Source organism: Rosa rugosa, chromosome 7 (assembly GCF_958449725.1).
Source record: "Rosa rugosa chromosome 7, drRosRugo1.1, whole genome shotgun sequence".
Taxonomy (NCBI): domain Eukaryota; kingdom Viridiplantae; phylum Streptophyta; class Magnoliopsida; order Rosales; family Rosaceae; genus Rosa; species Rosa rugosa.
In genome coordinates, this window is record NC_084826.1 from 8,258,579 (window position 1) to 8,386,728 (window position 128,150).

General features: G+C 38.4%; 14 protein-coding genes, 3 long non-coding RNA genes and 1 other non-coding gene across 40 annotated transcripts in view; 11 read left to right on the forward strand and 7 right to left on the reverse strand.

Annotated features, from left to right (window-relative positions):
• LOC133721537 (solute carrier family 40 member 2-like) overlaps positions 1-3,700 on the forward strand; it is a 3,845-nt gene extending 145 nt beyond the window's left edge. Inside the window, exons 1-8 of the mRNA XM_062148179.1 lie at positions 1-191; positions 981-1,131; positions 1,249-1,445; positions 1,544-2,029; positions 2,353-2,524; positions 2,648-2,785; positions 2,877-2,987; positions 3,294-3,700. The exon at positions 1-191 is cut by the window's left edge and continues 145 nt beyond it. Coding sequence (XP_062004163.1) covers positions 58-191; positions 981-1,131; positions 1,249-1,445; positions 1,544-2,029; positions 2,353-2,524; positions 2,648-2,785; positions 2,877-2,987; positions 3,294-3,452 — 1,548 coding nt within the window. The 5' untranslated portion in view covers positions 1-57 and the 3' untranslated portion in view covers positions 3,453-3,700. The remainder of the gene's footprint in view (positions 192-980; positions 1,132-1,248; positions 1,446-1,543; positions 2,030-2,352; positions 2,525-2,647; positions 2,786-2,876; positions 2,988-3,293) is intronic.
• An 11,676-nt stretch (positions 3,701-15,376) lies between these two features.
• On the forward strand, positions 15,377-19,020 carry LOC133721921 (F-box/LRR-repeat protein 3-like). The gene is made up of 8 exons (XM_062148696.1): positions 15,377-16,191; positions 16,286-16,411; positions 16,764-16,865; positions 16,956-17,349; positions 17,443-17,572; positions 17,885-18,179; positions 18,271-18,522; positions 18,750-19,020. Exons 1-8 carry the CDS (start codon positions 15,496-15,498, stop codon positions 18,801-18,803), a joined length of 2,049 nt encoding a protein of 682 aa, XP_062004680.1. The 5' UTR covers positions 15,377-15,495; the 3' UTR covers positions 18,804-19,020.
• A 999-nt stretch (positions 19,021-20,019) lies between these two features.
• On the reverse strand, positions 20,020-20,091 carry TRNAQ-UUG (transfer RNA glutamine (anticodon UUG)). The gene has a single exon. It is a non-coding gene; the product is annotated as a tRNA-Gln (tRNA).
• Positions 20,092-21,251: 1,160 nt separating this feature from the next.
• On the forward strand, positions 21,252-23,492 carry LOC133720299 (WRKY transcription factor WRKY24-like). Its single transcript, XM_062146555.1, has 5 exons — positions 21,252-21,545; positions 21,634-21,825; positions 21,956-22,548; positions 22,639-22,800; positions 22,895-23,492. Exons 1-5 carry the CDS (start codon positions 21,291-21,293, stop codon positions 23,229-23,231), a joined length of 1,539 nt encoding a protein of 512 aa, XP_062002539.1. The 5' UTR covers positions 21,252-21,290; the 3' UTR covers positions 23,232-23,492.
• A 215-nt stretch (positions 23,493-23,707) lies between these two features.
• LOC133720301 (CASP-like protein 4B1) lies at positions 23,708-25,286 on the reverse strand. The gene is made up of 3 exons (XM_062146556.1): positions 24,838-25,286; positions 24,638-24,761; positions 23,708-24,155 (listed from the first exon to the last, which is right to left on the reverse strand). The coding sequence occupies exons 1-3, from the start codon at positions 25,158-25,160 to the stop codon at positions 23,964-23,966; spliced, it is 639 nt and encodes a 212-aa protein (XP_062002540.1). The 5' UTR covers positions 25,161-25,286; the 3' UTR covers positions 23,708-23,963.
• An 8,653-nt stretch (positions 25,287-33,939) lies between these two features.
• On the forward strand, positions 33,940-36,010 carry LOC133720684 (uncharacterized). Its single transcript, XM_062147106.1, has one exon. The coding sequence runs from the start codon at positions 34,348-34,350 to the stop codon at positions 35,875-35,877; it is 1,530 nt and encodes a 509-aa protein (XP_062003090.1). The 5' UTR covers positions 33,940-34,347; the 3' UTR covers positions 35,878-36,010.
• Positions 36,011-44,770: 8,760 nt separating this feature from the next.
• On the reverse strand, positions 44,771-49,022 carry LOC133723340 (F-box/kelch-repeat protein At3g06240-like). Of its 2 annotated transcripts, XM_062150152.1 has the most exons (5): positions 48,877-49,022; positions 47,414-48,747; positions 46,887-47,243; positions 46,546-46,594; positions 44,771-45,186 (listed from the first exon to the last, which is right to left on the reverse strand). In XM_062150152.1, exons 2-5 carry the CDS (start codon positions 48,734-48,736, stop codon positions 44,978-44,980), a joined length of 1,938 nt encoding a protein of 645 aa, XP_062006136.1. In that variant the 5' UTR covers positions 48,737-48,747; positions 48,877-49,022; the 3' UTR covers positions 44,771-44,977. The 2 variants fall into 2 exon arrangements, with proteins under 2 accessions (XP_062006136.1, XP_062006134.1); XM_062150150.1 differs by lacking the exon at positions 48,877-49,022 and having other exon boundaries at positions 47,414-48,816.
• A 9,810-nt stretch (positions 49,023-58,832) lies between these two features.
• LOC133723342 (ribonuclease MC-like) lies at positions 58,833-59,668 on the forward strand. Its single transcript, XM_062150155.1, has 2 exons — positions 58,833-59,121; positions 59,222-59,668. The coding sequence occupies exons 1-2, from the start codon at positions 58,876-58,878 to the stop codon at positions 59,666-59,668; spliced, it is 693 nt and encodes a 230-aa protein (XP_062006139.1). The 5' UTR covers positions 58,833-58,875.
• A 188-nt stretch (positions 59,669-59,856) lies between these two features.
• On the reverse strand, positions 59,857-63,620 carry LOC133723341 (F-box/kelch-repeat protein At3g06240-like). Of its 2 annotated transcripts, XM_062150154.1 has the most exons (5): positions 63,489-63,620; positions 62,011-63,344; positions 61,527-61,883; positions 61,257-61,305; positions 59,857-60,158 (listed from the first exon to the last, which is right to left on the reverse strand). In XM_062150154.1, the coding sequence occupies exons 2-5, from the start codon at positions 63,331-63,333 to the stop codon at positions 59,950-59,952; spliced, it is 1,938 nt and encodes a 645-aa protein (XP_062006138.1). In that variant the 5' UTR covers positions 63,334-63,344; positions 63,489-63,620; the 3' UTR covers positions 59,857-59,949. The 2 variants fall into 2 exon arrangements, with proteins under 2 accessions (XP_062006138.1, XP_062006137.1); XM_062150153.1 differs by having other exon boundaries at positions 62,011-63,616.
• A 1,288-nt stretch (positions 63,621-64,908) lies between these two features.
• On the forward strand, positions 64,909-67,781 carry LOC133722262 (uncharacterized). The gene is made up of 3 exons (XR_009852595.1): positions 64,909-65,042; positions 67,335-67,446; positions 67,643-67,781. It is a non-coding gene; the product is annotated as an uncharacterized LOC133722262 (long non-coding RNA).
• LOC133722259 (F-box/kelch-repeat protein At3g23880-like) lies at positions 65,030-68,121 on the reverse strand. The gene is made up of 2 exons (XM_062149103.1): positions 67,986-68,121; positions 65,030-67,867 (listed from the first exon to the last, which is right to left on the reverse strand). The coding sequence occupies exon 2, from the start codon at positions 67,863-67,865 to the stop codon at positions 66,576-66,578; it is 1,290 nt and encodes a 429-aa protein (XP_062005087.1). The 5' UTR covers positions 67,866-67,867; positions 67,986-68,121; the 3' UTR covers positions 65,030-66,575.
• Positions 68,122-68,168: 47 nt separating this feature from the next.
• On the forward strand, positions 68,169-71,273 carry LOC133722260 (uncharacterized). 4 transcript variants are annotated; one of them, XR_009852592.1, is made up of 8 exons: positions 68,169-68,183; positions 68,542-68,861; positions 68,947-69,057; positions 69,151-69,309; positions 69,652-69,734; positions 70,163-70,209; positions 70,818-70,883; positions 71,011-71,273. It is a non-coding gene; the product is annotated as an uncharacterized LOC133722260 (long non-coding RNA). The 4 variants fall into 4 exon arrangements; XR_009852593.1 differs by having other exon boundaries at positions 68,697-68,861; XR_009852594.1 differs by lacking the exon at positions 68,169-68,183 and having other exon boundaries at positions 68,721-68,861; positions 71,003-71,273.
• Positions 71,274-72,438: 1,165 nt separating this feature from the next.
• LOC133721258 (uncharacterized) lies at positions 72,439-77,350 on the forward strand. Of its 15 annotated transcripts, none has more exons than XR_009852137.1 (6): positions 72,445-73,431; positions 73,787-73,910; positions 75,017-75,057; positions 75,378-76,040; positions 76,144-76,238; positions 76,925-77,350. It is a non-coding gene; the product is annotated as an uncharacterized LOC133721258 (long non-coding RNA). The 15 variants fall into 15 exon arrangements; XR_009852136.1 differs by having other exon boundaries at positions 73,803-73,910; XR_009852133.1 differs by having other exon boundaries at positions 72,439-73,431; positions 73,787-75,057.
• Positions 77,351-86,438: 9,088 nt separating this feature from the next.
• Positions 86,439-87,226, forward strand: LOC133720758 (ribonuclease S-2-like). The gene is made up of 2 exons (XM_062147226.1): positions 86,439-86,684; positions 86,786-87,226. The coding sequence occupies exons 1-2, from the start codon at positions 86,439-86,441 to the stop codon at positions 87,224-87,226; spliced, it is 687 nt and encodes a 228-aa protein (XP_062003210.1).
• A 168-nt stretch (positions 87,227-87,394) lies between these two features.
• LOC133720169 (uncharacterized) lies at positions 87,395-94,543 on the reverse strand. Of its 4 annotated transcripts, none has more exons than XM_062146356.1 (8): positions 94,403-94,543; positions 92,980-94,289; positions 92,496-92,852; positions 92,155-92,203; positions 91,064-91,707; positions 90,580-90,936; positions 90,239-90,287; positions 88,110-89,056 (listed from the first exon to the last, which is right to left on the reverse strand). In XM_062146356.1, exons 2-8 carry the CDS (start codon positions 94,276-94,278, stop codon positions 88,572-88,574), a joined length of 3,240 nt encoding a protein of 1,079 aa, XP_062002340.1. In that variant the 5' UTR covers positions 94,279-94,289; positions 94,403-94,543; the 3' UTR covers positions 88,110-88,571. The 4 variants fall into 4 exon arrangements, with proteins under 4 accessions (XP_062002341.1, XP_062002340.1, XP_062002339.1 ...); XM_062146355.1 differs by having other exon boundaries at positions 92,980-94,293; positions 94,403-94,537; XM_062146357.1 differs by lacking the exon at positions 88,110-89,056 and adding an exon at positions 87,395-87,716 and having other exon boundaries at positions 92,980-94,537.
• Positions 94,544-108,407: 13,864 nt separating this feature from the next.
• LOC133722015 (probable protein phosphatase 2C 65) lies at positions 108,408-111,232 on the forward strand. The gene is made up of 5 exons (XM_062148801.1): positions 108,408-109,030; positions 109,394-109,741; positions 109,836-109,953; positions 110,065-110,288; positions 110,422-111,232. The coding sequence occupies exons 1-5, from the start codon at positions 108,809-108,811 to the stop codon at positions 110,866-110,868; spliced, it is 1,359 nt and encodes a 452-aa protein (XP_062004785.1). The 5' UTR covers positions 108,408-108,808; the 3' UTR covers positions 110,869-111,232.
• Positions 111,233-114,244: 3,012 nt separating this feature from the next.
• On the forward strand, positions 114,245-115,444 carry LOC133722763 (F-box protein At2g26160-like). The gene has a single exon (XM_062149636.1). The coding sequence runs from the start codon at positions 114,245-114,247 to the stop codon at positions 115,442-115,444; it is 1,200 nt and encodes a 399-aa protein (XP_062005620.1).
• A 3,668-nt stretch (positions 115,445-119,112) lies between these two features.
• LOC133722484 (patellin-6) lies at positions 119,113-121,426 on the reverse strand. Its single transcript, XM_062149372.1, has 4 exons — positions 120,454-121,426; positions 120,213-120,337; positions 119,757-119,898; positions 119,113-119,638 (listed from the first exon to the last, which is right to left on the reverse strand). The coding sequence occupies exons 1-4, from the start codon at positions 121,165-121,167 to the stop codon at positions 119,378-119,380; spliced, it is 1,242 nt and encodes a 413-aa protein (XP_062005356.1). The 5' UTR covers positions 121,168-121,426; the 3' UTR covers positions 119,113-119,377.
• Between the last annotated feature and the right edge of the window lie 6,724 nt (positions 121,427-128,150).

Here is a 128,150-nt window from a genome sequence, read left to right on the forward strand (position 1 = left end):
GTTCATCATCAACAAGCTCTATAAGGTTCAGGCCCAGAGGAGTTAGAAGCTGAAATAATGGAGGAGGAGGAAGAGTGCCTTCTAGCCCATGTACAAGAATGCCCTTCTGATCATTCTCAATATGATCCTCTTCCTTCAATTCTTGTCAAATATCTTTACATAGGCCACTTTTTGGCCAGATGGGGTGCCAGGTTGTCCTTGAATCTTTCTTTCCTCTTTCACTAGATTTTAGATATCTTTTGTTAGAGACTCTCTCCCCAACTATAAAATTGGACTTTCATTAATACATTGGAGTATGCAAACCTTTTGAAATCAATTTTCTGTCTTTTTTTTTTTTTTTTTAATATCTCTTATTAGTATGCTGAAAGTATATTGTTAATTAAAGTTAAACAACTACTACTAAAATCAGTAAATCAAATTACTTTGAAGATTCTGAACATGTTAAGCTATTTACATGTTGTGTTGCGGAATCGATTGTCTATCAATGAGATGCCTTTAAGGAACAAATGAGTGAGCAAGTTTCGATTTTACTAAAATTTATGATCCCTTTCCTTCTTCTATATGTATAGGCAGATATTATGCAGATGGTGGCAGTAATAAGTTTCCTACAGATCAACCTAGTAGGCTAGTTGCATGAGTTTAATCATCTGTTTGAGAAACGTAAAATCGGACCTCTATGTGTGTTTGTGCTCCCTTCATGTCAACTTGATTCTATGATCATTATTCTTCTGCTATATATGCTCTGGTGGCAGTAACAAGTTTACTACCGATCAACCTAGCTATCAGGCTAGTCACACGAGTCTAGTCCTATGTTCAAGAAACTTAAAATTGGATCTTTATGTGTCTTTGTGCCCTCTTCATGTCAAAAGTGAATACAATTTTTCTAGATGTTAAGATAAATTTCACTAGGGGCTACGTGATTTTCAAAATTCCATTGGTTGGATTTAATTTCTATTGAACCTTCCCTGATTATTTTTCAGAATGTGGGAATTCTCTGTTGGTTTATACATGATAAATGTATGGCCAGACTCTCTACTCTTTGCTGCTATATATGGTGTGGTGGAATCAGCTTCTACTGCGCTTTTTGGACCTTTGGTCGGACGGTGGGTGGATAGATTCTCATATGTAAAGGTAGGGTTATGGAAGTAAACTTCTATCAAAATACAGCTGGGAGGACAAAAGAATTGCTTATATTTATATATGCATCATGTTTACATCTGAGTATCTTACAACTATATATATGGACAGATTCTTCGAGTTTGGTTAGTAACACAAAATCTCTCTTTTATGATTGCTGGAGCCACCGTGATGGCGTTACTGATCTACCCAGATCTAAAGCTCACAAGTTTCTATGCATTTGTTTTACTTATCATATTAACCAACATCTCTGGAGCTCTTGGAGTTCTCTCCACTCTTGCTGGTACCATCTTAGTTGAAAGAGACTGGTAACTTCCGACTTTAATAAACATATATATTTCCTCTTGAAGTGGGATAGTATGAAATTGTATTATGTTATACTAAAATACAAATATTCTTGGTGCAGGGTTGTGGTGATATCAGAAGGGCATTCTCCAGAAGTACTAACAAACATGAATTCGGTCATTAGGCGTATTGATCTTTTCTCCAAACTTTTTGCTCCGGTGGTAACCGGCTTCATCATCAGCTTTGTATCACTAAAAGCTTCTGCCTTAACTTTAGTACTCTGGAATACCATATCTGTTTGGCTAGAATACTGGCTATTCATTTCTGTGTATAATGGGATTCCGGCTTTAGGCGAAAGCAGCCAAAGGAAGATATCAAGACGTTCTCAGAGTGATCTTGAAGGCACTGGCACATCTACTTCTCAAGAGAGAAGTAGCTTGCTTTCTAAAGATGAAAATGATTCAGAATTTGCTGAGGAAAGCTGGATAACGGGAGTTATTAAAATGGTGTCAAGGATCCCTTATGTTAGAGCTTGGAGCGTGTATTTGCAGCAAGATGTTGTGCTTCCTGGAGTATCTCTGGCTTTGTTATTTTTCACTGTACTCAGGTAACCACCTTCAACATGTTATATTCTTTTGTAAGACGATCTGATATGTTATGTTTCCTATAAATTGCACATTTAAATATGATTCTAAGTAACCAACAATCTGGATTTGAGTCTGGTAACATACTAACATATTAGACAAACTGTCTACCAAGAGAAAAGTTTTCACTTATCAACAATGATTGCTACCTTTACTTGGTTCCACATGCCCACATGATATCATTCTGTAAACTGTAAATACACCTCAACTAGTATATTTACAACTTTCCCCTAGTGGATTTGGCTTCATATTTTAAGGCTCTTACTGAATCGTGTTACTCCCCTAGCTTTGGAACATTGATGACAGCTACCTTGGAATGGGAAGGCATACCTGCATACACCATTGGGATAGCTCGTGGAATAAGTGCTGCAATTGGAATTTCTGCAACAGTTGTTTATCCCATCTTGCAATCTCATATCTTAACACTTAGAACCGGACTCTGGTCTATCTGGTCTCAGGTAAAAATTTGGAGATTTCAAATGCTAATCTTTTTAAGTCATTCTAGATGGCTAATTGGACCTCCAGGATGTTACCTACTAATGGACCCTCAAATTTCTGGTACTTTTGTTTTTTCAATGTAGTGGACCTTCCTCATATTATGTGTTGCTTCAATATGGATCCATAACAGCCTTTGGTCAGCTTATATGCTAATGGCAGGAGTGGCTACTTCTCGGCTTGGGTTGTGGATGTTTGATTTGGCTGTCATCCAACAAATGCAGGTAACAGAGCAGAACAATGTATCTCATACATCTTAAAAATTTTCTTAATCTTGCAACTATAATGACTTTTCCCCTTTCTCATTTTTGACAGGATCAAGTTCCTGAATCAGATCGTTGTGTAGTGGGAGGTGTTCAAAACTCCCTTCAGTCCAGCATGGATTTGATGGGCTATGTCATGGGAATAATCATATCTAATCCACAGGTAATCATGTGTAGCATTCACTATCCACTTCATTTTTTATTTTTTAGTGAAATTTACTAGTAGTCTGATAACTAGAGCATCAGTCAATCTATTGGTTAAGGGCACCTCAGAGCCTTTCCCATGAGCCAAGTGCCTAAAGACAGAACTTTTGTCAATTTCTTCTAATTTAACTGATTCTATTTGATCTGCACTTTGTCATGAGCGTGTCGGTGTGAGTGCCTTGTACTGTTAATATGTGATCAGTTCTCAGGTTCTGAAGTTTATCAACTCATAATGTTGTTTGCATTGTTACGTATAAATGTTCAGGAATTCTGGAAGTTGATTTTGGTCTCGTTTGCCGTGGCAACATTGGCAGCATTGCTCTATACCCTGCACGTTTACCGCGTACGAAAGCACCTCCTTCACTTTGAGAAATTAGCCTTCTTTCTGAAATGCTTCACCAGTACACAATCTGAAAATTCATAATGGTTGGACCTCCATTTCGCTCCTCATTTGAAAATTCATAATCTGCAGTGTTGTTCATATGTGATGTAAGTTATGTAACTTCTAAGCTGGGACTCCATCATGCTTCTTTGTTTCATATGTATATTAAATTTGATTAGTAATTGTAGTCGGATACATTTAGGCTTTGGAAGGAAAATTTGCAAACCAGACATTGTCACCAGATGTGGTGGTATCTTTTGAAGGTATAGGTGTGAAATTCCTCCCTCAAATGGGCATCTAAATCCCTTCTTATGAGAGCATGTTCACCGGTATCATTTTTGGCCGGTCTCCAGCAAGTCTGGCTGAGGTGGTGACCGGCATGGGTGGAAAAAAACACTTCCACCGGCAAATAGATGACTGGCATGAAATTGAAACAATCTGACCCAGGCCAAGAATTATGTCAGTTTCTTGGCCCAGAAACTGACCCAAGAAGACTGGATGCCACTCTGGCCCAAGCCCGAACGTGGTTCCCATCATGTAGTGATGGAGTGAAGATGCAATGCCAGCCGTTGGATTGCAACTGAGATGCCAGCAATATTTTGGCAAAAATGCTGTTGTGAGGGTTCGAAACCCAATCACCATAAATACACGCACATTTTCATGGCCAACTGCTCCAACAAGAAAATTCATGTCAAACTAGTTTTGTTGTTTTCCTTCTAATTTTATAATTTATCATGCATAACAATTTAAAGAAAAAAAATAAAACAATGAATAAAATAAATATTACTAGGTTATCCATAATATCCATCACTACCATCTATTTACATCACATATATTTCAATTTTACAATAAATAAATTAATATAAAAAATTCAATGAACAGTAACTGACCGGTCAAGAAACAGAACGGGTGGAAACACATGTCCAGTGGCAGTGAACAGTGTCTTGTCCCTGACCTATTGACCTAACGGGTGAACTTGCTTTGAGAGTAAATGGAGACTCATCTATTGGTTATGAAACTACAGTACCACACACTATATCAAGGGTGTTTTTGTAAAACTGTTTATCCCTTTGACGTCTCAAATAGCTAAAGTCAGGGAATTATTAACATCTTGGATAAACCCTAAACCTTTGTCCCCCCCCCCCCCCCCCCCAACGCTATTGAAATCTTGGTTAAGCACTAGCCAATGCATTTAATGATGAATAGTTTTATCTGATGATTTGCTTATTTATCATCTATAGCCTTCATCTTTGACCTCTCAAGCTGGTTGGATACACTAATCTAGATCACGTGATTACTTTACTGCATCTCATCTCAACTGTTTTCGGGTTTTTCTACCAGATCGACCCCCAGTATTTGCCGATATAAAATGTATATTCTCAACTGAGACAATAACGTACGTCAGATGAGCTAAAGCACTTTCAGTTATCTAATCCCCAGGTTTAGCCTTCACCATCTGCCCCATCTTTTGTGAGATTTACTAATGTTCAATCATTTGAATATTAGTCAAGCTATTATTGGTCAAGGGAAAACGTTGAAACTAGCCTTATGAAAACTAGCATTTCTTTCTGCCCCCGTGCCCCGTATATACTTTTGTTGTTCAGGAATTCTGGAAACTGAGTTTGGCATCCTTTGCTATGTTAACTTTGGCTTCATTGTTGTATTAAGCACATGGGGCAGTATTATTGGTCAAGGGAAAACGTTGAAACTAGCCTTATGTGGATGCATCAAAAGGGCCGGTCTTACACACACATAACCACTATGTCGATATTCTCCTCTACCATAGCTACTCGAGAACTCAAAGTATAAGGTTTTTGCTTCGATATTAAATTATCTGTAGTTCTATTCCTTTACAAGTCAATAGATGACTCTTCACTTTTTCAATTTAAAATTAGTAAGGCTTTAATTTGAGTCACTTCTTTAAACATCACAATATCCTTGTAAGGTGGCAAATATGTGAAACTTTATATCCTTACTAGTCTATACTGAAATGTTGCTGCTATGGAGGAGTTAGATATCTATCTGTAGGGGCGCATTAAAGTCCCATATGTTCTAGCTTTGGTCATGTTTTGGATGTTGAATCTTTGCTAGCCAGCATAATTTTCCAGAAGATTGTTTTGGACTTTTGGTCAAAACTTGGAAATGCATGCAGGCTATGTAAAGCGTGCAAGTGTGCAACATGATAATATGACTTTTCCCCGGTGTCAATAATGGGGAATTGGGGATTGATGTTGGAAATTTCTAAAAAATTAAAGCAAAAGGCAGTTATAGATTCATTTTCCATGACTAAGACATGGGAGATGATCATATGCGTCATAATTTTCTACCTATATATCGACTAATATAAAGAAGTCCCTCGTTGCCGTACAATGGATTTTTCTTTGTTTTGGGCAGCTGAGACTTCAAGCCTTCAACATAAGTGAGGGTAGTTGCTTGACTTATAATTAGCTAACGTTAAACATGTAAGGATCAGCAATTTTTACTGTTAACACGGAGGTTTAATCAGAGACAGAGTCGCCATGCCAGATTGCCAGTGGTGCCCAGCGCAACAATGATAATTAGCTCTGAAAGTGATCTTTAATTACGAAGTATAAGCCTCATGCTGGATATTTTTCTGCTGGCAAATTATTTATCAAGGCAAATCTGTGTTTTTCTCTCTTTCTTGATCACTCAAAACCTTCATCGTACATCGTTTACATGTGTTTGGTAAACCAAAATTAGTAAACACCATGTACAATTTAATTCATACACAAAATCATCGTAACAAAAAGTTGGATAGGATATCAAGAAATAATTAATGTGTTGTTATTACTAGAAAAAAACGTAATTATCAATTATGTAATTAATTGGCTAATGAAATAACTAATTAGTAATAAAGACTATTTAACTAATAGAAGAATGCATAGTTTGAGCATTTCCTAGGAAGCCTTTGGGTTCCCCTTGACAAAGTCAAAAAAAAAAAAAAAACTAATAGAAGAAGAAAAAATTAGTTTGAAGAGGCTAAGGGTTCAACCGGTTACCAAATTTCATATATTTTGGAGCATTTGATATATTATTAATCCAATGTTCTAAAATATTCAACAAAACGAGTATATACCAAACACTCAGGTACTTAAGAAAATTCATATTTGGTACTATAAGGCCTCATTTGATTTACACAGTAAAATTATTGAGAATGTTTAAAAAAAAAAAAAAATCCAATCACCTACTAAACGAAGATGGAAAAATAGTGTTACTTAACTCTAGTTTTCCCAAGCCTAGAATATGTAAACAAACAAGTCCAAAGAAAAAAATTGTTGCATCATAAAAAGAAGTCATCCATTAAAAAAAAAAGTCATTGTTGTCTGTTGAGTTCATTTTTCAAAAAGTAACCACGTCTACAGTCAGGCAAATCGCAAATCGTTTCAGTTTTTATCAGATTGAGTTTGTGGGACTTTTTACATATATAAGTAGACTTTTGCTTGGCCATGTGAGTACATCATCACTTGGTCATGTTTTTGAAAAAAAAAAATTGAATCTCTGGCAGTCTGCATAATTTTTCAGAAGATGGTTTTGGTCAAAGCGAAGAAATGCAGGCAATAATGAACCGTACGATGCAGTCTGCACAAGCTGTTGTGTTGAAAATTTCTAACGGCTCCAAAGCAGAAAATGACATAGAAATACATTTTCGATGACTAAACATATATGAACCCATGCGTATCATATGCTTTTCAATTTTTCACTTTTATATACGACTTTTACATATAGAAAATAACTCCTTCCGTACAATGGGTTTTCTTCAATATAAACAAGAATCATTGCTTGACGCACTTATTCTTAGGAATTAAGTTAACCTAATTAAGAACATTCGACATAAGGAATTAAGGATCAGGAAATCTTTATTCAACACAATGATCGATGACTAAGCAGTTTTGAACAAAACTTACTGTTTCTGCTAAGACAAATCAATAATATATTCTAAGTTGCTATAGCAGTGCTTCTGCAGCTCAAAGAATATTAGCTTAATTTGAAAATTTATGTTGTTTTGCTAAGATTAAAATTAGGTCTTACAAACAAGGAAGGGCATCCACTGGATTCCGATACCTCCCTTGCTAAGTGGAAAGACTCAGATTACACGACGAACTGGGTCATTTTCCCTAACGAAAACTAAAAGGATTGTTAACAGAAAAACAAAACTGCCCAGACATTCAATCACGTGGTGGGGGGTTTTTGTTCATGACCTTGCCTACAGCTAGTGCTCACCAACTCCTCTCTGACCTCACCAAGTTTTCTACAATTATTGGATTCCAATACCATCGCAGCTAAACCACATTATTTCTAATAATTAATCAATTCGTTTGTTCCAGTTAATTTCTTGCGACCATTATAAAAGTGAACAATTTATATGATGATCGAGGAGCTTTTAACTTCACTTTTTTGTTCCTCCTAGTGTGGGTGTATTCAAATTACCACTGTATACATAGTTAAACAAATGAATCGGATCGATTTGAATACATATGGTTTCCACCAAAAAAAGACAGGAAATCTTCATTGGTATCTCATAGATGTTACTTTCCCGATTTCACACCGTTGGATTATGGACTAAAGTCACAAAACAGATTTAATGAATTAAACAAGTTTTTCTCTCCAAAGATTCATCAAGTCTTTCACAATTATTATTTCAATTTCCATCTTAGGCTCGTAGCTAACCGCATTTGTTTCTAATAAAATATCAATTCGTTTTGAATTAATATCACAAAAATGAAAATTTTATATGATGATCAAGGAGCTTTTAACTTCACTTTTTTGTTTCTCCTAGTGTGGGTGTATTCAAACTACTATTGTATACATAGTTAAACAAATGAACTTGGATCGATTTGAAAACCATATGTATTCCACCAAAAAAAGACAGGAAATTTTCATTGGTAATATCTGATAGATGTTACTGTTGGATTTATGACCAAAACAGATTTAATGATTTAAACAAGTTTTCGTCTGCAAAGATTCATCAAGTTCATATGTTTACAGGGCCGGCCCTGAGGGCTGCTACATGAGGCAGCGGTCTCAGGCCACCGGATTCTGGGGGCCTCTGTGGATTATGTATATACATTAAGCTTAGGATATATATTGTTTTTGCTGTTTAAAATCTCAATAATTGTTTTACCACAGCGGTACTGCATCAAGTCCCTGTCATAGCAGCCCAGATTCGAACCTTGCTACCTACTATTCATTTTTTTTTTTTTTTATATTTCCAATGAAATACGTTGGATTTTTCTGACTTATCATGGCCAGTGCTAAGATCATGCCCAAGCTTTTTGCGCAGCAAGCCTAGCAAAAAAAAATCTCTCTCTATATATATATACTATTCAATTATTCATCCAATCATTCAATTAACTCATACGTTGGATTTTCTGACTCATCATGGCCATTGCTAAGATCATGCCCAAGCTTTTTGCGCAGCAAGTCTAGCAAAAAAAAAATCTCTGCATATATATTCAATTATTCATCCAATCATTCAATTTATATACTTTTTTTTTGTTATTTTTACTTTTATTCAAGACATATTATTTTGTTTAGTTATTTGTGTGTGTGTGTAGGAGGCCACATTTTAATTTCTCGACTCAGGCCTTCAAAATCTCAGGACCGGCCCTGTATGTTTAACTATGTATACAATAGTAGTTTGAAACTTTGAATACACCCACACTAGGAGGAACAAAAAAGTGAAGTTAAAAGCTGCTCGATCATCATATAAATTTCAATTTCCTTCGCAGGCTTGTAGCTAACCACATTTGTTTCAAATAAAATATCAATTCATTTTGAATTAATTTCTTGTGATCATTATTTAAAATGAATCATTAATGTGATGATCGAGGAGCTTTTAACTACATCTTGTTGTTCCTAGTGTGGGGGTATTCGTGTGGGTGTATTCAAACTACTATTGTATAAAAAGTTAGACAAATGAACTTTGATAGGTTTAATTGAAACCATTTGCATTCCACACACAACAAGAGAGAGAGAGAAGAAACTTTAATTCGTATAATGATGTTATTTCAATTTCCTATTGAAAAATTTTCATATTCGGACGTTCATTATCAATCGATTATGTTGTTTTTTTGTTTTTTGTTTTTTTTTTTTAATAAAGGGCTGGTGCGGCTGCTCTCAAGTCTTAATTAATGAAACTGTCGAATACAAGGAGAGGACATTAAGCCTAAACCCCTAAGTACAATAAGCATATAGAAAACGTCCTGAAATAATATTAGGAGTCTCTACCAAAGAAATATATTCAACTAGGCATCAACTAACAAAGAATGTTCTACTAGCTACTTTATTTGCTTTAACATAGCGGTGACATAATGGAAAGATAACTCGATATATAACACGATTACAACGTAGCATGATTACCATAAGCACAGCTTTCCTACTATGTTGTTGCCAGATGATAATTTCGACGACACTTAGCTTCACTTTGCCGCTAGGCGGTAGCGACCATTTGACGAAGCAAATAACTCGCTGCCTACCTAGAGCATATAAGGCACGTTGAGTGCATACACCAGCACAAGGCCCTACTAGTCCTAAACAACAAGTGTAGACACTTATTTCACGCCAAAGACGTGACCAAAATAAATAACTGCATTAAATAAAAACATAAATAACATAAATAGCCAAGGTTGGGCCCAAAAAGAGGGCCCAAGCCCAAGCAACAATCTAGGGAAGAGGAAACCCACAAACTGCCAGCCGGGCTTGGCCCAAATCCACTACAGCCACCGCCGCCTGACCTTGCACAGGGTCACCTCGCCGCCTTCGCCAGACTGCCGTCAGCAATCTGTCAACGCGCCTAGGAGACCTGTCATCCCAGATCGGAACCAAACCATGCAGAGAAACCATCTTCGTCGCACCATCGAGAAGCTGTGTGGAAACACGCCCACCCAGATTGGGATAGGATGATCCTAACCAGATCGGGTTGCTCCGATTAGCCCCCGGCCACACCACGCCGGACGACTCACCGCCTGGTCGCCTCCAAGTCTGAGAACATATCCGTCGAGTAGGCCATTGCAGAGAGAACCAGAAGCCAACAACCGCGATTTTCCCCTCCCTCACCTCACTGACATCCACCGTAATCTCTCCGATCGGAAAGAGAACGCTGATCGAGAGACCCGGCCTCACACCTAACTCACGCGGAGTCGGCAATGGCCCGTCCGACGACAACGTAGGGGCATGCCGCCGGACAGGGGTGAAGCTCTACTTTTCTTTATCTCAAGCGCGTGCGGCGCGGTCTCCCATTTGTATAGTCCAGTAACTTTGTGTTTTTTTTTTTTTTTTTTTGAAATGGGTTTGGAATCCAGTCAAATTGGGAGGCTCAGCCCCACAACCCATATTATTAACTAAAGAAGAATACAACTGGGGCGCCGGGGGGGGGACGTAGTGCCTAAATCCCGTGAGCTAGAGATGACGATAAATCTTCATCCAATACAATCCATGAGCCAAGAAGGCCCTTCCTCTAACCAAAAATGACACCCACTATTCCGGACGATGAACTTGGCAATCGAGTGAGCCACCTTATTGCACTCACGCGATCGATAGAGAACTTCAGAAATATTAAGTTGCCTAGCTAAGAAGACTCTTAATCTCAGAGATAATAACACTATCAGCAGCATAACAGTCCTCTTTCTTGTTTACTGGAGATGCTTCTAGACAATCAGACTCAACGATCAGAGGGAAGAAAGAGCAATCTAGAGCAAATTCCAAACTTGATTTGAGCAAAGAGCAACTAAGACCGAGAATCCGAGATATCACATGCCTCTTGCTTAGCAACTGCTCCCATTAGGATCCCCTCATGACTGCGAACCGCACCACCTACTCCCCTCATTATGTTGATTAATATGCTGATTTTATTTCTTTTGCTTAAATTTATGTTGATTTTGGTAGACGGATTATGACTGTTGACTCAACCAGACAACCACAGATAGGGAGAGGTGGTGACTGGTGAAGGTACCTTGATAGTTGCTGCCGTACAACGATTTTGATTCGAAATATATATGTTAAATTAAGTAGGTTTAATTGGTTGCAATACCTATTACTTACTATTAACATATGGTACACAATGACTATTCATATTGTACGTTTTATAATCATATGACCAACGACTTTATGAATAGGCTAAACACTAAACTTTGAGCAGAGAACTTATTTAGTGCTATGTCAATTGCCATTCTTGGATTAGTTTATTGTTAATTGAATTTGATCGATGAGCCTGGTCATAGTCATACAATGCTTCTGGAGAGAAAGAGACGCATACCTAAACGACAACTCGATCCGTGTATGCTACAGTGATCAAATGCGTAAACTTCTAAATGAAAATGATTATAAAACTTGTCACCAAGCAATATTTTAGTCACTGATCATAATCATTTCGTGTACGAAGAATGTACCTCCTGGTTACACCTCGATGGCTATCGGTTCATCCTTTTTAATAATCCAGTAAGCTTCTGGTGAAGAAAAAATGAAAAGTACGTAAATCATAAGGTTGTAGTGGGGGAGGGGGCTTCTAACTGTAAAATATCACATTATAAGAAAAATGCGGATATTCATATTATTGTCTGTCCCATTTGGTTTTTATTTTTTTTATAATGACATTATTTGTCTAGAAAAAACCAGTGAAAATTGCAAAGGCCATTGATTATCTAATTGCGTATGGCATCACGTGTGACATGCAATTGTTGTAAAAAAAAAAAAAAAAAGTCAATCTATCTAAAGGAGAAGAAACTCATAATGATTTTTTTCTTTCGATTGATATGATGCCTTAGATCGATCGAGAAAATAAGGTTGGGAATTTGATCTGTAAGTGACCCGGAGAGGCGAAACCTAGGTTTCACAATGGCGGCGGTGAGTTTTGTGTTCCCCAGACCAGGCAGAGGCATAGACGACTGCGACGTAGACTCAGGGAGGCTGCGGTTTCTCGAGCGACGACGCGGTGTTCTCGACCAAGGTGTTCGGCGGCTCAAATCGCGGCGGTAGTGTGCGGTTGAGAGTGTTTTTAGGCGGATCGAGCTCAGATTTCATAGCGTCGATTCTGATTGTGTGTTTAAGTCTAGGTCGGTCAGATTTCTAAATCAACAATGACGGAGTTGCGTCGACCGACAAGGAGCCTTCTAGGGTGGGTAACAACGACAAAATTTGCTCAGGAGGCGATGGAGGTGTGCCAGATTGGCGCTCTTCAGGCCGCTTTCCGGTTCGGGTCCCTAGCCTCAATCTGGGGTTTGGGCTGGGTCTAGGGCAGTGGGCTTGTGGGCCGGGTCTAGGGCAGTGGGCTTGTGGGCCAGTCTAGGTTGCTAGGTTGCCCTTTCTTTTGATCAACCCACTCAAGGTTCTCAATTCTTTTAACAAGTTTTTCAATTGCAGAGATATGCATGACTCATTTCTTTCCATATAATAAAAAGCCATAAAGATTGATCAACAAGTTTCAATCTTCATTCTTGTTCAGCCCATGCTCTGTAACCAGGATTCACTTGCATAATCATTAATACATGTTATTTTATTCTGATTCATGATTGAATTGGGACCCAGCAGATCAAGTATGAGGTTGGGTTGAGGTTCAAACTGAAGGCTTGGCAATTTTGATGATTCGGTAATCCAAATTCATATAAATTGAAAAGAAAACTATGACATTTTGGGTGGTTATTTCTTCCTTCTACAAATATATAATTAGAAGAAAAAAATTAAATTGGTGTATCTTTTAATTCGGCAAGGTTAGATGTCTTTCTCATAATTAGGTTTTGGATTGATAGATTAACTGGGTTTTGGTTCATTTTTTTTATTTTTTTATTATTTTTTTTTTTTTTTAAAAAGGATCAAAGGATTTCACTCCTGCCCCCATGGTGACTCGAACTCATGACTTCATACATAAGTAGTGGGTGCTCTAACCACTGAACTAACACCACCGTCTTTCATGTATCTTTGTCGATCGTTCTTTCATGTTTCTTCATCGAGAAAGATCAAGGTAAGTTGAATTGAAATGGAGAAGAAGACAACGGGGATGGGAACACAACTACAATATTGCACTAGTACTCGATTCTTTGTTTTCTCTCATTTAGTTAGAGGGTAAAATAAAAAATAAAATTATACAAAAATTATAAGGGGTCTAAATAGCAAATTGAGAGATCTGAATAGAACCACCCATTGTAAAATTGAAAGATGGATTCCATTTTCCATAAAAAAAGGATTTCTTCCATATAATCATAGTGTTTTGGCCACTCAACCATAAAAGCCTAACTTCACAAATAAAAAAATAAAAAAAGATCACATAAACCTAACCCTAACAAACCTAATCAGAGACGATCTAGCTGGTGGTATAAATCATCACCTCATAATAATAATAATTTTATCCCAAGCAAAACATTCTATACTATTTCTTTAATCACAGGCCTACCTATCGACTTCCCAATCTGCCTTCCTTCTCTCGACATAAGAATTAATAAGAGCAGAGCCGATGGCAATCTTGCATGAAAATCAGAAGAAATGTAAATATCCGGAAGCAGCAAGGGCAGTATGGGAACAAGACCCGGTAGCTAGATACGCCTGCATGAGTCATAACCTCCTGGCGAAAAATCTGGAACTACCTTTAATTGAAAATTTGACTTGGAACCGTTCTTATCTGAGTAAGGTGGTACTACGCCAAAGCATCTATATAAGTACGGCAATATCTACTGCTATTATAAATATCATTACCTCATTTCCACTTTCGTATTTTAATAAAAAAAAAAAAAAAAAAATTATGGGGTTGTTTTTGTCAGGTTGTACGTACTGTCCGCACTTGAATCTGTCCTTCCTCACATAGGTCCTCCACCGAATAAGCTGCTGTTGCTGCTTTCGCGATAAGAAAACGACTTCTGACCTACCCAACGTGCCCCTCTCCACTTTACTCAATTACTTTCCGTCCTTACCCGTCCTTACCCGTACGGAGTCTCCTTTTCCAACCTGAAATTACTTGACTGCCCTCGTCATTTCTTTATTGTTATCGCCGCTTCGTTTTGGAAAATATCTACCCTAGAAAGAATATATGTGTGGATCAAAATCAAATAAGCCCGCTTCGTTTAGTAGTTGACTGTTACCTGTTAATAATTTTTTTTTTTAAGAGAAGAATTTTCTTTGATTTCGTGGGTGCTTGGGCAACATTTAATTGCGTGATAATCAAGTTCTAGATGGGGTAGACAATTATGGTTCGACTTGTACTCATCTTATTTGGTGAATATAGGCTCATTCATTTATTCTTTCGCATTGTCATAGCAATGATTTAGGTTTTCAAAAATTTTCTCTATTTGTTAGATCTTTTATCTTTTTTTTCTCTTTATTATCAAGTAAAATACTGAGATTAAAGATGGTGATTTGTTTTTTTTTGTTTTATCTTTGATTTAAGTGAATAAATTAATTGAAAGCTATAAATAACATCTAAAATATGATCTATTATGACCCAACATTCATGCAATGCGTACGTGACTTAACAAGAAAAAAATATTAACGATATTTGATATATAAAAAGCATTCATAAACAAAATATTCTTTAACGAGCTAGTTATAACTTAGAAATTCTTAACAATTTGATGCTATTAGAATGAAAACCATTGTTAACACTAGGGGTTTTGAGGCTTGGGATAAATGTACACTGTACAGTATTCTGGAGTAATTGATATTTTGTGTGTTTCTTTCTTTTCTATAAAGAAAGAGATGTGTTTTTTTTTTTTTGACGATATAAAGAAAGAGATGTGTTTTTTTTTTTTTTGACGATATAAAGAAAGAGATGTTTGTTAATAAAGTATAGTTTGTCATTGGGGTCATCTTATTTGACCGCAAAGGAAGGGTAAACTTGTCCATTCGAAGCGAAACAAACAAGAACAGAAACAAAGCGAGTATTGACGCTCCCAAGGTCAATATAGTAATTCAGTCCTCCTTCTTTACTCTCCTCAGCTCAACCCAACCTCCCCAAACAGAAAACCAGAATTTTCCTACCAACGGTTTTGCTTCAAAGCCTCAGAAACTCCATCTCCACCTATATAAAAAAAAAACGTCTTCATTCCTCATCCAAAAATCCCAACAATTAATCCACACACAAATGGCAACAACAACAACAACAAAACTGAAACGCTCTTCTTGCCTTCAATCCATCAAGAGCCAAAAGGCCGTTTTGAACACCCACACCAACTTCTTCCATTTCCTCTCAGATGAACTCATCTTCATAATCCTGGACTTCCTCACCCCAAACCCAATTGACAGAAAGTCCTTCTCTCTAGTCTGCAAGTCCTTCTACTCCCTAGAATCCAAACACCGCCGCACCCTGACCCCTCTCCGCTCCGACCACCTCCCCACAATCCTGACCCGGTACCCATCTGTCACCCGCGTCGATCTCACGCTCTGCCCTCGGATCACAGACGCTTCCCTCATCACAATCTCAAATGCGTGCAAGTCCAACCTCCAAAGCATCGATCTTTCCCGGTCCAAGTACTTCTCCGGAGCCGGGCTACAGAGCTTGGCCCTGAATTGCAAGAATATGGTGGAGATTGACTTATCCAATGCGACGGAGCTCCGAGACTCGGCCGCTGCGGCTCTGGCCGAGGCCAAGAACTTGGAGAGGCTCTGGTTGGGAAGGTGCAAGATGATTACGGACATGGGTGTGGGGTGCATAGCGGTTGGTTGTAGGAAGTTGAAATTGATTAGCTTAAAATGGTGCCTCGGTGTTGGTGACTTGGGAATTGAGTTGCTTGCGCTCAAGTGTAAAGATCTTCAAAGTTTGGATCTGTCTTACCTGCCGGTAAATTGATTTGAACTTTGTTATTTTTTTTCGAATTTGAAGTCCTGTATCACTATCATTCTAATGGTGGTCTTATTTTGTGATGGTATTGCAGATCACAGAAAAATGTTTACCGTCGATCTTCAAGTTACCGCATCTTGAGGATTTGGTTCTAGAAGGATGCTTTGGCATCGATGATGACAGCCTTGCAGCCCTCAAACATGGGTGCAAGTCGCTAAAGGTATTTATGCTTCGCTGGTTCATTTCTTATGCCCTTTTGTATTAGGCATCTTTTGTTAATAACTCAAGAGTTGGTATAATTAATACCGATTGTGGATTCCATGTGTGCTACTGAAAAGTTTAACTCCTTTAACTTTTAATTATCCTTCCTATTATCCCAGAAATTATTTGGTTGGAAAAAAAGAAGAAAAAAATTAGATTTGATGCTTTGGTTGTATAGACAATCTTGGCCCTGAGGCTTAAAAAGAGGTCTAACAGCCTTGAGATTTTTATGTCTCTTACTAGTTACTTGTGAAAAGTTTATTAATGCTTTTATAGATTTTGACACATGAACTTGTATTTACCCTTGACAGAAGCTTGACATATCAAGTTGTCAGAACATTAGTCATAATGGTTTGGCTTCCCTAACTAGTGGTGGAGTTCTAGAGCAACTCGTATTGTCCCATGGCTCTCCTGTAAGTGTTGAATTTCTCTGTGTTGTTTTGTTACCGGTTATAGTTTGAGTTTAAACTCACAATTTGCACTCTGGTGGCGCTGGTGTCTAGGTGACTCTTGCTCTTGCTGATAGTTTGAAAAAGCTACCGATGTTGCAGTCAATCAAATTAGATGGTTGCTCAATTACTTATGCTGGACTGCAAGCGATTGGAAACTGGTGTGTGTCATTAAGGGAGCTGAGCTTAAGTAAATGTCCTGGGGTGACAGATGAGGGGCTCTCCTCCCTTTTGACGAAACACAAAGATCTGCAGAAGTTAGACATCACGTGTTGCCGAATGATAACTTATACTTCCATAGATCGTATTACATTATCATGCACCGCACTCACTTCTCTTAGGATGGAGTCATGCACCCTGGTTCCAAGAGAAGCATTCGTCCTCATTGGGCAGAGATGCCGTTTTCTTGAGGAGATTGACATAACAGATAATGAAGTTGATGATGAAGGTAATTTTCCCACTCAACCTCAGTCTAATTAATCACTACTTTGACTTGCATACTTACATGAATCACATACTCATATGTCTTCATTGTGTGCAGGTTTGAAGTCGATCTCCAGATGTTCAGAACTCTCCAGCTTAAAACTAGGAATTTGCCTAAACATAACTGACGAGGGAGTTGCTCAGGTTGGCATGTGCTGCTCGAAACTTGTAGAGCTCGATTTGTACAGGTTTGTAATTCATGATACATGAAATTTTCTCTTGATCATTTTCTTTTCCTTAGTCTTGTAGATCAAGCAAGAGAAACAGTATGTTACAACATATAATCCTGAATGCTTACAGCACTTAATCTATCATTGACTCCCAAGCATTTTATGAAACATGAAGTAGAGTGAAACTCTCTATTTTAATATTAATAATCTTTTAATCTTAAAATGCTCTGTTCTAAAGTGTACATAAATAGTTCAAATATGAAACAAATCCCAACTTCACTACAAACTGTTTTGTGATTCTGTACCAACTGTTCTGGTTATTTTGTTCAGGTGCACGGGAATTTCAGATTCAGGCATTTCAGCCATTGCTCGTGGTTGTCTTGGGCTCGAGATGATTAATATAGCTTACTGTAAAGACATTACTGATAGTTCACTAATCTCATTGTCGAAATGCTCAAGTTTGAACACAGTAGAAAGTCGAGGATGTCCTCTTATCACATCTTTGGGTCTAGCTGCAATTGCTGTGGGATGCAAGCAATTGGTCAAGCTGGACATAAAAAAGTGCATCAATATTGATGATGCTGGGATGATCCCGCTTGCTCACTTCTCTCAGAACCTTAGACAGGTAGTCTTTCTCATTCCATTTACTTCCCTGGGAGCCTAATAGTTCAACAGAGAACTTTTATTTTACCTATTCTTCCATCCTGTTTTTGCAGATTAATTTGTCATATACTTCTGTTACGGATGTCGGGCTGTTGTCCCTAGCCAGCATCAGCTGCCTGCAGAGCTTAACCATCTTGCATTTGAAGGGCTTGACCGCTAGTGGGCTTGCAGCTGCCTTATTGGTATGCGGAGGGCTAACAAAAGTAAAGCTCCAGGCAACCTTCAAGTCATTGTTACCCCAAGCTCTTTTCGAACATTTAGAAGCACGCGGTTGTCTGTTTCTGTGGAGAGATAAATTTTTCCGGGTATGTGTGGCTTTACCTGTTGGCAACCTCAAAACACTAAAATTTCCAATAAATGTAGTTAGTAATTTCATCATGTGTTCATTCCTTTTTTCACTTAGTACTACCAAAATGCATGCTAGCATATCGAGTCAGATTCTTTAAATTCCAGCTTCACGTGGAAGTCAAAATTAAAAATTGTTATTAGTATAGCTGATGATTGTATTGACATTACTTTGTATAATCGACAGGCTGAACTCGACCCTCAGTGTTGGAAATTACAGTTGGAAGATAACATACCGTGAGTTACCTGAAGAAGCAGGCTCTCTTTAAACTCCTAAAATAAGGTCCGGTTCTTTGCTAACCTGAAGATGCCAACTACGTATACTGTTTATACAAAGTAGCAGTTAATATCCGCTTTTTTGCTTGGGCGCTTGGCTTTGTAATTTCTCCTTCAGAATCTCAAAACATGTATAAAAGAAGGTTTCAAGTGAATGGATTCTCTGGAAGTTGAGTTATGAATTCATGTTAACTTAGCTATGACACCTGTAGTTGATCCTTTCCACTACACTACTCCTGCTGGGCATTGATCGGATGCTTGATCGTGAACTGGAGTTAAAATAAAAATGTAAACAGGGGGAAAAAGGTTTTTCAGTGCTAGGATTATATGATATATGTTGTATAAATACATATAAAAAAAAGGTCTCAAAGAATAAAAAAAGATTTTCCGGTGCCAGGAGTCGAACTTAGAATCTCAATATCCAAAGATTGTATGAGCTACACCGGATTTGTTGATATATTTAGACTTCTTGCTGTATAAATACATATAAGAAAAAAGGTCTCAAAAAATTAAAAAAGATTTTCCGGACTCAATACCAAAGATTGTATGAGCTACACCAGATTTTTTGACTTCTTGCTATATAAATACATATAAGAAAAAGGTCTCAAAAAATTAAAAAAGATTTTCCGGTGCCTGGAGTCGAACTTAGAATCTCAATATCCAAAGATTGTATGAGCTACACCGGATTTGTTGATATATTTGGACTTCTTGCTATATAAATACATATAAGAAAAATGTCTCAAAAAATTAAAAAAGATTTTCTGATGCCAGGAGTCGAACCTGGAATCTCAATATCCAAAGATTGTATGAACTACACAGGATTTGTTGATATATTTGGACTTCTTGCTGTATAAATACATATAAGAAAAAGGTCTCAAAAAATTAAAAAATATTTTCCGGTGCCAGGAGTTGAACCTGGAATCTCAATATCCAAATATTGTATGAGCTACACCAGATTTGTTAATATATTTGGACTTCTTGCTGTATAAATACATATAAGATTATAAGAAAGAGGTCTCAAAAAATTGAAAAAGATTTTCCAGTGCCAGGAGTCGAACCTGGAATCTCAATATTCTAAGATTGTATGAGCTGCACAGGATCTATTGGTATGATTGGGCTTTTGAATGTATAAATACGATAAAAAGGGTCTTGTTACCAGTTTTCAAAAAATACCAGAGAAAAGGTCCTACCGGGAGTCGAACCCAGGTCGCTGGATTCAAAGTCCAGAGTGCTAACCACTACACCATAGAACCATGAACGTTTAAATGAAGCTCATGTATTATTTGACTTAAGTTCACCCTCGTCAATCTTGTCATGGATATTGTGGATACAGTCGAGAAATTGCAACACAAGTTGACTTCATCACCATGATCATGCAAACTATGAAACTATTGAACACTAATCGTTGTTAGGGCTTCGTCTTTAATTTAATATTCTCAGGCCATCATCAATGGCAAATCTCAAAGCCAACATTTGCAATAGTGTGGTTTTCTCTAAATTTTCCGGGTTCTTTTTGTAAATTTAGGATAACTCATATCTACATATTTTTTCCTCTTAACATATAAGGTCTTCTATACAACTTTGGTCTAATGGTGTTTCTGAAAAGTTGTGCTACTTTCGTGCACGATCGTGCCGCTGATATGGTGACGTCTTCTCCCTTGGCTTGCGCGGTTTAGGTTCTTCTTATTTGAGTCTTGGTATTTACTTTCTGTTGTTTTGTTTGTTATTGTTGTATGGCCGTATAAGTTTGGCTCTTAGCAAATATTTGTATGTGTTTAGATTGAGAATTGTTTGTGTTTGTATAACAAATACTGAGTTTGTTATATTTTTTCTTTCGATTAATGTAAGTTGTTAGTTTATTTAAAAAAAATTAGAGGGACTTCAATACAGCCATCAAACTCACCAGTCATCAAAACAAAGAGCTATCAAACAACTTCAATTATTATCCTGTTGATTGCACTCCATAATTATTATATCACAATAATAAGTCTACCAAAAGACTTTATACATTTACTCATATAAAATTTAGTATATGGAACGTGTCCGACAATCTCAGATTACATCATCCAATGTAACCGAAAAAAGGAAAAAAACCCAAAAACTTGTCCTAGATTCTCAAAAGACTATCATCCTTTGATTCCTGTCTCATATTTGCAATGACCAAAAAAACAAAAAGAACAAGAAAAACAGAGCCAAATGCCCCGCTGCCACTTCTGAGATTCACAAACTTCTTCTCCCCAAAGCCGCCGGTCCAAGCCCACGTGGCCAGTCAAGTCAAACCCACAAGCTTTGACCGAGAACAATTTTCCACGTTCAAACTTCTATCAGCTTCTTCGAAAGAGCGTGTCAGAGACTCCTCTATCTCTTTCCTCACTTTCATTCAACACCTTTAAATACTTCTACTTCTTCGTAATCTCATAAATAAAACCAACCAAAGCCAGAGGAGCACATCATGACTTCTTCCTTCACTCACCTCCTCACAAGCAACATGAACATGAACAATTTTGACCAGGACCGAACCGGCAGCTGGAGCTGGGGACTCTCCGACCGTTCAACGGAAGCCGAAATCCCCAAGTTCAAGTCACTCCAGCCGCCTTCTCTCCCTCTCTCTCCTCCCCCTGCTTCCCCTTCTTCTTACTTGGTTAACACCCCTGGTTTTAGCCCTACTGATTTTTTCAGCTCACCCATGTTTCTTGCTAACTCAAATGTAAGTTTGTTCTCTAAAACTCGTTGTTTTGTTTTGTTAGGGTTATTGGTTGGTTTTAGTTCTCACTCTTGTTGATTTGTTTTTTCAGACTCTTCCATCTCCGACCACCGGAGCCTTTTCGAGTCAGGTTTTCGAGTGGATGAGCACTCCTAAAGAAAATAACAGCCAGCAAGGAGCGGAGAAGGAGCAGAAAATGTTCACTGATTTCTCATTTCAACCGGCAACATCATCTTCATCGTTCAGCGTTCAGCAATCTTCTTCAAGCATGGTTTCATCGGTGGTAAGATTCTGTTCACTGTGTTATCTTTTTGGCTCTTTTTTCTTGATGATCTTATCCTCCAGCGAATGTGGTCCTGCCTATTTTTGAAGATTATTAATTCTGATAGAGATCATTATTGTTTTGCTAACAGGAGGAATCATTGAAAAGTCAACAGCAGCAATCGTGGGGTTTCAACAACCCAAGGCAAGAAGAAAGCGTAGCAGAGAAAACAGAGGTGAAATCCGAGTTTGCGCCAACTCAGAGCTTCAGCGCTGCTCCAAAGTCTGATTACACACATTGCAACACTCATTCGACTCAATATGTGAGGGAACAGAAGTCAGATGATGGATACAATTGGAGAAAATATGGACAGAAGCAAGTGAAAGGTAGCGAAAATCCGCGGAGTTATTACAAGTGTACATTTCCCAATTGCCCAACAAAGAAGAAGGTGGAGAGATCATTGGATGGACAGATCACTCAAATTGTGTACAAGGGAAGTCACAACCATGCTAAGCCTCAGTCAACAAGACGATCAGCCTCTCAACAACAATCGCTTCAAACAAGTTCGTATGGGATTTCTGATCAGTCTGCCTCGACAATATCCAATCCAAAAATTGAAGCTGTCACGCTGCAGGAGGACTCTAACTCAGCCTCAATGGGAGGAGAGGATGAGTTTGAACAAAATTCGCCGATAAGTAACTCAAATGGAGCTGATGATGACAATGAGCCTGAGGCCAAAAGATGGTAAGCTGAGAAATTTTGATGGCATTTGTATCTGTATGTGTAGCTAAAACTACGTTGAGTTATGGTACTAATTTTTTGTTCAATTTTCAGGAAGGGAGAAAATGCAAATGAGACGTATGCAGCTCCTGGGAGTAGAATTGTGAAAGAACCTAGAATTGTAGTGCAGACCACGAGTGAGATTGATATTCTGGATGACGGGTATAGATGGAGGAAATATGGACAGAAAGTAGTGAAGGGAAATCCAAACCCAAGGTGCATACACATTTTGAAACCCTGTAATCATGAGTTCATACATTATGAATTTCCACTGCTTAACTAATCAGTTCAATTACTTTTGAATCTATAGGAGCTACTACAAATGTACTTCTACTGGCTGTCCAGTGAGGAAACATGTGGAGCGAGCATCTCACGATACGAGGGCCGTGATCACAACTTATGAAGGGAAGCACAACCACGATGTTCCTGCAGCACGTGGAAGCGGTGGTTATGGTGCCAGTGCTAGACCTGCTTCTGATGCCAACAGCAACAGCAATGTATCAGTGGCAGCTGTGAGGCCCTTGGCCTTGCCTAATCATTCTAACAATTTGAGCTACCTAAGCTCTCTTCAGAAGCAGCCAACATCAGAAAGCCAAGCACCTTATACTCTCAAAATGTTGCAGAACACAGGAAGTTACGGATACTGAGTTCTGAAAGCTGAGGAAGAGAAGGATGACAAGTTCTTTTGGGCTCGAAAGTCCGAAACAGGACTTACAGATGAATTAGGCTTAGATATATTGTATAGTTGGACAGTTCTTAAGGGCTAATTATATACAGGGTCAATTGCATTTGTTTATTTGTTTTGAGGCCAATATAAACCTGCAGTAGTTGGCCTCATTCTTTATGTGCATGTTAAATTTGTTCAAGTAGAATCGAGAATAACATGTTGAATGATACATTTACCTCTACTTTGTTTGAAGTCCAACAAGGCAACAAGTGACATATAAGATTACCACGTGTTATGTAATTCGAACCTTTTTCTTATACAGGGAGATAAACATTGTTGTTTTTCTTATGGTTGAAGCAAACTTTTTTTTTAAAAGTCTTACACTTTCTGGAAAGTTTGTCTTGCTCACAACTTCTTGAAAATTTTGGCAATCTTAACAGAAAAAAAATTAAATAATGAAAAGAAAGGCAAGACTTTGTTTATTGAACAGAAGAAAAGTATGTATTCATGTGTAAAATAAGATGTACATCATATCTCATCATATTATGCACAATGGCGTAATGCCTGAGATCACCCCAAACCAATTGAAGAATTACATAAACGAATGTGAACACTAAAGTACTCCGTTTGCCAAGTAAATTTACATGAATACATTCACAAGAAGAAAAAAGAAGAAAATTTTGAGATGGAAGAAATGAAGTCTGTTATTGTATCAGATGTAAGACTGAGAAGATAACTTGTGTCCGGAAATGAGGGCCAAGAGTGCAAGGGAAACGAAAGCGAGAAAAGCCATACTAATGGCAGATGCAGAGGCGTCTGTAAAGATGTTGTCTTGTGATTCCCTCATCCTATTTGTTAACGGAATCGCCGAAGATGATGATGATATCAGAAGGTATGCCATAATCTGCAGCAAGCCACCACCAAGTTTTGTCAATTTCAGTCTCAAAGAAACAATTTAGGCTCTTCAATTAGTTGGCACTGATGTAAAATCATGCCCCTTTTACAAGTTTCAGATGATAAAACTTTTACAATGACAACTTTTTTTTCTCTTCATTGTTGTAATTGGAACTTTACACAGATTCATCATGTGCACGCTTAGCATGACAGTTCAGTTTTCCTGGATAAGGTGCATTTCATTCTGAAGCTCCATAGGTTTAGCCTTGATTGATTACTTTAACTGATTAACATGTTCATTACATTTTTACGGTTGAAGACTCCACACACCATTTACGCTTCAATCATGCAACCAATCACTAAAAAATTCTTGAAAACAGAGTGTTTTACCCGGCATTATTCTTAGCAACATTATTATGAATTAATTTTTTTTGGTCAACGTTTTATTTAGGATATGCAAAAAGTCAATATAGAGATGCAAATACGGCAAACCTGATCTCCGATGAAGTCGGCCAACGCCGACGTCCGGCGCTGAAACATCTCTTTCCCGGTGGCATTTTTGAAAGCTTGTGCGCCGGTGTACAACGTCGCCAATATCGCTATTCCCAACAAATACCTAGACCACACAACTTTCCATAATTGAAAATATGAAATCAATGAAAACAAAATCAATATTGACTAGAAATATATACCTGTATTCTTCATATTTATCGAAGTCTTTCCAATCGCCGTGTTTGTTACTGGCCATGATGATGAAAGCCAGCAAAGAGAAGACCAAGGACAGTCCTCTCAATGCCAGAGAGCCTTTCCTCAACAAGTCATCTCTCTTCCACCGCCGTATGATCCCTGCCACCCCAAACCCGCTCCCAGCCGCCCGGGCCTGGGCCGGTGCCGGCTCCGTCTGGCTCTCCACGTCAGCAGAAGCAGCCGGTGGAGCCGTGGGGACAACCGGCGGGGATTGTTTTTGTTGTTGCTGGTCATGATTCTGCGATGCGTCGTCTTGATTCGTCGTCATCAGAAAAGGATTCGAAAACGAGTGCGGATTGATTCGTGAGGAAAATATGAGGATGGGATTTGGGGAATTGACTGGCTTTTGATGAGAGTGCGAAACCGAAATGACAAGTCAGCGAGTTCTGTTGGCTTAGTTGGCAGTTTGGGCCTGTCTTGGAGTGCAATTGTGATTGTTCTATGTGGGTAAAGGTTTCACATGGTATTGTTGGTGGACGATTGTAACTAGGGGGAACTGCCTGGCAATGGGGTCTCTAGGGACCTATGTTCTGGATGATTCCATGGTTACATGGGTAATGATCATGTGCAAGGATTCTATTGAGTATCCAATGACTGATGAGATTCTAATTGAACCAATTCTTTGCTTGATGCATCCGGTAAGTCAACTGGTTTCGGTCAGAGTTTCAATTAAAATATCATATATAGATTGATACAGTTCCGCTTAAGTGGTCAGAGTATTTTGTGATTAGTCGTACTCAGTGAAAAATAATAAGGCACCATGGCTCTAAGTTGATATATCGATAATTTTTTTTAACAAAAACACTAATTTTCAATGAACGCTCCTGAAAAATTAGAGTCGGTTTCGCGTAGTAGTGCGGCGGCGCCTCATTGATCCGACAGCAACAGAGCGCTCCAGCGTCGCTTTTCTAGACGTGGGCAGATGAGACTTCACTCTCAGGCGAAGCTGTGGTGATTTGGCCGGAGAATTGTTCGGAGATCCCGACTTTTTTGGGTTGAGATAGAAGTCGGCGTGTCTGCTGTGTGGCGACGTCGGGATTGCGGAGGCACTGATTTTTCCTAGCGCCCATTGGCGTTCTATTTATGTAAACGACTTGCGGTCTGGTGTAGGTAAGGCAGTGGTGCTCGAGTGCGGCTTTTCAACCATTGTTTTATTGGTTTCCATGTTGGGTCCAAGGAGGCTTCCTCTTTAGATCGAGCTGATGACTGAGGACCGGGGCCGGCCATTGGAGGGGTGATGGCAGTTGTTCCCCTCAAGTTTCTCTCCAGCATGGTCTCTATGAGATATGCAAGTTGTGGACTTGGGCCTTTAGGCCTCAGCCTGTATGGGCTGCAGGATGTAGTTTGGTAGGCTGCCTTGGGATAGTCCATTCTTTCTTCTCTCTCACTTAGGTTGGGCTAGTTTGGATCTTTTGGGGGATGACACTTTTCTGACCTAAATTAGATTTTTGGTGGCCTTCCCGTGTTGTTGTATGCTGGCGTTTGGTCTCATATCCACATCTCGACCGTTCAGTTTTCAGGTACTAATGTATAGATCATATCTGCAAAATTTCAGCCAAATTGATGGTCGTTAAGGCATTGATAACTGCCTTAAAGCTAGTACGGTTCAGGTTGGACAGATTCAGTTCGTCCATTTATTTAAGTGAGTTAGATACCTTAAAGATCATTAATTTGGCTGAAATTTTGCAGAGATGATCTATACATTAGTACCTAAAAACTGAACGGTCAAGATGTGGATATGAGACCGAAAAGTGACCCTAAACTCCAACCTCGCACTTTAATTTCAGAGCGAGGCCTCGCTCTGGATAGGATATGTATATATATATATATATATATATATATATATATATATATATATATATATATATATAGCCCTTCTTGGCTGCGGATATCCGCACCTCAGCAAAAGGGGCGGATTTCCAGTTTTTCCCCACTTTCCGATCATATTTTCACATTTTAACCGTTCAGTTTTTAGATCCTAATGTATATATCACTTCTGCAAATTTTCAGCCAATTTGATGATCGTTAAGGCATCCAAAACTGCAATTTACCATTATAAACACGAACGGTTCCGGTTCGACAGATTCGGTTCGTTCGTGTAAATTGCAGTTTTGGATGCCTTAACGATCATCAAATTGGCTGAAATTTTGTAGAGATGATCTATACATTAGGATCTAAAAACTGAACAGTTAAGATGTGAAAATATGATCGGAAAGTGGGTAAAAATGGGAAATCTGTACGTTTTGCTTAGGTGCCGATATCCGCACCTGAGCAAGGTTATATATATATATATATATATATATGTGTCGCTTAAATATTGACAATGTCAAACTATGAAAATTTAATAATTTCAGAGAGATTATACTTTTGAGCAAGTCTAATGATTCTGTATTAGTGGAAGTGTGGAACAATGATTCATAAACATGAAAAGGTACGTTCTAATTAGAACGTTCTAACGCTAATTGAGAGGCAAAATTCACACATTACTTTACTTCAATTGGGGTACAGCTCAAAGTCTCAAACTATAATGTGTAAAAAGTCTTGAGCACGTTAGGGTTGACAACTTCAGCTCCCCACCCACTCGATGAGAAAAAAGGTATGTGACATGTGATTGTGATTATATATACCAACCTGTATAGAGCCCAATGGTTTCGATTGAATCTGCGGTCAGGATCGAGTGAGATGGAAATCTTCCTGTTTACTTATTATAGGAGATGAAAGAGTGTTTGCATCCACACAACTTAAGTTTCACAAGTGTTAGTAGAAATGAATTAAAACAGAACGATAAATAAAGAGATCAACGCAATTATACGAGAATGCGGTTTTTTAAATTTTGTCTAAATACATAAAATATGTCGGTTGAGTTTAAGCTGAACTTTAAACAAATGACGTCTTGTGATATAAAACTCTTGCGATGCAATACTAGTAATGTCGGTTGAGTTTAAGTAAGCAAGTCATGAAGTTCGTGAATTTCATAAAATCTCTTACCTCTATTTAATCTAGTGGCTCAAACATATCCATATTAAAAAATACCAACTATTTGGATTATTTATTTATTTATATATAAGTCATGTTTTTCTCTATCAACAGAAAAAAAAAAAATTGCCTATCTTCATGAAACTAGGTCAAGCGAATTTTCATATTTGAATTCATAAGTTTAAACTTGATGCTAATTTGCTTGGGATTTTTTTCAGCTTTGAATAGCAAAAGCCTTAATTTGTTTCTTCACTATCAAATTAATAATTCCAAAAAGATTTGCAGTTTCCTTTACCATTCATTTCTGGGCTTTGTAATTTATATCCTATATTGATTACTGGAGATGATGGGTTTCCAATCGGCTATTTTCTAGTTTTTGGTTTATAAATTCGTTCGAGTAAATCCCAATTGTTCATGAACTGCAATAATCTTATCTATGTGAAGGATGAAGCATGTACCACAAGAATCTCCATAAATCTGCTTTTCTAAGAGATCCATGGAAGCCTGGGTTCTTAGAAGCAGAGAATTACGAAGGTGAAGACTGAATAAAGAAAAAAAAAAGATAAAAGAATATGCATAGAATTAAAGTTATTATGGAAAAGAAATTTCTAAAATCTTGTTAATTGACGTGGAAATTTTTTAGCCATTAGATTAAGTGGAGGTCGAAAATTTTATGAAATTCACGAACTTCATGACTTGCTTACTTTAGAGGAGCCGAATCCATATCACATAGCATTGATATTATTGTCATCATAATGACTCATGTACACATATTTAGGTTCGTTGAAGCCTAGTAGACTTCTCTAGGTATGAAGTACTAACTAAAAACTCTGCGTACTATTAGCAGAGGATTGTCCACTTATATGAATATATTCTGTATTGCAAGCTGTGTCTCTTGTATGAGATTTTCTTTCTTCAAATTTTATCTTGCATTAAGCCACATAATTATTCACCCCAACAAGATACATCGTGATTCTGACCAACAAGCATATGATTTGTATTCGGCTATTCCAGTCACATAACCATTTGAGCTTTGCTATTGAGGTTTTTCTCAAAGCCCATCCCAATTCAAAATCTTATTGGGCCATGTTTACCATTCTACTCTCGAGCATAAGTTGTCCGGAGCTTTTCTGTTCATATATTACGGGAGTCGGGAGAGGACATAGATGGGTCATCAAGCATTCTATGGGGATTAAAGCCGAGAGTTAGTTTGCAAATAGCATTGCTCCAAAGTTTCTTAACTTTCCTTCGTTAGATTTGTATTAAATATGAATATGATTTTGTCGATTGTATTAACTCATATCCCAGTCCAACCAAGACTTCGTTTTCATATCTCATATCTAGTTGCGTACGCTATGAGAATACCAAGAGGGTCCTTAACTAGTAAGACTGGAACGAATTTGGGGCTCTTGGGTCCCTTTTGTTGTGGTGGTACTCTAAATTCGTAACACGCAGTTATCCATAATCGGACATTTCATTAGCGTGGAAATGGAAAAGTCGAGACCCACCATCAATGAAATCAACTCATTTGCATTCATAGAGATCTCATCCACACCTGTAATGGGAACCAATTCATTTTAATTTTCATAGCTGTACTTAATTCCTTTCTTGGTTTTTAGCTATTCTGTATAACAACGACATCAACCACCTGCTCATGTGAGCCCATTTTATTGATCAAACACCATACACCTCCAAATTGCCTGCGGGATGTGACTTATGCATCCAGAAGAAAAGAACATGGGCAAACAATTGTGCTTATCCTCTTCTTGTTCTTTTTTGGTTTGCCTGCATTTGCAAGTTGACTCAAGTTATTTCCGATTAAAATGACCCCCAACTAACTTGTTCCTCTTGTTTTCTTCATGTTTGCTACTTCATTAATTATATAAATATTCTGAAAATCATTTGAAAATAATGTGTGAAAATAATGAATTATTTATACGGGTATATTGTCATATTCTCTTTATTTTAAGCTGTTGTGGGGGTATATATGTTAATTTTTAGGCTAAAATTTTATATGCTAGCTATTAGATCATCAATTAACTCCGCTACAAACAAAAACTCAGTGGGCGCATGAGCCCTCACTTGCCCCTAGCTAGGTTCGCCAATGATGATAAGTATTAGTGATCAGAAGTTTGTGCTGTTGACATTACCGTTGTGTTGTTTCTAGATCTGAATTTGGGATCTAAGTTGGACTTTTGAATATGGGTCGGTTTTAGATATGTTTTAGTATTTTTGGTTCTTATTCCCCATTGGCTGTGAGCTTATCTCCTCACTAACTGTCAATTGCTTGAGTTCATGGCGAATTAGGTTTCGACCATTGTGTTCAATATGTGGAGGAATAATTTTAGTCAAGAAAATCGTTGTTGTGTATGGTTATATTTAGAACTATTTGGTTATATGAGTCATTGAGCATTTCCAACAGTAAAATTTATATTTTAGTTAAATTTAACTAAAATTGTGAAAAATAGCTATTGATTTAACATTGTTCAGCAATAGTAGCTATTTGTAAATAATATATTATGTTTTATCGAATCGTAAAATGACATGTGGACAAAAGAGGAAAGAGAAATACAACTTTTGCTTTAGCTATGCAGGATTCTCTAGCTAAATATAGCTAGCCAATTTACTTTAAGTTAAATTTAACTTAACTATAGCTAGTATGTTGGAGTTAAGTTTTTCTTAAAAATAGTTCTATATAGCTAAAAATCAAATAGTTCTATACCTTCTTTTGATAAGCATCTAGGTTTTTCTTAGGTTGTACTTTGTGTGAAAGATGTTTTACCCATTAATACTTGCTTCTGGTCGTTTGACGTCTTGTAGTTTCGCACTTCCGCTCAAAAATATGGAGTGACACTAGTGTACGATTTATTTTTACACATTAGTTAAATTTTATTGCAAACCTTTATGAGGTAATTTTGGCTTAAAATAACTATCAACCGGATACGTACAATCTCATGAACACTAACCAAACAAGACTATTAGGGTTGGGAGTCTAACAACTTTAGCTTGAATGCTACAAATTTTTCCCTATCCTCAATGCGGTACTTGTCCGATACCATCTTGGGGGTCGGAGTCTTTGTTTGAAGTTGTCGAGCGATCAGGGTGGGATTATGCCTGAATCGTTGAGTGGATCTGGCCCAAATGTGGGTGTTTGCAGCAGAAGATGAATGATTGTGGCGTATCACAAGTGACTGCGATCTTGTTACTTTTGACTTTGATGTAGTCTCTATATCTATAAGTTGTAATCTTTCTTATTATCATTAATTAAGTGGCTGACTTATTCTAAAAAAACAAAAAAAAAAACAATTGACTGTTTGGTTTTCATTTTCATCATTTGAATCAATTCCTGTGTGCCCGCTAAATTAAGATAGGATTCTCGGTGCAATTTCAGAAAAAAAAAAAAAAAGGGAGAAAAAGACACCCAACAACATATTCTATTCTCTAAACCACATAAAGAAAAGGGTGTGACAAACGTCATCTTTCCCTCTTGGCAAAATTAAGTACAACTTTATATAGCCGAAGTAGCTCCCTCACCTAGCATATAAATGGTAACGAATAAGAGAAAAAAGGGTGACATATATTAGATAACGATGCCTTTGGATTTATACTCAAAATGGGGTCCTTTTCTTCACGAAGTTTAGATGCTTAATCTCTTTGTTGATTTTGTTTTAACTTTCGTTGATCACTGTAGTTGGGATTCCTTTAACCTCATTATTCATTGCTATGAGACTAGGACTGAGCATAAGCTGCTGTGGCTAATTTACTGCAAGGTTTTAACGGTATTCGTTAATCACGAGGTAAGTTTATGCAAAACAACAAACACAATAACTAGAAAAAGATACAAATTTGCAACAGGTAATAACATATTGGGACACAAAAAGTATTGTCAAACGTTGAATGTTCTAGGGCTCCTATCGTTTTGTGATCAATTTCCAAGTATTAGCGGTATAGAAATGTTCCTTTCTTAAGCATCGGTGATGAAGATAACAATATAAATGGAAAGAAAAGGAAAAGGGAAAGGGATGTTTGATGGCTTTTAGTAGGATGTGACTTATACCTTGTCCAAAATCCAACTTCATCTTAACATTTCATAATTTGTATTATGTGTATAATTATTCTCCACGCTTAATAAAAAAAAAATTGACCAATACAAATAACTCTTAAAAATTATAATTGAGTGGAGCGGCCTTACCACGTGATACATCCTCTTGATTTCTTACCACCGTGATACATCCGTCGATCGATCTTACATTCGAAATTGAAAATACTCTAATTGCATTTAACCGATCGGAGAAAGCCAATAGTCCAATCACCGGACCGACCTCCTCAAAAGTGCTGCTTATTACCCCAACTGTCAAGGCACATAGAAAGGCGGAAATCACTGAATCATCACTAGGGGAAAAAAAGGCCCCGTGATGATCAGATAATGAGCCAAGGAAGAAGTTTTTACTAGGGAATGGGCAGAATCAAACGACAACAAACATGATAACAAGTAAAAAGCAACGACAGAAGAAAACGGTTAGGGGTGGCGCAAAAGCACACAAAAGCTACTCGCCAATAAGGCCGTTCGGTCCGGCGTCGGGGGCACCACCACCACTACTCCCACCGCAGTAATATTTATATATATTCACGTGTGGACCTACCTCGCTCTTTATTCCTTTCGTCACTTTCTCAACTTATTACGCCACTAAACGCCTTGCCGTGTGAGCCCTCCCCTCCCACGTCAGCCGCCTCCAATGCCAGCTCAACCCCATAAATACGACACCAGCCTATGCAACTTCTCAATCGTCCCACCACGTGTCTCTTTCCCCACCATGCGTGGGCCCCAGAAGGCAACCAAAGCGCCCGAGGAGGTCTTGTCCAAGTTGCATGGCGGGTACAAAAAAAACAAGGGAAGATCGTAACGGCTACTTCGGCGCCCCACTGGGGAGGTTGTGGCCGACCCGTGGGCGGTTAGGGATCCAAGAAGTCCCCGGCCGATCCGTGACCGACTGATCCGGTGGGCTATTTCTGCACCATTTTTTTTTCTTTTTTCTTTTGCTTCGTTTATTTTCCAAAATATAAAATCCGATGAACTGACTGACATAAATTGGCCGTCAGTTTCCGAGAATTTGACTTGTGTTTGTTTACTCTTGAACATGGTATTCCTGGAATCTCTTCCCTATTTATTAAAGGTTTAGCACATTAGTGCATTAATCATGGATTATATTTATAACCAGTCATTTATAAGGATCTATGTATTGGGATCACATGCTTGTATGCCAAGCAATCACTTATTTAATATAAAGTTAGTCCCCATATGATTCTGATTAGCCCTAGCATTGACCCATTTGCAAATATAATGCATTTTTCATAAAAACATTACCAAAAAAAAGATAAAAATAAATAAATAGTAAAATGGCAATAACACCCATATGGCAACCGTGAAGACATTGGGACCTTTATGCCCTTTCATTATTATTATTATTATTTTGAAATAATGCCCTTTCATTATTATGAGAAAGTGAAAATTAAATGTCATTTAACTCCAACTAAGCATAATGAGACCTTTTATCATCCACTTTTGGATTAAAAGAGTTCATAATTGAGAAGTTAGTTGAGTGATTCAAGTCTTCAATAAAGTAAGGGTTGACAAAATTAAGCAAATTGATAACACCTTATATTAGAGAAAATTAAATGCAATTAATCACATTAACTTACGTGTCATTATATTAGAGAAATTAAAGCCTCATTTTTAGTTACACCGGAGATGAACAAACCTTTGACTTATCCTCTTCCTAACTCATTTTCTGCCTTCCCTCAAACTCTATTGTAGGAGAAACAAATAAATAAGAACTCCTTAACAAACAAATATGAAGTTGTTGTAGTTATAACTACGCAAATTAATTTTCTGTTTCTAGATCAGAAAAAAAAAAAAAGGAGTCAACTGTCAACGTCGGTCTGTTATCCCAAGTTCCCAACTAGATAAAACGTCACCGTTAGATACCCCCAGCTTGCAATGGCAATCTCGATATATTCTCCACAATCCAAGGGCACTAAAAGCCCAAATATTATTCAACATTCTAATTTCGCTCTCTAGCTTATGCGCCTTTTTTGGACGCGTGTGACCGGCTATTCCGGTACCCCAAACGGCGTGACCGCGTCGTCCTTTTATCAACCACCCTACTCCAGTACTCCGTTTCCATCAACAACTCCACCTCCTCCTCCTTCCCCAACAGTCCAAACCAGACTCAGAGAAAACCCCCCCTCTCAGTAACAGAAAATGTAACTACACCCAAAAACCCATCGGCTATGTCTTCTCGTTACAACCCCCCTCCTTTTCTTTTCGTATTTAAGATCTGCAACTCTCGCCTCTCCGGCCAAGCCTTGATCGGCGCCAACCACACCTCCGCTCGATTCTGCTCCCGCTAAACCACTCCCCCCTCCTCTCCAATACAACACAATTTTTCTGAGAAATTTTCTGTAAATTTATAGACGATATGGAGCCTAATACAGTCAAGCCGGGATTCCTGAAGAACACTCTGGTGCGGTGTTTCCTGTTCGGCGTCGTCATGGTACTGTTCCGGTTCGCTTACGTCATCACCGTCACCGGCGAGTCCTGTAAAGTCGGCAACTTTTGCTTTCTTAATCTTCCGGAGAATCTCAACTTCGTCATCGCCAGCACCGGAGCCTCCGCCGCCGTGGCGGCCAACGGCGCCGTTTCGACGAGTGCGGTGGGGCCGAAGAGGAACGACATGTACACCAGCAAGGACTGGATCAAGGCCGTCCATTTTTACTCCGCTGTTTTCCAAGATCTGATCTCGCAAGGGTTTCTGTCGCCGAAATCCAAGTCTCTGTGCGTCGAAACCCCGACGGGGCAGGAAGTCTACGCCTTGAAAGAGAACGGCGTCAAGGACGCGGTCGGGATTTTCAAGAAAGCCTCGAGGCCTTTGGTGATTCCCGGCGAGGCGCACCGGATGCCGTTCGCCGATAACTCGTTCGACTTCGTTTTCTCCGGCAACGGCCGCCTCGACAAGTCGCCGAAGGCTGCGGAGTTCGCGGCGGAGATCGTACGGACGCTCAGGCCCGAAGGGTTTGCGGTGGTCCACATCGGAGCCAAAGATACTTATAGCTTCCATTCTTTTATTGATTTGTTCAATTGCTGCAAGTTAGTTACTTCACGCGACATCGACGGCTACAATTCGTCGATGCCGCATATACGTGAAATGGTGTTGAGGAAGGAGTGTGATGCTACTAATGAGGTTGTGAATTCCGGTAATAAGTGCTCGGTTCCGGCGCATAAGCTTGAGTTGGTGAGGAAAGCGGAGCCAATTATTCAAATTGAGCCAATGAAGCCGTGGATTACTTTGAAAAAGAATATACAGAATGTGAAGTACCTTCCGTCGATGGCGGATATTAGCTTTAAGAGGAGGTATGCTTATGTTGACGTTGGAGCTAGGAGCTATGGTTCGAGTATTGGTAGCTGGTTCAAGAAGCAGTACCCGAAGCAGAATAAGACGTTTGAAGTTTTCGCTATTGAGGCTGATAAGATTTTTCATGAACAGTACAAGCTGAAGAAGGGGATTACTTTGCTGCCGTATGCTGCCTGGGTGAGGAATGAGACCTTGTCGTTTGAGATTAACGGAGACCCCGGCGAGAAGGTGAAGGAGAAGGGTAGAGGAATGGGGAGGATTCAGCCGGTGAAGTCGGCTAATGGGGGGTTTGATGGTCAGGTGGATAGGATTCAGGGGTTTGATTTTGCGAATTGGGTGAAGAGTACTTTCACAGAGAAGGATTTCGTGGTGATGAAGATGGATGTGGAAGGGACGGAATTTGATTTGATTCCGAGGCTGTTTGAGACCGGAGCAATTTGTTTGATCGATGAGGTGTTTCTTGAATGCCATTACAATAGGTGGCAGAGGACACGCCCTGGTGAGAGAAGTGCAAAGTATGAAAAAACTTATGGCCAGTGCTTGGACTTGTTTACTTCACTAAGGCAAAGTGGGGTTCTTGTTCATCAGTGGTGGTGACATTACAGGTTTCTTTGATTCTAGTCATACAACATTTTCTTTTGTAATTTTGTTTTACAGAGAAAAACTCAAAAAGTAGTTTCATGGTTGTAAGAATTGCAGCTGAAAATGAAAGTTTCATTACTTCTTTTTAGTCTAGAAGAGAACTTGTTTACCTCATTACCAGACAGTCTCTATTTGTTAACTCGACTTGATTTGTGTTTAATTTGGATTGTTATTTACTATTTAGTTAGTTCATATACTTACAATATATGCAGCTATATTCTGCTAGAACACCTTCTAAATAGACAGTGGAATTGAGTTCATGGTAGTGATTTTTGCATCAGAAATATGGACTTTTTTTAAGGCACTAGGAATGTTGAGAACAAAGATTGAAGGTTAGACTTGTGATCCCCATAACTCTCTGCTGATGTTTCAGCATTTGCATCCAGGTGCTTTGTTAGATAAGTATTAACCCCCTTAAAGGTAGGCATTTGATTTCTTGAGAGGCGGAAGTTTTGTTTTAAGTCAGTTATTCTATCCGACATTCTGCTTCTCCTAGTTTCATTTCCTGTGAACTCTTCGTACATCAATTCAAGATACAAAATCTAGTTATAAGTTCTGTAAGCCTGAATTATATGGTTTCAGGTAGTACTGTTTTTGCCTAAAAAAGGTAGTGCTGTTGTATACGTAGTCTGGTTAGTTTTAGATGCGACAAATTATTGTCACTGTAGAAGTGCAGTAGTAATTACGTAGTCTGGTTAGTTTAGTAGTATTTGTAAACAAATCATTCCAATTAGGATTCTGAGAGACAATCCAACGAAGCTAAAAGGGCCTTCTGTTCTCTTGCAAAATTGTTCCATGTTGCATCTTTGTCTTGATGAGTTGTAGGTTTGCTGGAAAGTCCATATTTGTGGCTCAAAATGGAAGCTTCTTTAAGCTCCTTTTGACTTCTATGACTCAATCATTAGCTCACCGATTTGAGCTTCATAATTGGTTCAATGCCAGCAGCTGGTTCTTTGAATAGCGCTGCAGGCTTTGGCAAGTGCACATGGCATTAGGAACTGAGCATATGTTTTGTTTCACTAGAGTTATGTCCCTGCTGTACCCAGCTCATGCTACTTTCATATCGTTGAGACATTTCGTTGAACACTTAGTGCATAAAATAAATCCGTAACTAAAAAAAACAAAGAGGTGTGGAGTAACTGATGAAAACCGAGGTGTGGAGTAACTGATGAAAACCACTATGAGTTTGCTACCCTCAGTAGTACCTGGGAGTACATTTAAACTAAGCTTAGCACTCATGCTATCTTCATTTCATAATTTTCAAATTTTCATAATATGTTTGGCAAATAAGGGCATATCACTAAGCTTTCATGCTGATTTATTGTGGACATGAAATTCATTTTTCTTTTACCATGAATAAGTATGGTCATAATTTATAAATTCATAAAAATAAAACCCTAAAGTCTCTCTAGCCATAGAGCCGCGAGAGAGCAAAAATACCAAATCGTTCCCTGTCCAGTGGCGGTCAAGGATGGTGCTGACATCAACGCGTTGTCACTGTGCTGGGCTGCCGGACAGGCACTTCAATGCCCTGGGCTGAGGTCAGGAGAGAAGATGTTTGGCTGGCTGGTTTGATGACAGGTTTGTGCTGCTTTTCTGGGCGTTTGTGGTGGTTCCTGTGTAGGACGACGCATTCTAGATCCAGTGGCGGCGTAGATCTTGGAACGTCTGGGCGGAGCTCTATGGCGAGGCTCGTGGCCAAACTTCGCGGCGGGACTCGTGGGCGGCGCTGCACAGGCGTGGTGGAGTGGTGGTCTGGGCTTGGGTCAACCCTATCTTGCTGGGCCTCTTCTCTTTGGAGCTGCCCTATTGGGCCTTCTAATTTAGGCTGGGGTTTTTTTTTACCCTAAGCCATTTTCTATGTTTTTTAGTTAAGTCTAAATTACAATAAATTCCTTGTATTTAGGAAGCTAAGCACTGTTGTGCACTCTATGTATCTCTAGCACCTCTAAAGTAGTACCAAAGGAGGGTTTTTGCTACCTCTACGTATTTGAATGTACAATGAGTAGATCTATTTCTATGTACCACTTGTGAGTACTACCACTAATTTCTTGTCTGTCTATGTCCTTAAATGACAACAGAAGAGTATGTAACGGCTTATTCTGGCTTGTGATGAATATACTATTTCTTGATTCAAAAAAAAAATCTATAAATTCTTGTTTGAGGGCAGCTTGCTTACTAGCCCTTCTTCAAAAGAAATGAAAAAAGAAAAAGATTTTTTTTTTGAGTAAAAAGAGGTCAGCCCTTTATTGAAATTGAAAGATTACAACGATACGATGCAAAGATGCATCAACAATGAAAATAAGCAACACGAAAGGAAAAGATGCAAAAAGCATCTGAAATACAAAGAAATATGAAAATCGCAATAGTAGCAACGTCGAAACGCCAGCTAATTTTACACTACGGATTGCAGCCGTGTAGTGAATTGAGTAGTCGGTGGTTTGACTACCCATCGAACTCCAATGCACAAATTGACAAAAGCCAACTTGGCGCTGGAATGAAGGCACTCTTCCACCTAAAGATCGAAGCCGGCCAAGGTTGTCAGAACATGGCCATGTTGGCAGCCGATCTTTTACGAACAAATACCATAGAAGTGGGTCCTGGATCCAATACCAGTAAAGCACAAGAACCCCATTCCATTGAGAAAAACAAACAGCCCACAGAAGATAATGGGTTACAGTCCAAGCCCCACATCCACCCGGATCCCAGATCTGAATTCGAATCCATTTGCCACCCGGATCCCAAATTCGGATCCAAAACTGTGGAGGCCCAAACACAGCAGCTATTCTCCACCCAGTACAGGTCCGACCCAAGCCCAAGACGCCTTGAGCCTAGAGCCCACTGGATTGTCTCCCAGCACCACCCGTCGTCGGAGCAGGCACAATCCGGTTCCACCAACGAGACTCCACCTGCCTCCACCACCAGATGTAGCGCAGGTCCAGCCCACTGTGCCGCCGCGCTTCCATACCAACGGCACCCGGATCAAACCACAGCACCGCCGTCGCTCGTCGGAAGAAAAAGACGACACTCCACTCAACAAGCATCCGCCGAAAACCACCAGACCAAACCGCCCTTACGACACGGATCAGATCTAGACACCTACCGTCGAGGAATGCCTTCAACCTCCCACGTTTGGGTCGTAACCGCCCCACATCGAGAGGAAAGATCAGACGCTTCTCCCGGCAAAGCGTAGAAGCTCTCCCACCAGTGGTCGATTGTGAAGGTAAAGCCAACGCCGCAACCCAGAATGCGCTAGCCATGATTGCTCCGAGAACCTCAGAGGATGGTAAGAGACGGTCACAGCCGTACTCAATGGAGACGCCACCAAAGATGATGCCAAAATACCCCGCCGTTTAGGCTGAAGGGAGGTGCAGAGACGCCAGGCCCATTGGCGGCGCTCTCGTAGCCCTAGCAGAGCTCTGCTAGGTTTCATATCATTTTTTACCTCATGAAAAAGATTAGTTTCATAAATTGGAAATATTCTGATAGACATATTAAGGGAATTTAAGAATAATTGTAGATTCTAGAATAAGATATTAGAATAAATTAAAAATATAATTATGAGTATTGGATTTAGTTTTAAACTAGATTGACACCACAACTTGCACTTTTGATCGTGTGATCTTTTAAATCAGTGAATGTCTAATCTTTCAAAGGGAGACAACACCAACCCACTATATTTAGAGAAATGGCAGCAAGTAGCCTAGCTTGTAAGTTTTAGGTGCGTGGTTGGGTTTTAGATTGCGTTTCTAGTACTAGGTTGTGTGGTGTGCACACATAGACAAAACAATGGATAGTTTATACAGTTCTAATCAGGTGTTCTTTTCTAGCTGAAAATAATAAATCACAAAAACTATGTACCAAGTAATGAATGTTGCCCAATATCACTAAAAAATTTGGTTAATTCCAAGTTATGAATGTTGCACAACATACCATCAGCTAATGAAATTTCTATGTTTGCTTTTTAAAAGTCTCAAGGCTCTTTCAACGTATTAATCTTATAAGCAAATTTAACACTGTGAAACCGTAAATCTTTAAACACATTGTAATAGGCATTTTGGTAAAAGTTGGTTCAGTCCTTATCTATTGTCTAATATTGGTTAGCAGTGTGAAAATACTGACATCATGCGGTGGTACTAAACTAGACTATTCCCACTTGGTATAATTTTTTTTTTTTTTTTTTGAGGAGAAAAGGAAAAGGGCTAAATACGAATTACTACCCTGTGGTATAGGTTCAAAATCAATTCAGTCCCTGAACATTCAATTTCATCAAAAACACCCCTGCATTATGATTTATCATCCAATAGGTCATTTCGTCTTGCTTCCGTCAAATGGAGCCGTTAAACAGCTGACTTGGCATGCCAAGTCAGCCCAATGGGATCCACATGAAATGTAAAATACCAAAATTAACCCTAACTCTCATTAAACCCAGGCTTCACCCAAAGCCCCTGTTATGCGCCCACACACCGAGCCACAGACCATTCATTTTCATTCATCTCTTTAACAACCGCAACCTACCCATTTTCATTCTCTTTCTTCTTCTCTAACAATTGTATACATTTAGCCCAGATTTCTTTATCTTTCTACTTCTCGTGTTTTAGACTCTGTGAAAGCATATTTCATCTTTGTTCTCAATTCCAGATTTCCAGTCACAAAACCACACAAAGTTTGTTCGATTCCTCTTTAATTTTCTTTTTAGTGCTAATCTCAGTAGCCTAAACTCCTCAGTTGTTCCTCCTCAGATTTCTTCTCTTTCTTCTTTCTTATCCTTATTTTTTTCATCTTCTTTCTTCTCGTCCAGATCTGCAACTATATCTGGAGACAAAGTTCGAACTCGCCGGCTTCCATATCTCGGATACCGATTAGTTGGTATACCGGTGATCTTGGATCGGTGACTGTTTCAAAATTGGGAGTCGGTATGGTAGACGGCGAGATACTCGCTCTCGTCGAGGTAGTCGACAGTGATGGCTTCGAGGATCTGGGCCTCGACGAAATCACGACCTGGGATCTGGCCATGATGGGGATCAAACATGCAGAGTATGTCGGCGCAAGGGTGGGGTGGATCGGAGACGATGACGGAGCAAGCGCCGGCATCCTCTGCAAACTTGGCTCGATATTTGCGTCGGCGACTGCGCCTCAATTATAGATGGCGACCGTACCGTCTTGAGCTGCCATGCATGGTGGTGGTTAAAGATTGAGAAAGGGCTTTTGGGATTGGGGTGGAGAATTGGGAGTTTGATTATAAGTTTGGAGAGGTCGGGATGGTCTAGAGAAATCTAGAGATGGATGAGGAGATGAGGGGAGGGCTGGTGTGGGTGTTCTTGGAGGGTTGGTTTCGGTGTTATTGAAATCATGTCAGTTCTGGAAAAGTTTGGTACACATATATGGTGATACCAGCTTTTGGAGGATACAAATCATTTGGTTTCATTAAAGGATTTATATCACGAGGATTAGAGGGAAGCATAGATGAAAAGACTCGTAAGAAGATGGAAAAGATGGAGAAGAAAGCTTCAAGAGCCCAGTTTGTTAAGACAAGATATAGATGATCTACAATCAAACGAGTTCTCTTGGACTTGGATGAAGGTTGTTAAAACCCAAGAAAAATGTGACTATGGATTGTCTGGTACTGGAAGTATGAGTACAAGGAGTTTATATTACTGTTTCAGCATTTTGGAAGGCGGACACGAAAAGAACTTCTGGGTTTCTCGATTTTTTTTTTTTATTTGGGACTGTGTTAAAGAAAGAAAGCCGCATAACAGGGGCTTTGGGTGAAGCCTGGGTTTAAAGAGAGCCGGGGTTAATTTTGGTATTTTAACTTTCATGTGGGTCCCACCAGAGTTGACTTGGCATGTCTAACGGCTCCATTTGACAGAAGCAAGACGGAAGGACTTATTGAATGATAAATCATAATGCAGGGGTGTTTTTGATGAAATTGAATGTTCAGGGACTGAATTGATTTTAGACTTATACTAAAGGGTAGTAATTCGTATTTAGCCCAAAGGAAAATTACAAGGAAGAGCCTCTAGGGCATCCAAAGCTAAACTTATCCCAATAAAAGGCTGGAAGAGCACTAACAGGAAGTCTATTCATCCAGATTTTCGGAGTCGGAGTGTGAAGACCAACAATCGTGATAGCATCAGCCATGAAATTAACTTCATGAAACACATGAGAGAAGGAAATGTTGTCGAATCAATTTGCGATGGTATCGATGTCTCTTGTCAAAGATTTCAAGGACTCGGGAACAACACCATTATGCTTGACACAGTTGATAACTAGAGCGGAATCACCTTCAGGTATCATGTTGTTATATATACTGTTTAAATATCTTTAAGTTAAATATGGATCGACTTAGTGTGGCAACCTAGCATGTCTAGCTGTTCAACAAGATAACAACAATTTTCAACAAATGTAACTTTGTGAGGGTTCTTTTGAATTAAGCAAGACTAGGCCAAAATTAACTCAATAACTTGATGTTAATGAGAGAATCTTGTGCGTGATTCAGATATTGAGTGAGGCTTGACAGCATGAGAACGGTGTGGGAGCTAGAAACACACTGCGGTGAGAGAATTTGGGGATTTTTGAATTTAGGTTTCTGGAAGATGAGTTTGAAGGGGGGGTTTTGGGAGGATAATGGCTAAGAGCTGGGTTCTGTGCTTAAAGGTTTGGAAGCTTGAAGAGTTGGAGACTTTTGGATGTTGCTAAGCTTTCTGGGTTATTGCTCGATGATCATTTCAGTCCCAAGACTCTCCTTTTATAGGCTCAATTGGAGGAGTGTTATGGTGGCTCGAGGTCTTTGGTTTTCTGGGTAAAATGCTTCTCCTTCAGCATACAGGATTTTTGCCTTAAAATCTGGGAGATTAGAGCTTACTTGAGAGATGGAGTCTTGGAAAAAGGAGAAGATCGTTGCCGTGAGCAAAGGTTGCAGCAGAAACAGCTGCGGTGGCACAAAACCTGGAACGAAGTTGAAGGGGAAGCTAGGGAATTGTGAGCTCATCGTTCAAGGGGGAAGGGGATATCCGTCCACCGGTCGGGAAGTTTCCTTCTTGCCAACTGATAGGGAAGATCGATGTTTCTCCTGGATATTTGGGTTGACTGGTATATTTAGGAGCTGCGGGGAAAAGGAAAATAAGTTAGAAGAAAGACGGGGAAGGCTGGACTATCCTATTTCTTTTGGGTTTGGGCTTTTCTTTGGGCTTTGAGTTTTGAGGGAAAAAAGGTTGACCCAAATTCTACATTCACCAATTCGCTATTGATTTAAATTACCGGGCTTGGATCTCGAGCCCAAGATCGAGACCACCGACGATGCTAAATCAATAGACGAGCGTAGTGTGTTTCCGTAACCTTCCGCACCACACCCACTTCTGCAAGCCCCAAAAATGCATGGATGTGGCTTGGGTCCACATCTAGGGTGCGTTTGCTTGGCGGGTTAAAATCGAGAGACGGGCATAAAATTATGTAGTTTTACAGAATTTTATACAAATTGCGTGTTTATGCTAAAATATGTCGTGACGACATATTTATTTGCCTTGTGATTTTTTGAGTACCAACAAACTTATATCACATGATATCGGCAATTTGCCTTCCTTACATGTAGACTGAAGGCGGAAGCTTAAACTTGGCAGGCCTATAACTTTGTGCTTATGTTTCAGCATTGACATTTAGGTGCTTTGTTACTTAAAGGGTTAACATGTAGGCATTTGATTTCTAAAAAGCAAAGCTCTGGTTATCCGGTTGTTCAGTTTGACATTCTACCTGTCCTTGTTTCGATCATCTCTGGTGAAGTCATCATAAAGCATTGCACTTTGCAGAATCTAGTTCGAATATTCATAAGTCTGAGTTAGTATGTTTTAGGTAGTACAGTTGCTGTAGAAGTGCAGTAGTGATAAATATGCCTGTTAGTTTATAGTTTATATAGCACTGCAGGTTTTGGCAAGTGCACAACGGCATTAAGATGTTTTCTTTTACTAGAATTATGTCCCTGCTATACACAGCTCATGTTGCTTGAGCAAAGTCTCGGATCAAATTTAGACGAAACAGTTCATCAAACAGTTGGTGTAGTAAATGAACCCAAATTACATTAGTGCAACAGGCATGCAAGTGTAACAATTAAAGTGACAATTAAAGTGTCTTATTGGATAAGTTTTTTTGCTTAATTCAAAAAAGGTATGCTCTTGGACTCTAATCATCAAATATTAGTTGCGTAAAACCTTAAACTATAGACCATCTAATTTGCCAAAACTAAAAACCAATTTGGCAAATTTGATGATTAAAGCCTTAAACTAACAGCTAGCTAATTACATTAATTCAATTGGTTTTTAGTTTTGGCAAATTTGATGCGTAAAGCCTTTAGCTAACAGCTAGCTAACTATATTAATTCAATTGGTTTTTAGTTTTGGTAATGATGAATCGATTTCAATTACTTGATCGTGAAAGCGGATAATGAATTGCAAGATTTGAAAGTCATTAGCTAGGTTTATTTATGAAAGAAGAAAATTAACTATACATAGAGTTATATATAGACATACTGATATATTGTAATATACCCAAAACAGATGTGAACATTCTTCATTTAGTTCATCACATATGCGCACATACATACTAGTGTTAGACTGGTAAACATATACGCGCACATACATATATACTAGTGTTGATACGTGGCTATTGCAAGAAGTCATCATCTGTCTTGATGTTTTGGGAGTCCAACCGGTTCCTTGTCGCCCTCGATTGTCAAGTTGCGCCGGTCCAATTATATATTATGGTTACTAACTAATTTATATATAGTTATTAGTATGATATTAGCTAGTGCATGTAATAAGAATGAGAAATGGACTGGATGTCATACAATTTCCATTTCTTCGATATATAGTTTATTTCTAATGTACGTGATGATGAAGAATGATATAATGAATTACAGTAATTTTACTCGAGTTAGTTTTCTTGCACATGAGAAACAAACTGATTACTGAATCTAATACTGTAATACATGACTGCACCCGAAACACTGATACAAAGTCTTATTACAAACCGAGCTTTAATAAGCAGTTCATTAGGAGAACTAATCGAAATATCGGAGGGTGTACTCAGCAATCTTCTCCCACGATTTGAGAGTCTTATCTTTGTAGTCAATTTTGTGCAGTGCAAGTCGAGTTATGGGGAAGCTCATGCTAGTAATGCTCTTATCCAGAATACTTACTTTTTCTTTTGCTTTTCTCCTCTCTTCCTCTGTCAGATTCCCATATAGCAGACTCAAATGTGGTCTAACACCTGTGCAGAGGACATACAAATCATATTCCGTGGAATAAAAATTACAAACAAAACCACACAAGCTAAGTCTTGAAGTAATGCTTGATTACAGTTTTCAGAGTAAAAGCATTGGAAACTCTAATATATATGTCTAAATGATCAGCAATGTTGTAAACTATTATGGCTATATCATGTAAATTGTTGTATATTAGAAGATGCTTTTCTCTTTCCTAGTTTTAGGGGATCCATGTTTTAAGGGATCCATGTTTTAAGGAGGACTTTAAGGGTCCTTGTTTTATGGAGGACTTTAGGCTATATGTTCCTTGTCTTCCACTATATATGTAGTCCATTTCTCATCCATGTAAGAAGGAGAAAAACAGAACATACTACACTCCTTCTCTGCATCTAAACTCTCTCTCTCTCTCTCAAGTTCGATCTTTGAAGCAAAGCTCTCTCCATTTTCTGAAACACTTTCTATGTTCCTTTTACAACAAGCAAGAATTAACTGGTTTATCCAAAACGAGCAATTGATTTAAGTACTTCTATGGTATCGTATATTTCAGAGGACATGCATATGAATAACCTTCATAAACTAGAGGTTCAGCATCAGATTTGAGGCCAGTATTGTGATGCAACACTAGCTAGTAGCATCAAGAAATATGTATTCATCAATTCAAAGAGAGCAAGATCGACGGCAGAAAGATTGACATTCTTTGTTTAAGTTCTACTATTAATTAGATTTTGTATTGCTGACAACCCAAAAAATTATAACTAGAACCACAAGAAGCCATGAGTCATCAGAATATCATCCCCTGGGTTCAAATTATAACCACATCTCAGCTCTTAGGTATGGAAAAGAACTTTCAAGTAGATAGCAAGAAGATTCTGTATAATCATTTGTATGTCTCAAAGTACAAAGTCATATCTATTAACTTAAAAAATTGTTTTCTGATTTCTAACTAGCTTGAAGTTTCATTATCATAATTACAGTCTTCTTAGATTTCATTAGCAAAAACGAGATTTAAAAGCATAATGAATTTACAGTAGTAAATCTTTATGCCAGTGGTGCCCTTCAATCAATACACTTGAACATTCAGTTTTGAACGAATGTCGTTTTTTTTAAGTGAACTCAGGACTTCAGAAAGAAGAAAAGCCAAGATAAAACCATTTCCTCCTGCATCTTCTCTCAATCCCAACAGACACTAAAAACGAAATATGTATATATATATATTCTTTCTTTAAAACCAAAATTTTTATCTATTCTCATCTTCTTTTTTTCATCAACTCTCATTTTAGATCTGGTATGTTTTTCATTCCTTCACGTTTGTTAAAATACAAAACATTACTAACCACACCAACTTCACAGTGAAAAGAACTTACCGTTGTGGAAACCAAAACATCTACCACAGGCTTCAGTTGCTCTATATATCTGAGAAAAAGAAAAAAAAGAAAAAATTGATATGTACTTATGTAGTGGTATCACAGTAAAAATTGCAAATAGCAAATATGATGCTTGACTAACATCAGGAGGCCGGTGCCATAAATGAATAATTGCATAGAATCTCCAAAACAAATTCCAACCAGAAGTTTCACAGTTTTAAGTAACAAAATCGTGCACATTATGCATTTATCCCAGGATAAAATGGCACTGGAAAATACATGCAACTCAAATCAAGACAACAAAAGATTAGAATGATATGAAGAAGTAGAAAATTGAATACCTCAAAGGACTCATCATCGGAAAAAACGGAGGAATCAATGAGAAGCGAAACACATTGGTAATAGAAACTCCTAATAACCACTTGGTTAACTTTAGCTTTGTACCCGGAAGTAACACAAGACTGAAGAGATCTAAACTCATTAAGTACGTTCTCTTGTGTCATTCGAATAGACCCCACAACGGTGATATGGGGCTCAATCTCCGGCCCACCAAACTCCAACCTAAGAGCTTGCATCACCTTCTTTATCTTGAGAGACACGTCATCCGGTGGTATGACCCATACTGAATACGAGTACCATTCATTGTCAACCATTGAACGACTGGGTGGAAAAGAGTACTCGAAGAGAGAAAAGCCGGCCTATAAAATAGAGAAACATCTATAATTTGCACAGTGCTGCATCTCTGAACTAAACATCAGGGACTGAAACGAAAAAATGATCATAGTACAAGGACTAAACATAATTTAAACATAGTTATTGATGCATATTTTTGTCTAAGACTTGAACAGAAAACATGGTAAGAAATTACATTTGTAGAATTATCTGTGTTCTCCAGCTTGTTGCCCCCCAAGATTGAAACTATACTGTAATTCCCATAGACAACAGCTGCAGAATCATTTTGCACGCTATCAATGGGAAGACACTTGAGAGTTTTGGTACTAAGGTTATATGAGAATAGACGTCCACTTGTGTCCTTTATCACCTCCATAAGAATCTCATCGCTATTCAAAAATGCCAACGGCTTTTCAGTGAGCTCGAAACATATATGTTTAGTCCAAGGGGTCTTAGGACCATCGAATTCATCTATCACCCATATTCCAAAAGATACACCATACGGTGAATTATCACTTTCCAATCCAAAAAGAGCAATGGATTCATTCCACACTAGAAGGCGCATATTAAAAGATACCTCAAATGGATCAGATAGACTAACCGGTAACAGCATATCATGAAATACCTCGTCACCCATATCGAACAAAATGATAATGTTCCTAATGAATTCCTCTTTCATCGCGTCAAACAAATGTACTTCCTTATGCAGCTCAAGTCCAGACCAATAACACATTCCCTTGAAGTACATCTGGAAGCGGTCAGGGAAAAGGATGGTAGATTGTGTTTCCAAAGAAAAAGTCTTCATCTCTCTCCAAGAATCGGTACTCAAGGTATATACAGCTGTTTTCAGGGGAAAATTAATACGATATCCATCAAGAGATCTTTCTAGACAAGGATATCCAATGTTAACAACTTTGTAGTCATTAGACCTAGGATCATAGCCAAATCCCAAACTATCCATGTACTCTAGATGTATACTGTAGGGAACATCTTTAGGCCAACCCGGCAGGGTACCAATTATTTCTGGGGAATTGGGAAGGTAAGGCTGAGGGGGAAGAGGCTTAAATTCATGAATTGCTGGGTTCCATAAAATCACCTCACCAGAAACAGCTGGAACTAGACAGATGATCTCATTACAATGGCCTATAATATGAAGTGATGAGCCTCCCGTCTTTACACTCATAGAAGAAGGAATGTCAATGTCCTCTACCCCGGAAAGAAAGCTATGCCCTTCGCCGCCACCATCAATATCATTGCGAAATTTAAGCAATGAGAATACCGCTTGAGTCTCACTATCAGTGTTATTGTCCTTGTGGACTAAACGCTTCAAAAGGACGGAAGGAGTAGAGCGATTGTTGTGCTTGGAAATGGAAAAGTGCTTAGCTACGAACCTGGGATTGGTGATGAGAGCATACCACCTTTTAGAAACGCACTTGAATCGCATCAAAGTTTTGGGAGGCAGAGTTGATAGGATTTGTTCCACCACGTCTTGTTCAATGTTTTTGTGAACCCCTGACATATTCACGTCGTCTATCTCCATTTACACAAAAGCAAAATTGCCACCCAGGTTAGAAGAGTCCATAGTTAATACTCGACACAAAACTCATCCACATCTATAATATGAAATTTAAACAATAAATTAAAGAGATTCAGAGTCACCTGTAGAGGAACAGAGTCGATGGACAGAGATGTGCAGTCAAGAAATGAGAGAATTGAAATTACAGGGACTAAGAATTGAGGAATCCCTAGGGACCAGAGGAATTTCTAGGCTGTTCGGAGTCTGCTGTGTTCCAGAGTTCTGACCAAAAGAGGGTCCATTTCAATATATATTAGTCTAACAGTAACAGTAAAATGTCCAAATTTTTGAATCTGAACCGTTCATTGCATCTCTGGCCGTTGGCTAGCGTTACGTGAAACTAAAAGGTCAAAAGGGATGAGTTCTGGTGAATTTGACCAATCTGAAGGCTTCACCAATCTGCTTTAGTCGATTCGTACAATGGTGGGTCGTGATGGTGAGAGAGAGAGAGAGAGAGAGGATGCTGTAGAGTATTCCAGAAGAGATTTTGGGAAGGAACCCGTTTTGGTTTCTGGGGATGAGGATATGTGATTCTATAACTAGTCTTCTTGTTGTGTCCGAGTTTTCGGATTGATTAAATGGTCTACTTTATGATCATGTTGTTTGCAAGTTATTGTTTTTGTCATTGAGTTTGAGAATGGGGACTAGTGTGATTTTGAGAATGATGACAAGAGTGAGGAAAATTGGTTCGTAAATGATATAATCTATGCTATGTTAATACGATTAGGCATTGGCTGGTGTCTGGTGATGCCAAACCTTAGTGTGCAAATTTGGAATCTTCGATATGTGTATAACAGATTGATAACAACTTGGTTTAAGTATTAGGTTTGCTGGGTATTCCTGTTGGCAATGCAGGCTCTGTCATTGTTTGACTTGCATACTTGCTTGTTTCTTCTACTACCTCTGTTTTTCTTTTTTAAGTGGATCATAACCGGCCATAAAATGGATTTTGATTTGTTTATAGCAACTTTTTGATGATGTTCAAAGGGCTCCTGCTTTACCTACTAAAGCACCGAGAGAGAGAGAGAGAGAGAGAAAGGAGAGGGTAAAACATTATTCTATAACGTCTTTCGAGTCTAATTATGGTATGTTGTGGAAACATTAACTTCTTCAATGTCTAATCTTTCTTTGTTTGATATATAGGAGAAAGGTCTGGCTGAAGATTATGAAGTATGTATCTTCTGATCCAAAACGCATCACTTGGTTCACCAACATGCTTTTGTTCCCTTGAGCTGGATTTCTTTCTTTCTTAAGATCTATGTGTTATATTCAGAAGCTGTTTTCATATGTTAGTATGTTCAGTTACAGGGAAAAGTACTGAGTAGCAACCTTCTGCAGCAGGAGTATCTTCAAAATATAAAATGCAGATTCTGGCCCATTGTCATCTAAGGACAAGCAGAAGAATGAGGTGCATGTTTTGCTTTCTGTTATTTCTATCTCTGCTACTATTTTATGTTTCTTTGTAATACATTGAACTTTAATCTCCTTGTATACACAAATATATACGTACCTTTATGACTATCTTTTGAGGTTTTGTCTTATGTGGTTCATCCTTCTGTGTTCATAAAAGTGCTGATTCATTTGCTTGTGGTCTATCTCATTGTTTGCTTGAAGTTGGGTTCTCTTTCTCATTTCCACTCCACTCCAAAACCTGTATGCTCTCTCTCAATATAAGTTTTATCTGTGATTACAAAAGTTAATTTCTCTCTTTGGTAGTTACTTGTCATCTGCTATCTGTGGGTATGTTATTGAGGATGTGTCTATACAAGATAATGTCCGCGCTTTAGCTATGGAAGAGGTAAGGTCTAGTTATGGAAGAGGTAAGGTTCAGATGAACCTTACCTTCTCCTCCTTTGTAACTGTTATTTTGTTTTCTTTTTTTCGTTTTGGGAGTATCATTTTACTACTCTGAAGTCTGAAATAGACAATCATGCTTTAGCGTGTGACGTGTCTTCCTTGGGCAGCTTGCACCTGTGGCGGTCTCTGATGCAGCAATGCTAGCTCTTGGGGAAGTATTTTCAGGCAAAGGTGATATCAAAGAAGAAGCAGAACTTACACACAGCCGGAGAGAAAAAGGAGGAGAGCTAACAATAAAAGGAAATTTAAAGGTAAGTTTGGACAAGAGAAGTTTTATTGTCCCCCCTTCTTTTCTCTCTTATCATCTAGAAAAGTGGAATGGAGGAGTTTAGCATCCCTCTTGGGGCCAGAACCATTAGAGGTATTCTTGCTGCCTTAAGTAGCTAGCCATACATCGGCTCTTGTTAACAAGTGTTCGACCACTTTTTTGGCCAGATGAATTGAAACATCATCCGGCTTGGTGACTTATTGTAGATCTGGATTCTGGAATATATCTGATTGGGTTTGTACTTTTGGTTACTCTACCCATGTCATGCCTATTTTCTTTTACTTCCCCTCTGTGTTTATATGAATAAGATAGCAATGTCTACATCAAGTACTGATTCTGGACATCGTTACAGCTGTGACGGCAAAAAGGATGGTAAAGAAGCCACGAGACTGCAACAAGGACGGTATAGGAGCCATGTGACAGCGAGGTGCAATCAGAAAACGGTGGCAGTTTTGCAAGATAATTTGATTTAATCTCGGCCGCTATACGATGACTGCAAGGAAGGTCTTCAATTTCTCAAAGATGATCAATGGTTTAGGGTTCCAATCGTTCCCTGAGGCACGTCTCATAAATGTTGGTGATCAAGCAGAGGTAACTAATGCTTCAAATGTCTTTGTATCTCAATGTTCTGGCTAAGATCGACCAACTAATTGCCATCAAAACCTGTTCTTTGTGATGCACACATAGACGAAACAATGGATATATAGTTTATACAATTCTAGTCCAGTACTGTTCTTTTGTAGCTAAAAATAATAAATCACAATCACAAAAACTACGTACCAAGTAATGAATGTTGCCTAACATTGCTAAAAGATTTGGTTAATTCCAAATTAGGAATGTTGCACAACATCCCATCAAATAATTTTGTCGATTCGAACGTCTTTTAAGAAATTTCTTTGTTTTCTTTTTAAAAGTCTCAAAGTTCTTCCAACGTATTAATCTTATAAGCAAACTTAACTCTGTGAAACCGTAAATCTTTAAACACATTATAATAGGCATTTTGGGTGAATGTTAGTTCCGATTTTATCTATTGTCTAATATTGGTTAGCATTGTGAAATTGCAGACATTATGCGGTGGTACTAACTTAGACTATTCCCACCTGGCATCATGTTGTTATACTGTTTAAATATTTTTAAGTTAAATATCAATCAACTTAGTCCGGCAACCTAGCATGTGTAGCTGTTCAACAAGATAACGTCTATTTTTTCAACAGATGTAACTTATATCACATGACATCGGCAATTTGCTTTCCTTACATGTAAACTGATCGAAGGCTGAAGCTTAAACTTTGGAGGCCCATAACTTTTTGTGCTTATGTTTCAGCATTGGCATTTATGTGCTTTGTTAGCTAAAGGGTTAACATGTAGGCATTTGATTTCTCAAAGGCATAGCTTTGGTTATCCGGTTGTTCAGTTCGACATTCTACCTGTCCTTATTTCGATCGTCTCTGGTGATCGAAGTCATCATAAAGCATTGCAATTTGCAGAATCTAGTTGGAATATTCATAAGTCTGGGTTAATATGTTTTAGGTAGTACAGCTTCTGTAGAAGTCCAGTAGTGATAAATATCTGTTAGTTTATAGTTTGAAACTTTGAATAGCACTGCAGGTTTTGGCAAGTGCACAATGGCATTAAGATGTTTTCTTTCACTAGAATTATGTCCCTGCTATACACAGCTCAAGTTGCTTGAGCAAAGTCTCGGATCAAATTTAGACGAGACATTTGATCGAACACTTGGAAGTGTAACGAACCCAAATTACACTAGTGCAACTGTGCATGCAAGCGTCACTTTCTATATATGTGTTACACCCTTATAAAAGATATGGTAAGTGACAATCAAAATCCTAGAACCTAAACTTGCTACTCATACTATCTTTGATTTATAATTTTCAATTAATAAATGAGAGCATTTGAATAAGTTTTCAAAATAATTAGGGAAAATATCACAAATGGTCACTGAACTATGACTTGTTCGACACTTTAGTCACTCAACTTTTGAATATATCACTTTGGTCACTTAACTTAAACACTGTCTAATCGTCTATCACTTTAGTCATTGCCGCTAAATTTACTATTTTAAGCCGTTAAATTGAGGGCAATTTTATCTAATCACTACTTTTTATAAGAGAAAATAAAAAATTTATAAAAACATTTGTTGTCTTGTTTATCTAAAAAAACTTAATTGAGGGCAGGTTTTTTTTTTTTTTTTCCCTCTTCCGAAACTAGGTTGATTTCCTCTCTCCCATTGAGCTTCCCATTCCCGGTGCCGAGTACATGATTGGCCGAGACCTTGTTGGCCGGATTGAGCACCAGATTCCCGTCCAAAATAGTCTTGTTGTCACCTTTGCTGTGAATTCCATTTGGGAGCACCAGATTCCAATTGTCACCTGAAGTCCTGCAACCACAATTGAAATTGGGGGAGTTGGTGAAAACGGCGACGATTTGGCGGTGATTGAAGTCATGAGGAGTGGAAATTTGAGTGTACCTCTTTGGGGACGTTGTAGTCGAGGATGAACATGCCGGGTTTTTCGACGGCGAGAACCAAGCCGTTGAGTTTTCCGTTTTCCTCGAACCCAGAAAAGCAAAGCATGTGTCCATAGGGTTTTCCGTTTTCCTCCAAACCCAAATTTCAAATCCCACTTTTGCATCTAATCCAAGCCAAATTGGAGAGAACAAAGCTCCAATTCCAAATGCCCAGGGTCATGCATATTCAATTGGTTCACCAACATATTCAAACAATGGTCCATGGTCCATGCGCAGGACAAGAGTTCTGGGAGAGGAAGAAAAAATTAGAAGCAGACAAAGAAAAAAAAAAGAAAAGGAAAAAAAGGAAAAAAATTTTTTTTTAGTAATTTGACCAAGAATATGTTATTTATGAGATTTCAATGGATAAAAAAGATGGAAATAGACAGAATGACTAAAGTGATTAACGATATCTAACTTGAGTGACTAAAGTGATATTTTCAAAAATTTAGTGATCAAAGTGTCGAATAGATCATAGTTCAGTGACCATTTGTGATATTCTCTCAAACAAAATTAAAGCTTTGAAATAGATTTGCAGCACAAGTTCAAAAACCTCTTTTCTCAATTAAAACAAAAACAAAAAACAAAATTTTGCCTAGGTTTCAAATTTGATCAGATTTGTGTATAGCTTTGCATTTTTTTTAATCATATTGGTTGATAAGGAAGACGTTACAAGATCAAGAAATGAACGCAATAACTTTTGGAGTATATGAAGTAATTTTATTACTAGCTATATATTCATTAGAAACTTCTAAAGTAAATGTAAAGCAATTTACATGGTTCATACAAATCGGACCAAATAGCGTTAAGATGTTTTAAGATGTTTTCTTTCACTAGAATTATGTCCCTGCTATACACAGCTCATGTTGCTTGAGCAAAGTCTCGGAACAAATTTAGACGAACACTTGGTGTAGTAAATGAACCCAAATTACACTAGTGAAACTGTGTGCATGCAAGTGTAACTTTCTAATGTGTTAAACCCTTATACAAGATATGGTAAGTGACAATTAAAGTGTCTTATTGGATAAGTTTTCTTGCTTAATTCAAAAAAGGTATGCTCTAGGACTCTAATCATCAAATATGAGTTGCGTAAAACCTTAAACTATAGACCATCAAATTTGCCAAAACTAAAAACCAATTTGGCAAATTTGATGATTAAAGCCCTAAACTAACAGCTAGCTAATTACATTAATTCAATTGGTTTTTAGTTTTAGCATATTTGATGCGTAAATCCTTTAGCTAACAGCTAGCTAACTATATTAATTCAATTGGTTTTTAGTTTTGGTACGTAATGATGAATCGATTTCAATTACTTGATCGTGAAAGCGGATAATGAATTGCAAGATTTGAAAGTCATTATGAAAGAAGAAAATTAACTATACATAGAATTATAGACATACTGATATATACCCAAAACAGATGTGAACATTCTTCATTTAATTTATCGTATAGGATTAGAAAGGACACACCCTACTACAACTCGACCAGTCTAACACGAGTATGTATGTGCGCATCTATGTTCACACTATACTGAATATGCACAACACACCATCAAGCTATCCTTATATAAATCTCCTCGATCGATCATCAAATGTGCACTACTCAGTTTTACATGGTTCATACAAATCGGACCAAATAGCAATGTTTTTACCTTTTGTCACGCCCCGAATTTTGAATAATAAGTTCAAATCCGAAACATGAATTAAACCACTTAATCAAATAAACGTTCTGAATTTTTTTCTCAAAACAACCTCACCACACGATACACAAACTTCAAATCTCGAAACCTCGAGTTCATTATTACAATTCACTCTCACAAGAAATATTGTAAAGCTCTAAATGAGCATAACACACCTCACCGGCTCACAAAACAATTCAGATTGACACAATTGCAGCTACTCTACGCAGCTCGATCTCCGTCCTGATTCTCTTGACCTGTAGGATTACCCGCTACACAATTTGAATAGTGTACCGGGATTGCAACAACACAAACCCGGTAAGCTTTTGACAGCCCGTATGAGTAAACAAGGAATTGCACGACTTTAAAGAACAAATCAATTTAAGTGATTCTTAGTATAAAAATTGAAGTGCACAACGTCACTTCAAACATCAATCAACTCACATCTCACCATGACCATCCAAACAACTAAACTTTCCCTTTCCAATATATACTCAAGGGTATATGATAGTTATAAAAACCCCTCCACGCAGCATGTCATACTCAAAGACACATAAAAACTTGAGGTTATCCCTCAAACAGTATGATGGCAGACAGACTAGAGCTCTAACTGAATCGTAACCTGTCACCTTGGCCAAGGTTCAATCTTACGATAATACGTGTCATAATCATCGACACACGATGAAGACACCTGCCACTATCATCGACGCACGATGAAAACACTTGCCACAATCATCGACACACGATGAAAATACTTGGCACTTTCATCGACACACGATGAGAACACTTGCCACAATCATCGACACACGATGAAAATACTGGGCACTTTCATCGACACACGATGAGAACACTTGCCACAATCATCGACACACGATGAGAATACTTGGCACCATCATCGACACACGATGAGAACACTTGACACTAACATATAATTTGTCTACACATTTCAACTATCGCACTTTACTCAACTACTCTTTATCACGAACAACTCAATACATCACACAATGTCATAACTTTCAATATATATTTCACGTAAATATATATATATATATATATATATATATATATATATATATACGTAATCACCTACACAAGAGTGACTACTAATACCATCTATAGTTCACATGCAATAAAAACAAGAAATTCATTTTTATACTTAAATTCATTTTCCTTACCTGTGAGTAGTAGCCTTATGAACCGTAGTCGATCAAGTTCATATTATTTCAAAACAAATCTTTATTTTCTTAAAACAATTTTCCACACCTTTATAATTCAATATAAATCACTAAATTTCGGTTCATGAATGAACCATGTGCGATTTTACTCACCTCGATATTCCCGCTGCGTCTTCAATTCAACACAATACACACCAAAACCGCTCACCCAAGGAAGACCGTCAATCACCTAATCAAACATGACCTTAACTTAGCCAACAACTCAAAAACATACTCAAACAACAATCCAACGGTCGGATCGAAATTAAATGATGATCCAACGGTCGGATCCTCACGGATCGCCTTTAGGATCACCCTCCAAAAATCATCACGAAGATCCAACGGTCGGATCTTCCTGAATCGTCCTTACTAACATCTTCACAAATTTATACGAAAATCCGACGGACGGATTCTCACGAATCGCCTCCCTAATCACTGTTTTGCATTTATACGAAGATCCAACGGTCGGATCTTCGCCCATGACCACACAAAGCCACTGGAACAGTCATAAGATCATCATATCAAAACTACAAGTCCATCTGACGGTCCTAACTTCACAGATCACAAATCTAACGATCGAAATCGATCGAAACTTAAAAATTCATAACTTAATCATACGATATCCAAAAATTGCGTATAATATATCGAAATGATCGTATTGAAATATAGAATCTAAAAATGCACAGAAACTATATTTTTGACCCCCGGAGGTGGCCGGAAAAGGGACGCCGGAGTTAGGGCAGAGCCGCCGCCGACCACCGCCAATGGTGTCGGGGCCGGGCTGCTCCTCTTCCTCTCATCATGCTTAACAACTTTCATAACTATCATGTAAGCTGAAAATGACTGGAAGTGGTTGAAATTACCTAAAACAGTCGAGGTGGCCGGAAAATTTGCAGAATCCGGCGAAATTTGCAGAATCCGGCAAGGCTTGATTTCGACGTCAAAACTTCAATTTCAGGCTTCGATCCCTTCTAGAGAGTTGTTAAGAACATCAAGGAGAACTCACTGGTTCAAGAATCAATCAAAACGATGCACTACAGCTCGAGATATACCGATCGAAAGATTTTCGTTTCGGATTGAAAACTTACCGAGCTCCGACGAACGTGAAACCGGTCATTCTAGGTGCAATCCTCCTAGTATGATGATCAGCAGGTTGAGGGGAGTTCATGGAGCCAAGGATCGGAAGTTTTGGTGGCCGGAGCTAGGAGAAAACCGGCGTTGACCAAAATCGAGCTTAAATCGAAACCGGGCCGCCGCCGCCGTTAGGGGCCGTGCCGCCGTGCAAGGCTGCCACAGACAGGTGCGCAAGGACCATACGAAGCCAATGGAAGAAGTTTGGTGAGGATCGGTGGCCGGAGGAGGAAGATATGGCCAAACGAAAATCGGAGGCGATTTCCGGCGGGGACGAGGGCTGCAGCAGCTTTTTTCTATTTTTGTAAATTCTGAAACTATTTTCGGAAATTTCCGAAAATGGAAGCTTTATACTAAATTGAAAACTTTTTCAAAAAATCATAACTAATTCATACGAACTCCGATTTTTGCGTTCCGCATATGCCCGCGATCATATCGACGAGCTCTACAACTTTCATGAAGGAAGTTTTCCCAAATTTTGAACGTATAAAAAGTCAACTTTCGCGAGCCCCTAAATAACGTTCGTTTTCGAAAATTAATCGTTCGAACTAATTCCACAACTTCTCCAAGCCTCGTACTCGCTCCCACTATCGTGAAATCAATTCTAAAAATCCACGGAATTTAATTTAGATTTTTCGGGGTATTACACCTTTCAATATCAAGGCATTTTTTTCTTTCCAAGAAGTAGGAATAGCTTTGCCTAAAAGTATGAATAGTTTTCCCTTCAAAAATTAAAATCAAGAGTCCGGAAAGTGGTTTGTAGATTATTAATTTATTATTAGATGAGTTTTCTTGCTTAATTTCAAGAGAAATATGCTCTTGGAATCAAATTTGAGTTGCGTAAACCTTAAACTATAGACCATCAAATTTGCAAAAACCACTTTGGCAAATTTGATGATGAAAGCCTTAAACTAAGAGCTAGCTAATTACATTAATTTAATTGGTTTTTAGTTTAGGCAAATTTGATGCGTAAAGCCTTTAACTAACAGCTGGCTAACTCCATTAATTCAATTGGTTTTAGGTTTGGTAATGATGAATCGATTTCAATTACTTGATCGTGAAAGCTGATAATGAATTGCAGGATTTGAAAGTCATTAGCTAGGTTTATTTTTAAAAGAAGAAAATTAACTATACATAGAGTTATAGACATACTGATATATACCCAAAGCAGATGGGAACATTCTTCATTTAGTTTATCGTATAGGATTAGAAATGACACACCCTACTACAACTCTACCAGTCTAACAGTAGCATGTGTGCGCGCATATATGTTCACACTACACGGAATATGCGCACACACCATCAAGCTATCCTTATATAAATCTCCTCGATCGATCATCATCTGTGCACTACTCAATTTTCATCCATCATTTCATCAATATATTGGTTAGAGTTGTCCTAGGTGTTAATCATGGATATGGCATTGCTAAGTACAATAGCCGTGCTGCTTGTTTCTGCTTTTTCATCAGGTGCTAAAGCCGCCAATAAGTACGACTACTTCCAGTTTGTCCAGCAATGGCCGGCTACATTCTGCTATCAAAATCCGGGTTGTGTCCGGAATCCCCCGCGGAATACTTTTACCATTCATGGCCTTTGGCCAAGTAATTACACGACACCTGAAAACCCATGCGTTGGCACACCTTTTAGTCTAGCTGAGGTATTGCATGCATGGAATAAATTTCATTTTTCTGAATTTCTGCACGTTGTTTTTCTTTTCGTGCTGGATGGATTGATTGACACGATATGAACTTGATCAGATGTTTGCTGCCCCAAACCATGGTTTGAAAGACTATTTTCTGCCGCAAGCATGGCCCCAGTTAATTACTCGTTTCACCAACATGCAATTCTGGCAGACCGAATATAACAAGCACGGTACCTGCTCGGAGAACAAACTCAAGCAGACGGAGTATTTTAGGACAGCTCACTGGGCGTGGGTTCGATTCAATGCATATTTTCTGTTTGCACACTCGCCTCTGCAAATCCACCCTGGTAATTACTATCATAAAGCTGACCTTGAACAAGCCATTCGGGCAGTCACTACTAAGGACCCTCTGCTTATGTGCAAGAAGATCAAACCCATGGGCATTGATACGTGGCTATTGCAGGAAGTCATCATCTGTCTTGATGTTTTGGGAGTCCAACCGGTCCCTTGTCGCCCTCGATTGTCAAGTTGCGGCGGTCCAATTATATATTATGGTTACTAATTAATTTATATATAGTTATAAGTATGATATTAGCTAGTGCATGTAATAAGAATGAGAAATGGACTGGATGATATACAATTTCCATTTCTTCGATATATAGTTTATTTCTAATGTTCGTGATGATGAAGAATGATATAATGAATTACAGTAATTTTACTCGAGTTAGTTTTCTTGCACATGAGAAACAAACTGATTACTGATTCTAATACATGACTGCACCCGTAACACTGATACAAAGTCTTATTACAAACCGAGCTTTAATAAGCAGTTCATTAGGAGAACTAATCGAAATATCGGAGGGTGTACTCAGCAATCTTCTCCCACGATTTGAGAGTCTTATCTTTGTAGTCAATTTTGTGCAGTGCAAGTCGAGTTATGGGGAAGCTCATGCTAGTAATGCTCTTATCCAGAATACTAACTTTTTCTTTTGCTTTTCTCCTCTCTTCCTCTGTCAGATTCCCATATAGCAGACTCAAATGTGGTCTAACACCTATGCAGAGGACATACAAATCATATTCCGTGGAATAAAAATTAGTTACAAAACCACACAAGCTAAGTCTTGAAGTAATGCTTGATTACAGTTTTCAGAGTAAAAGCATTGGAAACTCTAATATATATGTCTAAATGATCAGCAAGAATAAACTGGTTTATCTAAAACGAGCAATTGATTTAAGTACTTCTATGGTATCGTATATTTCAGAGGACATGCATATGAATAATCTTCATAAACTAGAGGTTCAGCATCAGATTTGAGGCCAGTATTGTGATGCAACACTAGCTAATAGCATCAAGAAATATGTATTCATCAATTCAAAGAGAGCAAGATCGACGGCAGAAAGATTGACATTAATTCTTTGTTTAAGTTCTACTATTAATTAGATTTTGTATTGCTGACAACCAAAAAAAATTATAACTAGAACCACAAGAAGCCATGAGTCATCAGAATATCATCCCCTGGGTTCAAATTATAACCACATCTCAGCTCTTAGGTATGGAAAAGAACTTTCAAGTAGATAGCAAGAAGATTCTTTATAATCATTAGTATGTCTCAAAGTACAAAGTCGTATCTGTTAACTTAAAAAATTGTTTTCTGATTTCCAACTAGCTTGCTAGCTTGAAGTTTCATTATCATATATAATTACAGTCTTCTTAGATTTCATTAGCAAAAACGAGATTTAAAAGCATAATGAATTTAATCTTTATGCCAGTGGTGCCATTCAATCAATACACTTGAACATTCAGTTTTGAACGAATGTCCTTTTTTTTAAGTGAACTCGGGACTTCAGAAAGAAGAAAAGCCAAGATAAAACCATTTCCTCCTGCATCTTCTCTCAATCCCAACAGACACTAAAACCGAAATATATATATATATATATATATATATATATATATATATATATATATATATATATATATATTCTTTCTTTCTTTAAAACCAAAAACGGTGTTGCATAGTTTTATCTATTCTCATCTTCTTTTCTCCATCAACTCTCTTTTTCGATCTGGTATGCTTTTCATTCCTTCACGTTTGTTAAAAAACAAATTAAACATTACTTAACACACCAACTCCACAATGAAAAGAACTTACTGTTGTGGAAACCAAAACATCTACCACAGGCTCCAGTTGCTCTCCATAACTGAGAAATAGAAAAAAAAAATTGTTATGTACTTATGTAGTGGTATCACAGTAAATAATTGCATATAGCAAATATGATGCTTGACTAATATGAGGGGCGCCACAAATGAATGATTGCATAGAGTCTCCAAGACAAATTCCAACAAAAAGTTTCTTAGTTTTAAGTAACAAAATCGTGCACATTATGCATACAACTCAATGACGAAGTGGAAAATTGAATACCTCAAAGGACTCATCATCGGATGAAAAGGAGGAATCAATGACGAGCAAAACACACTGGTAATAGAAACTCCTAGTAACCACTTGATTAACTTTAGCTTTGTATCCAGAAGTAACACAAGATTGAAGAGATCTAAACTCGTTAAGTGCGTTCTCTTGTGTCATTCGAATAGACCCCACAACGGTGATATGGGGCTCAATCTCCGGCCCACCAAACTCCAACCTAAGAGCTTGCATCACCTTCTTTATCTTGAGAGACACGTCATCCGGTGGTATGGCCCATACTGAATACGAGTGCCATTCATTGTCTACCATTGAATGACTGGGTGGAAAAGAGTACTCGAAGAGAGAAAAGCCGGCCTGTAAAATAGAGAAACATCTATAATTTGCACAGTGCTGCATCTCTGAACTAAACGTATAATTTAAACATAGTTATTGATGCATCTTTTTGTCTAAGACTTGAACAGAAAATATAGTTAGAAATTACATTTGTAGAATTATCTGTGTTCTCCAGCTTGTTGCCCCCCAAGATTGAAACTATACTGTAATTCCCATAGACAACAGCTGCAGAATCATTTTGCACGCTATCAATGGGAAGATACTTGAGAGTTTTGGTACTAAGGTTATATGAGAATAGACGTCCACTTGTGTCCTTTATCACCTCCATAAGAATCTCATCGCTATTCAAAAATGCCAACGGCTTTTCAGTGAGCTCGAAACATTTATGTTTAGTCCACGGGGTCTTAGGACCATCAAATTCATCCATCACCCATATTCCAAAAGATACACCATACGGTGAACTATCACTTTGCAATCCAAAAAGAGCAATGGATTCATTCCACACTAGAAGGCGCATATTAAAAGATACTTCAAATGGATCGGATAGACTACCCGGTAACAGCATATCATGAAATACCTCGTCACCCATATCGAACAAAATGATAATGTTCCTAATGGATTCCTCTTCCATCGCGTCAAACAAATGCACTTCTTTATGCAGCTCAAGTCCAGACCAATAACACATTCCCTTGAAGTACATCTGGAAGCGGTCAGGGAAAAGGATAGTAGATTGTGTTTCCAAAGAAAAAGTCTTCATCTCTCTCCAAGAATCGGTACTCAAGGTATATACAGCTGTTTTCAGGGGAAGATTAATATTATATCCGTCAGGAGAATATTCTACACCAGGGTATCCAATGTTAACAACTTTGTAGTCATTAGACCTGGGATCATAGCCAAATCCCAAACTATCCATGTACTCACGATGTATACTGTAGGGAACATCTTTAGGCCAACCCGGCAGGGTACCAATTATTTCTGGGGAATTGGGAAGGTATGGCTGAGGGGGAAGAGGCTTAAATTCATGAATTGCTGGGTTCCATAAAATCACCTCACCAGAAACAGCTGGAACTAGACAGATGATCTCATTACAATGGCCTATAATATGAAGTGATGAGCCTCCCGTCTTTAGACTCATAGAAGAAGGAATGTCAATGTCCTCTACCCCGGAAAGAAAGCTATGCCCTTCGCCGCCACCATCAATATCATTGCGAAATTTAAGCAATGAGAATACCGCTTGAGTCTCACTATCAGTGTTATTGTCCTTGTGGACTAAACGCTTCAAAAGGACACAAGGAGTAGAGCGATTGTTGTGCTTGGAAATGGACAAGTGCTTAGCTACGAACCTGGGATTGGTGATGAGAGCATAACACCTTTTAGAAACGCACTTGAATCGCATCAAAGTTTTGGGAGGCAGAGTTGATAGGATTTGTTCCACCACGTCTTGTTCAATGTTTTTGTGAACCCCTGACATATTCACGTCGTCTATCTCCATTTACACAAAAGCAAAATTGCCACCCAGGTTAGAAGAGTCCATAGTTAATACTCGACACAAAACTCCGGCCCCCATTTATAAATGTCCAGACAGAGTACGATTCCAAACAACAAATTAAAGAGCTTCAGAGTTACCTGTAGAGTAACAGAGTCGACAGACAGAGATCTCTGTGCGGACAAGAAATAAGAGAATTGAAATTACAGGGACTAAGAATTGAGACCAGGGACTAAGAAATTACAGGGAATTTCTAGGCTTTTCCGAGTCTGCTGTGTTCCAGAGTTCTGACCAAAAGAGGGCCAATTTCAATATATAATTATATATTAGTCTGACAGTAACAGTAAAATGTCAAATTTTTGAATCTGAACCGTTCATTGCATCTCTGACCGTTGGCTAGCGTTACGTGAAACTAAAAGGTGGAAAGGGAGCCCTCGTGGTCATAGCGGAGATCTCCCGCCTGGGTAAGCTTGATTGGGCCAACAAATTAAGCTGCTTTAGTCGATTCGTGGAATATGGTGGGCTTGATTTTCTGCTTGTTTTTCGCCAACGCCTTCATCATTCGTTTCTCGACTTCTTCGAATCAATTTCAACAAACCTTTGTCCAAATAATCTTCATTGATCTATTTTTGAATTTAATTAGACGCAAGAATTTATCTCTACACCCAATAGAACTATGTTGCCCAACTAAAATTAGATGGCCTTTACGGTGGGGTCTCGACTGCATAGTGATATTAGAAATTGATTCATTTAACTTCAATCGCAATGTCAAATTCTTATTGGCAGAAATTCTTTTTGAAAATTGAATATAATTTTCAAGGCCTCATAGGAGTGAGTATGTTTGATTTTGTTTGAAGTGGAGTTGGATCAGGTTTTGTGGGTCAAGTGGAGGAAGCGGCGATGATGTTTACTAAAAGGTGTTCTGTTAGCCTCTCAAACAAGTTAGGGTTTCGTTCTGGATCCTCAAAAGCTTGCGGCAAAAGGTATTGAACTTGTCTATAAAGGGTGTCTTGGTGATTATCAAATGTGAATTGATAGAACATGTGCACTTTACTGGCACTGACCGGTCATAATCGCCACCCTACAAAGTTTTCAAATCCAATAGTTAATTAATTAATCCTCAAAATTTATCATACACAACAAAGATGGGAGAAGCTTCCGCACATAAGATTGATAATTTGCTCTAAGCATGTGCTAGAGAATAATTAGTATCGGAAAAGGCTAAAGAACAATTTTGTAAAATCATAACTTTCTACCTAATTTTACATTACGCTTCGTCAGAAGCTAAATCAGGGTCGGCCTTGAGCCTGGGCGAGGCAGGCCCAAGCTTAGGGCCTCACATTTCAGGGGCCTCAAAAAAAAAAAATTATGTTGGCCTGCAATAAAAAAGAAAGAAAAAAAAAAACCAAACAGAAGACGCTTAGATAGACGCAACACTCTGTTTACACACAAAGTGCAAACCAACAGATAGTCGATCATCTCATCATCTCTTTCTCTTTCTCAATTTAAGTTTTCAAGCCAACGATCATCTCTTTCTCAATCCAAGACAGAAATCCATTGTGGTTGAACCATTGAAGATCATACTGAAAGGAAATTATATTTCCCAACGTTGGTTGAAGACAAGGAGAGGATCAGACGAAAAATTTGAATTTAGGGATTAAAGAGTTGAATTTATCTTCCAAAAAGGCAAAACTGTAAGATCTTTGAAACTCTCTCTTTTCTGTTTTGAAGAAATTTTGGCTTTTTTCCTTCTCTTTTTGTGTCTCTGATGCTCTTGCATACCATTCCTTCTCTATTTTGGTTTGGAGTCATGTAACTATGAAATCGTGATTTGTTGAAATTTAGGACTTGTGAGCTATATTTAATATGCTGCATAACAATAATCAATGAATCTGTTTCATCTTTGTTTTTTAGGGATTTTAGATGTATGCATGTTTCATCTCTGTTCCATTCCTTCTCTGTTGAAAATTTGCTATATGCCTGAGGCTTTCTATATTGTATTCTTTACGGATTTAATTGTTGAATTTATTGGATTGTTGTTTGGGTTTGAATTTGTTATCATGGCTCCTACTAGAAAGTTCAAGTAACATGTCAATCTGTGAATGAGAATATAAGTGAGGAAACAGAGTAGGTGGTGAATGATCATTATATTAGGGTCTCGAAATTTTTTTCGCCTTGAGCCTCCAAACTCACAGGGCCGCCCATGAGCTAAATTATCAGACTATGTTCCTAGGGTTGACCCTAAGATTTCCGGGGCTCTAGGCAAATCAAAAATGTGAGGCTTCCTGAGATTTTCAGCTTGAAGCTTTATCTTATGCATCTCTCTTTTGCTTTAACCTTAACTAGGCGATGAGATAGGAATCTGTCTTCCTTCTTTACTCTTCTCCACCCCTCTCCATGCAAAGCGTTTGATTTTTTTCAATACAGGAAAAACATGTGCAAAGCATTTGTTGATAACTCTAAATCAAGTTTATGAAAGAAAGTCCCAGAGAGAAAGAAAAACAAAATCAATCAACTCATAAAAGACCCCAATCCAGCTAGCCAAGATTTAATTACACAAACAAAAGTGATCAAAAAGAGAATCCCGACTGACCCAGAAAAGCACAAACCCAGCAATCCAAGGTTAAGATTTAAAGAAAGCGGTTTGAGGAAAAAAAAAAATCATGAGGAACCAAAGGCATCAGTAAGCTAGACAATAAGAACCCGAAAAGTACGTTTCTGTCGTTTGTTCATCTTTTCTAGTCAAAAAGAAATTTATAAATTAAAACTGAATCCATCAGCAAGCTATGGGTCTTGATTTGAGGCTCTAAGTGAAAATCAAGCAATAGAGAGGCGGGAAAATATGGTCGTGACAGTGAGTACTTTGGTTGAAGAAATTGCAGAGAAGTAGACTGAGAAGAACAGAAGAGGGAGAAAGCTTGATATATGTAAAAAGAGGCTTTTTTTTTTTTTTTTTTTTTCTTTTCCGGGGGCCATAGGCACAGGCCTGTTGGGCCTATACCCAGGGCCGGCCCTGTATGTTCCTTAGAAAAAGAAGGGCAGAAAAAAATGATACTACAATATTGTTCGGGAGACGGCACCCAGCCAAGGACCAGTACAAGAAAATATTTGAAACTAGATGCAAAATACAGCAAAAACTAAAATACGCTAAGAATCCAATAGATGGATAACAAAACAAAAACATCAAGCAGGTCTACGAACTGTTGGAAAAAGACTAGTCCATTGTGTCATAACGCCCATGATGCTCCCATATCAAGCTTATTTCCTTCTTTGACTGAAACTATACTGCTCACATATTCAACAGCTCGAGTGCAATGCAGAAGCGCGCCATTCAGAGGAATATAGTTAAACTTGTTGGTAAAAATGTCGTAGAGGATTACTACAGAAAAATCACAGGCAACCAAAGCAAACTGCTCATCGCTTTTTCCAAATAATGCAAGTTGAGATGTGATCTTTACTACCGGCTCGAACGCCAAGTATTTTGTCCAAGAACCCTTACCACTACCAAAGTCATCCATTACCCATATGTTTAGGGTAGTCATGCTATGAACACAAAGAGTAATTGATTCTTTCCACAATCCAAGCACATCACCAACTAAAAAACAATCATCATATGAGCCAATATGTGTAACATGAAATGTTTCATCACCTATATCAAACGAAATGATGTGTGCATTCATTAATTCAGTTTCATTTTGCTCATCACCACCAGCGTAGGCAACTTTTGAAACCTTCTCGTGTTCCAGTGCACACCAGTAAAGAATCCCTTTGAAGTATATTCCATTAGTTTGAGCATTCCAATAAGGAAGAACGATAGTATTTTCCTTTACTAAACCATCACTCTTGATTTCTTTCCAAGAATCTGTAAGAAGGTTGTACACTTCTGCTTTGGGAGGATGAATAACTATAACGTTATAGTTTACTTGATCATTATGATCCCTTCCACTATGTATAAGTCTAACAACTTTGTAATTTTTTGACTTGAGATCACAACCAAAACCCACGGCAGCTGTAGGGAAAAATCCCGGGGAAGAGAGAGCAAGCTGCGACTCGGGAAGAAGCTTGAATTCCTTGATAGCTGGATTGCATAAAACAATGGTAGGTTTTTGTCCATAGTCAGCAAGACATATAATCCCATCACAATGACATGACATTTGAAAAGTAAAACCCGTAGCTTTAAATTCACCCCTGCACTCTAAACCCATCGAATGCGGAAAATGGATATCTTCAAGAAAGCAACCATCAAAATCGTTGCGAACATTGAACAATGACAATACCATTTCCATCTCGACAGGGTTGAGGTCTGTAATGAGAAAACGGCTTAAAAGGATGGTGGTGGAGGATGATGAGAGCTTGGTGCCCTTCGAAGAGGATAGGTGTTTGGCTGCAAAGTTGGGGTTATTGATCAAAGTACTCCATGACCTACGGACACACTTGAACCGCATCAGAGATTTGGGAGGCAGCCTTGACAATATTTCAACAATAATCTCTTCAGCGAATTTGGAAAGCTCTGCCATTTCTGCATGCACCTCACATTGTACAAAATTAGATTAAATACAAATAATACGTACAGAAAGGAAGGATCAAAATCTGAAACCTCATAATTGGTGCCGACGAAGAAAAGGCTTATTACTTACTTGGAAATGGGGCTGCCAAATTGATTGTTTTGGTTGGCAAGGAGGAACATGTGGTCTAATTATCTGACTTCAGCATCTCCATCTTTCTTGTCATTTTGATTTGGAAACGAAGGGTTTGTTGGGGTTGAGCTATTACTCACCTCCTTTGATCCAAGCTTGCTGCCTTGTTATGCAACTGCTTTTCACAACTCCAATCAGGTACGTTGCCTTGATCAGCTTCCTAGATTATTTTGATGATGTTTATCGATCTCTTGCACTCAATCACACACATACATCGATATATATTTGATACAAAGATGATGTATATTAACAAAGATGCAAGAAGGAGATTTTATTGAAAGAAAGCTCTAGCACACACTCACTACTACAAATTTCCCCATTAGCACCCTTTTTTTAGCCACCAAAAAATCTTCAGTCCCAAAATGAATAGTATTACACTGATATAAAAGATTGGTGGGTTTTTTTTCCCTCTCACTGATCATCAGTGTGTATTATGAACAGTATATAGAACATATTAATTGTTTAATCTCAATGACACTGTTAACAGTGTTAACAGAAATGGAATAGTTTTGTTTTGTGATTTTGGGAGCAACCAATCAAAAGATCAGTGTGAATTTGTTTCATCACACTGATGATCAGTGCCCAACCGAAAAGAACCGAAAAAACCAAAACTATCTAAACGACGTCGTTTTGTCTGTTTTGACTTTTAAGTCACAAACCCTAAAGGACTAGAGGGTTCCACGTTCGCGACTCTCTTTCTTCTCTGCCGCTCTAGCCTCTCTTCTCTCCGTCTCTCTCGCCCTTCTTCTTCGAAGTCTCACTCAATCCTACTACGGCATTCCGCAAGAGCTCTCCGATGTTCGGAAGCTCCGGCTGGTATTCAGCTCCCTCTTTGCCTCTAGATCCATTCTCGCTCCTTCTCTTACCTTCAATTTTGTTTCTGATTTTAATCTTTGCTCAGTTATGAATCTATGAGTAGATCTGTTATAAAGGTCCAAGATTGGAGGGCTCCAAAGTTTGTGACGGAGATGGGGCTTAGCAATATTACCAATTTCAGAAGAAAGGCTTATGGGTATGTGTCTTCTTCTTAGAATCTGATTATGTTTCTGGGTTTTTGTTCTGGCTTTTGATTCTTCTAACCCAGCGTTTCACAAACCTCTTTCAGATCTCTCTCTCTCCTGCTGAGTCTCCACTGCGAAGACTCGGTCGAAGCTGACACCGGAACTGCTTTTAATACTTCACACGAGGTCAGATCTTCATGTTGCTCACTTTGTGCTTAGACTTTCGAGCTCCGGTAATGGCCGCCAGCCTTACATCTCCCCTGGTATGCTTAGTCTTCTATTACACTACACACCCTTTTGACGTTTACTTGAAGTTATGCTTAGCCTTACATCTCCACTGCAACATCACCTTTAATTGATTGCATTCATTAATGATTTTTATCATATTTATGGCTTGTTCATGATTCGGTGTACACATTGTTTTTTTATAGCTAGTTGGTATATTTATAGCTAGTTGGTATATTGAATGTCTCTTTTTTATCAGCAATTATATTCAAACATGTTCACCTAAATTGTTTTCCTTTTTTCTTCTTGATCTATGAATTTACATAATTATGTGGTGATTATTTGCAATTGATGATATTATTTTGTGGGTTGCTGGGAAGATGGAGCTGCTGGGATTGTTAAAGATGGTCTGAGGTGTTGTGCCAAATGAAAGGCTTGGATGGGTTGACTGCTCCTTTCACAGGTAAAGTTTGCATCTTTTTCTTCTTGATCTCATGATGCAAGGTAATGAACAGGAACTGGTGGATGATAGACTTGATACTTGATCTTTTGCAAATGCTTTATGAATCAACCTTTTTCTTTTATCTTTTTATCTCCAAATATCAGTATGGTTGTGTTTTTATATTATTTTCTTTGCTGGTTGTATTTGCTATTGTATATTTGTTACTTGTCTTTTCAATTAGATTGATAATGGGTTTTGTTTTACTAGCTTTGAATGACGTTTTGTAGGCTCTGTGAATACCTAATGTTATATATACCCTATGAAAGATGAATAGAAAGTCTCAGTCAGCCTTTGATTTGTTTGAGTAGTGGAAATGACATTATTTCTCGTATTCTATTTTTTCTTTTTAGATCAACTAATTGAATCCTATATATATATTGAATGTGCAGAAGTGGAGTGCTATTGCAGGAGCAAGACTATCCTAAATTTTTCTGAGGTAATGTTTCCCTCTAATTATTTGTGTTCCGGGTTTTCAAGAAGCAATTTGTACGAAACTCTTATAGCTCTTAAAGCATGTCAGTATCTTCTTTTTTGTCTGATGTATTTGGGATGAAGCTTTTTCGTCTCACTTTGCAGGCAACCATCATGGACCTTTGCTTTTAATATATATGTATAGTTACTTATGTATACATTTTCAGTACAATCAGTAGTTACATTAATTTAGTAATCTTGGTTTCTACATCATTTTTTTTTCTTTTTCTTTTTGTGGTTCCTATTTCATTTTATACTTTGAATGCGGAAATATATATATATATATATATATATATATATATATATATATATATATATATATATATATATATGTATGTATACATATATACAAGAAAGTTCAAGCTGACTTATGACGCTATGTTAAAATCTGAGAGTGAAAGTTCTTTACAAATTGAATGAAAAGTTTCATAATTTTACCATAGTAACATTTTGTTTTTACAACAAATATTGGTTGGATTAGAGTTACCGCAGCAAATAAACAAACCCGCGGCATCGCGCGGGATGCTCTGCTAGTGTCTTATTAAACTGCCTTTCTGTTTCAATGTGCATAAGCCTGCAGCTGGGGTCAGGTTACATCGAATGATGCTTGAAGATTTGCCGAATGGTATTATGGATGAGGTATTTTTCTACACATTATTTTGTAAATGTCATGTTTGGATTTCTTACAGAATTGAATGCATAGGTTGCTACTTGCTAGATAATACTTCACAGTGCAAAATTTAATTCTTCTTTTCTAGAACTTCAGGTACTGTGAGCACGTTGCCATTTGCTTTGAAAGAGTTTGTCCATATCAAAGAAGGGTTGCAGTTGTGGAGAAGAAATTTTGTTGTCTCTGGATGTAATGAATTATTTTTAGTTCGCGAATTTGTTGTATGATGCATTTTTTAATATAGTATACGGTACATGAAGATGCAGAGGTGCCAAATACTAGTATTTGCTAGTATTTGGCACCTATTTTTTTTATTCCAGTTTAATGATTTTGCCACTGATATCAGTGGAATTCCGAAACCACTGATATTTGGATCAGTTGCTTTGGCACTGATTTGGATGCAATTTTGCTTTGGTTAAAGACATCACACTGATAATTTAACAGTGTGCTTAGCCCCATTAGCACCTGCAATAGAGGGGACTGATTTCCCATTAGTAGCTGCATGGTGGCTAATGCCATCAGCCACTCTTATCAGTATGCTTTGTCCCAATAGGGACTAATTGAAATCAGTGGGCTTTGGGGAAATTTGTAGTAGTGACTGTTGCTCACTGCTTTGTTCTAATATCTTTTGATCAGATTTTTTTCTCCTTTCTCTAGCAGAGCTGTCCTATATGACATACCCTTTAGACACAAAAGTCAAAGTAATTATAGTTTTACAACAACTACTTGAGTTTTACTTGAGTTAAAGCATAAAGAGAAAAACATAAGGAATAAAACATTAACTTTAACAGGGTTTGGATTTAGGGATGTACAAAGCTTCAGGTTTAAATAAAAAAAATCAGCGATTCTTCCAGTTCGGCCTTTTAACCAAAAGGAAATTCGTAAAATAGTCAACAATAGTGTGCAAGCTTAACCATACTTTTTTTCCTTTTTTCTTTTCTCCTTCTTTTCAATGAACAATGCGTTTTCCTCAAAAACAAAAAAAGTTAAAAACAATAAAGAACAATGCGTTATATATAGGGTATAGTAAACGTGGTTGGTTATCAATGCAAACCTCCATATTTGCTAATAGACCTACAACTTCTTGAAGCGAAAAACTGCCTCTTGAGCAACTCCAACAGCTTCCTTATATTTTGATTTTTCTCCATTTTAGGGAAAAAAGAGCAGCTTTTGCTCCAACAGATTCCCTGTGACTTTCTCTATTTTAGGGAAAGTGAGGAAAGAGAAAACCAAATTCCCTATATTTACAGCAATCTCTAAAATTTTAAGGAAGAATATGGAGATTTTAGAGATTGCTGTAAAATAGAGAATCTGTTGGAGTTGGAGAAGAAAAAGATGCTAAAGTTTTAACTTTTGCTTCTCTATTATATAGAAATTATAGGGAAGCTGTTGGAGTTGCTCTTATATATAGTTAGAACCATAGAAAGTGGGATATCCATGTCCTCAACCGTAGAATGAATGACGTCCTCATCATCACCATCAATATCTCTGGACAAAGTTAGCAATGAGAATACAAATTCTTTCTCATCTGTGTCAAGGTCCCTGAGGACAAACCTTTTGATATAGAGGCAAGTGGAGGATTTTTTGTCCATGGAATTGGAGAGATGGAATTCTTTCTCATCTGTGTCATTCGGCGTTACTGTTCATTCATTGGCAAAAAGACGATTTTGCCCTTATTTGAATTTTTGTTACGGCATTGCCACTGACCCATTTTCCCTCTCTCTTCCTCCCTTCTGCCTCCCAGACCGAGTGTTTTGCTATCTCTTTTCTTCCTTCTGCCTCCTAAACCACCTCCTTCACTCCCTCTTAGATGACTACCTCCTCAACTGCGGCTCTTCCTCCAACGCCACCCTTCGGAGATTCCAATTCTGGGACGGGTTTTGTCTCCACAGACCGGTCTATTTCAGTCACCAACAACAAAAACCCACCTCCAAACTCACCTTCTTCTTACAACACAGCAATAGTTTCCACTTGGTACGTTTTTATTCCTCATTGTTTTCGGCTCAAGGCTTTGATTTGATTGAAAACCCTTTGTTTTCTTTGGAGAAAAACGCTGTGGGTTTTAGTTTTCTTGGCTATCTTGGCTCCTCCGCGACAAGCCCTGCCCTGTATTTATCTTCGACCCAGACCGAACTACAGCTCGGACCTCCGACCCAGATCTGTTGAGCTCCGATCGCCGCCTCGTCGTCTGGTTGTTCCACCTCTTCAATCTCGCCGAACTTCTTCGCCACTGACGCCGGCTCGGCTTGCACGCTCGGATTTGAAGAAGAAGACCTCCTCCATTCTATTTGGGTCTGTTTCTAATCTATTAGAGCTCTTTCTAGTGCACTTCGCAATATCCTTTCTGCCTCCAGAAGAGTCGACTCTTTTAACTTGGTGAGACGTTCCAAAGCCTTATTTGTCAATTGTCGTTGATTTGGGTCAGCAAAGATTGTGTCTTTGATTTCTCTACGGTTCATTCGCCGACTCCGACTCCGACTTCGACTCCGATGAAGATGACGGAACCGAGAAACTCAGGTTCGAGCGACTCCGACTTCCACTTGGATAATTTTGTTTCTGGTTTTTTCATGGCGGTAATTGCTTGATTTGGGTAATTGTTATTGGGTTATTTTGGTTGGTTGTGAATTGCTATTGAGTTCAAGGATTTCTCTCGATGTGTGTCCTTCAATCGAAAGGAAATTGAACACTTTTATGCTCTGTGCTGTTCATTTGGATTTGGGTTGTTTGAATTTTGTCAGATATAGCCATCTTCTACACCTAATATGGGTTCTTCACCGTATACCTCAATTCAAATTTTTGAAAATCAATTTGTTCCTGGTTGATTCATGAGAATTGCTTGGTGTATATGCCTCTCACAGTACTTGAAATCTAGGTATTTCTTTCAAAAGAAAGTTACAGGTCTTGTTTCAAAACTCATCAATTGGAGAAGATGGGAAGAAGTCTACTATTAGGCAATTCGCTTGGTGTATATGTCTCTCACAGTACTTGAAATCTGGGTATGCTTCATTTGAACACCTCCACTTTTTACCATCTGTTCTTCTGCACCTTCTTGGCTCTGAGTCTTTCTGCCAAAGCCCATATATATCATAGCAATCCCACCCATTTCTCTCTATCTCTTCTTGTTCCAATTATGTTGCATAATTGATCTAATAATAGCTTTTTTGTTTGGTCTGAGATGATTAGCAAGCTTAAATTTATAGTTGTTAATTGTAATTTTTTTATTTGGTTTGAGTGGAAAACTGGAAATTTCTTGATGTTATGAGTTTGGGTGGAAATTAAGTGGAATGTCGAGTTTACCCCTTTCTGTGGGCCCACTTGCTGACTTTGTCGCTGCCAGCTCATCACTTAACGTCTGATTTGGATGTCTCGGAAAAATTTGAGCACGGCTGATTGAAATTGAAAGCATGGGGGTGTTGCTGATCAAATTGAAAGAGCAGGGACTAACATGATGTTGAGTGCAAACCACAGGATAGTAAACTGAAATTTTTCCTTGAAATAATTATAATACTCGGTTAACAATGGAGGCTTTATTGGGAAATGAAGGAAACAGTATTAGACATGGGTTTTTGCTTTTTAAGCTTCTTTTGCTTTGTTTTCTTGAGATTTGGTTATGGGGGGTTAAATGTTGTTCTTTTCTTGGCTGGTATATGTAATAGATGACAGAAGATCCTATCAGAAAAAAGAAAGCAGATGATGGAAGAAACATTAAATTCCAGTGTTTTGACTATTATGATTATTAGTCTATTGGAAATCAGCTTTCCTTAGTATGTTTTAAACTTCTATTTTATTAGAATATGACAGAAAATGCATGGCATCGAGAATATGAATTCACACCGTGCGGTTTCTTCTGTCCAATCTGATATGGTTAACTCATTCTGCTCTCTAAAAAATTTTGAGATTTTTTCACCCTTAGTCAATATACTTTATTTTACATCATCATAACATTTTTGATATATTGGCTGTGTTTTTTTCAGATTGATCATTTTTTGATATATGTCGGTGGTTTTGGGTTTTAAACAAACCAGAGTTCTTTGGTATATACCTCTTCTTGATTGCAAACTAGATGTTCTTTGAAAATATTAACTCTGTCATATGCTTTCAGATTGCCAAAGCTTTTTTCAATCAACTCAAACTGTTCCTGAGGTAGTTTATCAATTTCAATTTCATCTTCTTATTCATGCTTGGTTGTGTTCAGTTTAATTATGAATTGTTTTCTTCTGTACTTTTTGTTTGAGTTGGATTTGTGATAAAATTGCGTCTTTTGTTTGAGTTTGAATTCAACTTTAAACAGGCTCAATGAATGAGCAAGCAAGTACTTTGAATGAGAAAAAATGATCTGAATTTGGTTATCCAGTTAATATAGGCATATAGCTTAGTGGAATTCATTCATCAGTATTAATTATATGTTAAATTTTTGAAAACCCTGAAATTGCCCCTCCTAATATATATGTCTACACCAGCAGGATTTAATACATCAAGGGCAGAAGAGTAACTAAGGTAATAGAAATCCTAGAATGACAGCAACACTGTACACCAGGTTTTGCCACGTTCAGCCAAAACCAAGATTGCAGTTATAACTTTCCCGCTCTCACCAAAACCGCTTATTCCTAGGCAAAAGACAGGCTTTTCTTTGCCACGAGTCGCAATAAGGTTTTGCTATGACACTTCTACTCATATACAATCAAGTACATATGTTCTTCTAATTTATCACTTTTGCTCGATTTTCATTGAACGATTGATTGTTTTTCTCCTTGGCTCAGTTCGTTGAGACAATGATTCTTGCTAAATAATAAGGGAAAGGGATAGAAAGGCTAGCGCAAGCATTGAAAGTCTCAAATTTCTTTAGCTGTGATCAGCAGATCATTATCATATTTCATCCGTTCCTCAATTTTGCATATGTCAGTATACATTATTTTTCCTTTTTTGTGTTTGAAGACAACACTGTGATTCATCTGCATGTCTACTCCTCACCTTATTAATTGCTGATCTCTTCTTATTTTTGCCTCTAGATTTTTTTCTTCTTTTGGTCAAAGCTGTAGATTTTTGAGAATTCTAAATTCGTGACTTGATGAGTACTTGGTGGTTCTTCTTCTTCCAAGGCTTTTCTGAACCCAAGTGTTCTTGAGGTAATTTTCTCAACTTCAATTTCATTTTGTTATCAGGATTTGGTTGTATTCAATTGGATTATGGATTTGTATTCTTATGGATTTTATGGCAATGTTGGCTTAGAAAAACAAGAAGGGGCAAGAGACCTAGAAAGGGAGGCAACCGATTCTGGAAGAGTATTGGGCTGCGCACCAAGACCGACAGGGATGCCATTCAAGGTATACACTCTCAATTTGTTTATATGTTGTGAATTGAAGTACTGTCAGTATGAACATAGTGTTCTGTTTGATCTGTTTCAATGTGAGTGTCAATGTTTGCATTGAAAGATCGGTTCTCGATCCAATAATTTATGATTTCTTATTATTATGGATCTGTAAATATGCACTCTCTGCGTGATGCCATTGTCTGTATGAAGTTTTATGCTTTGTTATTAGATAGGTTGAATTCTCATACAATTTCCATAAAGGTCTTTAGTGTTTCTCATGTTGATCTTTCTGATGTTTCTGAGTTTAGTCTTGATGGGAGAACTTTTGCTATGTTATTAACATTGTTAGGTTTTGATTAGGTCACCTTAGAATAACTTAATGATATGGATACCCTTCCCAGCAGCTAAAGTCTGGTATGTCATGGTTTGAGATGGAGGAGGAAAGTGATCCAAATTTATTTATCCATCCACCCTATCTAGAATTTCTTTTCTGAAGACCTATTTCTGGGTCGGTAGCAGCATTGATCTTATTGCACGTTTTCGAGGCTATTTGCAATAGAGCAGTTCATCAGAATTGTAAAATTTGAACACTCATTATGCAAGGTTTTGATAATATTCATCTAAGTTTTTCCTGATGATCTAGCTTTCTGAGATTTCATTTCTGTCTTCTTGATTTCACCCTGCATCTGGATTTTCCAGGATACTAAGGAAGGGTACTTGTGCTTTTACAAGGAAGGCTTCAATTCAGTTTCTGCTTTCAATTTGAGACGCGTTACTCTATGACGTTGTCTTGGTTGCCATTAGTCGAATACAGTTAATCGAAGACAAAGTTCGGTTATGTCAAGCTCTCATCCAAACTTTCCACATTTCACTTGGAATCTTGCAGCTTGGGCAGACAACGAAATTAGTAGTACTTGAATTATTGATGACCATGTACTATTTTTTATTCTAATTAGCAGTCTTGATCGGAAAATCTGCAGTTCACTTTTTCAACTACAAACTGAAAGAAGCTTCTTGCAATAATGACATATCTGGTTTGTCTTTAAAATTGACGGGGAATACTGCTATGATTTTCTGTTGCTGCAAAACCCAATCAATGTTTTAAGTGTAATTCAGGTATTAAAATGTAATGGGCAAATTGATCAGGGTAGGCTCAGTTGATGATAAATTGCCTAGAATATTGTTGATTCAGTGAGGTTGTTTCTGGCCATGTTTGACGCACTTTAATAAACTGAAAACACATATCGATAATAAGAATAGCCATCAAGAAAAGTCTAAAAGTATTGAGAAAAAAAAAAAAACATCAGCCATGTTGAAACCCCTATATACCTGTTCAAAAGCATAGTTCTAGTAGTGTCAATTATAACATAAGTAAGGTCTTATAAATTGATTGATATCTCTATGTATAAAGTGAAGTCTAAGATACAGTTGTCGGTGAGCTATGACATATTGATAAGTTATAATTTCAACATTATAAAGGTTATGGGTTCGATTCTCACTGACATATGTACGAGTGATGTGGGTTAAGCGTTTTAAAAAAAAAATAAAAAAAATAATAAAAAAAAAAGAGTGAAAGATACAGTTCATTTGGTGTTTTTTTTTTAACTTTCGAAATTGCCCCTGTCCACGTGTAGACATCACCTACGCCTACGACATCACCTCACCGCTTCACTCCTCTCTAAGTTTAACTATCTTGCCCAAAAAAAAAAACAACACGACCACTTCGCAACACATGAATCAAATCCCTCACAACGTTCAGTCAATTTCCTCTTAACACTCGGTGCTGGAATTTTAGCAAGCCTCGGTGCTATCTCTTCTACACTGAATCTTGGGTACGGTTTCTTCTTCTTCTTCTCATGTATGATTCTTCATCTCTATATCATTTGCGTTTTGGATTACTAGAATAACCTGTTCTATTTAGACTTGTCAATGAACCAAATTTGAGCCTTCAATGTTTGTCTGACAGAGCATAGAAAAGTTGCTAGAGGTAACAGATGCAACCATGGAGAGGAACACGAAGAGATTTACGTTCTCTGATGTATTTTATCTGAAATTGTATACGCATCTGTACAGTAAATTTTAGAAATACATGGTTGTAGGTGTGCCAAATTGTTTTTTTTTTAATATTTATTCTCCAAATTTTGCCATTGATGTTGGTGGCATTGAGAAAACACACTATTACAATAACAGTGGGAAAGAAAAAGGTAATGTGCTGCATTGTGTATTGAGTCAAAGGCGACTAAATCAAATCAGTGTGGAATGAGGAAAATTGTAGTAGTGACACCATTTAGTAGATCACTGAAAATGTGATAACATGAATAAAAAGAAAAGCTAACTAACCACAACAGAAATCTCTCAGTAGAATAATTATAATCGTTCTTTATATATGTATGTTTAGATATTGTTCAAAATGAAGTGGACTTTTCTTTGCCGAGTGCTTGCACAGTAATCATGCAATGTGGTGCCACCACTACAATTGTGGGCAACAGCCACACATGTATTGCCATGAACTTAAGGAACTGTGGAGATTGAGGTCATACCTACTGTTCTGAAACATGTTGGTGTCCATATCTCCCATGGACAAGCATAAAGTATGGGTAGGTATTATTTTACTAGAGATTCTTACATAAGGCAAACGTACCACGTGGCAGTAGGGCAGTCCAACCAAAACCCACAAAATTTTAAGTGTGTTTCAAAACTATCCTTACTTATTAAAATGATATACTCAAAACACCCCATTGCTGGTGTAAACACCAAAAATTTAATGAAAATAAAATTTATTAAATAATTTGGTCAACACTTGAAATTATGACCGAACAAACATAGTCAGCATGTTGGTCTTACAAATTGTGCACGTGGCTTGTGAGTAAGCAAAATCACGCGGACTCAGAGAACGACATTTGGCGACACATGAAAGGCCCGACGGCAATAAATGAATTTGTTCCGGCTAAATCAATTGATATTAAAGCGGATCAATCAAATTAAATCAATTGATTCCGAGTCAAATCAAGTATTAAATTTCGTGTCACGCCCCGAATTTTGAATAATCAATTCAAATCCGAAACATGAATAATAACAAATTACAACTAACATCCTGAATTTTTTTCTCACAAACAACCACACTTCACAACTCTCAAATTTACAATAACCCAAATCCTCAAGTTATTTATTACAGCACACTCCCACCAAATCAAATTGTAAGGCTCAAATGAGCTTAACTCGCCTCACTATTACAATTGCTGTAAAACTATAACCATTGCTCTAACCGCACGATCACCGTCCTGGTTCTCCTGTCCTGTAGGATTACCCGCTACACAATTTGAATAGTGTACCGGGAGTTGCAACAACACAAAACCCGGTAAGCTTTTTACAGCCAGTATGAGTGAACAAGAAAGAACTGTTGATTTATTAAATTACAATTCAAGTAAAATTCAACAGTATTACGTCTGCAAAGAGACATCAACCCACTCATGGAAAACCACAAGGAATACATTTTCACAATCCTCAAATCACAATACACCACACTGGTCCTGTAAACACCCAACCCACATAACACCACTCTGGTCCATCCCAATAACACGTTAGAGCTCTAACTGCCTCGTTACCTCTGACACCTTGGCCTAGGGTCAAGCAACGGCAAAAATACTTCGGTTAACACTATAACCGTCGCGCTTTGGACATCCCCGTCCTCAGCACCATATACTTCGGTTAATAATAAACCGTCGCACTTTGGACATCCCCGTCCTCGGTACACAACTTCGGTTAATAATAAACCGTCGCACTTTGGACATCCCCGTCCTCAGTACACAAACACTCCGGTTATCCATAACCGTCAAACTTCGGACACCTCGTCCTCAGAATCCTACATTCTCCAACTCTATACATACTCCAATGTAAATCATGAATATTAACAAGCACTCATCAATCATGATCATCACATATAAATATGATAAGTCAAATTTCAATTCATAGTATTTTAATCATCCCAAATTCCACACTCTTCAATGTCACACCATTCCACATATAATCACGTAAATATATATATACGTAATCACCCACTCAGGAATGACCACTAATACCAACTATAGTTCACACAAGAAAATCGTGAAATTCATTTTGTATAATTAAAACCATTTTACTTACCTATGGACCGTAATTGATCAAGTCCATATGATTTTAAAACAAATATTTATTCCATAAATATTTTCACACAATTACGACAAAATAAGGTAAATAAATTTATTCGGTTCGTAATATGAACCACGTGAGGTTTACTCACCTCTAAATTCCCGCTGCGTCTTCTTAACAGCTCAAAAACAACGATCCGAAATCGTTCACCAATCAATCCATCAACCACCTAGTCAAACACGATCTTAACTTAGAAATCATTCATAGACCACACATATACAGAAATCCAACGGTCGGATTCTAATTTAATGATGATCCAACGGTCAGATCAAATTTATATGATGATCCAACGGTCAGATCCTCACGGATCGCCCTTAGGATCATCCTCCAAAATTATCACGAAGATCCAACGGTCAGATCTTCCTGAATCGCCCTTACTAACATCTCCACAAAATTATATGAAAATCCGACGGTCGGATTCTCACGAATCGCCTTCCGAATCACTATTTCTCAAATATACGAAGATCCAACGGTCGGATCTTCGCCCGTGACCTCACAAAGTCACCGGGACAGTCATACGATCAACATATTAAAATTTGAAGTAAAACCGATGGTCTGATCTTCGTAGATCGTAAACCGAAGATAAAACGTAAAAACCGTAAATAGTAACGTAAAAACGTAAATCCACTATTTACCAACTTTTTCTAACATGACCATGTTATATATCAAAACGCTCGTATGGATGCATAGATCATCGCCTAGATAATGAAAACTCGAAATATGGTCTGATGCGCCGCCACAAGCGGTGGTCAGTGGGCGGTCAACGCGGCGGTCAACGCCGGTCAACCACCTCAGATGGCAAAGTGACCAACTACAAACTGGTTCAAAATGAAAGGGTGGTCGACTTCCATACCTGGAGCTAAGCCTGGTTCGGCCTAGATTGTCCTAGATCAAGCGTTGAAGTTGGATTAATCCTGTGCGTCCGATCAGATTTCAGATTAAATCAGGGACGTCGAAAAAGTCAAACCATGATCTAGCGTTCTATACACAAAATCGTGATGAAAGGCTTACATGGGGATGATCAGCATGAAGAGGAGATCACGAAAATGGGAACGATCGGCCCATGCAACGCCGGAATCGGGGATTTCCGGCCGGGTCGGGTTTGCATGGCTGGGTGTCTTCGATCTCCATCTGGGAGCAGCGGCGATGCAAGGGGAGGCCAAAGGGAGGCTGTGCGTGCGACGGCGAGCTCGGGGAAGGCCGGGTCGTGGCCGGAGGATGCCGGAGGAGAGAGAAAAGTCCGGGTCGGGTCGGAGAAAACCCGCCGGGTCTGACGAGAAACAGAGGAGAGAGAACGGAGAGGGCTGGGGGCTTTTCCGCAAAAAGAACTTTTTTTTTCGTCCTTAAATGAAAATAAAATCAGAAAATTTCCTATTTATAGAAAATTCCCAATTTTCAAAAATTCATAACTTATTCATACGAACTCCAAATATTGCGTTCCACATGTCCACGAACTCGTATCGACGAGCTCTACAATTTTCATGAAGGAAGTTTTCCCAAATTTTGAACGTATAAAAAGTCAACTTTGTTGACCCCCTAAAAACGTTCGTTTTCGAAAATAAAATCGTTCGAACTAATTCCACAACTTCTCCAAGCTTCGTACTCGCTCCTACTATCGTGAAATCATTTCTAAAAATCCATGGAATTTAATTTGGATTTTTCGGGGTATTACATTTCGTCTGCTGATTAGATGTCAATTTATTTAAATTAATAATCAAGATGAAAATCAACCATCAAATTAATTGGCTAAATTTCTTAATAGTTGTGATTAAATCAATTAATTAAAGCTGATTGATTTGATTATGCTATTAATGAAATACAATTAAAATCAGTCATCAAATTGATTGGGTAATTCCTTAATAGTCATGATTAAATCAGTTAATTAAAGCTGATTGATTTGATTATGTTATTAAGAAAAAATAATTAAAATCAGCCATCAAATTGATTGGCTAATTCCTTAATGGCCGTGATTAAATCAGTTTATTAAGGCTGATTGATTTGATTATGTTATTAAGGAAAATGCAATTAATTACGTGTCATCAAGGCATTCCAAATTAAGAGAAACGCCGACACTATAAATACCCTCTCTCGAATCAAGAGAAGGACTTCAGCCAAAAAAAGAGAAGAAAATACTCTCAAAATTTCTGAAGCCTCCTAAGCTCGTGTGAAGAACCCTCAAGCTACCAAATAGCCAGTTCCTCACCAACCTCAAGTCAAAACGTTCGTCACGTGTCAACTCTCGTGACCATCGTATACCTTAAGATCAAGTGTCAAGCCCTTGAGTTAAATACATCATCGGAGAGACGGAGATAGAATCAGAGGATTACCAAATATTGTAACCGCACTTAAATTAATAAATTATTATTTTTGTACACGTGTCTGCATTCTATTTGTTTTCAGATTCCCGTGTTTACAGCTGGTTCACTGATTGGGCAGCCCTACCAGCCACGTAGTACGTTTGCCTTACGTAAGAATCTCTCTTATTTTATACTTGTTAAAATCTTCTTCGTGGAAGCACGTAGGTCCAATTTTTAATGAATTTTTATATTTTATTTTTTTGAAAATTATTTTTTATATATATTTTTTTCACGAGTGGATGTTATTTTTGTTTATTTTATATTGAAATAAATGGGAAATAGAGCCTCTCCACTCTCTTATGTCCTCTCCCAGCCTCCCACACTTGCATCTTCTTCCCTTCTCCTTGAACTCATCAAAATCACCAGTCCATCATCCAATGATCATTCCTTCAACAAGTTAAGCCTCAGTACCGTGAAGAGGGTGAAGGGGAAATTTGGAAGAAGATCAAAGGGATCAAGGGGAGTCTCAATCATCTATCGCCGCCTTGCGTCGGCAACATGGTGATGGTGTTGCCTCTGAAAATCACCTCGGCCTAGATAGCCGAGAGATCAAGGAACAAATGTCATTCTCAATGGATCGATTACGGGGCGTGCCAACACACGGCCAGAAGGCCAAGTGTGCAATTGTGGATGTAGTAGATGTAATTCTGACTTATCAAGCAATTGTTGGCCGAGGAATGAACTGATTCTCGGCCGATAGTTCGTTGCCTTTGGATCAAGGACTTGATGGTTGAAGGTCGGGTGAATTGGGTGTGGTTGTGAGAGTATGAGTGAATACGAATTGTCTGGTCACAAGGCTTAAGTCAATTGGATCCAAGTAATAACATGTAACTGTAAAGGTGAACTCGTAACGAATGTAATTCTCAAGATTGATAGCTACTATGCGACTACGAACAGTAAATAACATGGTCAAACAAATAAAGTATAAAGACAATAAGGAGCAAATAAAATATAATAACAATAAAATTGAAATCTTGAATGGCTGAAAATTATTAACTATTGTTTGAAAGAAAACAAAGAGAACAATTCAAAATCGATACTAGGCTACAAGGAAAGTAAAGTAACTAAGATTGTAACTAGCAGAGCAAACTAACTAAGGAACAGACGGAAATTCTACCTAAGCAAAAGATAAGACGAAAGCAAGAAAAGCTTGATGGCTTGAGTTTCTGGAGTTGTGTGCGTGTCCCTTGTCTTCTGTCGATGCTTCTTTATATAGAGGTGGACTTGCTGGACAACCAAGCGAATGTAAAGTCTTTCTCTCGAACTCAAATTGCTTGCTTCAATCTTATTAGGACTCCTAATGCATGTTAAGTAATTGATACACATGATGTATATCAAGGTCTCACGTCATCAGCTAGTATGTATGACTTATCAATGTTAATCATGCAATTAGTTTAGCGTTGTACCACGGTCATGCAACAGAATCCTACTCCTATTCAACAAGTATTATTGCATGATTACATTAATTGGTTTGGACAGTTTGACACAACAACCTAGCAGCTTGTTTAATCAAATGAAAACTTATCTTTAAGTCCCACTTCATAAGCTGCTCTCCTTACTCGTTTCGAATGCCACCCAAATAAAATCTTTTAATGAACACTTATCTTCCAAATCAAGATAATTATCATCAAAATAGTAATTAAAAATTACCCAATTATCCCAATCTCTTCATTCATTAAATGGCCACGATATGATCGATAGGCCGATATGCATACTAGGTATAAACAGATGGCCACCGTGAAGAAGGGAAAGTCGGATCCGAGGAAGAAGGTGCTACTGGCCGTTTTTACATTGTTGACTGTACATGGATATCTGCGTTTTCAGTCACAGATTTAAATGCTGGAAATTAAATGGGTTTCATCTTTTCCCTTGCTTTTTAATTACCTTGTTTTGGTTGTTAGTGATGAAGTGGGTGGAATCAACGTGAAGGTATCAAGGTATTCTCCTAGATCTGGGACAACTCAGCAGTAAAACTATTGTTCTTAGCTCTATGATATCAAATTTAGGATGTCTTGTACAGATCTTGTTCTTTGCTAGCTATATGTTTTCAGTTTGCTTCGATGTTAATACAACCTCTTTGATTTTGAAAAGATGTGATCTAAACTTGTTCTCCAGGGCTCTTCTCCGAGTTAACTCACTCTCTGATTTTATGTATGTGCAAGGATGGCCGTCATGATGCACGCCAGGTTAAACTGGAAGAACCTCAACTAGACAGAGATTCAGAATCTGGTTTCAGTGTTTCAATCAAGTATGGGTCTATGCATATCATGATCTCTGATCGGAAGATCTCAAACTTCATCACTGAGTAGGAGCGAGGCTGAAACCATGATAGTGACTAAACCCAAGAAGATCATCGTTGACACCGACTTTCATCACTGAACCCATCCATCTTTAGAAAGATGAAATCAAATGAATAAGATCAGGATATATATCAGCTATCCATCCCCAGAAAGACTCGATATTGGACCAGAAGCAATTAAAAAAAAAAAAACAATTATAATAATGACTTCTACCCACCATTGTCATTACTGATCCCACTATGTCAGAGCTTCAAATAAGCCACACAAAGAATTAATCGAGACTATTAAGGGGAAAGCCACCCCTCTACAAAGCACTGACCCTATTAAAAGTGGCTGTTGTGTGGCTATGGCTGCGTGTGTGTGTCCTTTGAGGTCATTTCGTCACACATTTTATGTGTGGCTTTTACCCATAATTGTAGTAGAGTGGGTCAAATACTCGTTATAGGCTCTGTTCAAAAAAAAAAAATACTAGTTATAGGCGAGGGTTAAAGTTGTTAGTATTCATTACTAGCTATATATTCATTAGAAACTTCAAATGTAAATGTAAAGCAACATGCATGGTTCATACAAATCGGACCAAATAGCAATGTTTTTGCCTTTCAATATCAAGGCATTTTGTTTTTCGTTTACAAAATGTAGGAATGGCTTTGCCTAAGAGTATGAATAGTTTTCCCAATTGATGAAGAGGAAAATTTAAAATCAATAGTCCGGAAAGTGGTTTGTAGATTATTAAAGTTTTTTATTAGAAGAGTTTTCTTGCATAATTTCAAGAAAAGTACGCTCTTGGACTCTAATCATCAAATTTGAGATGCGTAAAACCTTAAACTATAGACCATCAAATTTGCCAAAACTAAAAACCACTTAGGCAAATTTGATTATTAAAGCCTTAAACTAAGAGCTAGCAAATTACATTAATTTAATTGGTTTTCAGTTTTGGCAAATTTGATGCGTAAGGCCTTTAACTAGCTAACTACATTAATTCAATTGGTTTTTAGTTTTGGTAATGATGAATAGATTTCAATTAGTTGATCGTGAAAGCGGATAATGAATTGCAAGATTTGAAAGTCATTAGCTAGGTTTATTTATAAAAGAAGAAACAGAGTTATAGACATACAGATATATACCCAAAGCAGATGTCATTCTTCATTTAGTTTATCGTATGGGATTAGAAATGACACACCCTACAACAACTCTACCAGTCTAACACTAGTATGTATGCGCGCATATGTGTTCACATTATGCTGAATATGCACACACACCATGAAGCTACCCTTATATAAACCTCCTCGATCGATCATCATCTGTGCACTACTCTATCTTCATCCATCATTTCATCATTTGGTTAGAGTTATATCCTTGGTGTTAATCATGGATATGGCATTGCTAAGTACAATAGCCGTGCTGCTTGTTTCTGCTTTTTCATCAGGTGCTAAAGCCGCCAATAAGTACGACTACTTCCAGTTTGTCCAGCAATGGCCGGCTACATTCTGCCATCATAATCCGGATTGTGTCCGGAATCCCCCGCGGAATACTTTTACAATTCATGGCCTTTGGCCAAGTAATGACACGACACCTGAAAAGCCATGCGTTGGCACACCCTTTAGTCCAGCTGAGGTATTGCATGCATGGAATAAATTTCATTTTTCTCAATTTCTGCATGTTGTTTTTCTTTACGTGCTGAATGGATTGATTGATCACGATATGAACTTGATTAGATGTTTGCTGCCGAAAACCATGGTTTGAAAGACTATTTTCTGCCGCAAGCATGGCCCCAGTTAATTGCTCGTTTCACCAACATGCAATTCTGGCGGACCGAATATAACAAGCACGGTACCTGCTCGGAGAACAAACTCAAGCAGACGGAGTATTTTAGGACAGCTCACTGGGCGTGGGTTCGATTCAATGCATATATTCTGTTTGCAAACTCGCAAATCCACCCTGGTGGTGACTATCATAAAGCTGACCTTGAACAAGCCATTCGGGCAGTCACTACTATGGACCCTCTGCTTATGTGCAAGAAGATCAAAGCCATGGGCAGTGATACGTGGCTATTGGAGGAAGTCATCATCTGTCTTGATGTTTTGGGAGGCCAACCGGTCCCTTGTCGCCCTCGATTGTCAACTTGCACCGATCCAACTATATATTATGGTTACTAATTAATTTATATATAGTTATATAAGTATGTTATTAGCTGGTGCATGTAATAAGCATGAGAAATGGACCGGATGATATACAATTTCGATTTCTTTGATATATAGTTTATTTCTAATGTACGTGATGATGAAGAATGATCTAATGAATTATAGTAATTTTACTCGAGTTAGTTTTCTTGCACATGAGAAACAAATTGATTATTGAATCTAATACATGACCGCACCAGAAACTGATACAAAGTCTTATTACAAACCGAGCTTTAATAAGCAGTTCATTAGGAGAACTAATCAAAATATTGGAGGGTGTATTCAGCAATCTTCTCCCACGATTTGAGAGTCTTGTCTTTGTAGTCAATTTTGTGCAGTGCAAGTCGAGTTATGGGGAAGCTCATGGTAGTAATGCTCTTATCCAGAATACTAACTTTTTCTTTTGCTTTTCTCCTCTCTTCTTCTGTCAGATTCCCATATAGCAGACTCAAATGTGGTCTAACACCTATGCAGAGGACACAGAAATCATATTCCATGGAATAAAAAATTAGTTACAAAACCACACAAGCTAAGTCTTTAAGTAATGCTTGATTAGAGTTTGCAGAGTAAAAGCATTGGCAAATCTAATATATATGTCTAAATGATCAGCATGAATTAATTGGTTTATCTAAAACGAGCAATTGATTTAAGTACTTCTATGGTATCGTATATTTCAGAGGACACGCATATGAATAACCTTCAGCATCAGATTTGAGGCTAGTATTGTGATGCAACACTAGCTAATAGCTAGCATCAAGAAATATGTCTTCATCAATTTTAAAGATAGCAAGATCGACGGCAGAAAGATTGACATTCTTTGTTTCAGTTCTACTATTAACTAGATTTTGTATTGCTTGACAACCAAAAAAAATTATTACTATAACTACAAGAAGCCATGGGCCATCAGAGTATCATCCCCTGAGTTCAAATTATAACCACATCTCAGCTCTAAAGTATGGAAAAGAACTTTCAAGTAGATAGCAAGAAGATTATTTATAAGGGGCGTGACCACTTACCCAATTTCAACATAAAAATTGATCACTTACTCCACTAAGAGTTTTTTAACCTCATTTACCCAATCTAACTTCTATTGACAGTTTTGCCCTCATTTTAATTAATAAATTACACTCCTCTCAGACTCTCTCTCTCTCTCTCTCTCTCTCTCTCTCTCTCTCTCTCTCTCTCTCTCTCTCTCTCTCTCTCTCTCTCTCTCTCTCTCTCTCTCTCTCTCGCATAAAACGATGACAGAGAGCAAGAAGCCTTTGATTCCGACGAAGCATAAATGGTTAGAATCGACGGATCACTGCTGAACGGATCACTCCTATTTCCAGAAGCAGCGGCCAGTGGAGGAGGCGTAGAGGAAGAGGGAGGAGAATCTGGAGATGGCGGCGAGGGAAGGAATCGGGTCGGGCCTAGACCCAGCAGAGGTCCTGGATGGCGCGGCGGGAGTTGTTGTTGGTGTCGACATCGAACCAGAGGACGGAGATGGAGCTGCCGGCGGTGAATGCGAAGAGGCCGGAGGGGCATGATGTCGGCAGATCCGAAGTTGTTGCAGTTGGGTGGGCCTGAAAGCATGCAATCCCAGCAGACCTGGACCTGGACGATGGACGAGGGAGGAGAAGGTAGGGCGGTGAAGGCGCAGCAGCAGCAGGAGGCTTTGTTTCTTATCCACGAGTGGATTCTGGAGAGTGAGATCGTCGGCGCCAATGAGGAGGATGAGTACAGCGACAGTGGAGGTGGTAGAGAAGTGGTGGGACACGTGTCTATACAAGGCTTGTGGTGTCGAGAATGCATGTGGGAAGTTGGCTGGGAAAGGAGGGAATATAATAGAGCAAATGAGAGGAGACAGAGACCCAAATTAGGGTTTTGCCAAGGGATCATAATATGAATATGTGATTACTGATTTGCATTGAAAAGTATGAGAAAATATGTAGAAATAAAAAGACTATTGGGGTTAATAATATGATTATTGGGGGGCAATAATAAAATTATTTATTTGGATAAACCTCCGAAAGCTTTCAAAATTCAAAATATCTTCATTTTTCACTAATTATTGATCCCCAATAAACTTGTTATTGGGGGGCAATAATATGATTACTGGATATTATTGGGGGGTAATAAAATCAGACGCCGGAATCCGGTCACCGGTCCCAGTAGCCGGATTCGAGATTCCAGTTACCAGTCGCCAGATTCCGGTCACTGGTCGCCGGAGTCCGCGGCCGGCCACTGGTCACCGGAGTCCGGCAAGGTCTCCTATCACTTCTCTATCTAAGTGACAAAGAAGGAGAGGGCAAAATTGTCCCAAAAATAAATAAAAAAGAATATAAAAAAATACTTAATTGGGTAATAGGGAAATAATCTCTTAGAGTGTTTGGGTAAGCGGACATTCTCTTAGAGTGTTTGGGTAAGTGGGCAATTTTTAAGCTAAAATTGGGTAAATGATCATTTCCCCTATTTATAATCATTAGTATGTCTCAAAGTACAAGGTCGTATCTGTTAACTTAAAAAATTGTTTTCTAATTTCCAACTAGCTTAGAATTAGAGTTTCATTATCATAATTACATATTCAAATAGTCTTCTTAGATTTCATAAGCAAAAACGAGATTTAAAAGCATAATGGATTTACAGTAGTAAATCTTTATGCCAGTGGGCCCTTCAATCAATACACTTGTACATTCAGTTTTGAACGAATGTTGTTTTCTTTTAGTGAAATCAGGACTTCAGAAAGAAGAAAAGCCAAGATAAAACCACCTCCCCCTGCGTCTTCTCTCAATCCCAACAGACACTAAAAACGTAAAATATAAAGACTTGTTTATTTCTTTAAAACCAAAAACAGTGTTGCATAATTTTTAGTTTTAGTTTTATCTATTCTCATCTTCTTTTTTTCATCAACTCTCATTTTAGATCTGGTATGTTTTTCATTCCTTCACGTTTGTTAAAAAACAAAACATTAGTGACCACACCAACTTCACAGTGAAAAGAACTTACCGTTGTGGAAACCAAAACATCTACCACAGGCTTCAGCTGCTCTATGTATCTGAGAAAAAGAAAAAAAAGAAAAAATTGATATGTACTTATGTAGTGGTATCACAGTAAAAATTGCAAATAGCAAATATGATGCTTGACTAACATCAGGAGGCCGGTGCCATAAATGAATAATTGCATAGAATCTCCAAAACAAATTCCAACCAGAAGTTTCACAGTTTTAAGTAACAAAATCGTGCACATTATGCATTTATCCCAGGATAAAATGGCACTGGAAAATACATGCATATCAAATCAAGACAACAAAAGATTAGAATGATATGAAGAAGTAGAAAATTGAATACCTTAAAGGACTCATCATCGGAAAAAACGGAGGAATCAATGAGGAGCGAAACACATTGGTAATAGAAACTCCTAATAACCACTTGGTTAACTTTAGCTTTGTACCCGGAAGTAACACAAGACTGAAGAGATCTGAACTCGTTAAGCACGTTCTCATGTGTCATTCGAATAGACCCCACAACGGTGATATGGGGCTCAATCTCCGGCCCACCAAACTCCAACCTAAGAGCCTTCATCACCTTCTTTATCTTGAGAGACACGTCATTCGGTGGTATGGCCCATACTGAATACGAGTGCCATTCATTGTCTACCATTGAATGACTAGGTGGAAAAGAGTACTTGAACAGAGAAAAGCCAGCCTATAAAATAGAGAAACATCTATAATTTGCACAATGCTGCATCTCTGAACTAAACATATAATTTAAACATAGTTATTGACGCATATTTTTGTCTATGACTTGAACAGAAAACATAGTAAGGAATTACATTTGTAGAATTATCTGTGTTCTCCAGCTTGTTGCCTCCCAAGATTGAAACTATACTGTAATTCCCATAGACAATAGCTGCAGAATCATTTTGCACGCCATCAATGGGAAGATACTTGAGAGTTTTGGTACTAAGGTTATATGAGAATATACGTCCACTTGTGTCCTTTGTCACCTCCATAAGAATCTCATCGCTATTCAAAAATCCCAACGGCTTTTCAGTGAGCTCGAAACATATGTGTTTAGTCCAAGGGCTCTTAGGACCATCAAATTCATCTCTCACCCATATTCCAAAAGATACACCATACGGTGAATTATCACTTTGCAATCCAACGAGAGCAATGGATTCATTCCACACTAGAAGGTGCATATTAAAAGGTACCTCAAATGGATCAGATAGACTACCCGGTAACAGCATATCATGAAATACCTCGTCACCCATATCGAACAAAATGATAATGTTCCTAATGGATTCCTCTTCCATCGCGTCAAACAAATGTACTTCCTTATGCAGCTCAAGTCCAGACCAATAACACATTCCCTTGAAGTACATCTGGAAGCGGTCAGGGAAAAGGATGGTAGATTGTGTTTCCAAAGAAAAAGTCTTCATCTCTCTCCAAGAATCGGTACTCAAGGTATATACAGCTGTTTCATTATCATAATTACATATTCAAATAGTCTTCTTAGATTTCATAAGCAAAAACGAGATTTAAAAGCATAATGGATTTACAGTAGTAAATCTTTATGCCAGTGGGCCCTTCAATCAATACACTTGTACATTCAGTTTTGAACGAATGTTGTTTTCTTTTAGTGAAATCAGGACTTCAGAAAGAAGAAAAGCCAAGATAAAACCACCTCCCCCTGCGTCTTCTCTCAATCCCAACAGACACTAAAAACGTAAAATATAAAGACTTGTTTATTTCTTTAAAACCAAAAACAGTGTTGCATAATTTTTAGTTTTAGTTTTATCTATTCTCATCTTCTTTTTTTCATCAACTCTCATTTTAGATCTGGTATGTTTTTCATTCCTTCACGTTTGTTAAAAAACAAAACATTAGTGACCACACCAACTTCACAGTGAAAAGAACTTACCGTTGTGGAAACCAAAACATCTACCACAGGCTTCAGCTGCTCTATGTATCTGAGAAAAAGAAAAAAAAGAAAAAATTGATATGTACTTATGTAGTGGTATCACAGTAAAAATTGCAAATAGCAAATATGATGCTTGACTAACATCAGGAGGCCGGTGCCATAAATGAATAATTGCATAGAATCTCCAAAACAAATTCCAACCAGAAGTTTCACAGTTTTAAGTAACAAAATCGTGCACATTATGCATTTATCCCAGGATAAAATGGCACTGGAAAATACATGCATATCAAATCAAGACAACAAAAGATTAGAATGATATGAAGAAGTAGAAAATTGAATACCTTAAAGGACTCATCATCGGAAAAAACGGAGGAATCAATGAGGAGCGAAACACATTGGTAATAGAAACTCCTAATAACCACTTGGTTAACTTTAGCTTTGTACCCGGAAGTAACACAAGACTGAAGAGATCTGAACTCGTTAAGCACGTTCTCATGTGTCATTCGAATAGACCCCACAACGGTGATATGGGGCTCAATCTCCGGCCCACCAAACTCCAACCTAAGAGCCTTCATCACCTTCTTTATCTTGAGAGACACGTCATTCGGTGGTATGGCCCATACTGAATACGAGTGCCATTCATTGTCTACCATTGAATGACTAGGTGGAAAAGAGTACTTGAACAGAGAAAAGCCAGCCTATAAAATAGAGAAACATCTATAATTTGCACAATGCTGCATCTCTGAACTAAACATATAATTTAAACATAGTTATTGACGCATATTTTTGTCTATGACTTGAACAGAAAACATAGTAAGGAATTACATTTGTAGAATTATCTGTGTTCTCCAGCTTGTTGCCTCCCAAGATTGAAACTATACTGTAATTCCCATAGACAATAGCTGCAGAATCATTTTGCACGCCATCAATGGGAAGATACTTGAGAGTTTTGGTACTAAGGTTATATGAGAATATACGTCCACTTGTGTCCTTTGTCACCTCCATAAGAATCTCATCGCTATTCAAAAATCCCAACGGCTTTTCAGTGAGCTCGAAACATATGTGTTTAGTCCAAGGGCTCTTAGGACCATCAAATTCATCTCTCACCCATATTCCAAAAGATACACCATACGGTGAATTATCACTTTGCAATCCAACGAGAGCAATGGATTCATTCCACACTAGAAGGTGCATATTAAAAGGTACCTCAAATGGATCAGATAGACTACCCGGTAACAGCATATCATGAAATACCTCGTCACCCATATCGAACAAAATGATAATGTTCCTAATGGATTCCTCTTCCATCGCGTCAAACAAATGTACTTCCTTATGCAGCTCAAGTCCAGACCAATAACACATTCCCTTGAAGTACATCTGGAAGCGGTCAGGGAAAAGGATGGTAGATTGTGTTTCCAAAGAAAAAGTCTTCATCTCTCTCCAAGAATCGGTACTCAAGGTATATACAGCTGTTTTCAGGGGAAAATTAATACGATATCCATCAAGAGATCTTTCTAGACAAGGATATCCAATGTTAACAACTTTGTAGTCATTAGACCTAGGATCATAGCCAAATCCCAAACTATCCATGTACTCTAGATGTATACTGTAGGGAACATCTTTAGGCCAACCCGGCCTGGTACCAATTATTTCTGGGGAATTGGGAAGGTATGGCTGAGGGGGAAGAGGCTTAAATTCATGAATTGCTGGGTTCCATAAAATCACCTCACCAGAAACAGCTGGAACTAGACAGATGATCTCATTACAATGGCCTATAATATGAAGTGATGAGCCTCTGGTCTCTAGACTCATAGAAGAAGGAATGTCAATCTCCTCTACCCCAGAAAGAAAGCTATGCCCTTCGCCACCACCATCAATATCATTGCGAAATTTAAGCAATGAGAATACCGCTTGAGTCTCACTATCAGTGTTATTGTCCTTGTGGACTAAACGCTTCAAAAGGACGGAAGGAGTAGAGCGATTGTTGTGCTTGGAAATGGACAAGTGCTTAGCTACGAACCTGGGATTGGTGATGAGAGAATGCCACCTTTTAGAAACGCACTTGAATCGCATCAAAGTTTTGGGAGGCAGAGTTGTTAGGATTTGTTCCACCACCTCTGTCATATTCACGTCTTCTATCTCCATTTATACACAAGCAAAAATGCCACCCAGGTCACAACACTCCCCATTTATAAATGTCCAGACAGAGTACGATTTCAAACAATAAATTAAAGAGCTTCAGAGTTACCTGTAGAGGAACAGATCGAGTTGACAGACAGAGATCTCTGTGCAGTCAAGAAATGAGAGAATTGAAATTACAGGGATTAAGAATTGAGACCAAAAGAATCCCTAGGGACCCAGAGGAATTTCTAGACTTTTTCGAATCTGCTGTGTTCCGAGTTCTGACCAAAAGAGGGTCCATTTCAATATATATATTAGTCTAACAGTAACAGTAAAATGTCAAAATTTTGAATCTGAACCGTTCATTGCATCTCTGACCGTTGGCTAGCGTTACGTGAAACTAAAAGGGAGAAAGGGAGCCCTTGTGGTCATTGCAGAGATCTCCCGCCTGGGTAAGCTTGATTTGGCCAACAAAGCTGCTTTAGTCGATTCGTGGAATGGTGGGTCGTGATGGTTGGGGAGAGAGAGAGAGAGAGAGAGAGAGAGAGAGAGAGAGAGAGAGAGAGAGGATGCTGTAGAGTATTCCAGAGAGTTTGGCAAGGAACACCCGTTTTGGTTTCTGGGGATGAGACGGTTACCCTGTCTGGACATTTATAAATGGGAGTGCTGTGATTCTATAACTAATGTTCTTATTGACACTTATTGTGTCTGAGTTTTTGGATTGATTAAATTGTGTACTTTATGATCATGTTGTTTGGAAGTTATTGTTTTTGTCATTGAGTTTGAGAATGGGGACTAGTGTGATGTTGAGAATGATGACAAGAGTGAGGAAAATTGGTTCGTAAACTATATAATCTATGCTATGTCGATACGATTAGGCATTGTCTGGTGATGCCAGACCTTAGTGTGCAAATTTGGAATCTTCAATATGTGTTTAACAGATTGACAAGAACTTGGTTTAAGTATTAGGTTTGCTGGGTATTCCTGTTGGCAACGCAGGCTCATTGTCATTGTTTGACTTGCATGCTTGTTTCTTCTACTTCCTCTGTTTTTCTTTTTTAAGTGGATCATAACCGGTCATAAAATGGATTTTGATTTGTTTATAGAAACTTTTTGATGATGTTTAAAGGGCTCCTACTTTACCTACTAAAGCACCGAGAGAGAGAGAGAGAAAGGAGAAGGTAAAGCATTATTCTATAACATCTTTCGAGTCTAATTATGGTATGTTGTGGAAACATTTTCTTCAATGTCTAATCTTTCTTTGTTTGATATATAGGACGATAATAAGAACAAGAAAGGTCTGGATGAAGATTATGAAGTATGTATCTTCGGATGCAAAATGCATCACTTGGTTCACCAACATGCTTTTGTTCCCTTGAGCTGGATTTCTTTTTTTCTTGAGATCTATATGTTATTTTCAGAAGCTGTTTTCCTAGGTTAGTATGTTCAGTTACAAGGAAAAAGTACTGAGTAGCTATTGTTATCAACCTTCTGCAGCAAGAGAATCTTCAAAACATAAAATGCAGATTCTGGCCCATGGTCATCCAAAGACAAGCAGAAGAATGAGGTGCATGTTTTGATTGCTGTTATTTCTATCTCTGCTACTATTTTATATTTCTTTGTAATACATTGAACTTTAATCTCCTATTCTCCTTGTATACACAAATATATGCATACCTTTATGACTCTTTTGAGGTTTTGTCTTATGTATTACAAAGAAACATAAAATAGTAGCAGAGATAAATGTACGTATCACATAAAATGTACGTTTCTGTGTTCATAAAAGTGCTGATTCATTAGCCTTGTGGTCCATATCATTGATCAGGCAGAAATCCTGTTCAGGAAACTTTGCTTGAAGTTGGATGCTCTTTCTCATTTCCACTTCACTCCAAAACCTGTATGCTCTCTCTCAATATAAGTTTTATGTATGATTACAAAAGTTAATTTCTCTCTTTGGTATTTACTTGTCATCTGCTATCTGTGGGACTGGTTATTGAGGTTATGTCTATACAAGATAATGTCTGCGCCCTAGTTATGGAAGAGGTAACGTGAACCTTACCTTCTTCTCCTTTGTAACTGTTATTTTGTTTTTCTTTTTCATTTTGGAGTATCATTTTCACTATGCTGAAGTCTGAAATAGACAATCATGCTCAAGCGTGTGACATATCTTCCTTGGGCAGCATGCACCTGTGGCGGTCTGTGATGAAGCAATGCTGGCTCCTGAGGAAGTATTTTCGGGCAAAGATGATAAGAAAGAAGCAGAACTTACACAGGTGGAGAGAAAAAGGAGGACAGCTAACAATAAAAGGAAATTTAAAGGTAAGTTTGGACAAGAGAAGTTTTATTGTCCACTTCTTTTTTCTCTCTTATCAATTATAAAGGTGGTATGGAGGAGTTTAGTATCCCTCTTGGGGCCAGAAGTCCAGAACCATTAGAGGTATTCTTGCTGCGTTAAGTTGCCATACATCGGCTCTTGTTAACAAGTGTTCAACCACTTTTTTGGCCAGATGCATGATTGCTTTTGTTATATACAAATTGAAACATCATCTGGCTTGGTGACTTATTGTAGATCTGGAATATATCTGTACTTTTGGTTACTCTAGCCATGTCATGCCTATTTTCTTTTACTTCCCGTGTTTGTGGTTATATGAATAAGATACTAATATCTGCATCAAGTTCTGATTCTGGACATCATTACAGCTGTGACAGCAAAAAGGATGGCAAAGAAGCCACGAGACGGCAACAAGGACGGCATATATAGAAGCCATGTGACAGCGAGGTGCAATCAGAAAATGATGGCAGTTTTGCAAGATAATTTGATTTAATCTTGGCCGCAATACGATGACTGCAAGGAAGGTCTTCAATTTCTGAAAGATGATCAATGGTTTAGTGTTCCAATTGTTCCCTGAGGCACTTCTCATTAATGTTGGTAAGCAGAGGTAGCTAAAGCTTCAAATGTCTTTGTATCTCAATGTTTTGGCTAAGACCAACTAATTGCCATCAAAACCTGTTCTTTGTGATGCACACTAACTTGAACAAAATATATTTCATTTTGATATTAAAGCCAATTTGGTTTTGAAAGAGAATGTAACCATTAGTTACCATGCTTTTGAAAAACTATGCTTCTTTTGTTTTTCTTTCTATTCAAATGAAGGTATATATGTTTCCGACTAATGCATTCTGTTTTATTCAAATTGAGGTACGTATGTTTCCATGTTTCTAACTAATGCATTTCTGTGTTATGCAGGCGTTATGGTTCTTATCAATATATAAACATTCGATCAAAGATATGGGAGTGCCAAAAGAGAGTGTAGGTGTCTGGGAGCAAGGTTGGACAGAGGAAGTAAAGAATTAAATTCTGGTTGTGCTTCCAATACTGGTTAGCTGGGAGGGATGCCTAGAGATGAGGATTAGCGCGCGGCTCATTGAGCAGCACTGGGGTTGTTCTTACAAACGGTGTCGTTTGTATATTATTTATGTAGAAGTACTTTTTATTATTATTATTATTAAAATACTCTTCTTTGGGGTACTAAACTTATACAGGAAGCAGGATACAAACTACTACGTCGGTACTACAAAACGCCCTTAAAGGCTCGCATGAATACAAGTTTATCCTAGTTAATAGAGTTTTTTTTATTTTAGATGTACCTAGTTAATAGATTTGGGTGTATGTTAAAAGAATTTTATAGGTAGGTTTAATCTAATATTTGTAGTGAAATTGGGTGTATATTAATGAAATTCTTCTTGCATATATGGATGGTTGTGATCAAGTCAAACTAATAATCTAGTTGGCTAAATCAACGAATAACCACAATGCTTTGAGAATACAAACTGTTTTGGTTTACATGCAGTTAGCCAAAACAGAATGGAGTTGGTTCTGATTAGTAAGTTGAACATACATATATTAAGGTTTTCAATCTCGAGTCAGTAGTTTGTTTACGAACATTATGTTTTGGTCTAACTTTATCATTTCTTGACACATTACTTTTTATTACGGTAGATAAGAAAGAACTTATACCAAGTCGCTAACAATACAATATCTGTTGAAGGAAGTCGACATCATGTGTGCCTCTTCAAACTAGGGTTTTAGTCGTAGAGTTGTAATAGAAGAAGGTTCTAGATTTCCTAGTTATGTTCGGATTCTATTACTTTTTATGTACTCTGTAAACTCCATATATAAAGGGCTCCTATTATCAATAATACAACACAATTCTCTCCGCAATTCCTTTTTTTACTTAAACACGTTATCAGCACGAGCCCTAACCCTAGCCTAAAAACCAAAACCCGAAAAATCCCTCACCAAGCTGCCGCAAACCCTAGCCGTGCTAGCCTACCGCACTGCAACCCCCCTCTGCCGCAAGCACCGCAGCCTCCTACAGCCTCCCCACTGCGCATCTGCTGCCCCGCAGCCTTGCGCCCAGCCCACGCTGCCCCTGCAGCATCTGCTGCCCCGCAGCCCTTCGCCCAGCCTTGCTGCCCCTTTCTCCCAGGCAGGCACCAGCTAGCCAACCTACCGCAACCCGCGCACCAGCCCGCCGGCTAGCCTACCCTGCCTGCACAGCCGCGCGCGCCCCTGCGTCTGATTACACGCATTTCTATGCATGTAATTGTATCTAAAACACTATAAATAAGTTAATCCTCAAATCAATTAATATGTAATTAATCCAATTTTATTTATTTTGTAGTAAATAAGCGGAGTTGTGGATTTCGGAAGAAGTTGTGCAAAAATAGAGCTATTGGAGTTTTCAACAAAAGGACGAAAATTGTCGACACAGTCAACCTTGGTCAACGTCAATGAGAAAGCGGAACCCGATGACCCAAAAATAGTGTGTGCAATTATGTCCTGATGGTAAGGAGATTATGAAGAAAGAAAGAAAAACAAAATAATAATTAAAAAAATGTAGAAAGAAGCTGCAGTTAAGCTTTGTTTAATTAAACTTTGGTTTAATTAAACTAAAGTTTAATTATCAGCCATCCATGCACGTGCCATCCATTATCAGCCCCTATTTCTTTCTTTCTTCAGCACACCAATCAAACGATGCCACCTCATCTAACTATTCACCTGCCCCATTCCATCTCGCCTCCTTCACGACCTACCACCCATAATTATCCTTCTCACCGCCAGCCCTCCATATATATATATATACACCCCTCTCCCAAGAACCAGAAAAACAGAGAGCGCCGCACAGTAGCCTTGGGAGGGCTGCTGCCCTCTCCCTCCTTCCGTTCCATTTCTCTTATTTTCTTTACTTTTCTTGTGGGTATTTGGAGGATTTCTCACTCAAGCTTCAAAGAATCATCATCAAGAGTACCACACCTTAATTTGGGTAGTTGGGTGAAGAAATTGCTTGATTCATACCAGCTCATAGCTAGAAGTGGCCAAGCTAATTCTCCCATCTCTTCCTTATTATCTATTTCATAATTTTTATATACTTTTGTTGATGGATTCTTGTATGGGTTGTGAGTAGTTCAATTTTGGGAGTTAGGGTTGTGAAGCCCTAACTCATCTTGTATAAATATTGATGCTTTAATTTTAATAAATGCAATTTCCATTGTGTATGCTTTAAATCCGAATTTATTGGTCCTTAGAAACATGTTTCTAGGCTTTGTCACCCTTTGAAATTATGTTGTGGGCAATTGTGATGAATGGATTGATAAATTGACAACTTATTGGTCTTGTTGCATCTAGGATTTAAGTGTGGTAACCATTAGCTAGCTTAATTGTAGCTAAGCTTGCTTGGGTCTCTATTATCTTGCACTCTAGGCCTCTAATTTTTGATATTGCGGCCTTAACAGGCGTAATGCCCAAATTAGAGAGTTGATTATGGCCCTAACCGGCATAATCGATACACCGAAAGGATAATTGGTTTAGTAGCCTTAACCGGTACTAGATACGGGACTTGACACATATAAGAAATGCATGCATTTGTAAAATTGGCATTGATATTTGCAAGATAGTTAGTGTGAATCACCCGACACTCCCATGTTCCCATTAATTTGAAATCCAAATTTAATTTCTTGCTTGATAATTAGTTGTTTGCTTTTATTTTAGTTTGCATTTAATTTAGTTAATTCCCAATTCAAAACTCCCAAACAAAATTCTACCTTCTATTGTGCATAAATCATTTGGGCTACAAGTTAGTGGCTTTGATTAGGTTTAGTGTGAGCTAAGCCGAGCATTGCCGAGGCTTGGTGCCTTGTGAATATTATTTTATTTTAGTTTTCCTTGTATGCTTTTAAGTCATTCTAGTGCCGATTACCTCGGTTAGGTCCAACACCTAATCCCCGAGGTGTTTGGACCCAAAATGAGCGTTTTAACCTGACAAGGCACGTCTTGGAGAAATTGAGCCAATGTCAGTGGCTCAAGCTATATATTGTCGACAAGTTCAAAATATATATTTAGAGGCTAAATAAAGCCTACTATGGAAGCATGGAAACATGAAAAGTCAACTTTAGCACATTTTCCTACTTCGGCTAGGAGAAACCGAGTTAAACAAGGAAAGAGGGGCGGCAGACTAACCAAATGAAATCGAAATGAGCTGAAACCTTCCAGATTAAATCTAGAAAGCCCAAGGATCATTTCTTATGAAGAGTGACAGAGCTAAAAGTGAGTGGAATGCCTTCAAACAATCAGTCCAATTTCCTTGTCTAGAAAGGCTTGGAAACTGGACCTGTAAGAGGTCCAGCAGCGTTTTCGGCCCAACCACTATATGAAAAGCTCTGAAAATTTATCAGGGTGATCTAAAATCATAGTGGAACATTTCTTATGAAGAAGTCACGGTCAGAAAATGAGTGCTTGATGGATATAAGATTGAAGGAATTTCCTTGTCTAGAAAGGCCTGGAAACTGGACCTGTAAGAGGTCCAGCAGCGTTTGTTGACCAACCACTATATGAAAAGCTCTGAAATTTTATCAGGGTGATCTACACTCATAGTGGAACATTTCTTATGAAGAAGTCACGGTCAGAAAATGACTGCTTGATGGAGATAAAATTGAAGGAATAAAGGAGCAGAAAGTGGTTCCTTATCTCCAAAATTCATCATTCCTTATCTTCAATTATGCCTTCTTATCTCCTTATCTCCGAAATTCATCATGCTTGATCTTCAATTATGCTTCCTTATCTCCAAAATTCATCATTTCTTATCTCCAATTAATGCTCCACTATCATTTGTTTAATGCTAAACACCTTGGCATGGTAGCCTATAAATAGAGGTTACAATTCACTCTTCAACACACACAATTCACAACAACAATCTCTAAGATTATCAAAGCCTCTCTAGAGCAGCCCTCTCCTTCTCTTACCGGTAGTCATACTTCAGTCCTAGTCTCCTCACGAGCCGATTGTTAGTGCTACCAAACCTTCCAGCCAAGCTAAAGTCACGCTTTAGCAAGTTTTCCTCACTTCCTAGTGTTTCTCGCTCTGCTCGATCTACAACATCGAGTATCGATTGTGATTTTCAAGAAGAACAGCAAAAGTCCTCACTACGAGGCACAAAGAATCTCACGACGAGGTTGGTGCTCTCCTCGTCTACAATTGCTTGAAAGAAGTCAGGTCAAGGGACACCCCCGACGACCGCACCCGAACGGTGCTGGCACGCCCGCGCAGAAAAGAGACTGTTGACCAGCTGCAGCAAAATTGGAGCCAAACACGAGGTACGATAATCAAGGTTCTAATATTTCCATTACTTGACAACGATTCGTACGCTTGCGAGAGTTTATGATTCAAGTCAGTGTCCCTGCACCCCACGCGCTGCTGCCTGCTGCCACCCCGCGTGCTACTGCCTGCCTGCTGCTGCTCCGCGTTGCTGCTGCCCTGCGTTGAGACTGCTGCTGCTGCTAATTGTTGCTGTTGCTGCCCTAACACGCCTGCTCCAACACGCGCGTGTTCTCAAGCCCTGAATCATCAAGTAAGCTTTTGTGATTAAAGTTGCTGTTTTCTTGTCTTTTAAATTCATTTATTTGCTGCAGAATTTTGAAATATATGAACATGGTTTCGAGTATTTAATAAGCGGAATTGTGGGGATTCACGCTTAACGAACTAAGAGCGTCTGTAACCAATGAACTAACAGTGTTCATAATCAACGAACTAAGAGCGTTCGTAATCAATGAACTAAGAGTGTTCATAATATTCAGACTAAGAGCGTCCGCAAGCATCAAGTTGTGACCATATTAAAACATCATTGTTTGGTCTAATCCAAATATTCTTGGAAATTGATTTCTTGGTAGCATAGCTCGGAAATCTTATTATTTTAGTTTTCGTGGAAGTTTAGCTCTGAAACTAATATATCTTCTCTTCTTATTTTCAAGATGTCGAATGAACCTAGACTTGACTTTCCCATGCTTGACTCAACAGGCTCGGATTACCATAGCTGGGGAACCGATGTTGAGAACCACCTCACTTCAAAGGGAATATTACCCATAATCCAGGAACCTAACCCGGATCTCGTGTTCACACGAACACCTACAAAGCATGCTCAAGCAGTCATATTGATGCGACGTCATATGGACAAAGCACTCAGATTGGAGTACATGTCGATCAAAGATGCAAGAGAGCTATGGGTAGCGCTAGAAGAGCGCTTTGGCAATATCCAAGATTCCTTCCTCCCTGACTCGAAGGTTCAATGGAACAATCTGCTCTTCGCTGACTTCAAGTTTGTTGCTGAATATAATTCAGAAGCTCTTCGCCTACAATCCATGTTGAGATTTTGTGGACAACCTGTCACAGAGCAAGAGCTAATTGAGAAAACTCTCTCCACCTTCCCTGTTTCAGCCATTGTGGTATCAAAGCAATATCGTACCGAGGTCAATGCTGGACAGATCACAAGGTTTCATCAGCTTATCAATGTTATATCTATAGCTGAGAAACATGACAACATACTCGTGAGGAATTATAATTCAAGACCCATTGGAACTAAGAGCGTTCATGAGGCGAATTATAATGCACCCAAAGGAGGGCGCAAGGAGCGGAACCCTAATAAGGGAAATGAGGGACGTATGGGTTCATATAACCGCCCTAACAAGGAAGGAAACCGCAAGTTTGGTGCGGATACACGTGGTGGCAATGCCACATGTGGGAGAGGTGGTCGTGGTATCCCTGGCCGTGGTGGTGGCGCCAACCCTCCTAGGGAACGCCCACAACGTGCACCTCAATTGAAGGGAGGCAACCACAATGATGTGTGTCATTGATGTGGATCAAGTGAGCATTGGTTCAAGCAATGCAAGGAAAGCGAGCAACTAGCTGCAAGATACAGGGCATACAGGGACCTGAGGGAGCAAGAAGTATACCTTGCAGAAGAAGAAGAAGGTGAAGATGTCAATCTCACCATAGAGGACTTCAAAGCTGGAGATGCAGTGCACAAGGATGCCGCAGACTTTGATTAGAATAGTCCTTTTATTTTCCAAGAATTTTGTAATGGCAATATGCCTAAGTCAATAAATGACAATTGTATTGACTCTTTCTCATGTAGCGCACCCAATGAAATATGATGTCTAGGAAAGTAATTGAGATTAGTGGCACTTAAGAGAGCATCGCTCCACCAACATCTCTCTCTACTTTCCTGGTCATATTTGATTGGAGTTACCAAACGGCTTGAGTGACTACAATTTGTCTAAGTTTGATTTTCTTTATTTTGGATTAGACTTTTGGGACCTTTGATGTAATCATTGGCTATTTGTAATAAAGTATCGTATTATTATTCGATGTCATTGACATGTTTTAATTCCGAACTTTATTATTTTTCAGTATGTTTCCTGGAGAGTTGGAATGCCTTGTTGATAGTGGCACCACACATACTATATTGCGACATAGGCAACTATTTCTATGGATGACGCCTAGTCGATCTTCAGTGACTACGATGGCTGGACCATCACAATTAATTCATGGTCGAGGACCAGCTTAATTTATGTTGCCAAATGGCACAAGTATTAATGTCACTGAAGCTTTATATGCTCCTAGGGCTGGAAGAACCCTATTGAGTTTTAAAGATATAAGAGTCAATGGTTTTCATGTGGAAACACATTGTGAGAATGGACAAGAGTTCCTTTGCATCACCTCTAATGACTACGGACATAAACGAGTATTAGAGAGACTTATATATATGTCGCTCTAATGGGTTGTATGCAACCACTATTCGAATTATTGAATCCAACCATGTCATGAGAGATGACTTATGGGATTCTGACACATATAGGCTTTGGCATGACCGTTTGGGACATCCAGGTCGTGATATGATGATCTGTATATTAAAGACTTCACACGGACATCCATTTTTCAAAACGAAAAGAAGTCAGAACCGAAATTCGGTCCAAGGTAGGGCTGGCGCTGCCTACCCCCTGCGGCCCAAAAGTGGTACTGACGCTACCAATGCCTCCCTGGTTCCTTTTTATACTTCTAAAGTCAATTGTGACTTCGTGGCTCAACCGGATTCTTCCCTAGTTGCTTCTAAAGCCCATCTTTCATTTTGCAAAGCCTGCTCTTTAGCAAAATTAGGATCGAGATCATCCTATGCAAAGGACACTAAGGAAAATATTCCATTCTTGCAAAGAATCCAATGTGATATTTGTGGACCTATTCAACCAACTTGCGGACCATTTAGATATTTTATGGTGTTGGTTGATGCATCGACACGCTGGTCACATGTCATGCTCTTGTCCACAAGAAATGCTGCATTTGCTAAACTCCTAGCACAAATCATTAAATTAAGGGCTCACCACCCTGATCATCCCATTAAGTCAATTCGTCTTGACAATGCTGGAGAGTTTACATCAAAAACGTTTGATGACTATTGCATGTTCATTGGGATTAAGGTTGAACACCCTGTTCCTCATGTTTACACCCAAAATGGTCTCGCAGAAGCTGCCATTAAAATACTTCAAATGGTCGCTCGAGCATTGGTTATGCGCACCAATCTCCCTGTTTCTACTTGGGGCTATGCAATATTGCATGCAACTATACTCATTCGTCTGAGGCCTACTGCCACTCAACCCTTTTCTACGTCCCAGATGGTTATTGGATATGAGCCTGATGTCTCACACTTACGCATATTTGGGTGTGCAGTTTATGTGCCAATTGCGCTGCCACAGCGTACCAAAATGGGTCCTTAAAGACGATTAGGCATTTATGTTGGATATGACTCTCTAACCATTATCCACTACTTAGAACCCTTGACAGGCGATCTATTTACCGCTAGATTTGCGGATTGTCATTTTGATGAGACAGTCTTCCCGTCGTTAGGGGGAGATAAGAACAATAATGTTCAACAGGAACGACAGGAATTGTCGTGGTCTGTCCCCACTTTGTCTCATCTTGATCCCCGAACCGTACAGTCCGAAATTGAAGTGCGGAGAATTCTCGATCTTCAGAACATAGCAGATTCTATGCCTGATGCGTTTTCTGATATCGCTAAAGTGACAAGATCACATATACCTGCTGCAAACGTGCCTGCAAGGATTGATGTCCCTAAAAATCATGGACATGGCGCCGCCACCACTAATGGTGATGGCAATGTGGCTCAGGCCGAGCTCCCAGCAAGGAAACGTGGGAGGCCCAAAGGTTCGATGGATTCTCGCCCAAGAAAGAAAGCGAGTTTGGCACAAAAAGATCCATTAATCATCGACATAAATAACCCGTCTCATGAAGATATTCCGGATTATGGTTATGTCCAAGAGACATCATTGGGGGATGCTCCAATGTTAGAACCAATTCCAGGGAATAGGGAGATCTCCATGAATTACACTAGTGTACATGAGACGTTGAATCGAGATTCTATTATCCTTGATTATGTGTTTGCATATTCTATTGCTCAAGGAATTATAGAACACGATGATATCGAACCTCGTTCCGTTGAAGAATGTCAACGAAGAGCAGATTGGCCTAAATGGAAAGATGCGATCCAGGTTGAATTGGATTCACTAACAAAGAGACAGGTATTTGAGCCTATAACGCTGACACCCCCAAGTATAAAGCCTGTTGGCCATATATAAATGGGTCTTTGTTAGAAAGCGTAATGAGAAAAATGAGGTTGTTAGATACAAACCCCGCCTTGTGGTGCAAGGTTTCTCACAACGCCCTAGAATCGACTACGAGGAGACATATTCTCCCGTAATGGACGTTATAACGTTCCGCTACCTTGTCAGTTTGGTAGTTTCTGAAAAACTTGACATGCAGCTTATGGATGTGGTTACAGCATATCTCTATGGGGATCTAGATTCAGAGATATATATGAAGGTTCCAAATGGACTTCAATTACCCAAATTAAGTGGCTCTAAACCACGGAGCGAGTTTTCAATAAGATTGAGATGCTCACTATATGGATTGAAACAATCCAGATAGATGTGGTATAACCGTCTAAGTGACTACTTGATTGGGAAGGGATATGTCAACAATGAAATATGCCCATGTGTGTTTATAAAAAGGACAAGTTCCGGATTTGCAATTGTTGCAGTTTATGTCGATGACATGAACCTAATTGGAACTCTAGATGAGTTAAAGGAAACTACTAAATACTTGAAATCTGAATTTGAGATGAAAGATCTTGGGAAAACACGGTTTTGTCTCGGATTAGAACTCGAGCACCGTAGTGATGGGATTATGATCCATCAGTCAGCATATACTCAAAAATTACTAAGGCGCTTTAATGAAGATAAAGCAAAGTCTGTGAGTGCTCCCATGATCGGTCGTAGTCTTGAGCCCGGAAAAGACCCGTTTCGTCCAAGGGATGAGGACGAAGACTTATTAGAGGCTGAAGTGCCCTATCTAAATGCAATAGGCGCATTATTGTACTTAGCTCAATGCACAAGACCGGATATCTCATTCGCAGTGAACTTGTTAGCTCGACAGAGCTCTACGCCAACACTCCGCCATTGGATTGGTATAAAGACAATCTTTCGATACTTGAGATGTACGATTGATATGGGCTTATTTTATCCCTACAAAAAGAAAAGAAATAACTGAAGTGTGGGATCGGACCCCACAAGGCAAAATGCTACTTTCCATGATGTTGACGCCGGTAACGCCGTCCATGGTGGCCGACGTCCTCCTCCTCTCCTCCATCAAAATGACAACAATGTCTTGACTGGTTTTGCTGATGCATGGTATCTCTCTGACTCTCACAAAGGTCGCTCCCAAACGGGTTATGTCTTTACCATGGGAAGCACAGCGATATCTTGGAGGTCTACAAAGCAGACCCTTGTTGCTACTTCCTCAAATCATGCAGAGATTATTGCTCTACATGAAGTCGTGCGAGAATGCATATGGCTAAGGTCTGTAGTTAGACACATTCGAGGAACTTGTGGTTTGAAGTCTACCACAGATGAACCTACATGCATTTATGAAGATAATGCAGCTTGTATTGAGCAAATGAAATTAGGTTTCATCAAGGGCAACAACACCAAGCATATATCACCTAAGTTCTTTTACAATCAGCAACAACAAGCACTTCTAAATATTGAAGTGAATCAAATCCGATCAGAGGATAATGTAGCGGACTTATTTACTAAGTCGTTACCTAAATCCACATTCGAGAAACATGTGAAGAGCATCGGATTAAGAAAGTTATCTGAACACCCATGATTTTTGCAATTAGGGGGAGATATTGACATCAGGGGGAGGTATGATGTCTACATGTTCGATCTTGAAGAGTGAAGGACGTGTTGTGCTCTTTTTGTCCTTCGACCAGGGTTATTTTTGTCCCACAAGATTTTTGTTACCTGGCAAGGTTTTTAGTGAGGCAACGATCAAAGCGTCATCACCAAGTTTGAGCGGCACAAGGGGGAGTGTTGAAGGAAGTCAACATCATGTGTGCCTCTTCAAACTAGGGTTTTAGTCGTAGAGTTGTAATAGGAGAAAGTAGATTTCCTAGTTATGTTCGGATTCTAGTACGTACATTTTATGTACTCTGTAAACTCTCTATATAAAGGGCTCCTATTATCAATAATACAACACAATTCTCTCCGCAATTCCTTTTTTTACTTAAACAATATCAATCTTTAACATGTCACTTTTTTCACATAAGATATTAAGATACATGTCCGTATGGCACAAATTCATGTGGTGCACTTTAAATATAGGATTCATATGTAGATATAAGTAAAATTAGGATTATCTAACCCATTTCCTAACAAGAACAAGGGTTTGTTGCAACCAGCTCTTTGACTTAAACATGGGTTGAGATGAGCACGTCGAAATTCTAAGAAAAAACCCACAATCTCCAAACGGGGAGGAGCATGCAACTTTTCCTTCCCAAATTTTCATTTTTTCTGTCATGCTCTTGATCCTCAACCAAAACACAGAAAATCGTGATTGATTATTCTTTATTCATTCTTGTTCTTTTTTATTGATTGATGCTAATTCTTGGCTCCATATTTATAGCCCGCATTTGATCCCCTTAATTTGCCTCTTCCTACAACATTTCTTGCCTTTTGGGGGTCAGAGAAATTAAGCTTCATTTTCTAGCATTTCTCCAGCTTGTTTGGATATTGGTTGGGGTCACATTGTAAAAGAATCGAACCTCCGACCTAACCTATTTCGATAGATATGGGAGGTTGCTGCACCAAAGATGCCTTGTATTATGGGAATAACATAGAGGATGATCGTTATTGTAAGGATAGTACTGAATATGAGGGTGATGATGATAACAATATAAAGTATGGGGACAATGGAGCCCGGATAAGAATGCAAGGCTCTTCTAGGTACATTTCAATGTACACCCAGCAAGGAAAAAAGGGGATCAATCAAGATGCTATGACAGTTTGGGAGGTAATTGAATTTTGATAATTTGTTCTACATGAAGCTCCTCTTTGTCAATTTTTATCTTAGATTGATTTTAGTAGTTTTCCATTTCTGTTTAGCATCCATTTGTGCTCACTTTTTTTTTGCTTTTGGTTGGATTTTTCCTTTTTGGTGATTAATGATCTCATATATATTATTTTTTGCTACATTTGTTCTTTTAACATTTTCTAGTTTCTTTAACCAGTTCATTTGCTATTATCCATGAAATTCTTCATATAACTTCAATACTGATGAGCCACCTTCAGCCTAGGAACCCGTTATACCCCTATGCTATCATTTTCTTCGATTAACAAATCCATGAATTTAATGTTTAACCTCCATTTTCATTAGGATTTTGCTGAGAAGGACATGTACTTCTGTGGTGTGTTTGATGGCCATGGCCCTGATGGTCATAAGATAGCGCGATATGTACGTGACAATTTACCTTCAAAGCTCTCCCAAGTTGTCAAAATTTACCAGCTTAACACTGGCATTTTCGACAATGCTAATGCTGCTTCAAGTTTCTTCAATCAAGAAAATAACACAAACCCCATAAGTAAAGGCAGTCAAGATTTGTCTCTTTCTTCATGGGAGGCCAGTTTTGTTAAATCATTCAAGGATATGGACGAAGAGCTTAGCCTCGATTCAACCATCGATAGCTTCTGCAGTGGTTCAACAGCTGTAAATGTAGTTAAACAGGTATAACACAATTTGCCACTCAAATTTGCATTACAAGAAAAACAATTGAAACAAAAAGCATTCCTTTTTGAATTTATAATGTGTGGATTTTCAGGGTGATCACTTGGTAATTGCGAACTTGGGGGATTCTCGTGCAGTTCTTGGCACTAGGGGAGAGGATAATCAAATCGTTCCTGTCCAACTCACAGTTGATTTAAAACCGGATACTCCAAGTGAGTATAATTCTGCTCTAACATCTTTCTGAAGCATGAGCAAGTGACCAAGTTATTATTAGGTATAATTGGCATCATCTTCATTCTTTCTTTTGCTATTGACTTACTCAGGTGAAGCAGATAGAATTAAAAAGTGCAACGGCAGAATTTTTGCATTGGATGAAGAACCGGAAGTGTACAGATTATGGATGCCGGATGAAGACTGCCCTGGTCTAGCAATGGCACGGGCCTTTGGAGATTTCTGCCTCAAAGATTATGGCCTTATCTCCATTCCTGAAGTTTGCTACAAAAACATCACAAGCGATGATGAATTTGTGGTCTTGGCAACTGATGGGGTAGGAACAAAAACTTTGTTACTTCATGACCAGGTTACTTGGTAGTCAAAAATGATAAAGTGGAGTTGTGAACATGAGCTGCTAGAGTCATTAAATTTGTTCACTAAATAATGTGACACGGTGCTTTCTGCAGGTTTGGGATGCTTTGTCAAACGCTAATGTGGTAAAGATAGTTGCTTCTGCAAAGAAGCGATCTACAGCAGCGAAGTTGTTAGTCAAGCGAGCTGTTAGAGCATGGAAAAGAAAATATCCAGAATCTAAAATGGATGACTGCTCAGTTATATGCTTGTTCCTGAAAGACCAACCTTCTTTATCTCACTCAATGTCTCACGGGAGCCGGGGAAGAGTAAATGATCCGGCGCTTGTTTCTTATTACAGCACTAAATCGAATGTTCCAACCGATGAAGGAGGCACCGAAATGTCTGTTGTAAATAGCAAAATCTCAAAAGACTCAAAAGATGGGTTGAGTGATCTCGATGGTTCTACAAGAGTAAATTCCATTTTGAATGTTCCTCGATATAGTAACGATTTGACTTGGCGGAAAACATCGAAGGATTTTGAAGAGGTTGAAGCTCATTAATCGGTTCTCAATGAGATATTCCTATTGCCCTGTCAACAGTCTATCTTAATTTGAAGACCAAAAATATGGTCTTAACAGAATGCATGATTTGCAATCTGGGTTTAAAGAATCAATCCAGCTGTTTAGAACATTTCCATATATGTTTGCTTTGATGTCTACCAGCACCTTCTCTATAGTGCAATTCAGCTACCTGCCAAATATTAAAGAAAAGGGGCTCTGAATTAGAATTGGTTAGGGGATGTTGTACATATTTCTCTTACTAGCTAGTTACTTGGAAGCGCAATGTGAATAATGGATACTGAATCATGAGCCTACGTCTATATATATATATATATATATGTACTAACCATGCATACCGCAAAATCATGTTTGTGTATCATATTGATACCGGTATCTATTAATCATACTTCATTTCTAAACCACATTGTGGCAGGGTAGCAGTCTGGACAATCGTATCTTCATCATGTAGAAACTTTTGGCGCTGCCAAGACAATTGTGTAGTCTCTCGATATGTCAATGACATTCCTTATTATTATGCTCAAAAGGTCGTGGTTATCTAAAATTCAAATATACAAAAAGGTAGAGCAAGACCAAAAGAAGAAATTTCCTGTCACCAACGGGGTAATGTGAGACCAAACAGAGGACTAAAAAAAAAAAAAATTTAATGGGATTATTATTACATCGATAAATTAATAAATTATTAAATTTTTTCCTAATTAAATTACATGGAAAGTCCTACTTCTGTGTGTATCAAAAATTCCCACGTGAGAGATTTCCCTCCAAAAATTGCCCCAATAGACCACACGTGCTAGATGTCCCTTTCAAAAACTCAAGGCGGTTGAGCCCGGGCAGGCTCACATCTCTGCCCGTTGAAGTCTCTCTCTTATTGTCTGAACCCGTTTAAGTGGGTATTTCATTTCAACAAATTGGCGAGCCCATTAATTTCATCTCCCTCCCTCCCTCAAAGCTCTCGAAATGCAGAGCCTTTCTCCATAAATCGGCAATAAGATCAAACCGGAGCACCGTCGGACACACTCTCTCTCTCTCCCCTTCTCTTCGAGGCAGAAGCATTTCCTTCTTGGTCGTTGAGTAGGGTTTTAGAGCTTCATTTTACTCGATCGTCGGCTTCTATTGGAGGTATTTCTGTTTCTACATTCTCACTATATATATAGATATACATCCTTTCTCTTTCATGTTTCTGTGTATAGATTTATTTCTATTCCATGTTTGGAATTGATTCGGATTTACATTTTGCTCTAGTATCTGGCATATATATATATGCTTTAGTGGAATTAGGGGTTTTGATTTTGTTAAATGCAGTTTTCGAGGGTTAAGTATGAGGCTAGCTTTTTAAGTTATACTGTTTGTTAGTTTCAAGCTCACAGTGGACATTGTGCTGGATGGATTGGGGCTTAATTCTAGGGTTTAACCCTTATTTTGGGGTTTCTAGCTAGGTTCTTATACTAAGATTATAGATTTTAACTCAAAATCTGCATGAGAAGATTGGGGAATGAGGTTTTTCATTGTTTATATATAGGGGATATGATGCTTTTGTGTAATTGCTCGAGTAGATTGAATATCATGACCAACGAATTGCTTTTAGGCTCTCAGAACTTTGTGATCGATGATATATATAGCATTAAGTGTACCACAGAGATTGATACTTATCTGTTAATTGGAATTGTCAGGTGTGTATGCATTTTATTTGGTGAGGTTTGAAATCACATTTGGCAGATAAAAGGAAACAATGCGATACACGATATCTGTATTTTTTTATTTTTTTGGATGTCTTTACATTACATGCCTGGCTTCTTTTTTGTTCTTCATTCTTTCTCTGTTTTTGGCTTGATTTTGAGTGCCTTACACTAGTTGCAGGCCTCTATGGACAACATGGACGAAACACTTCTTCCTAGGCTAATTCAGGCCAGGGAAAATCTGAGATATAAGAGGGCACGCCTTATTGTTCAGGAGCGGCGCTACCATGCCCTTGCTGGTAGGCCTGTTGTGAATGCTGCTCTTGTTCAACGTCGTTCGGCTTACATAGATCAAGCTGCGAGAGATGTATTCAATCAGGAAGAGGAGATTGAAGAAATGGTTTACCGATTGAGTACTTTGCCAATGATTGTGGTTGGTGACATCTGTGGGATAGAAGAAGTTCTTCAACTGAAGCGGACTACATTCTGGAACGGGATCATAAGACTTATCTGCGAGGGTAAGCAAAGGGAAGATATTAGCCGACTGGCTTTTAGAGCTTCAATTCCAATTATGGATGATGTGTAGCGATTCAGCAGATAGCCCTTTTATAAGATTTACTGATAGACATGTTTCATTTGGATTTTTTTCACCGTTGTTTTGATACAAGTCGCATATCATAGACTCAACTGTTAAATTCCACTTGCTCCAAGCGTTGTTCTGCAAGCTATTACCCTTCTACTGATTGTAAACATGTTTAATTTGAAGTCCTCTTGCTCAATGTTGTTTTAAAACAAGTAGCATCTGACAAAATCAACTTGCTATATATATGATGATCCGCTGAAAATTATTTCACCAGGTTTTCTTATTCAGTGATGAAAGAACCTGGGTTGGATGGAGCTCGGGTGAGAGATTGCAGGGTATAGAAAGAGGGTGAGTATTTTTTATTTTTTATTTTTTTTATGGTAATGAGAGAGACAGAAAGAGGGTGAATTGAACAGCCCTTTCTTATGGTTCATCCCATTCTGAAATTGTCAATTTGGTCTCTACAATTTGGATATCCTTTTTCCACATGAAATTGCATAGCCGCAGTTATTGGAATTCTGCAACCTCGGAAAAGATGACAAATGTGGTCAGTCATAAATTAATGGAACTAACCCATCATAAGGAGCCACGATGATGACCAAATTATGAGAACATTATGATTTTAGGACTCATGACTAACCTGGTTTAGATATATGGCCTTGGTACTTCTCCCTAGTGCTTGTAGTTGCTAGAGCAGGGGCCAAGTCTCTTTTTAATAGCAAAGGAACAATGCACCTCCCATAGCCTAATTACGTATTTCATGTACTGTTAGGGTTTTTGTGATATCATTAATGCTAGTGGAAAAAAAACTATATCCTTCATGTAATAGGATTGAACTAGAATATCATCAACATTGTCCGATTACTAACTAAATTGTTGGTTTACTATACGAGTCCATAATAATCCATACACTAAGAGCAAAAAGTTGGGTCATATTTGAATGTGACAAGCCTTTCCGTTCACTTGAAGGAATCCTAATATTACAAGGAAACAAAGAATATTAGCCTATATATGTATAATTCTATATACCTCTTCTTCTTTTCTTTTCACTTGATTCTTATATTATTATAATTCGGTAGTTTATTAGATTCCTACGGGGATGGCTGATTGGTCGGGTCTTCATCAAGACCTTGTTATCTGTATTGCCAAACAGATAGTCTTCTTGAAAGATTTCCATGCTTTTGGTGCAGTTTGTAAACCATGGAGATCCGCCGCCACCAAAGATAACTTCACAGGTCCATCTCCTCTCCTTATGGTCTCAGGGTGGGACGAAAGTAGTACTGAAGCCAATATCCGCAAACTTGTCCACTTAAAAGGTCGGCCAGAGATATATATGAATTATAAGAAGCAGCGTTGTTGTTATTATTCTTCCCTAGGATGGTTGATGAGTATATCTGAAGATTTCAAGGTTAGTTTGTTGAACCCTTTTGATCACCATGCCCGAATCAAGCTGCCGGATATTAACATGCTTAAAGCTAGTGTTGGAGAGGTAAAGTTGCCGCGGTTTCTTCACTATGACCGTATGATTAGCAAGTTTGTCTTATCATCGTGCCCCTTCTCATCATCGGATTGGATTGTCGTGGTAAGTTATGAGATGGTCATCGGCAATGGTTGGGGATTTTGCAGATTAGGAGATGATAAATGGACGCACGTATCCTGGTACCTATTAATGGATTTAGCTTACTACAATGGGCAGCTTTACGCGGTGGACATCGAAGGCAACATCTTGATTTGTGATATCCAAGACCTTGAGCAACCAAAAACGAGCATTCTTCTATCAAAGGGGATACCAATGGAACCTATATACGGGGGTAGTCGTCAAAGAATCTACATAGTAGAATCAGCAGGAGTCTTGTTGGTGGTTTTGCACACCTTTGCAAAGAGTTCATCAATTAAAACCATTAAGTTAAGGGTATTCGAAGTGCCGTTTGATAAAACTGAAGAGTGGGAGTGGTCGAATTTGGAGGTTAAGAACTTGGGGAATAAAACTCTCTTTTTGGGATGTAAAAATTCTTCATACTCTATTGAAGCCTCGGAGTATTACTTTGGATGCAAACCCAATTGCATATACTTCACCATTGAATGGCTTGACTGGGTGTTGCTCAACTCTCTTCCTGAAATAAACGTGGATGATGTTAATATGGAATACGAAAAGGCGGAGCTACTTTTAAACGGGAACGCGAGTGTTTTTATTTTTAATATGGAAGATGAGAAGGTGGAGCAACTTTTAGCACCTACGGATTTAGGTTTAGGGGAAGGAGAAACTCTATGGTTACAACCACAGCCACCAAGCTTGTAGGTCAGATTGTTTTCAATCTAATGCGAGTTATCAGACATATGTTTTACAGTAATGTTAATTCTTCGGATTTAAGTACTTAATTTCTACCTGTTATTATTAGTAATCTTTTTGTTTGCATCACATAAGACCTTTCATGAAATGCTCTTACTAATCGATGGTAGCTAGGATACCATCTTCGTCTCTCCACTTCTCTATTTTGATCTCTTTAAATTCTATCAGACAGTAGTAAATTAAACTAGAAGTAGAGAAAATATCCCATCATGTCGGAAAATTGTATACACACAAGCTTATCTAAATTAATACGCATCTGTTCTTTCTAGAAATTATATCCTGTACATAGTTGATAGTTCACAGGCCTAATGCATTTTTAGCGGGTGCACTTGAAGACCCAATTTTCAAACCCCACGTCAGTGATCAGTACCTTCTCTTTTTGTCTCCATGAGATTTGCAAGGGTGACCCAAGATGGCCTGAGGTAGTCGACCAAGTCAAGTCCAAAGATAATTAAGAATGCGTGAGGCATGCATGACGAAAATTTTGAAAACTAATCGTCATAAAAGCTAGTTAATTTGTTCCAATGAAAATGATTGTGGGTCTCAATAAGGCTTAAGATTTGTGGCCTTAATTTTAAGTGTCATATCATGTTGTGTGTGTGTATCACTTATTTGCCAAATCATACTATGTAATTTATTAGAAAAAGATCATCTTATTTGAAAAAATATCTAATAGCTCTAAACTATTTTAGCTTTCTTCTAAAAGAAATGTTTGGTTTTTTTTTTTTCCCTCAATTTTTCTCTTCAAAATTGTAACACTTAGGATTTGAGGCCATAAACTTCAGGCCTCATTGAGGTCCCCTATCGCCTATCATTGCTTAAATATTTGAGATTTGAGAATCCAAATTCTACAAAAGAAAGGGAAGAGTGTCATACATTGAGCCCTATACATATAAACATACATATTGTAAAATTGTGAATGGCTTGGAAACTTTCTCATGTATTCAATTAATGTGAAAGACTGTGTAATAGTCAGTTTGTGCAATTATACTTATGATGAAACTCTTTAAGAGATAAGAGATAATTATACTAGAGATAATTGTTAGGGATAGAGACGTGAAGGAGATATGGAGATAGACTTGTGCTAATACATATTATGGGCAATCGATGTAGAACGGATGGCGACAAGGATCAAAGATTGAAAAAGGAAAATTCGGGTTGCTGCAAACTTGGCGTTCGGTGTCAGAATCTTGATTGCTATACCTTTTTGAGAAGGAAACGGCGCTAAAAACAAAACTCGTCACTTTGCCACGACGTGTGGGCTTTCGGGATGGTTTCGGACCTCAAAATTGCAATTTACTATTTTTCAGCATTTTAGGTTTTCTAGTTTGATTTGGATTTGTTTTGTTTTAACCCGTGGGATTTAGGGTTTCATTATTATTCGCCCTATTGATTAATTGCATATACTTCGGGGTTAGATGTCGAAGTTACGGTAATTGGTTCAAAGAATGGTGGCAATCACTTATAGATGGAAACTTTGACCTTGCTTTCATTTTTAATATGGAAGATGAAAAGATGGAGGAACTGTTAGACAAACCTATTACTCATCCAGGAGGACAACCGTTATGGATTCAACGGGCGGTTACTAACTGGGATGACTATGCAATATAATGTGATTACTAGACATGCCTCTTCTTTTGTTTCGTTGCTTATTTGGTTTTACATTCATCTATTTCATCAAGGTGGCTTCGAACTTGAGATGTCTTTCAACAAGGAGAAAATAAATACTATGATTGTGTAACTACTTTGTTTAATTTCCAAGTTCAATAAGAATCTTAAAAACCACCATTCTTATACATTACATACATTACTAGTATTAGACTAAAACAAGGTTCACAACCATTCATTAAGCCACCCTCAAGCCCGTAGACGCCAAAACTCAAAAACAAACCTTACACTACCAATATATCATAGTTGAAGTCAAGCTTATTCATTAAGCCTCCCTGAACTCCTGAAGGACAGTAGCAAGAAACCAAAACACAAAAACAAACCTTACACTACCAATATATCATAGTTGAAGTCAAGCTTATTCATTAAGTCTCCCTGAACTCCTGAAGGACAGTAGCAAGAAACCAAAACACAAAAACAAACCTTACACTACCCAAATATCATAGTTGAAGTTACACTTAGCTAGAGACAGGCGGATTTTCGAACAATATAGCGATGTGCAGCAACCATTTTTCTCCTAGAAGAGAATTTTGAATTTTCCACCGAGAAAACCATTTGCCAATTTTGGATTAAAGGGGCTGTAGAATGTAGATTGCTTATTCAGATGGTACAATCTCTCTTGGCTTCTCCAGTAGTGCAACGATGTAGCTTCCTTCTGTGGTAGGTACAAACTCAGCACTGTACTCCAAGTCTCCACCCTATGTCCCTATCACAACTATGTTCCATGTAATTGTTGCACCAACCAAACATAATCGGAGATTGCTTGGTCATCTATTAGTTGTATGGTTTAAAACAAATAAAGTCTAGCATATAAAACTGAAACGAAAGTAGTAATCAAATGACTAAATATTTTCAATTTGGATAATTCGTTGTCAAAATGATCCTTAAATGAGAACTTAATATATGAACAATTATGATGATTCGCTTATACGCCGAGATGAGATCCTCGTTTTAATATAACGTTCTCTATGACTCCATATATAGAATCTTGGGTTTGATCTGAATGACTTTGCTACGTACTTCCAATTGCTATGCTAGCCCAATCTTTGATGGAGGCATTGGTCAACCTGCACCAGTGCACTAAGCGTAGGACTTTATTGCAACTTCCATGCATTCTTAATGAATCTCCAATTGTTTCATAACACACACCCACACCCTTGCAAAATCTCATAAAAAATAAATAAAATAAATAAATAAAAAAGAGAGTAAAATGGTACAAACTACTACCGCAAGTGGCCTAGTGGTTTTTGCCTAGTTAGGTGTGCTCCCCAACCTAGCTTCGAACCCCGAAGCTGTCAAAGTGGTCAGGCACTGTGCTACAATGCACAGTTGGAGCATTTCACATGCGCCGAAAGAGTTTATCTTGAGCCTAGGAAGCCTTGGAATAATGGAATTCCCCTTGACAAAGTCAAAAAAAAAAAAACTGCTACATATATATACCTCAAAATTTTCAACATTTCAAAGCACCATAGTATGGATCTAGTTTTGATTAAGAATCTGTACGTGAACAGTTTGTTACTTTGTTTACACATCGCAAGAAGTCTTGTAGATTCAGCTGGTGCCTCAAGTCTTGTGTTTCTGGTCAAAAGTCTTTTGGACATTTTGCTAAGCAACCCTAAAAGGTTGCCACTCTACCCTACACTTGCAAGACCCGTGACCAAACCCGCTCCATAGGACTCGCTATACCCGCCCAAACAACTCTTTATTCTCACAATCACAATACTTCCAAAACCCAGTCCTGACTCTGAGTCTGATCAAATATCTTTCATGATTCATCCCATCCCCCATCTTCTGCAACCTTTTGTTATACCCAACACCCACACACCCTTGAAAATCAAACAGACTGTGACAAGTAACCAGAAAATCCCTTTCAAGCTCCATTCACTATTTTATGTGACCACCCAGGTCACCAGACCAAGCTTTCTTTTATATCAAAGAACCACTGCCCAAAAACAAAAGCAAAAGCTCCTCCTTCAATACCAAGTGACCAAGACGTTACAATGTCCCTCTCTCTCATGTTGATAAACAGTATTTTAGACTTGGGTAACCAGAGTTACCATGCTTTCCACAAGATAAAAACCATCATCTTATACATTACACTAGTATTAGAGTATTAGGACTAAAACAAGGTTCATAACCTCAAAAAGGACATCTGAAACCAAAATACAACAAGCCTTACACTACTAATTATATCATAACTGGAGTTAAGCTTAGCTAGACGGAGGCAGATTTCCGGACAATGTAGCGGTACGCCGCGACCTTTTTTCGCCGGGAAGCAGAGTTGTCCACTGAGAATACCATTTTTCCGGCTTCTTTTGGAGTGAAGGAGTTGTGGATTGCTTCTTCAGATGGTGCGACTTTTCTCGGCTTCTCCACGGCAACAATGTAGCTTCCTTGTGAACTTGGTACAAACTCAGCACTGTACTCCAAGTCCCACCCTCCAACAACTATGTCCCATGTAATTGTTGCACCAGCCTAATCAAACACAAAAGTAAGAGGAATTAACCAACCTAGTTATAACTCGAATTCAAAAGCTCAAAATTAGGGATTCGAAAGACAATGGTATGCCAATAGAATGAAAGGGTTAATGAACCTCAATCCCCTCGATCTGAATGTTAACTTTCTCTCCTCCTTTGACAGTGAATTCCGAAGCCGGTTTGGGAGGACCATTTTGCAAATCACTGGGTCGACTCAGTCCACCATACTGAACTGGAACATCCTCAGGCCTAATAAACCTGTTTCAGAATAGCAGGACCTATATCTGGTAAGTGGAAAATCGACTTAAAATAGCAAGGACAGAGTAGCAGGGCTGCAGTGTTTAAAAAATCAAGAAAATGAATAAACCTCTAAAACAAAAATGGAAAACATAGCAAGTGAATCAAGACCCAGTTGGGAATCTCTAACCCCTTTAAACAAGAGGAAGGTAACAACAACCAACCCAGTAAAAGATTCTCAATTAATTAACTCGCAGTAAGATCAGTTTTTCAAATTAGAAAACTAGTACACAACAGAGTGAAGAACTCTTTTTCTGGTATGTAAAACGACTCACTTGTAGAGTGTCTCTGCAACATTTCCTTCCTTGGATATCACAAACTTGCTCTTAGTTCTTTGGGTCAGAAACGGACTGAACATTGAATACAGAACACTGAAGTACCAGGGTACATTGATGAAAATCTGAACCCCAAAACAAAACAAAACAAAAAAAAAAACCCACATCAGAATCATCTCAAAAATCACAATCCCACAACATAATTAACTACCCAGATGAGAATTAACCAAGAGTTAAGTACCTTTCTGGCCACCATTTCTGGGTAGTTGTCCTGAAACAGCGAAAGGATCTGATTTGAAGCAACCCTGAGCTCCCTTTTGGGCATGTCCTTGAGATCAGTGACTTGGATGATGGAGTTGATCCCTCCCGGCTTAAAATGCAAGACGTTGATACCCTTCTCGAGGACCTGAACTCTCCACCTCAAAAACTTCTTGAGCTTCTCCTCGTCCCCGAAAATCCTCTCATACATGTCCTTGTCCTTGAAGACTCCATAGGCATTATAACACACAGGGTGTCCGCACCTATCAAATCCGTGCATGTAAGCAACAACACCTTCGAGCTCCTTAAATCCCAGGTCCTCCTCGGCAACCCCGTCCGCTCCGAACTCCTTCCTCCACTCCAGGCACTTGACTATCATGTTGAAAGCGTCAGCAACCCGGAAATCCCGCGCCCGGAGAAACTTGAGGAGGATGACGTCGGCCTTGTCGTCTCCGGCGAGCAATTTGACGCCCCACATGGCGCCGTCGGAGGAGTCGGAGGCAATGAGCTTGTCCTTGAGCTCCTGGAGCGCCTTCTTCTCGGAGGACTTGAGACCGGAGACGAAGTAGGTGTCTTCCTTGAAGGAAGGGGTTCGGAGGGTGGCGACCTCCATGAGAGAGGTGACGAAGCTTTTCTTGGAGGGTTTTGGGGAGGCGAGAGGGGTCTGCTGGAGAGGGATTGGGGAAGAGGAGTCCATTACTGGAGGGTATAGAGGGAGACCCAAGATTGAAAAAAATCTCTCAGGTGAGAAATGGGAGATTGAGTTTTGATGAGATGGGTTGTCTCTGGTTTCGATTCTCTGAAGGTTCAGTAGCTTCTGGGAGTATGATTGCGGGAAACGAGGGAAAGGGGTCAGAGAGATGAAGAAACAAACAAACAAAGATTGGGTATGAAAAAGACAGAGGATTCAATTGAAATAGAAAGAGAGAGAGAGAGAGAGAGAAGGGTTTGAGGGTTTTTGGATTGAGCCGCGATTTTGGTTTGAACTTTCAAAAGCGGCTTTAGTCTCTCACCTGCGCACTGTGCAGAGGTTGAAGGGGAAAATTTTGAATGGGGAGTGGGGGGCACGCGCAGGATTGAGCGGGTGGGGGTACGGTTTTCGAGGGAAAAAAGCTGAGCCGAGCCGAGCCGAGAGGTGGAGTGGAGGAGGTGGTGATAATAATTGAGGGTTTTACGGTGGTCGAGTGTTAAGCGGGGCACGGGTTTGGTGGGGTTTTTACTGGTGGGGCCCGCAGGGTACTGTTTTTTAACCTTCTCTCTCTCTCTCTTTTGGCCTTTCTCAGAGGAGTGTGGGCCCGGAATTCCACCCCCCACGCCTTAAAGCTGCAAACAGAGAGACCCTAATGTTGTTTTTTTTTTAAATTGTTTCCTAATTCCCTTTTTTTTTTTTTTTATAGAAAATAATTTGATATTTTCATTATGTGAAGGATTATGATCCATTATAGTAATCCCAACATGTGGATTTGGAATTACCAGAAGACAAAGAGGGTTTGGCGAGAAATTCTGTGTTAGTCAATTTCAGTTTTGGGTAGTAATTATTATTTGTCTTTTGAATTTTTGTTCCTAATAGTCCAAAATTATTATTCATGGTTTCCAAGAAATAAATAAGTACGTACTTGCTTTAAAAAAGAGTTTTGGATTTTGTTTGTGTTTGGAATGAAAAGTCTTTTCGTCTTATATATACATTTTGAATGACAGAAAATAATTTTAGATGAAAAATTTTAAGCTTGCAACATCATTCGAATTGATGCTGTATGTAATTTCAGCATGGTTGTCTATTGGATATTCATACATGTAAAAATTCTTGAGAAATTATAGTGTCTTGTGGCTCGTATTTTCTCTCTGTGTTTCTTTTAAGCATTACTCAAAACAAATACACAATAATAAAGTGATGATATAAAGGCTTAACCATTTTTATTCTAGTTTATAATTAACCAACTTTCTTTTAAAAATATATATATTGTTTGTGAAGATCAAACAATGGAGAACAACCAATAGTCATTGATACATCAAATCTAAACCTATAACAGATATCTTAGGCATGAGAAACAGAATAAAGTTTTTGGGCCCTAGATAGATGAAAACACCTTGCACATATAAGCATGCAGTCATGAATTATGCACAAAGTGTGCCACTATCCAAAAGACTCGTTGTGAACTCAATGTAAAGCCAAGACTATAATCAAAGATAATTATTTCTATTAACTATTGCAATAGCCAGTCTTCGTCGTAATCAAATTGTTCCTTAAACCGTTATATTTACTAAACCCAATCATTCACATTAATCTCAATTGTTCCTTATTGAGGTACTTAAGTCTCAGACCAATGACAGCATCCAAGAAACTCCTACACATACTAGTATCTTCCATTGTAGTACACCTTTGAATCTTTGATCACGCATCTATGTACCTAGTAGTGTACCAAAAGAACATGTGAAAGCATGACTTAGATTTCAAGACTGGCGACACACCTCCTTTCCAGCCCCACTTCCGAAGAAAACCCAGAATTTTTGCATCGGATTCTGAAACACAAAGAGAGAAAAGCAACCACAAACAAATTGAATTATATAGGGGAAGTGGATTTTAATGAGACTATTTTGGGATCCGATTAAACAAAAGCAAACCTACTTAGGCATGGTTGTCAATGTAACCTGGGAGGACCAATTAATCAATTTACCTACTACCCTAATTTTTAAGGCAGGTTTGAAATATAGGACACGGGTTGTATCCCATTCCCTTTGGGGTTATGTAGGCTCTGGGATTCCACATGGATATGGTACATCCTAAGAGGTAGGTATTATATCCCAAATGGTCCATAAGATTTTGTGTGATTTCATAAAGAACCCAGATTCTGTAAAATTGTGATATTCTAAGGACAGGTTTCAGATAAAAAAAATAAATAAATAAAATATTTTTTTAAAAAAAGGACAGGTTTTACTGTTTTAGATCCAGCAAAGAGGAGGAAGAAAAAAAAGTACTTTGTTTTGGATAATCTAAAGTTGAAATTAGTGTGAGAATTCGGGAAAGGTTAGATGTTTAATACAAGATTAATCAAAGTAACTCTTTCTTTTTTTAACTTTTTCTTATGGGGCTGAAGCAATCACTTTAGACCTGCGTACAATCCTTACTTGATTAAAGAGGCTTTAATCATCCCTCTCCGAAAGGTATGAACTGTCCTAATTATACTTAATAATACTGACCCCAATTATGCTTTTCTGCCGTATTATCTGTAAAAGATTGGGTTCATATATTAAGGATTGAGGAAGTTATAGTGTAGTAGTATATATGGTCTTTTGATGTTATTGATTTTGTTTAATATAAATTGTGGGAAAAAGAAAAAATTTAACGTTATTGTGACTGTTTGTTGACCGGATATATAAGAAATGATGAAAAAATTGATGTGGCTCGAAATTTAGCGTATTTCAACAGGTATTTCTGAGCTTTTGCATACTTATTTTGAGACTCGAAATCATCCACTCATTCAGGAAAAATTTAGAATTGATGACTAGAAAAGTAGAAATTGCGTCAAAAATTCTGTGAAAATCAAAACTTAAAAGAGTTGTAAATTCCTATAAATATCATGCCACAATAGATTGGCTCATCTTGCTAGTCTTAATTATATAGATGATGTTTGGTTAGATGGGTCTCCTGTGATTATCCAGGATGTACTCTATGAGGATTTATGTACTGGTGCTAGAGGTCAAAGTTTTATGTCCCCCTCTATGCCCAACCCTAATATTAATATAATAAGTCAGGCGTGGGAATGAGCCTCCCAGCTTGGCTGGGTTCCAAACCCCTTTCGAAAAAAAAAAAAAAAAAAAAAAAAACAAATCAACTTCAAGAATTCACAATTGACATTATCAAAAGGGAAAATTTGGCAAACAGTACACCAAGTAAAAGCCACTAATAATTATTATACATAAAGTTCCAAACCAAACATTTCGGTACACGAAATCTGAAACTCGACCCACTATCAGTACACGACGTCAATTTTTGACACCAAAATGTCCATTTTGCCCTCAGTTTTTTTTTTTAATAATTTTTTTTTTCTGTTATTTTTTTTTTTCCTTCGTTTTTATCTCTTTTTTTTCGGCCTGGGATTCCCTTCTTTTTTTCTTTTCTTTTTTTCAACGGACCTTTTCTTTGGGCCGAGTCAGTCCTATTTTCTGGACCGGGTCAACCCGCCCTTTTTTTTTTCTCTCTTCTTCACGTCCTCTTCGTGCTTCTGGTTCTTGTTCCTTCTGGGCAGAGACTGCTGCGTGCGTGCTCCGGCGTGCAGGGCAGATCAAGTGGAGGGAGGTCTGGTCACAGGTGTGGGCGATGCAGCAGCAGGTGATCGGTGACGGGATCGAAGGCTGGGCGTGTGCGCGTTGTTGCTGTGGTGCTGCTGCAAGGATGTGAAGGAGGCCGGACGGGGATGGGCGATGCGCTGGGCGAGTCTGAACAGCGAAGGTGGGGCTGGAGGACGCGCGCAAGATCACGGCTGCTGGGATAGAGGTCGATCTGCTGCTGGGATCGACCTCTATTAAAAAGAGATAAAAACGAAATAAAAAACAGATAAAAGAACTGAAAAAAAGAGAGATAAAAACGAAGGAAAAAAAAATAACAGAAAAAAAAATTTATTTAAAAAAAAAGAACTGAGGGCATAATGGACATTTTGGTGTCAAAAATTGACGTTGTGTACTGATAATGGGTTGAGTTTCAGATTTCGTGTACCGAAATGTTTGGTTTGTAACTTTATGTATAAGAATTATTAGTGGCATTTACTTGGTGTACTGTTTGTGAAATTTACCCTTATCAAAACTGAAACAATCGTTAGTTCGTTACCATTCTAGTAACACTAATAACCAGTGTGCTCTACATGTTATTAGGAGTTTGTTCGTTACTATTTGAGATTTTAACAGTTTCCTAGTTCTACATGTTATTAGGAGTTTTTTCATTACTATTTGAGATTTTAACTGTTTCCTAGTGGACATAAAAAGAACATCTCCTTAATCACAGGGAAGGTAAGCCAAAAACCGATCTAGTCCTAGAGGAAACCAAGGGACAAGATAGTCAAGATGCTTCCGAAGATATGATCAATCTCTGAACTCTTTTCTCACAACTTTGCCTCCAAAACTTCCAAAGTGACCATGGACTATGGAGACAACCAAAACATTTTTTTTATAACGAGGATCAGAGCTATTAACTTCTTCAACAGACAGCAGTGTAGACAAGAAAAGACGAAAAGAAACAAAGTACTTAAAGATAAAGAAGCTTTCAATAAGTGGACAGACCTTTACCATCTTCGTTTTGTCAGTTCTTCGTGTTCAATAGGAAAAACACAGAAAACCCAGAAGATAAGGTTCTGGGCTCAATTGGATTACTTGATTTAGTGGCAATGGCGCTTTGATCTCTGAAACTGAATTGAAAGGGAAAACTCATTAATCTTTTTTTTTTTTCTGTGCTGCAAAAGCAGTACTTGTTGTCCCTATGAATCAATGATAACTTATTGAAGTCATACTAGAGCTTAAAAAATGGTAGAGTTGCAGAGGTCCAGGGCAAAACCCAGAACTAGGAACCCTCTTTTTGGTGAAATACTGGGACTTTGTGTTTACACCAGCTGACGATGATTTACTCTGGTACATAATAGAGTTGGCATTGATGTCTGCACATATTCATCAAACTATGGTCACATAAAATTTATTCTGATCTCATAAAGTTTTGAGTCGGTGATCAATAATTGGTGAGGTAGTACAATAATTGTGCTATTTCATAGCAGACATTGAATATGAGGTCTAGATTTGTCAAAGATTCGAAGAAGAATATCAATTTTGTAATTAATTCTTAGTACCAGTAGTACGCGCTTGAGTGGGGAGTGTGTTTCATTATGAACAAGCTAGATCAAGAAATGGGGAATCACATCGATGTAATGTCCCAGTTGTTTTTGTTTTGTCACATAAATATGAAGGGAATATTTAGCCTAATTGCAAAATTTAGGATGTACTTAGAGAGAGCGAGATCTTGCAAAACATTCAAGCAATGCCCGTTTTAGGGTCTGTACTCACTCCGAATTTCTTATGTTGGTGCTTCAAATGTAATCAACCACATAAATATCGATCTATATGGATAGAAATCTATTTAGACTGTTCAATCTCTATTTGATATGAGAATATTAAGTAACAACACTCGATTGACAGGACTCCGAGACATGTATTTATTCAGCAATGGCTTTCTTCAAGCAGTATGTAAGAGGTGATACCACAAAATTGATTCGAAGACTCGAAGGACTCATTTTAATGTTTATACGGGCAATATATTTGGATATCCTATGAAAGGCAATATTCAAGTCACCTAATCACTCGAGTTAAGTCGGATTTTTTATCTCTTCTTCATTTTTTTTTTTTTTTTTGGTGAGAGAGACATTTATTTTGTAAGCAACACATTTTTGTGAATGTAAATGTAATAGCAATAACTTTAAATTACTCGTTAGTCAAAATATCTTTTAAGTGAGATTGTCACACAAGTAGGCCATCTCATAAAGCAATTCGAGGAAAAAAAAAATGGAAAAACTACTAAGCACACCCACAATTAAGAACATCTCAAACTCACGAAGTGTTCTTAGTTCCACAGTTAATTTAATAAAACGAGGGGTATAAACTGAAGTTGATTGGTTTTTTTGTTGGGTACAAATTTGGTAAATTAAAATGTTGCTGAATAAGCAAGTGATCGATTGATTGATTGATTTGACATAGAGATAACACAACACTGCCATTACCCATTTGACTAACCAAACCCAGAACCAACCTGCCATCTCCCCAACTCCCCACACGCTTCGACCAACCATTAGGCAACTGAGAATTATGGGATTGGCCCAAACGGAGAGCGTGCAGGTCCAGAAAAACGCCAAACGAAACTTCGCAGTAGCAGCTACAGTCTTGATGCCAATGGATTGAATGGAGTCATGGAAATCGAGCCTTCGCTTGACCTGATCGTTGAGAGCCCCAGCATAGTCACAGGGTCCGCAGCAGGGCCGATCCTCAGCTTTTTGATGCCAGTCAGGGCAAAATTTTGTGTGTGCCTAACTAGCCTAAATAAGTAAATAGACATGTAGTGATTGAGATACTCTAAATCCTTTTTTTAGGGGTTTAAAACCCAGTCAAGCTAGGCGGCTCATTCCTACGCCGATTTTATTACATAAAATCAAAATCCCGTATAAAAAATAATACAAATTTTTTCTTGCCACAGAAAACTCCTAGCTAGCTAATCCAAAAGATCACACATAATGTAGCACTTCGACACAATCACACAAATAAGAGATATGGTAACGCGTGTCTTGGTAAAACTTACGAAGAATTCCTGAATCAAAAAACAAAAACCATATTCAAAAGTTGAACAAACAAATAGAAAATGACTTGGAAAAAAATAGAAATTATCGAATATGCACTTACTTATGGCCGTCCGCTATGAAGTATGTGCTTAAACAAGGAAGCCATATAGATATATTCGCCCAGTATGCTGCCATTTCCACAATCAAATGGATTACACCAAAAGATCAGTAATGTGCATGAAATTTTATATTCAATAAAACCAATTGAAAAAGCACTAGTATTTTACCTCATCTTGAATATGGTGGCTGACCCCCCAAATGAACAGGGTGCTTACAACATGAAAAGTAGCACAAAATAGCATTATAGTCCCAA

Coding starts and splice junctions, on each gene's coding strand:
- LOC133721921 (XM_062148696.1), top strand. CDS start 15,496: ATGGCAACAACAACAACAACAAAACTGAAACGCTCTTCTTGCCTTCAA. Junction 16,412..16,763: donor ATGGGTGCAAGTCGCTAAAG/GTATTTATGCTT, acceptor TACCCTTGACAG/AAGCTTGACATATCAAGTTG. Junction 18,523..18,749: donor GGAGAGATAAATTTTTCCGG/GTATGTGTGGCT, acceptor TATAATCGACAG/GCTGAACTCGACCCTCAGTG.
- LOC133720299 (XM_062146555.1), top strand. CDS start 21,291: ATGACTTCTTCCTTCACTCACCTCCTCACAAGCAACATGAACATGAAC. Junction 22,549..22,638: donor GAGCCTGAGGCCAAAAGATG/GTAAGCTGAGAA, acceptor TTCAATTTTCAG/GAAGGGAGAAAATGCAAATG. Junction 22,801..22,894: donor AAGGGAAATCCAAACCCAAG/GTGCATACACAT, acceptor TTGAATCTATAG/GAGCTACTACAAATGTACTT.
- LOC133720301 (XM_062146556.1), bottom strand. CDS start 25,160: ATGACGACGAATCAAGACGACGCATCGCAGAATCATGACCAGCAACAA. Junction 24,762..24,837: donor GATAAATATGAAGAATACAG/GTATATATTTCT, acceptor TGTGTGGTCTAG/GTATTTGTTGGGAATAGCGA. Junction 24,156..24,637: donor CCGACTTCATCGGAGATCAG/GTTTGCCGTATT, acceptor GGCTTGCTGCAG/ATTATGGCATACCTTCTGAT.
- LOC133720684 (XM_062147106.1), top strand. CDS start 34,348: ATGGAGCCTAATACAGTCAAGCCGGGATTCCTGAAGAACACTCTGGTG.
- LOC133723340 (XM_062150150.1), bottom strand. CDS start 48,757: ATGGAGATAGACGACGTGAATATGTCAGGGGTTCACAAAAACATTGAA. Junction 47,244..47,413: donor ACACAGATAATTCTACAAAT/GTAATTTCTTAC, acceptor TCTATTTTATAG/GCCGGCTTTTCTCTCTTCGA. Junction 46,595..46,886: donor CCGATGATGAGTCCTTTGAG/GTATTCAATTTT, acceptor TCTTTTTCTCAG/ATATATAGAGCAACTGAAGC.
- LOC133723342 (XM_062150155.1), top strand. CDS start 58,876: ATGGATATGGCATTGCTAAGTACAATAGCCGTGCTGCTTGTTTCTGCT. Junction 59,122..59,221: donor CACCTTTTAGTCTAGCTGAG/GTATTGCATGCA, acceptor GAACTTGATCAG/ATGTTTGCTGCCCCAAACCA.
- LOC133723341 (XM_062150153.1), bottom strand. CDS start 63,354: ATGGAGATAGACGACGTGAATATGTCAGGGGTTCACAAAAACATTGAA. Junction 61,884..62,010: donor ACACAGATAATTCTACAAAT/GTAATTTCTAAC, acceptor TCTATTTTACAG/GCCGGCTTTTCTCTCTTCGA. Junction 60,159..61,256: donor ATGTTTTGGTTTCCACAACA/GTAAGTTCTTTT, acceptor TCCTCTGCATAG/GTGTTAGACCACATTTGAGT.
- LOC133722259 (XM_062149103.1), bottom strand. CDS start 67,865: ATGGCAGAGCTTTCCAAATTCGCTGAAGAGATTATTGTTGAAATATTG.
- LOC133720758 (XM_062147226.1), top strand. CDS start 86,439: ATGGATATGGCATTGCTAAGTACAATAGCCGTGCTGCTTGTTTCTGCT. Junction 86,685..86,785: donor CACCCTTTAGTCCAGCTGAG/GTATTGCATGCA, acceptor GAACTTGATTAG/ATGTTTGCTGCCGAAAACCA.
- LOC133720169 (XM_062146354.1), bottom strand. CDS start 94,299: ATGGAGATAGAAGACGTGAATATGACAGAGGTGGTGGAACAAATCCTA. Junction 92,204..92,495: donor CCGATGATGAGTCCTTTAAG/GTATTCAATTTT, acceptor TCTTTTTCTCAG/ATACATAGAGCAGCTGAAGC. Junction 91,708..92,154: donor ATGTTTTGGTTTCCACAACG/GTAAGTTCTTTT, acceptor ATAATGAAACAG/CTGTATATACCTTGAGTACC.
- LOC133722015 (XM_062148801.1), top strand. CDS start 108,809: ATGGGAGGTTGCTGCACCAAAGATGCCTTGTATTATGGGAATAACATA. Junction 109,031..109,393: donor ATGCTATGACAGTTTGGGAG/GTAATTGAATTT, acceptor CATTTTCATTAG/GATTTTGCTGAGAAGGACAT. Junction 109,954..110,064: donor TTTAAAACCGGATACTCCAA/GTGAGTATAATT, acceptor TGACTTACTCAG/GTGAAGCAGATAGAATTAAA.
- LOC133722763 (XM_062149636.1), top strand. CDS start 114,245: ATGGCTGATTGGTCGGGTCTTCATCAAGACCTTGTTATCTGTATTGCC.
- LOC133722484 (XM_062149372.1), bottom strand. CDS start 121,167: ATGGACTCCTCTTCCCCAATCCCTCTCCAGCAGACCCCTCTCGCCTCC. Junction 120,338..120,453: donor CAGAAATGGTGGCCAGAAAG/GTACTTAACTCT, acceptor TTTGGGGTTCAG/ATTTTCATCAATGTACCCTG. Junction 119,899..120,212: donor GTTGCAGAGACACTCTACAA/GTGAGTCGTTTT, acceptor ATTCTGAAACAG/GTTTATTAGGCCTGAGGATG.